The sequence below is a fragment of the Haliotis rubra genome, unplaced genomic scaffold, assembly GCF_003918875.1.
Source record: "Haliotis rubra isolate DU_JTF1 unplaced genomic scaffold, ASM391887v1 Scf1233, whole genome shotgun sequence".
NCBI classification, from domain to species: domain Eukaryota; kingdom Metazoa; phylum Mollusca; class Gastropoda; order Lepetellida; family Haliotidae; genus Haliotis; species Haliotis rubra.
Window position 1 is genome coordinate 121655 of NW_025765152.1, and position 125615 is coordinate 247269.

Below are 125615 nucleotides of genomic sequence, written 5' to 3' on the forward strand. Positions count from 1 at the left end.
GTTTATCGATTTTCTAGTAGGGGGGCTGGATAGTAAACCAGGGCTTAGTTTATCGATTTTCTGACCCGCAGTGGGGGCCTGTGGTCAGTGCATGCAACAATAATGCTACGTTTTCGTATTCGAAGAAATCGTGTCTCTATCCACGTAGGCAATTATTCCAGGAAGTCTACTTTCGGTCCTGTACTTTCGTTATTGAGTCTTTTTCAGGAAGGGTCGATTGTGATAGTATGGTGGATGGTTTGCTAAAGGACTTTGGTTTGGACGAATGTGAATGAAAGATCTAATGTCGGTTTCATTCAGTTTGTTGCATGAAATGAAGAGAACAGATGCAGGTCTAGATAAAATCAATTCTTTACTAAGAAGTCATCCATCAGTCAACAATCTAAGAGAAAACACGCGGGTTTCATTGTTCGGGTCCCCTTATGTTTGTATAGATTGGTCCATATATGACGTAATTTATTTTCCTGGGATCGGGTGCAGAACTGTCCACATCTCGGAATCTCGAAGATCATAAGGTGAGCGTCCCTGACAGTTAAATTTGTTAAAATATGGTTGATATTTGTTTTCTGGTTAACCCATAACAGTCTATACAAATGTTAGCTACATGTACATTATTTAATGAGTACCAACGTTGGACGGGCGTCAGTGCCATTAGGCCCCACTGGTCGGTCAAAATCAATAAACTAAGCTCCTGAGTTTATGCTATCCAGCCCCCTACTATATAGGGTCAGAAAATCGATAAACTAAGCCCTGTTTACTATCCAGCCCCCTACTATATAACATGTTATAACATGTTATATAGTAGGGGGCTGGATAGTAAACCAGGGCTTAGTTTATCGATTTTCTAGTAGGGGGGCTGGATAGTAAACCAGGGCTTAGTTTATCGATTTTCTGACCCGCAGTGGGGGCCTGTGGTCAGTGCATGCAACAATAATGCTACGTTTTCGTATTCGAAGAAATCGTGTCTCTATCCACGTAGGCAATTATTCCAGGAACTCTACTTTCGGTCCTGTACTTTCGTTATTGAGTCTTTTTTCAGGAAGGGTCGATTGTGATAGTATGGTGGACGGTTTGCTAAAGGACTTTGGTTTGCACGAATGTGAATGAAAGATCTAATGTCGGTTTCGTTCAATTTGTTGCATGAAATGAAGAGAACAGATGCAGGTCTAGGTAAAATCAATTCTTTACTAAGAAGTCATCTATCAGTCAACAATTTAAAAAAAAAAACGCGTGTGTCATTGTTCGGGTCCCCTTATGTTTGTATAGATTGGTCCATATATGACGTAATTAATTTTCGTGGGATCGGGTGCAGAACTGTCCACGTCTCGGAATCTCGAAGATCATAAGGTGAGCGTCCCTGACAGTTAAATTTGTTAAAATATGGTTGATATTTGTTTTCTGGTTAACCCATAACAGTCTATACAAATGTTAGCTACATGTACATTATTTAATGAGTACCAACGTTGGACGGGCGTCAGTGCCACAGGCTCCCACTGCGGGTCAGAAAATCGATAAACTAAGCCCTGGTTTACTATCCAGCCCCCCTACTATATAGGGTCAGAAAATCGATAAAGTATATAACATGTTACATAGTAGGGGGGCTGGATAGTAAACCAGGGCTTAGTTTATCGATTTTCTAGTAGGGGGCCTGGATAGTAAACCAGGGCTTAGTTTATCGATTTTCTGACCCGCAGTGGGGGCCTGTGGTCAGTGCATGCAACAATAATGCTACGTTTTCAGATTGAAGAAATCGTGTCTCTATCCACGTAGGCAATTATTCCAGGAACTCTACTTTCGGTCCTGTACTTTCGTTATTGAGTCTTTTTTCAGGAAGGGTCGATTGTGATAGTATGGTGGACGGTTTGCTAAAGGACTTTGGTTTGCACGAATGTGAATGAAAGATCTAATGTGGGTTTCGCTCAATTTGTTGCATGAAATGAAGAGAACAGATGCAGGTCTAGGTAAAATCAATTCTTTACTAATAAGTCATCTATCAGTCAACAATTTAAAAAAACAACGCTGGTGTCATTGTTCGGTCCCCTTATGTTTTTGTATAGATTGGTCCATATATGACGTAATTAATTTTCCTGGGATCGGTGCAGAACTGTCCACGTCTCGGAATCTCGAAGATCATAAGGTGAGCGTCCTGACAGTTAAATTTGTTAAAATATGGTTGATATTTGTTTTCTGGTTAACCCATAACAGTCTATACAAATGTTAGCTACATGTACATTATTTAATGAGTACCAACGTTGGACGGGCGTCAAGTACTAGGTTTCACTGCGGGTCAGAAAATCAATAAACTAAGCCCTGAGTTTTGCTATCCAGCCCCTACTATAGGGTCAGAAAATCGATAAACTAAGCCCTGGTTTTACTATCCAGCCCCTACTATATAACATGTTATAACATGTTATATAGTAGGGCTGGATAGTAAACCAGGGCTAGTTTATCGATTTTCTAGTAGGGGCTGGATAGTAAACCAGGGCTTAGTTTATCGATTTCTGACCGCAGTGTGGAAAACATGTGGTCAGTGCATGCAAAACAATAATGCTACGTTTTCGTATTCGAAGAAATCGTGTCTCTATCCACGTAGGCAATTATTCCAGGAACTCTACTTTCGGTCCTGTACTTTCGTTATTGAGTCTTTTTTCAGGAAGGGTCGATTGTGATAGTATGGTGGACGGTTTGCTAAAGGACTTTGGTTTGCACGAATGTGAATGAAAGATCTAATGTCGGTTTCGTTCAATTTGTTGCATGAAATGAAGAGAACAGATGCAGGTCTAGGTAAAATCAATTCTTTACTAAGAAGTCATCTATCAGTCAACAATTTAAAAAAAAAAACGCGTGTGTCATTGTTCGGGTCCCCTTATGTTTGTATAGATTGGTCCATATATGACGTAATTAATTTTCGTGGGATCGGGTGCAGAACTGTCCACGTCTCGGAATCTCGAAGATCATAAGGTGAGCGTCCCTGACAGTTAAATTTGTTAAAATATGGTTGATATTTGTTTTCTGGTTAACCCATAACAGTCTATACAAATGTTAGCTACATGTACATTATTTAATGAGTACCAACGTTGACGGGCGTCAGTGCCACAGGCTCGATTGCGGGTCAGAAAATCGATAAACTAAGCCTTCTGAGTTTACTATCCAGCCCCCTACTATATAGGGTCAGAAAATCGATAAAGTATATAACATGTTACATAGTAGGGGGGCTGGATAGTAAACCAGGGCTTAGTTTATCGATTTTCTAGTAGGGGGCCTGGATAGTAAACCAGGGCTTAGTTTATCGATTTTCTGACCCGCAGTGGGGGCCTGTGGTCAGTGCATGCAACAATAATGCTACGTTTTCGTATTCGAAGAAATCGTGTCTCTATCCACGTAGGCAATTATTCCAGGAACTCTACTTTCGGTCCTGTACTTTCGTTATTGAGTCTTTTTTCAGGAAGGGTCGATTGTGATAGTATGGTGGACGGTTTGCTAAAGGACTTTGGTTTGCACGAATGTGAATGAAAGATCTAATGTCGGTTTCGTTCAATTTGTTGCATGAAATGAAGAGAACAGATGCAGGTCTAGGTAAAATCAATTCTTTACTAATAAGTCATCTATCAGTCAACAATTTAAAAAAAACAACGCGTGTGTCATTGTTCGGGTCCCCTTATGTTTGTATAGATTGGTCCATATATGACGTAATTAATTTTCCTGGGATCGGGTGCAGAACTGTCCACGTCTCGGAATCTCGAAGATCATAAGGTGAGCGTCCCTGACAGTTAAATTTGTTAAAATATGGTTGATATTTGTTTTCTGGTTAACCCATAACAGTCTATACAAATGTTAGCTACATGTACATTATTTAATGAGTACCAACGTTGGACGGGCGTCAGTGCCACAGGCCCCCACTGCGGGTCAGAAAATCGATAAACTAAGCCCTGGTTTACTATCCAGCCCCCCTACTATATAGGGTCAGAAAATCGATAAAGTATATAAGATGTTATATAGTAGGGGGGCTGGTTAGTAAACCAGGGCTTAGTTTATCGATTTTCTAGTAGGGGGGCTGGATAGTAAACCAGGGCTTAGTTTATCGATTTTCTGACCCGCAGTGGGGGCCTGTGGTCAGTGCATGCAACAATAATGCTACGTTTTCGTATTCGAAGAAATCGTGTCTCTATCCACGTAGGCAATTATTCCAGGAACTCTACTTTCGGTCCTGTACTTTCGTTATTGAGTCTTTTTCAGGAAGGGTCGATTGTGATAGTATGGTGGACGGTTTGCTAAAGGACTTTGGTTTGCACGAATGTAAATGAAAGATCTAATGTCGGTTTCATTCAATTTGTTGCATGAAATGAAGAGAACAGATGCAGGTCTAGATAAAATCAATTCTTTACTAAGAAGTCATCTATCAGTCAACAATCTAAGAGAAAACACGCGGGTTTCATTGTTCGGGTCCCCTTATGTTTGTATAGATTGGTCCATATATGACGTAATTTATTTTCCTGGGATCGGGTCCAGAACTGTAGTAGTATAGGTAATAGCGGTTCTGGACCAGGTCCAACAAAAGCCTCTGCAAAGCCTTATTTCACAGATAAGGCTTTGGTCGGACCCTTAGCTCTTACTACCATTACTCCTACTACTTTCCAACCTATAACAGCTCCGTCTATGACACTATGCCGTGTTGACCTCGATGAAACAGTTTAATGTGAATCGTCTATGATCTCTTTGGTGTTCGTAATAAAGGCTTGCTGGGCTTTTTTCACCCCTTGTTCTATGTACTTTTTTTTCTCATCCTCGCTTATAGCAGACTTACGAGACTTGGATCGAATCTCTTGTTTCATTTTGTTATATTATGTGAGTTCAGAGAGGATTGAACTAAACTCCTCCTCTGAGATCTTACTGTCAGTGAGTGCAGTGGAAATACGCTCACTTACTGTGTTCAGCTTTGCTTCAGCCAGAACCCTGATCTGGTCGTGTTTCAATGCTTTACGATGTAGTCTGCGGGATACAAGCTTAAGCCCGAACCCCAACACCCCTGTCACTCCAGCTGTTATTTCGAGCCCCATCACTATAGGTGCGGCCACGATGGTAGCTAACAACCCAACACCTGCTGCACCTAGTCCCATGCTGGTTGCCATAAGGGCAGTATCAGTCCCGTCCACGGCATTGAAAGCTCTATGGTACTTCTTATATAGTGCTTTCCGCTTGTCGCGGTCTTGTTCTAGTTGGCGTCTTACATCGCATAATCGCCTCAAGCGGAACCCGTCTACGGTTTCCAGGGTCTTCGCTACTTCATCTATGCCTGGGTACAGCCCCATCCTATAATATATATTACAAAAGATATTTTAATTGGGTTTCAGTTAACAGACGATCAACGAACTTGAGGCTTATAAGGTGTAAACCCTCAGGTAGGTGAATAGGTGAGAATTTAATAACTGGACCTACAATCAAACGATTAAAATAGTAGTAGGGGTTCATTGAGGAGGTTACAGAACTAAATTCGGAGCCCGTTTGTATGATGATACGGTAACGTTCATCACGGGGTACTGGGACTAAAGTATACTTCCACCCCGGGTAAGAGTTGGCGTACTTGTTTACTATCAGAATGTTCCAGGATATATATTTCTATGATGAGTGTGGATTCTGGATTTATAATCGGATGCCTTATATACTCAGAGCAGTTATACCTTAACTGGCCCCCGTGGAATGCCATTAACATATTGGAGGTGGACGTTTTTAGACTAATACTTGAATTAGGCCCAGGAACGAAACACGAGGGCACGGTACCGCTATTCCTAATCTCGGAGATCTCGGCAGTATTTTGTTTCAGGGAGATATAGGGTGAGGAGAGGGTTAAGTTAACTAACCATTCAGGTTCTTTAAAATCTGATAGCGACACCCGCCTATACACATTGTCTTTCAAGTGCAGGATGTATAAGGTGTCTTCTTCACCAGGCTGATCGAATCCCTCTATGCCTCCTAGACCTCCGAGGGTGATTGCCTCCCGTCTATACACGTTGTTTTTTTAAGTGTAGGACGTACAAGGCGTCTTCCTCACCAGGCTGATCGAATCCCTCCGTGTCCCCTAGATCGTTAAGTGTAGTGTTGGGGCGAAGCCAAGACATTGCTATAATACTATTACGATATAATTTCCAACTGGTTTTCTGATAATAGTTCAGGGGTGAAGTGCACCCCCATGAAGTGTATATTGTCGGGTAGGAATATCTTGGTTAGTGATATCGTGTCTTCCACGATCACGTTGACTCCCTGCAGACTGGTTTTGGAGTCGGCACCCACCCGCACGTAAACATTGCAAACGTGATACTGTTGTTGTTTCCCCCACCGGAGTTTGACCCCCTTCACGATTTCAACATCATCCCGCGATGGTTCCCCTAGGTAGACTTGGATGATAAGTGTTGAGTTCGCCGGTAGACTCTCCAGTATCCTAACCACGCCTTCGAATTCAGCCACCAACTGCAATACCACGTTTTGCATGCCCGCTTTACTCGATAGCATGTGGGCTGCCATACTGTTGAGTGGGATGATGACTACGCTACATCTCTGAGTCGGGATGTAAGCCACGAGAAGGGTTCCGTTGTTCACGACTTTGTTTAGGTGGTTGTCTTTGTTATCCGTGAACACGTAGGGGGAGCCGAGCCTAATGTTGAGAAACCAGTCGGCTTTATCGGGTAATAACACCCACTTGTCATCATCGGTGAAGACGAGCGTATATGGCTTGTTTCGGGCGACGTTAGTGCGCTCAACATCGTCTAAATCGAACAGTTTACCTCCGAACAATGGGTATATTATCCAGTTATCATCCCCGGTGGTGACTAGGTGTACTTAGTGTTGACGACCGCTCTTGTGGTATCTACCATATCGCTTAGATTGCTAGTACCACCGGAAGGGACTTCAACGCGTTTGTAAATGCTGTTTTTCAGTTGCAAGGCGTACAATTTACCATCTACTCGAGTCGTCGAATCTGCGTGTGTCCCGAGGTCGGGAGATCCCCACATTGGTGCATTTTTTCAACTTTATTCCAGGACCTTGTGCGCTGGTCATTTTATGTGCAGCGTTACGCTGAGGTATCCTATATTCACGAGATTATGATTTATATCTAACACCGATATTATCAGCTCAGGGATGTTGCCCTGGGTTAACCTCTTATACTGCCGCGGTGAAAACGACTCGGTTCTACCATCGTTGTATTTCTCCGTTTTCACAGGTACGGCTCTCAGTATAGTGGAAGGGTGGCCCCCTTGAATGTTGTCCTTTGTGCTAACCTGACTGAGGTGAATGCACAGCTCTCGATATGGTACAAGGTCGGGTAACTTAGTGCCTGTGGCGGTAGCCGTTGTTTTTATCTCATCAGGTTGCATACCGAGTGTCCTCGCCAATGGTCGACCGAGCCTCAAGGTTTTTCTTCCGTTGTTGATTAACACCACTGTGCCGTTTGAGTCGTTCATCTTGAGTTCGGCTCCCAGTGGTTTGAAGACCTCATCGCTTAGAGAGCACACGCTGTAGTAGCCGGCAATTATCTGATTGCGAGCTCCACCTACGAACAGTTTATTGTTGTTAGCGTTGATGTTAGTCCATCGAGGTAGGTAGGTGATATCGCACAGTGCGATTTCGAGTTGACCCGACGTGTTATCGATCGCGTGCGCCAGCTGAACGGCCTCGCCGCTAGTTATTCCTGGAAGTGTTATGTACATGTTAGAGTATATATGCTCATTATATAATAGTTTTAAAACATGAAGATCGTGGTCGCTGATGGGTTGTATTTCAACACCCAGTTCATAGATGTGTTCGACCGGTATAAGTTTTCGGTGACTAACGCTAAGGTAGTTCACGCTTGGTTCAACAACCCGATGCAGTTCTGGCAGAATCAACTCAACTTCGCCGTGTGGTGCGCTACAACGGGGTGTGGTGTGGTATTGACCGACACTAGGCGTGGACCGCTGAGTCAGTCTGTGTTCACGTTTCACGTGTACTACCAGATTAGGCGTATCCTCAAAGAGATCAGCGCCCCGCTCCCACAGGAAAAGGCGTGGAATGCAGTAAACAACCAGTACGATAGACGGGCCTACGAACGTATTTGTAACGAATTCGAACTAAACACTAAGACGGATTGGCGTTTGCCGGGCCCGAACCACGGGTTGAGTATCCCCATCGTTCACAACATGCCCCTCGTGGAAGCCAGCGAGAAGTTGAAAGAATGGGGATACGAGTCGTATCATATTACAACCAACGAGTGGGATGACCGTTACATGGCATTCGACGACAGCAAGGATTACCGAGTCTGGAGGTTCGAGCAGGGGGCCGACTGGAAAAAGTTCATGCTGGACACGTCGAAAGGGTTCACTCGTGCCGGGGTAATCAGGTTAAACGACTCGATTCGAACGTATGTGTGGGCGCTGTTAGGTGCGCAGACGCAAACGCGTTCCAACATCCTCGGTAAGGGGACTGCTTACGACGCTCAGAAACAGTTCGTTGTCAACGTTGAGGATGCTATCAATGCTCCAGTTGATCTCCCGAGCGCCATCAAACGCTACCAAGAGGTGTTGGAATACGCCAGGTCGAAAGTCGACTACGTGTTCGACGTGGGACTGTACATGGCTCCGAGCGATATGCAACTGAGAGTAAAAAAAGTGGTGGGCTACAACAACGAAATAGTTAAAGCCACGGCAGACCAAAAGTTGGGCGTCAACCTCGATGTTAACATCCCCCACGTCCCACCACCCACGACCGGCGAAACGGGTATAGTGGCGCCACCCCCGGAGCCTAGGATTCAACCAACACCCCCTGTGGGGTCACCCCCACACATTCAGGCCTCCAATCAGCAGCACATCGACCGTAAAACAGCCATGGTGGTTGGTGGGGTAGCTTTGGGACTTATTTGGTTAAAAATTCCTTAGCCGCTACGTACACCAGACCCGCTACGGTGACGATGGCTACCCACAGGTTTTGACTGAGCCACGTGGCAGTTTTAGCCAGAGCGCTCAGCATCCACGAGACGATGCTACCCAGGATGCCGGGCAGGGCTTCGGCGGCCTTACCAGCCAGTTTAGCCAGGGCTTCCCCTAGTTTTTTTATCCAGGATTTGACGCCACCACTTGGTTTACCGGCAGGCGTGGGGGCACCCCCTGTCAGTGACACCACCAGGGTTGATACGATGAAGCCCAATGCAGTCAGAATGCTGGCGATGGTGATCCCTTGCTCCCGGAACAGGATCCGAATCCTGTCAGCTAACGTGGTGTCTTGGTGGAGGACTCGATCAACGTTTTCCCACACACGGCTGACCTGGGATCGAAGCTGATCTCGGAAGGAGGATGCCGTTTCTAGCCGGGTCTTCCTTTCATCTTCCAAAGTACGTATTCGTTCCTCGATAGTGGCTTTCAGAGACTCGTCCTCCGTTTCACCGAGTTTGACCTTTTCATGGGCGATGTGGTCGTCTATCGCGTCCAGTTTGGCCGTGTTGCTCACGAGATGTCCGCGAATGGTTTGCATGGCCTTGTCCAGCCCCCGCAGTTCTCGAAAGGTAAATTCGAACCCGGGTAAGGGTTTGTTGTGGTAGGTGGCCAACAGCTTTTCAATGTTATCAGTCATGTCTTGATCCGATGTGGCGTCCCTGACGTCTTGCAGATCTTGAATGGGAAGCTTAGGCCGTGCGCCACCGTAATCTATGAAGCCTAGTTCCCCACGGAGCAGTTGGCCCCCACCAGGGCGACTGGTGAGTGTTGACAAAGCATATGGCTTCCCGTCTTTTTTTATGATATCGACCCACGGGTAAGCCTTCAATCGCAGCGTGCCCTTCTTATCGACGATAAATTTGGAATAGTCCCTCCCCAACGGTTTGATGTCGTCTCTATTTTCAACTGCGTTGTAATAATCGTTGACGGCCGACTGTATAAGTTCGTTGCCTTGCGAGAATGAAGTTTCATCCTCCCCAAATGCCTGGACACTATCATCCCACATATTATCCATAGGTATGTCATTGTAACCGCCTTCAGCCATTATTTAGTATTAAAACTTATATATTTCATTTATATAACAATGTATGGTAGAAAACTAGATCCTTTTCGAAGATCGAGAGAGCCCCTAGGCATCAAAGCCGTGCGCCAGTCGTCGACCATCACCAACAATCCCAGCAAGATAGACCAGAATCAAACGCTGCTGGTTAGATTTCCAAACCTTGGCGCGAATGACCTGATCGTACCAGGCACTGTTCGACTGGCGTTCAACATCACGTTGACCTCCGACAACGACAAACGCGAGCTAGTGCGGAACGTAGGTTGGGCCATCATCAAGAAAACCACCATCAAGATGCCTTCACGCAAGATCAGTTAGATAAGTTATCGGACGGTGACAAGGCCATCGCCCAAGTGTACACGGGAACAGGTTCTGCGTGCCGCTCGACTTCGAGTTGCTCACGGAACACGCGCCGTTTTACCAGGCCGAGCTGGGTGATAGGCTTGAATACGAGCTCACGTTTAACGACTACAGCAAAGTAGTGCGTACGCCGAACGGTGATGAGGCCAGTTACACCATCGACAACATCTCTCTGGAGTTCGACATGGTCACTAACCCGGAGCTGGCCAGGCAGGTTCGAAGTCGGTACTCGGGGAACGTGGCCATCCTGTACGATCGCGTGCTGAGGCATAGATCTATCGTGCGGGATAAAAGCGACACTGTGTGGAATATCAACCTGAACGTGCCGGCGCGATCGATGAAAGGTATCCTGGTCATCCCCGTGGAGGATTACGAGCCGTTCCGGAGGGACAGCGAGAAGTTTTTCAACCCCGAGATCGAAAAGGTGGAAGTGACCATAGAGGGCGTGCCCAACCAGCTGTTCAGTCATGGTATGAGGGCATACCAGCAGTGGGATGAGATAAAAAAGCTGCCGAGCAAACATCCATACATAGACAAAGACCTGGACCTATCATCCGTGCAAATCGGTGAATACTTAACCAACAAGTACGCGCTGTGGTTGGACATGCGATCCACGGATGACGATAAACTGCACGGTAGCGCCGCCCGTATAGACAACGGTAGTGAGGGGATTACTATCCAGATTACCAAGAAGGCTCAACCCGCTGGTAAGTTGAAATTATATCTGCACGTTATTATGGACGCGCAACTTAATATAGACAATGGGAGATTCGTGCAAGCCATCTACTGATGGTATTGATTTGCCCCGCGACCCACACTGCGCCATAGTGTGCGGGCAGACTGGCTGTGGGAAGACCGTTTTCGTGTTGGATATGTTGGAGGGGTACTACAGGGATGTGTTCGACCACATCGTTATCATGTGCCCTACTCTGAGCATGAATAAAACGTACACGGAAAGACCTTGGGTGATGACGGACCCGGACGTACACAGAGTCGACCCGGGAACACGCCTGCAGGACTGGTTGAAAGTTTACCATATGAAATTTAAAGGGGAGTCGACGTTGTTTATACTGGATGACTGCAGAGCTAATCGTGAGATAACAAAAAAGAGAGACATGCTATCGTACCTGGCCTTCTCCGGCCGACACGCAAATCACAGCGTCTGGGTGCTAACGCAGAAATTCAACTCGGTGTTGAAAGACCTCCGAGAGCAGACGCGATGGGTGGCCTTATTTCACTGCAAGGACAGGGATTCGTTCGAGGAGTGTTTGAGAGAGAACGATGTGATGAGTAAATTAGAACGGGAACGTGTGAAGAAACAGCTCGCTGAAACTAAACATGCTAAGCTCGTGCTCAAGACCGACCAACCCGTGGCCTATAGGGTGTTTTAGCTAAGCAAAGCTTAGCAATGCTTAGCAAATGCTTAGCAATGCTTAGTATAATGCTTAGCATTTAGTTATAGCTATGATATTTGAAGTGTTCGTCGTGTGCAACTTAACCTTCATTTCTCTGTGTTTTGCTTAAATCGTATATTATATAGTTAAAACTAAAACTTACTTGTTGCATTATAAGATGGAGTGTGAGGAATTGCTAGAGCAACTGTTGGTGCCGGTGGACGATGATAAGCGAGAGAAACTGGTGGCGTTGGCTGTTGGGGGCAAAGCCAAACATTACTTTGGGGAGTACACTCCAGATAAAATTCACAAAATGTCAGCCGAAGAAATCGATAAACTGTACGCTATATACGAGGCTAGACTCGGAGCAGAAATGACAAAAACAATAGGATCGGCTATGACCCAGATATACACTGGTATTGCGTCGTACTTCCTTCCTATCCCCCCGGAGCGCCGACTTTACCTGTGGGAAGACCTCGAAAAAGACCCTTTTATCGAACACGCCTTGAGCTCTATTAGCTGCGAGCTGTATCACAAATACGGTATGTTGTTAGCCCCGGTTACGGCGGCGATTATCATGGCAAAGCATTGTCAATTTGAGAGGAAAAATAATAATAATAGTATAGATGGATGCTGCACAGGAGGAGACCCCACCCCAACAACTGGAGGAAACCCCCACGTTTGGGAAACCCAAACTGGAGGTGAACCCTCCCGAGGAGACCCCTCCCACAGTGACCAGGCAGAAGAATCCTAAGAGAGTAGCTGCCGGTAAAAAACGGTGGTGTAACCAACATAAAATTATCAAGGTGACCCACCCATCTCGACTCTTGTTGGTTGTATGCGTAACTGCTACCGTGGCTATCTCATGGTTATATACACGACACAGTGAGGTAGACCCTCACAGTGAGCCTCCACAAATAAAGGTCAACCCGCATATCATGCAATAAAATATATATTTTTATATCATATACATAATGTCTGAGGGGAAAACGTTCGTCAACGACGCATACCACGCCACCGTGGTCACCAGTCTAGCCGTAGGGTACGCTCGGTTAACCAAAATGGTGCTTAAACAACCTACTATCAAGCTAGATTTCAACCTGCAGGATATGGGTATGCTCATAATGAACCTTGGTATGGCGATGGCCACAAAAGACATCCTAGTAAAACAAGGAATAATACCTGAAGATATTATGAAGTAAATATAGGATGGCCACGATAGCTATGATGGTCGGTGGCGTTAGTGAATGCCCTGGCATTTTCGGGAGTAATTTCCTCTTTTGAAACTACGAGAGTCGCAGCGGCTGAAATACAGGCAGAGGAAGGCGCACACGATCTCGCTATTGAGAATTTACAAACAGCACAGGCTGAGCACGGCTAAAAACGCCTCCAGAGGATCGATTACATTAACGAACAACTCAGGCGTGAAAACCATGCCGTTCAAACATTCCACGATGTCGAATGAATGACCTTGGCGAGACAATACTACCTATTAACTGGTAAACGATTGGAGCCACTCAATAAACCCACACTCGCTCAGTACTACACACCATCCAAGGGACAAATGGACCGTGAACTGACCTTCATAGCGCTGGGCATAGCGGCGACTGCGCTGGTTGAAACAATTAGACTAAGTACTCATAAGTATGCTAAACATGAGACCTGCTCCATACCGATGCGAATACATTCTTATGGGGAAGACAGAACCCTGCGGTAAGAAATGTAGGAATGAGGGATACTGTTGTTTCCACATGGGAAGCCCTAACTACTCGTGTTCTGTGTGTGGCATAGGGGTTAAAGGGCACTACTGTCTATGTAAAGCTCACGGAGCGAACGTAGTCAGACATCACCTCATCTACGAGAATAAAAAGGCCTACATAAAAGAACGTAGGCGGCTTCTCAAGATAGACCCCAATTAGAGATTGTACACACCTAGGTATAACTATGTCTGTGGAACTTAAGATCAAAAACATATTCGAAGAGGAACTGAACGACTGGGGGCGCTTCAGATTTCAGGTCACATTGGGAGTGGTATGGATTAAAGAGGGTGTTAAGTATACTCACCCCTTCACATGTGAGGGGGGTATCACGACTCAACACCAGATAAATTGTTTTACAAGTATACAGGAATACCTGCACAACTTCAAGGAATACTATGTCCAACAGTGTGAGTACTGGGTCGAAACGGCCCATCTAAGAATAGTTGATTGGGGCGAAACCCTCTGATTTTTATGAGCGCCTCACTATATTTTTTGTCATTTACCTCCCTTTACTGTGGTCCAATTAGACATTAATTCTCTTAGGTGTGTATGTAATTATGGCTACTATACGCGAGCTTAAGAATATCGTAAGACAGAGAGGTGTTATTGGGTATTCTCGAATGCGAAAGCCAGCATTGTTGAGATTACTTAACATACAAGCCCCTCCCACGGTAAAACAATTAAAAGTCCAGGCAAAACAGCTTGGGCACACGGGTTATTCAAACCTGGGGAGAGCCGGGTTAAACGCATTGTTATCACATGCCCCCGTAGCAAATCCCACTGTAAAACAATTAAAAACCGAGGCTCGCCATTTGGGGTTAGGGGGATATTCCCGAATGAGAAAGCCACAGCTTGTAGAACTATTACGGCAGAATAGAGCTATTGACCTACAGTTCGTACCCACTGAGCGAGCTGTAGGTAATTATTTAAGAGGCTGGCGCATGCATGTTGATAGGAACATAGATGTCGCAGATATTAAGCCACTGATATCTGATAAAATAAATCAGGAACTAACCAGTCTGGGAAGTATCAAGTTTCAGATCGCAGTTAAAATGTCGCTCGAGAAGAACGTAGGGGGCGTCACTGAGTACGTTCAACCTTGCTTCAGAGGTATGCAAGAGGTTGTCACGCATACAGAGACCATAGACGCATCGATTGATACCAGTTTTCAGCAGATACGAGAACGCCTAGAATGCTACACACACTTGGGGTCCGGGTGGGCTGTAGATAAAATCGATAATGTCTATCTAGACATAGCTAACTACGTGCCGTTCAGAGGCGGGTCATACCTAGAATTGCCTCCCTACTATAAGAAAAAACATGCCATGGTAAACGTTAAGAATAGAGGAGACGATTGCCTTAGGGTAGCTACCAGGTCAGCCTTGTTTCCAGCTGACACTCATTCAGACAGGCTTTCTAGCTATCCTCAAGACGATGGGCTCAACTGGGATGGTATAGATGAACCAACCCCCATATCCCAGATCACTAAAGTAGAAAAACAGAATAATCTAGCTTATAACGTCTTTGGGCACGAAGGTAAAACAACAATAGTACACAGGGTCAGTCCAGTGTTGGGGGAGAAGGGTCGCCAAGTTATCAATATATTCATGATCCAACGAGGTGAAAAGTATCACTATACGTGGATAAAACATCTCAGCCGGTTGTTGCACGACCAGTCGAAATACGATGGGAAAAAACACTTTTGTGTGCGATGCCTACACGGCTTCACACGAGCTGATTTATTAGAATCCCACCGGGAGGATTGCCAAGGTGTGGGGCAGACGGCCATACGAGTCGACATGCCTGAGGAAGGTGACAATATCCTAAAATTCGACAACCACAAGAACCAAATGTCTGTGCCTTATGTCATATACGCCGACTTTGAAGCCTTGGTCAAACCAGTTGAGGCTGCCGCCGGCGTGGCTCCCACAGGTGAGAGCTTCACACAGAAAACACAGGAGCATGAAGTCTGTGGGTTTGGATACATTGTCGTCCGTTGTGATGGGAAAACGGAAACTCCCGTAGTGTACAGGGGTCCTTACGCGGTTGAAACTTTTCTACAAAGTATGCGGTGGGAAGAACATTTTATTAGGAATGCATTGTATAGAGTCGCTCCCATGCGTATGACCCTAACCGACAGGCTAGTTCACGACCGTAGCACTAATTGTCACGTGTGCGACTCGCCACTTAACGGTGATTCGGTAAGAGATCACTGTCACATAACCGGTAAGTATAGAGGCACCGCTCATAACGCGTGTAACCTCAAGCTTAAAATCAACCCTAATACAATAAACATCCCCGTGGTCTTTCACAACTTGAGAGGGTACGACTCACACTTGATCATGCAGGCCATCGCGAAAAGCGATGGTAATATAAAGTGCATCCCCAACAACATGGAAAAATACATCTCGTTCTCACTCAACGGCCTTAGGTTCATTGACAGCGCTCAGTTCCTCCTGTCATCGCTCGATAGTTTGGTCAAAGCCAACAATACCTTCCCCATCACTGGTCGATACACCAACGCCGAGACTAGACCCCTGCTTATGAGGAAGGGTGTGTACCCATACGAGTACACGGATGATTGGTCTAAGTTCGATGAGACCCGATTACCTCCCATCGATCGATTTTACAGCAGCCTGACCGAATCCTATATCTCCCAAGATGATTACGACCACGCGCAGAACGTGTGGGAGAAACTGGGATGTAAGAACCTGGGTGACTATCACGACCTGTACTTGAGGACAGATGTACTGCTGTTAGCCGACGTGTTCGAGACGTTTAGGCGGACGTGTTTGGAACAGTATCAACTCGACCCCGCATGGTACTACACCAGCCCAGGTCTGTCGTGGGATGCCTTGCTTAAAAAGACCGGAGTTAAGTTGGAATTGCTTACAGATTATGACATGCACCTATTCATTGAAAAAGGCTTGCGAGGTGGGATCTCCATGGCTACCAAACGGTACGCAAGAGCCAACAATAAGTACGTGGAAGGCTACGACTCTAGCAAGCCAACCAATCACATTCTCTACCTCGACGCCAACAACCTGTACGGCTGGGCTATGAGTCAGTATCTACCCACAGGGGGATTCGAATGGGCGTCACCCGATTTTGATGTTATGAGCATCGCGTCAGATTCGAACAAAGGTTATATCCTCGAGGTTGACTTGGAGTACCCCAAGGCATTACACACATCACACAACAGCTACCCCCTGGCCCCCGAACGTATGAGGGTTAACCGAACTGGATGTCTGAGTACCAACATAACTTGTTAGGTGGCGGTGACAGACGTTGAAAACTCGTACCCAACTTAATGAATAAGACCAAGTACATCGTTCACTATCGCAACCTACAGCTGTACCTGTCGTTGGGTATGAGGCTGAGCAAAATACACAGGGTGCTCGTGTTCGACCAGAGCCCATGGATGGAGCCTTACATCAGAATGAACACAGACCTCCGAAAGCTTGCCACCAGTGACTTTGAGAAAAACCTCTACAAGCTCATGAACAACTCGGTGTTTGGTAAGACTATGGAGAACCTGAGGAAACGCGTGACCGTGAAGCTGGTTCGGTCAAATGAGGAAGACAAGCTCAGGAGACTGATAGCCAGTCCGGCATTCAACCGTAGTAAAATATTCACCGATGACCTAGTTGCCCTACACATGAAGAAAAGCCACATAATATTCAACCGACCTGTTTACGTGGGGATGAGCATCCTCGATTTATCCAAACACCTGATGTACGACTTTTACTACAACGAGCTTAAGAAACAGTACGACGACAGGTGTGAAGTGCTGTACACTGACACAGATTCCCTGCTGATGGAGATTCGAACCGAGGATGTGTACGAGGACATGAAAAACCACCTCGATTTGTACGACACCAGCGACTACCCCAAGGACCATGCCATACACAGTACGGTAAATAAAAAGGTCCTAGGTAAGATGAAGGACGAGTGTGCTGGCACGCCCATAGCCGAGTACATAGGGCTGAGACCTAAGATGTACTCCATACTGAAAGCCGACAATAGTGAGATCCGGAAGGCTAAGGGCGTTAAGAAGTACGTGGTGAAACAACACATCAAACACGCCAGATTCAAGGAAGCCCTGTTCAAGACCCGTACCTTTAAACATAAAATGAACACACTTAGAAGTGATGGCCATAGGATATACGGACTGACTATAAACAAGACGTCTCTGTCGCCTATGGATACTAAACGTTGGATAGCTATTGATGGGATAAACACGTACGCGTATGGGCATGAGAACATTGAACCAAGACATGTCACGGAACCAGAGAAAGTTTGAGGCTATTTACTATAGCCCGCGTGGGTATTGGAAAGGAGCTAGCGCTGTAGATAAACTGGCTAAAATGGCGCGAGTACCCCCGGAGGAGGCCAAAGCGTGGCTTGAAAAACAAGCCCTATGGCAGATCTATTTGCCGCCACCACGCTACGTACCTAGAAGGAAGTTTGGAATTAACATACCTAATAACGTTCACCAGGCAGACCTACTGTTCCTACCCCACGATAAGAGGTACAAGTATGCCTTAACCGTAGTGGACGTAGCCAGTCGCTACAAGGAAGCCGAACCCTTGACCGCGAAAGATTCTGTCCAGGTAGCCAGAGGATTCGAACGCATATACAAACGCAGTCCGCTGACGTGGCCAACAGAGCTACAAGTTGACCCCGGGTGAGTTCATGGGTGCTGTGTCACAACTGCTAGCCAAACGATACAAAAGGTCAGGCGTGGCATGGCCGAGCCCATCGCATGATCAAGCCATAGTTGAGAGATTTAATAGGACTTTAGCTGAGCGTTTATTCGGCCATCAGTATGCGAGGGAGATGGCCACCCCGGAAAAACGATCGACTGAATGGGTCACGATGTTACCTAAGGTGGTGTCGGCAATCAACCATGAAGTCACCCGTCTCACCGGTCAAAAGCCAGCAGACGCTATCAAACTAAAATCAATAGTTGCAGAGTCGGCCGCTCCATTGCGTGGGAAGGAGAAACAGATACCAGATAGGGCCCTAGTTAGGTATCTATACCAGCATGGGGAACACGAGGGTGATAGCCGTAAGCGAGCCACCGATCCTATATGGTCAGTCAAAACTTACAACATAGATAAAGTTGACATGAAAGCCGACGAGCCTAACTTGTACTACTTGAGGGATGGACCAGGCAGAGGGTTTGTAAGAGAAGAATTATTGATAGTACCGTACGGCACAGTGTTACCACCAGTCAACGTGGCATAGATGACAATTCCCCTTGGGAGGAAGCGCAATACATTTCTATTTCTCCCTTGGGGAATTGTGGCTGCCGGGGGACATTTTACTAGTAGGGGTAATGGCAGCAAGAGCTAAGGGTCCGACCAAAGCCTTATCTGTGAAATAAGGCTTTGCAGAGGCTTTTGTTGGACCTGGTCCAGAACCGCTATTACCTATACTACTACTGTCCACATCTCGGAATCTCGAAGATCATAAGGTGAGCGTCCCTGACAGTTAAATTTGTTAAAATATGGTTGATATTTGTTTTCTGGTTAACCCATAACAGTCTATACAAATGTTAGCTACATGTACATTATTTAATGAGTACCAACGTTGGACGGGCGTCAGTGCCACAGGCCCCCACTGCGGGTCAGAAAATCGATAAACTAAGCCCTGGTTTACTATCCAGCCCCCCTACTATATAGGGTCAGAAAATCGATAAACTAAGCCCTGGTTTACTATCCAGCCCCTACTATATAACATGTTATATAGTAGGGGCTGGATAGTAAACCAGGGCTTAGTTTATCGATTTTCTAATGAGAGGCTGGATAGTAAACCAGGCTTAGTTTATCGATTTTCTGACCCGCAGTGGGGCCTGTGGTCATGCATGCAACAATAATGCTTCGTTTTCGTATTCGAAGAAATCGTGTCTCTATCCACGTAGGCAATTATTCCAGGAAGTCTACTTTCGGTCCTGTACTTTCGTTATTGAGTCTTTTTCAGGAAGGGTCGATTGTGATAGTATGGTGGACGGTTTGCTAAAGGACTTTGGTTTGCACGAATGTGAATGAAAGATCTAATGTCGGTTTCGTTCAATTTGTTGCATGAAATGAAGAGAACAGATGCAGGTCTAGGTAAAATCAATTCTTTACTAATAAGTCATCTATCAGTCAACAATCTAAGAGAAAACACGCGGGTTTCATTGTTCGGGTCCCCTTATGTTTGTATAGATTGGTCCATATATGACGTAATTAATTTTCCTGGGATCGGGTGCAGAACTGTCCACGTCTCGGAATCTCGAAGATCATAAGGTGAGCGTCCCTGACAGTTAAATTTGTTAAAATATGGTTGATATTTGTTTTCTGGTTAACCCATAACAGTCTATACAAATGTTAGCTACATGTACATTATTTAATGAGTACCAACGTTGGACGGGCGTCAGTGCCACAGGCCCCCACTGCGGGTCAGAAAATTGATAAACTAAGCCCTGGTTTACTATCCAGCCCCCTACTATATAGGGTCAGAAAATCGATAAACTATATAACATGTTACATAGTAGGGGGGCTGGATAGTAAACCAGGGCTTAGTTTATCGATTTTCTAGTAGGGGGCTGGATAGTAAACCAGGGCTTAGTTTATCGATTTTCTAGATGGGGGGCTGGATAGTAAACCAGGGCTTAGTTTATCGATTTTCTAGTAGGGGGGCTGGATAGTAAACCAGGGCTTAGTTTATCGATTTTCTGACCCGCAGTTGGAGCCTGTGGTCAGTGGATGCTGACTGTTCACTCGGACACTAACGCTAGGGTTCGAACCTTTCAAGGAACCCTTTTTATTATTTTACGCTGGATTGAAAATTCAGGCGAACAGGAGATGGTTAACACAGGAAAACTGATGAGAGCCTTACATTGTCTGACTGGTACAAATATGAGGTAGTGTTCTGGCCAAAATAGCTACAGTTTGAAATGACTGCAAACAGCATTCGGAAATGGCCACACCCAAAAGTCATAGTGGCCACAAAGTGACAATGTACGTGAAACAAAAGCCGAAATAGTCTCAAGAAAATGTATTGTACAATATGAAGGCTGATAAAAAGTGTTAGGCCAGGGTGCCGTTAACGGTGCAGCCACTATCGTAACAATTATCTTTCTCACAAGAAGGTCAGCATATTACATTTAAACCTAGTTACATACATGCATGCATGCATGCATGCATGCATACATACATACATACATACATACATACATACATACATACATACATACATACATACATACATACATACATACATACATACATACATACATACATACTTACTTACTTACTTACTTACTTACTTACTAACTTACTAACTTACTTACTTACTTACTTACTTACTTACTTACTTACATACATACATACATACATACATACATACATACATACATACATACATACATACATACATACATACATACATACATACATACATACATACATACATACATACATACAATACATACATACATACATACATACATTTGTACAGCGCCGATATCCAGCTCAGCTGCTCAAAGGCGCTTTGTTTTCCCCTCGTTCCCTGGATGTCAATCTCAACGGCACATCGTATTGTCAGTCTCAACTCCCTGGGGATCATAGTTAGGGACCGTTCATACACTGATGGCTGGGAGGTGGGTGGGGGAGGTGGTGATGATTTTCATGGAGAAGCATGTACAATGTGAATGACCCCCCATAAAATCTATGTACAAAGTAAGTGACCCTGCCCTGCATGTCATGTACAAAATCAATGACCCCCCTTCCCCTTTCCCATAATGTTTAAGCATAATTTTCAATTGTTCCTATGTACAAAATTGCTGAACACCTGATGGATTCTCACATATATGGATGCTTGTCTTAGTGTTGACACGTGACCTACGACAGAGACCATCCTCACAAGAAGTTGTGGTGCTGAATTCTAAAGGTGCATTGCGCCTACCTTTAGAATTCAGCACCACAAACTTTACAAATATGTCACAATACCATATGACATATTTGTGACTACCTTGTTACCAAAGACACTGGCAAAACATGTCCTGTGATGTGAGCTCCTCTCTAGTGCTGTGACGATATATCATAGTATCGATATTATCGTGATACTTTATCTGACAATAAATATATCGATACTTTTTTTCGTATCGTGATATGTATCGTTGACCTTAAAGTTGTGAATTTTCACTAGAAATTGACGGTTATGTCGAAATTTACACTGTTACTTGCTATCAAAACATACTTTTTTAAAGAAAGTAACTAAAGATAGCATATCGTGATATGCATCGAATCGAATCATATCGTTCCAAGATATCGCGATACGTATCGTATTGTGAAATTTCAGTATCGTCACACCTCTGCTCCTCTCAGTGTTCTGCACTTTCGATATACATTGTCATTTAGTAAGTGTTGGGTGTTGTTAAAAATATTTGCATGCTAAATATTGCTGCAGTGACGCATTTTATAGAAAGTGCCTGTTTATGAAAGCACTTTCATTACAAGTTGTTCACTGGTCACGAGGGGGGGGCATGGGTTGATGTTCCCTTGATGTTTGTTTATGTTATGAACAACAAATTTATCTTACCGAACACCTTGATGTGAATTTGAATTGTTTGAAGCACGGATACAAATCTTTTTGTAGCCATCGCTAGATTTTGCTGACAAGAAAAACATATTTAGATTTGTCTCCCTTCCACTATTGCACTCGCAAAACATTGGTAATTTCCGTACATCATACGTGATTCAATGTTATTCGAGATAAAGAATTACTACCACGAAGTACAGAGTGAGTTGCCATTGACAGAGGGGTACATTGAAATGTTATTCGCTTGTAATAATAGAAGAGCGCTCAGCCAATCAGAAAGCGACATTTATGTGTAAGGTAAGATAAATAATAATAGTTCACATTTCACATTCAACTGAATATATGGGACTTAATGAATCATAAATGGGGACTAGTTTACGTATTTTTTTGTCATTCAGTTAATTGCATCACAGCACAGGAATAGAGTACATTTGTCGAAGCTGCACACATCCACCTTACATGTACCGTCACATCTACCATCACAGACCCGTGAAGATCCGGGGTAGAATAGGTCTTCAGCAACCCATGTGCTTGCCATAAAAGGCGAGTATGCTTGTCGTAAGAGGCGACACTAACGGGATCGGGTGGTCAGTTTCGCTGACTAGGTTGACACATGTCATCAGTTCCCAATTGCGCAGATCGATGCTCATGCTGTTGATCACTGGATTGTCTGGTCCAGACTCGATTATTTACAGACCGCTGCCATATAGCTGGGATATTGCTGAGTGCGGCGTAAAGCTAAACTCACTCACTCACTCACTCTACCATCATATCTCAACAATAAGTTAGATATTTTGTTTCCGGTTTGAAAATGACAAGAAAAATAAGTGCTGGGGGTTATACCCCTTTTGTTGTTTAAAGACAGGAGCTGAAGCTTTTGTCGTGTATTTATCATAATTTTTTATTGCTTTAACATTTTTAATGATGACATGAAATTTAATGTTAAAAAATTAGGCTAATGGTAGTTGTCCTTTAACTTGTACTTAAGCCACATTTGCATCCTACATTTGTTCATAAATGATTCGAAACCACACTTGCCCTCGTAGCATCACCAGCCAAGCTTAAACCATCCTTTTTCCTAATTATGATCCACATTTATACACTACACTATTCACTGCATCAATTTTCTCCCCCAAAGTCACCTGATGATTTGACATCTGACACTTACATCTACAGCTGCCATTTAACTTCTTGCCATATCAGCACATTCCAGACCACTCGGTATCTTGTAGGTTACAAAATGAGACGAATGGGCCAAATGGCATCGAAATCATCCATAAATTGTCAGCAGATTTAAATCACTGATGCAAAGTTTAACGAAAACCTTCATAATGATCCGTGAACTTTTCAACCCTTTCTGTTATTTCAGTAACTCTCAGACTCTCAGTTAGCTGTTAGGCTAACAACCCAAAGGTTGTGTGTTTGTGTCCGACAGATTCTCAATAAACTGGTTCCTTGTCTTGGTGACAGGGATACAAATGCATTTTTTTCCAAGGGTGCCATTGTGCACCAGACAGATAAAATAGGTGTGTCTTTGTGAAAATAAGTGTGCCCATACTTTCTGATGATCCATTTAAACTTACAACATCACAACAGGTATAACATTTCAGTTGATTGTTTAATAAATCAGTTAACATGATGAGTGCAAACAGTTTTTATTTAAGATTGCTTATGTACCATCAGCAGCTTGTACCCTATGTAACGAACCAAATGAAACAATTTCGCATATCTTATGTAAATGTTTATATTCTGTTGATGTATGGGAAAAGCTATGGAGTGTCTTAGAATGGATTGGAAATTATACAGAAGGCAGAATCACCTTCAGTGAAGAACATTATACTGTTTTTAAAGAACAACTAAACTTTGTTTTTTTGTACTCTTTTAACTATTACATATGAAAGATTTGTGGTTAGACTTATGCGGAACACCAAATTCATTCTTAAAAACTTGTGGTTAATTAATACCGAGCGATTAAAAGTTGCCAAATAGTTGCCTGCTTCAGTCTCGCCCGCCAACGAAACCACAGACAGGTTACGTAACTCTGTCGCCAGAGCACTGCAGTGACGTCATATGAGGAACGATTTTCAGTTAGTTGTATAGAAAGTGTGTAGCACGCTCATCATTTTGATGATTTCTCGACATCAACGACGACATGCCGAATCGTTGCTTTGTCGTTAATTGCTCCTAGGGGTCGGGCGATGGTGTCACCATGCACAGTTTTCCACAGGACCCCGCAGTTCGTGCTAAATGGATTATGTTTGTGAGTGCGAAGCGACCGTTGTGGAAGCCTGAAACGATATCTTACTTGTGTTCAGATCGCTTCACGGAAGTTAAAGAATCAAAACTACTTACTAGTTGTAGTAAAATATGTATATGATTGATGACCATAAAGATTTTCCATGACACAACTTGTAACATCTTCCTCGGAATCGAGGTTGTGGTCGAAGTAACAATAATATTGTAAGTGGTATTATATTGACACTTACCTCGCTGCCACGAGAGAAATTGTTATGTTATAAGCTATGTCATGCAAAATCCTATTGGCCATCACTCAAATACATATTTAACTACGAGTAGAAAGTAGTTTTGATTTTGTAACTTGGTGAAAACAAACCTAAATAGCATTTATCCTCAGACTGGCGGATGTTCGCGACAGGGCGCCGCCATGTTTGAAAATCGTAAAGTGACGGGCTAAAGTCTGTTAGAATTAATGAGATTATGGTTTGTTTTCATCAAGTTAGAAAATCAAAACTACTTTCTACTCGTAGTTAAATATGTATTGTAATCATAACCAAAAGGATTTTGCATAACACAAATTATAACATAATGATTTCTTCCACGGAAGCGAGGTGGGGGTCGAAGTCACAATACTTCGCGATAAATGTCTTGCTACATTCACGTGGTTAATGTCCACTCACCAGTATGTAGATACTAGTCAATGTGCGTCTTTATATTTGGTCTTATAATCCTAATTAGTTTATTATCATATTTGTATGCATTTTGAAACTAAATAAAAAGCAGACGATCTGCTGATACTTATTGTGAATTTATAACAGAACTGTAATATCTAGACATTTTATAGTTTTCCAATGTGAATCATAATTCGCACACACAGCCTAGTGTATGTTGTATGTCTCAGTACACTTCACGGCGAAAACAATGATTCTGTTGAATGCTACGACAAATGAATAAAAACAAAATGCAAATATTAAAGTTAAAACAGATTAAAGTTATAGGAACAATGTCAGGTTATTACCTTGTTCGAGGAATGTATCCATCAATATCCACAAAAACGAGTGATACGCCATTCACCTGCAGCTGTTCCAAGTGATGTGTCTTTTAACAGTTTAATATACGAAAAAGTGATAAATCCTTTCAGGTATTTCACATTGATGTATAGTCTCATTGGTCACCCAAGATAGCACACCTGGCAACTAATTGCATAATGTCCGCCTTTCTTTAAAAACAGTAATTTAGTTAGCCAATAATGGGCAATCAATCAATGTATTGCCGGTTAATCCTTTGAAAGAAGGACGTTGTTTTTACGCAAACACCGACACGACAGAGTGTATTCAGTATAGATTAGTAAATGTACATACAAAAACACTACCTTTTGACAAATCCGCTGTGTAGGATAAAAGTAATTAATCAATCAGCGTGTTATCGGTTAATCCTTTGATCGATGTTTATAATGTTGAATATTTACTCCAGACACAAGAAATGCCAAATGGGAACCTTTGTCGGGTAATCTAAGTGTGTTACCACTAATTATACCTGTTATAAATTCATTAACTGACCATCAAGTGTATGATGACAAATAACATGTGTAGGTTTATACCACCTAACACGGGTTACAACAAGGGAGTATTAATTGCTGTATTGCATGTGAAAACTTTTTGGCCGACACTGTTTTGAGAATACAAACAGATTTTTACATGACATGATTAAATATTGAGGTAAAAAAACACAGAAATGGGATCAATCATTATACAAATAAGGCCTAGCGACACCAAGCGATTTTGACAGAATCGTCTATGAAAACAAGTTGTAACTCGGAAACTAGGCAAAGCAGGAGACAAAATTAAATGACAGTAGATTGTGAGAACATATATCTTTCATTTTCCACAACAGTTGTCACGATTTCAGGTTTACACAAACCTGTAAACAAGATAATTTACCCCCTGAAATGTAGATGAATTCTGCATCGGCCCTCATATCTATTCATCATATGACGTCACAGAGACGCCCCGCTCTGATTGGTTGAAATTTCGTTCGCTGATGAGAACTGTGCACTGTTGTCAAAAAGGTCGATTTAAGTTAATTAAAGATCGAAGTGAGTAGTTTTAATGACGGGGTTTCATTTATAGCGATGCCAGTTAGTGATTTATGTATTTGTGACCCCCTAGAGTATATGTGATCTTTAAAGGGTAAACTTAATAATCCTTTGAATGTTGTTATCATGATAACAAAATCTCTCCTTTACAAATTTAATAGAAAAATGACTAAACCAAGCTTTTAAGCCTTTCAAAAAGATATAGTGAGATATTACGAAACCTCAAAGTTTATTCCATATTCAAATTGTAACTTTGCAAACTTCCATGCCTTCTGGTCTTCTTTCCATTTACTGTTTAGAAATCCTCTACACTGATTCCTGAAAATTGAATACATTATACATATGTGTATGTGTGTTTGTGCGTGCGTATGTGTGTGTGCGTGCGTGCATGCTTATGTATGTGTTGCTAATACATTTACAACAATAGCCATACATTTTGATGCACACTTATCCTGTGAATGTTCAGAAAGGATGGAAAAATATAACTTCAAAGATGGAAATAAGGCCAGACCATTTGTATTTATTCTTTTACGGATCCGCCGGTCGTATCTTACAAGTATAAGAAAAAACATAATAATTAAGTTTCCCCCGCTCATAAAATAAAATCCTAATGCTTTTATTGGCCAAAAATGTAAACTTACCAAAAAAACCTTTTTATCCCCTGACGCGTGTTTAGCGCGAAGCGGAGGATACAGGTTTTTTATAGCTCTTTAAAACTGGGAGTCCTGGGGACCCACGACATAATTTTTGGGGAGTCCTTTTCCAAAATTGGGAGTCCATCAATCTCAGATCTGCATGATATCAATGACTATGCCGATGCTTCCCATATGATAATGATTATGTTATAATATAGTTACTTTCAATGTCATTAGAATAATGTTTATATCTGAATAACACTGACAATAAACATACAGTACCGAAATGTGATGTGGTGTTATCTCGTATTGCTATGTAATATTGATTTAAATATGACTGACTGACTGAGTATGGTTTTACGCCGCTTTTAGCAATATTCCAGCAACATCACGGCGGGGGACACCAGAAATGGGCTTCACACATTTGTACCCATGTGGGGATTAGAACCCGGGTCTTCAGCGTGATGAGCCAACGCTTTAACCACTTGGCTACTCCACCGCCCCGATTTAAATATGAATGACATTGAACTATTACATAACAAGACAAGAGAAACTGACTGTGACAATACTTAACCCATTCAACACCGTAGGCCGGAAAAACAGCCAAGACGTCATGAGTCCCCAGACACTGCAGGCCAGTAAACCGGCCAGCCAGTAGTCGCATCAAAATGATATATAATTTTAGGAACCTAACTAACATATGATTCTATCACTTTTCACAATGTCTGAAAATACTTATTAAATTTCAAATGACCACATTATCGACAGGATTAGAATTATAAACTATTTTTCGCAATGTTATTGCAAAAAACAATTCTCGGACACATGCTTCGGCAACGGGTACACATCAAAGTTGTCAAAGAGCAAAGTAACGGTGTTTCGAGAAAATAATCATACAAACTGAATAAACTGATGAATAAAATCAACAACAGTACTCATAAAAGTTGTCAAGCGTATATGATAACTTACTATTTCCATCTATTTTGAGCGATCGTGTAATGTAATTCAAGTGACATCGTGGCTTTCTTCGCCTCGAACTTGACGCTCGGACAGGATTGTTTAATGCTAAAACATATGCATGAAGCATTTTTTGTCACAGGTCATAACCTAGCTCGATATGTCCACTAAGTTTCATAATATATGTAAAGGTGGTGATTGTTTGCGTAACACGTTCTGAATAGCGGGATTTTACCCAAAACTTTCATCTGAACCTAAAAGTTTTCGTTTGCGAGCGCGGTATCCATTGCTGTAATATGATTGGCTGCCTTAGGTCACATGCACAATTGTGACCAATCACGATTCTTATAGCAAACCGTGGGAAATAGAAACCAACCTTTATCCAATAAAATTGCTTCTTACAACTGCGAAAATACTCGTGGCAAGGGTATAATAATATTGTTGATGTTCAGAGCTCTCTATCGATACCCGCCATCAAACGAATCGCCTTACATGTTTTTCATACAGAGCTTCTAAAACTGAGGTATTTCCCGCTGTTGCATCACATTAGCGAGCGGAAAGCCACTATATCGGGAAATAGACGACCATACATATTATTTAAGAAATCTTTTTTTAAAATAATTTTCAAATATTGCGTCCATAAGGACGCACTGGATTTTCGTTTGGGGGTCCTTCATCACATTTCTGCGTCCAATACACAGGAATCCCGCGTCCCGTAAAACCCAGGGATATAGTATTAGGCTCTGTCCGTCCGTCCGAATTGGAATATCTTCAGAACCGTTGACTGGATTCTTTTCATATTTGGTACCTAGGTTCATCGCAGTAAAAGAAAGGTCCCAGTCACGTTTGGTGACCTTGACCTTCATTTCAAGGTCACAAGGGGACTAAGGTTTTACCCTTGTCAGCGAGATATCTCAAGAACCGTTCACTGGATTTTCTTCATATTCAACACAAAGCTTTATCTAGGGAGGACGCAGGGCCCAGTCGATTTGGGTGACCTTCACCTAATTTTCAAGGTCATGGCGACACTCTGAAGATTTCAGCATCTTAACCTGCATGTAAAGATTGTCAACGAGATATCTCAAGAACCATTCACTGGACCTTCTTCATATTTGACAGAAAGCTTCATCTGGGGAAGGTGCAAGGCCCAGTCCATTTTGGTGACCTTCACATACTTTTCAAGGTCACGGTGACACTTTGAAGATTTCAGCATCTTAAACTGCATGCTAAGATTGTCAGTGAGATATCTCAAGAACAGTTCACTGGATTTTCTTCATAGACTTTCAAGACTTCCCTTCAATTTTTCAATAAGCAATTTCTCTATTACTATTTTGGCATATTTCATACACTAAGACATTCATGTCAAGGTCAAAGTGAGTCATGAAAATATTTGTGCGTTTCAACAACTACAGAGCAAGATATCAAGAGAGGTTGACTGGTCATGGTTTTGTTTACATTTAACTTCATCTTAAATTACGACCTTCACTTTCATTACTTTTTAAGTTGGATTTGATAATTTGCGGCGGGGATTATGTCACCTTAGTGACAATGCTTGTTTTTTTATTTTTTTTTGCTCCATATATACTTCATAAATTGCCAGAAGTAAAATACTTTTAATATTTAGAAGGAATATATTACTTTGACTGGTGGTTATTATTTATTTTTTTTCCCTTCTGCCTTTAGGTTTTCTGAGGACAAAAATCTGTAAAACAAGAAATAAAATTGGTCTGGCCTAATTAAAAAAAAATAATCATGTAAACCTGTGAGAGCTGTACTTCATGTACACTATCGTGGCTGCAAGAATAAATCAGCTTCATGTGTCCTGGACCCATAAACTATATTCCACAAACTATGTCATTATCAAAAACAGGACTTCTTGTTCTGCACATTGGCATTTATAATGCCCACGCCCATGTTATGCTGTGAGACTGAGAGTGCCATCATTAAACAGTTTGATGGGGTGCAAAATAGGTTTTAAATCATTTGAGTTGCTCAGATTAATTGCATTTTCCCTAAATGAATTATAGTGAGTATTTTTTAATTTTTTTATTCCTGATGTAGGGCACATTGAAAGTATTTCATTGATGCCATTTCAGTTTTTCCCGTGCCATGTCATGCAGATTAAGCACTGATCCCTGAATGGTAATTAAACAATAAGCCATTGTGAAAAGGAGCTTGAGTAAAATAATGCAACAGGTAGACCCACAAAGGTGCAAGAGGTACTATTGAAAAACAAGCTATGAATGACCAGTCAGTAACACCCAAGCATGACTAAAACACAATAATAAATGATGCTAACTAAATTGAAAGCAGTTTTATGCAGTTGTCAATGGTTGTACACGGCAAAGGCTGATAGTAATAGCAACAGATATATGAAAAGCAGTAGTTATGAAAATATCTATGCTTTACCTCCATCCCAAATGTTTATGTTGCAAGCAGAAAATCAAGAGCAAATAACTATGTTGGTTACTACTACTGAAGTATGGGATATTGAAGATAAGAAGCAAGATGTCTTTGGCATACAGGGGCCTCGTTTGTTGTTGTGTGGTAAATTTGCTAGTTCTTTTACTTTGTCTGTTTTTTGTGCAAAATCTGCAGAAGCTCTTCACATTATTTGCAAAGTTTAGCGAAACTTAATTATCCCTTTCTTGGAACTTGCTTGTTTTATGGTCTCAAGGCATTGGCAAGATACATGCCTTTACCTTTAAACATGGCCTAGAATATTTGTGGATATTTATGCTTTAATTATATTCATGCTACTATTCCATTCTTCCTTGAATCTAAAAACTGGAACATTGCAAGATCAATTGAACAGGGACAAATAAACACTTAAATATAGATTATCCATTGACAAATAATTGTCTATATTACCAGCCTCTTTTTTCTATTGTTTGCATTGCCAGTCTTTTTGCAGATTTGAACTTGATGTGAAATACTCTATTTTATGTGGCTGCTAATGATTTTCCTGTTTTCTTTCAGTACAATATGTTACATCAGGATGTAGAGATGTGGGAACCGTAAGCCATTTCAGTCATGGCTACAAGAGAGACTGCATTCTGTATGTATACATACATGTATTTTGTTTATTATGGCGGAGAAAGTATTCACTGTGTTGGAATGAAATTTGGTACATACATTTCTTAGGGTCTGGCATTGAAGTGCTTTTGAGTTACTGAAGTCAAGGTCATTGGATTGGTAATTCAGTAGGTAGAAATTATCAAGTCTACATAAAGATAAAGATCAGGTTAGTACCTTGTGTGCAGGGCTAACTGCAGGGCTACAACAACTTTAGACTAAGGAGGCTCTGTGAAAGCCAGCACTGGTAGTTTATCTGCATTTTGGGGGGAGAGAGAGAGAGACCTGTTGGCATCCATATTATATTATCACCAATCTGCATATAATTGTATTTCACTGGAAACGTATTGTGGAATATAACGATTCTGTCAACGTTTTGAGAATATGGTGAGCTGGCTTATTCTGTTTCTTCTTCTTCTTGCAAACATCTTTTCTAGTGATTCTGTTTCTTCAAGTACTTGCAGACATCTTTTCTAGTTATTGAAAGTGATTGCTATTATACGATGCCATGTGGACCTGTGATGTTGTTTGGTAACTGAGATGGCTCTGGAGAGGTTGTACAACTTCAGCTCTTGTTCCGTCTCACACATTGAAGAACTTGAAGCACCCATGGTGTCTGCTTAGGAAAGTGATTCATTTTGAGATATGTCGTTATTCACCCAGCAGTAAATGGATACCTTGTAGGATGAGAAGGTAATGTGCCTGTTAACATTCTAGTGCCTCAAAGGCTGCTTGGGCTGTTTTTTCTCAAATGAGCTGAACAAATAGAGGGCACTCTGATTCATTGACCTGAGTAATGAGAGTGTCAGTGCTTTGAGTATGGTTTTAAAGGATGAACTTTAGTGCAATACAAATGTCTTTTATCATCCCCCGCTGCAACGGATGATAACCCAGACACCTTGACCTTATTTTCAAGGTCACCACAACACTTTGACCACTTTTCAAACTGTTGTTAAGGTGATATCTCATGCACTGTTGTACCCAGTGTCCTCAAATTTGGTGACAGCCTACAATGGGGGATTACACAGACACCAGTTGATCTGGGTGACCTTTACCTTATCTTCAAGGTCGCCATGACACTTTGACCACTTTTCAAGCTTATTTAAAAGCAATATCTCATAAAACATTGCACCCAATGTTTTCAGTTATCGACAGCCTACATTGGGTGATTATGCAGACACCAGTCATTTCAGGCATCTTGTATGTGACCCAAAAATAAAAAGTAGTAAATATAGATATTCCTTTCTTTAGCGGCGGGGGACATTGTCATATCAATGGCAAACACTTGTTGTTTTTATGTACAAAAGAAATATTATGGTTTATCTAAGAGACGGCAGGGGAACTAATTACTGAATGAATATTAACTGATCAAATGTCCAAAAATAATTATATACATCTTTTTCTTCAGCTCTTGAGATTACAGTCTCTGCTGTTCTTACTCATGAGGATGGTACAACAGAGGATGTTGATGACATCAAGACTCTACAAAAACAGTTCAAAGACTATCAAGTTGTGCAGAAGTTCCTTTGCAAGGAAACCTACTTCCATCTGCAAGGAGTACGTACATCTAAAGATGAACTTCTGCTCAAGTGTTATGTTTTATCGGACAGTGAACTCACTGATCTGGAAGAAGCTATTGCAAGTGATCACTTGGGACAGGAACTGACTAAGTATGTTATTTCTGTTGGACTTGAATCTGAACTAGGTTTACCACATGACAGTGGTAATACACTCAGTTTGGAGTTGGAGTTGAGAAAGCAGTATATTCGACAAGGAAGGGCATATTTTAAGAAGATTTCCCAGTGAGTTGATTTTGTGTCTGCTTTCTGTCTCTGTGAATGTACTTATAAATATGAAAAGCCTACAATTACTGGTAATGTTTGAGCATAATTTTGTTTGAAACCAAACAACAAAAAGAGAGAATCTTTCGATGCATTTCTGCTTTACTAATTTAATATTACTACATTCACTGGATTTTCTGGTCCAGACTCAATTAGTTACACATCGCCTCCATATGCATGATATAGCTGTATATATCTGGGTGTGGTGTAAAACTAAACTCACTCACTCACTTATTGTTAGTGAAGCAGCATGCATTGTAACTATCTGGGAAACCATAGTCTCAAATAATGCTTGTGAATATAAGGAAGTCCTACCTTGATTTTATTAAATATTATGATGAATTATCTTTGAGGTACATTTACTATGATTTAGTGGGATATTTCCAGGACCCTGTAATAATGTTTCTTTGAGCTTATGACGTGCCCTGTGTTGTTTGATGAGCAACATGCATTATACATATTTTCAAAGAAATCTCTTCGTTTAATGAATCAAATACTTGGCATGCTTGTTCCCACCAAAAATGACACCCTAGTTTATTGAAGAGCATGGAATACCTATTAGAAAGGATATTCAGGGTCATTAATTACTACCTACCTACCTACCTACAGGGTACCTACCATCCTACCTACCTATCGTCCTACCTACCTACCATCCTACTATCCATCAAACAACATCAGTACTGGCTGACTGTAAAATAGGTGGGGGATCTCTTAGAACAGAAGATTTTTCAACAGGAATATCCACTAAATTTCTAGATGTAACCACAACACTATCCTTAGGCTTTCCAGCTTATAGTAACAGTTACAAACCCATTCATCAGATTTGGCCATCTTGCCTGACATCAATTTGTGTTTGTTCATTCAATTGAGACAGGAATTGACTAATTCCTAACACAAAGTTTGGTTGAATCAACTACTGTTTCATCTTGTTTGAATATCACCAAAACTGAGTGAGTGAGTGAGTGCGTGCAAGACATTTATATATTATTATGTTAGAGAAATCTTACGCAGTCTGGGGATTGTTGTCTCAACATGTTCAAACACTACAAATGGTTATCAATCAGAGATTAACTCACCTATGATGTTTTTAACTTCACTACTGTTACACAGTTCCTTATAGTTGAGCCTTGGACATTATCAGCTCTTGTATTTCATCAAGGAAGGAAACAAGACAACGCTTTTGATGAAATAATCAGATACTCCACATGGACCTATGCCTGTTAGACTATGGTATTTGGATTTTATAAACATGAGTCACTAGGGTATTGGATGTCAGTGATTTGTCTGCTTGCACTAAGTATAAATGTACTGTGTTAACAGGATGCCATGGTTCCATGGTGAATTGAGAACCAAAGCATAGGCAATCAATTTTTACTCATCTTATTGAATTCAAGTTGACATTTTCTGTTGTTAGCATTTGTCACATCTTTTCTTCAGAAAATGAAATTTCCCATGATTGGTTAAACCTGAATTTGTTTCAGTTCTGATTCTCAATATTGGTGTTACTACAGCCACATCAAAAAACTATTTTTGGCCATCACTCAACAATCTTTTTTAAAAAAGCATTGGTGGTGAAGTTATGCTAATACTAATGTGAGTTGCATTTTAACTGCTTTGTTGCTATGATTGTTTTATATTGATAACATATCAAGATTCAGTAGAGCTCCAGAACCTTATGACAGTGTCTTTACATGCAAGCAACATACAAAATTTCCGTTGAATAAGTTGTGCTTGAGAAGTTAATAGGTAAGTTCTTTCTTTTTTCAGTCCTTCAAAAAAGGATGGAAAGACTTCATCATCAAAGGAAAAGGGAGGAAAAAGTGATGATCGTGACCAACCATTGGGCGATGCTGCACCACCAATGTAATTAACGTCATACACTAAGTTGACTTGATATATATTGCCTTTGTTCACAGAACAAGATGTATTTGTCTGTCATGAATTATTCTGTAAACATCTTCTCTCCTAGGTCTTTCTGATTTTGAGAAGTCAAATTTGTTTGTCATTTTTGGTGTCATTCGTGTTTGTGACTTCTCAAGAAATACTTGACCGAAAAGTGAACCCTTGTATTCTTGTTCACACTCTCGCGATGCTGCCTTATCAGATGTTTGATTATAACTGTCCAGAACTGCTGCACTTCAATTTTCTCAACGCTACACTTTGACCATTGCCAGAAACTTCAAACTTCTCATACACGTGAAGATCTGGGTTAGAATTGGTCTTCAGCAACCCATGCTTGTCATTGGAGGCGACTTACAGATGGTCAGTCTTGCTAACTTGGCTGACACATGTCACCATATCCCAAATGCATAGATCGATTTTCATGATGTCGATCACTGGATTGTCTGGTCCAGACTCAATTATTGACAGACAGTCGCCATAATGCTGGAATATTGCTTACTGAGCCATAACCAACAAGCAAAACAAAAATCATACTTCTGATATACCTTTTGGGACATGATTGTCAAGGTCATTTGTTATGAACAAGGGGTCTAATCTTTTGTGTGCGAAAATAATTTGATTAACTACATCTGCAATGAAATGAAACTGAGTATAAATGAATGCAAGGGTGGAGCTTTGAATGACTCAACTCGAGAGTGACCTCTATGGAAGGACAAGGTCACTTGGAGTCAAATTTTGGAGAATAGCTTCAACATATTTCAGGTTAAGTTATTAAAAAACAAATCATATTCCTTATCAGTTATGATAGACAACTAACCAGTTGTAGTATGTCAATATTGTGTCAAGTGGTCATTCTTTAAATGACTTGCAATTAGAAAATTGTTGTCAGTATTGTTTGGAGGTGTTTATATTTTTTACACCATCTTAGTTTGCTACTAGTAATGTTCTTGCACGTAACTATTATAGATAAAATATAAAGGTCACTCACTTTTTATTGTGCATACATACCTTTGTGCACAAGATATCTTGAGTATTTAGGACTGGAATTTGATGAAACCATGTGCTGTGTATTTGTGGTGGTATCTCTTAATTTCCCAGTGCAAGGTGAAGGTGAACAATGTTATTTAGACTCACAAACAAGTCAGTGGTTGCATAATGAGAAAACACAAATTGACTTTCACTTTCATGATCTGGTAAGCATTGCTCTGATTGGTCAGATAAAAGATTGTACTGATGTGAACCATTGTGGGAAGTCCTCAGATCTTTGTTTAGTGTGAACCGACACTGTGACCATATTTTAATGAGACCACTTCAAAAACTTGATATTTTACGAGTGCATCATTAATTTAGCTGTCACTACCAATAATCCTCAGCCACATAGTAATACTAATAGTCAATAAGAAATCACTTGAATTAGTTTCTGACAGGAGAGTTTATAGATTTTGAAGACCTTGGTTGAAAGTATTTCCTGCACATAGTGAATTTTGGTGTGGATGTCTCTGGAATGGGATTGCGTTTGCATGTAGTTAAAACACATATGTAATTCTAATTTCAATTTCTACTTGCTTTACTTGCTGAAGAAATTTGACCAAGTCAAATATCATGATCCTTAATAACAGGGTGTGTTTTCAATTTTACTAGATCTAAACAAGAAGGAAAAAATCCTATTTCAAAGAAGAAGGGAGGGAAAGGGACTAAACAAAATGCATCCAAGAGTGGAACTGTACCTTCGGTGGGTGACGAAAATGCAAAGGAAAGGAAGGATACAAATGATAGCAATAGGGCAGGTGAAGGAAAGTGTTCACCAGCAGATGTAGATTCTACTACACCAGATGATGGTGGGAGTGAGACAGTTGCTACAACAGAAACAGTCACCTCTGTATCTGACAAGACCAGTACAGAAGCAACAGGGCCAGATCTTGAGTCACAGCATGGTTCAGGTGATAGAGAAAATCAAAATACATCAACAGCAAAAAACCTTGCAAGGTCCGATGAGACAGGGAAAAGGAAAGATCAGTCTCAGTCTGAAGTTAGCCACGATGAACACTTGTCTGGGAGCAATATGAAGAGAAAAAAGGTTGAGGATGGAAGTACAGTTTTAAAGCCTGAAGATACTGGCCAAAGAGCAACTCCTGAGTCAATCACAAAAGGTGTCGAAGAACCAGTGGTATGTTATATTTTCTTTCTCATTTTTACCATCCACCTACCAATATTTTGAATATTTTGAGGTTTGGTTATTCACAGTAACATTTAACAAATATTTGTGTTTTCTTTCAAAAACAATTTGTATACAGGTGTACATGTACATCTAAGATCATGTTAAATAATCAGTAAAATGTACTGATATCATGTGTATTGGAATGACGAATGGTAGCCTTGAACTGCTTTTTCTTTTGTTATAACTGGAACAAATATAAGACTAAATTAGAATCAGAAGCAAGATGCATATTACTTCTTTATCAACCTGCTGATAATTAATTTCAGCATGTGGCACATTTTAAGCGATTTTAAACGGAACAACTGAACCAATATAATTAATTATGTTGTAAACGTTCCCTCTGAATTATCAAGATTATTGTTGCCAGTTTCCTGTGGGTACCTCAGATACATACAGAATGAAAGAGATTAAAATAGCTATCCCTTGTGGTATGCCTAAATAGATACATGGTTATCTCCCTTAGCTGTGACATCACAGCATTGTTCTTTCAACACCTTCACAATTTTTTCTGTATGGTCACGCACAGACGTGTTCAGGGTGGTAAAGAATTTTGTCAAGTTTTATTCTTACAGATTTTTCAAGTGTACGGTCAGTAGAGATCGCATTTGGTCACTAGACAATCGCATTGTGACTTTATTACTTATTGTGAAAAATTTGACTTTTTGGTGAAGCTTAGAATTTTCCCGCCTTTTTTGGACTTAGTTATGTCACAAAATAAATGCGTTCAATGCCAAAAGTTTATGGCTGAATTGGATCCACATTCTCTATGTGCATCATGTTTTGTTGGAGCCCCTTGCACAGTAGAAGATCGCTGTTTGCTATGTTCTGCCTTATCTACTGAAAAATGGATTAATATGAAAAGAGCCTGTAATCAGGCAAGGAAAAGGAAATTGTCAGAAAACTCAGATTCCTCTAGGAGTAAGAAACCTGCCTCTCAGCCTTCTAGTTCAGCAGTTAAGTTAAGTCTTAATCTAAGTCTAGATCAAGTTCATCATCTAGCCAGGTCAATTTGTCAGCTATTACGGAGCTATTATCTTCTTTCAAGTCGGAAAGTCTAGAGTCATTCCCCGTAGGGCGGGGCGGTGCTCTGCTCGGTTTGGTCCAGAATCACCCACGTCCTGAAGCCGGGTAGCCGATCCCCTCGGTGGGAGAAGCTAAGGCTTTGAGCAGGAGGGACATGGTCCCTGGCTGTCAACCCTGAGGGGTCAGCACACAAGCTAGCTTACCTGCCGAGCCGGCTATCGTGTCACACTCGCGCGGTTTGGCATCCCCGGCGTGGCTTGGTCAGGATTCCATTAGCCGGGTTAAGGTGGTCGGCATGGGTCCTAATCAGCCGTTATATAACTTAGATTCGACGGCTCACACACAGCATGGGGTGGCTTGCTCTACGGAGAGTGTGGCGGATGGTGCATGGTCTTCTTCAGTTACGGCTACAGTTAGTCGAGAGTTCATTGATACGGACAATCCTCCAATTATTCCGTTAGTCCTGGTCCTCTCAGAGCATATGGCTTATCCTGCGGCTAACCCAGAACTAGTCATGAGGGAAGGTTTTATTACATTGCCATCTATGGATACGGTCCTTGAATGAAAAAATGGAACTGCTTGATGCTCTTTATCCAAATACATTGCCGCCGCCTACAGGAATTATGGAACAGGAGATACCCATTGAGCTTGGCTCGTCGGGATGTTTACCCCCAAAACGTACTCAGAAGTTATCTTTACCACATTCTTCAGTTGTCAAGGCTACCTTGGATAATTACAATGAGTCTAGTTCGCTACAGTCATTACCTAGGATTCCTAAGACCAGCGTATGCCATCCACAGTCAGGACCTGTCAGTTTGCCTCATTTAGATAAGGACTTCAGCTTACTGGAGGCTAGGAGTCAGAGACCACGTCATACCATGCCTTCCTAGAGACTTCAAGGAACTGGATATTGGACCCCGTTCTTCTATTGACATACTATCATATATAAACTGGTTCACGGCTGGTGTCCGTGCTCTGCTTTTTCTGGTGTTCAAAGATTATCCGGGAATTAAAAAAGACACCTTAGTGGCTATGTCAGTGCACGAGGTTGCATTGGCTCACTCTTTCCTAGATGTGTTATATCAGGGCGTATCGGATGCTACTCAGAGCCAGGTGTATTCGCTGGGCAGACTCACTGCTATGGTGAAGACTCACAAGCTCAACTCGGTTCCGATTTTACCAGAATCTACTAAAGATTTGATGTTCCAACAGCCATTATTTTCACCGGCCAATGTCAACAAGTGGTGGAAGCAAAGGATCCTATTACTTCCAGGAATTTTAAGTAATATAAACAATAGCGGAACGGGACCAGGTCCTTCCCAAGGCCTTAATTAACCAAATGAAGACCTTGGGCAGGCCCTAATCCGTTTCGCTATTGTGTATACTACTACCGGAGGTGCATGCAAAATTTCACGAAAATCGGTCCAATAGTTTAGGAAATATTCACTTTTTAGTGAGCATGGGGTCTGTCTGTCGAAAGGCTAACTATCCAACGTATTGCCGTACTTGTTATAAAGTAGCGAGGCTGAAATTTTTTAGCAAAATGTTCGCTGCGGTCACAACCCCAACGAGGGAGAAAGGAATAGATAGATAGATTGCGATGCGCAAGGCTTCCTCCCTCGTACGATTGCATCCAACTGCGAGCCTCAGATAACCTTACTTGTCGTTTCGGGAAATCTTGAGAGGCCAGACGGGATATTAACTCGCAAATCGCACAGTTGCGCAGCTGCACGAAATCAAGCTGACCCCAGCAGCTTAGCGAACGGAGCCACCACGGCTCCCGTTGGTCTTGGTAATCGATTTTCCTAGTCTATCCTGCAAGCGAGAGAGAGGTCAGAATTGACAGGTCACAGTTCACGGTTCACAGTTCAGAGTTGTTTTCCTAGTCTGGGTTGAGCGAGCATTGTGGGCGAGTCGCAGTGTGTATGTGTGTGTGTGTGTGTGTGTGTGTGTGTGTGTGTGTGTGTGTGTGTGTGTGTGTGTGTGTGTGTGTGTGTGTGTGTGTGTGTGTGTGTGTGTGTGTGTGTGTGTGTGTGTGTGTGTGTGTGTGTGTGTGTGTGTGTGTGTGTGTGTGTGTGTGTGTGTGTGTGTGTGTGTGTGTGTGTGTGTGTGTGTGTGTGTGTGTGTGTGTGTGTGTGAATTCATTTTGCTGACTGCCAGGTCGCTGGCTGTCAACTATGTTATGTTGATGTCCGCCAATTGTGAATCTCCTTCTATGATTTGTTTGGTTTTCGTAAAATAGGCTTGCCAGGCCTGATGATTCCCTTGTTCTATGAAATTCTTTTTCTCGTCTTCTCTGATGACAGTGCTTTCACAAGACTTGGTTCGCATCTCTTGTTTCATTCTGTGGTATTTTGCGATTTCTGATAGCACCAAATGAAACTCTTCCTCAGAGATTTTACAGTCCGTGAGCGCGGTGGAAATATGATCGCCTATTGTGTTTAATTTCGCTTCAGGTAGAATTCTAATTGCGTCGTGTTTCAATGCTTTACGTTGCAGTCTGCGAGATACGAACTTCAGGGCCAATCCTATCAACCCTGCCACTCCAGCTGTTATTTTGATGCCTAGCACCACGGGTGCGACCACTTTGGTGGATAACAATCTGTCACCTGTCGCTACTAATCCCATGCTGGTTGCCATCAGGGCGGTGTCGACACCGTCCATGGACAGCCCTATGATATTTTTTCTGTAATGCTGATCATGTATCGCATTCACGTTCTAGTTGTTGTTTGATGACTCATAACTGTTGCAAAGGAAACCTGTTAACGGTATCCAGTGTTTTTGCTACTTCATCCACGACTGGGTACAGTCCCATCCTATATGTATATTTTCTTATAAAATAATATTTAATTGGTTTTCCGTCAATCATCGATAGATGTACTTGAGGCTGATATGGTTTAGATTATCGTAAAAGTAAATAGCCCAGATCTGAATAGGTCCTGTTTCAATAACACGAACCCAATCGAGGCTTGCTAAGGGTATCGATCCCAGCCGTATGATGATACGGCAACGTTGGTGTATGTGTCTGTCGTCCCAGCTGATGGACAGTCCATCCAAAGAATGTCGTTCTGACGACCCATGAGAGTCTGCAAGATAGAATTCTATGACGAGCGTGGTGTGTAATTTGATATGAATCGAAAAATACTATTTGAATCGAAAAAATACTGTTGGTAATCGGGTATGTCCGCCGCTAAAGATGCATCCGAGTTGACTGGAGCTAACATGTTGCCCGTGTGATCCAGTATTCGTAAAACTTGTACGGTATCGTCTATTGTCGGGGGAAAGGACATGAGAATTACTGTAAACGTATTATATTTCGCGCAGGTTTTATTTTCGCGCAAAACATTTTAGCGCGAAAATTTATACACCGCGAATAAACCTGTCATTTATTCAGTCTAGCCACGCTCGCCCCTGAGTTGTTACCATAACACATCAAGATTGAAGACAGAAATCTACGGGAATCTTAAAATGACGACTGATAGTAGCATAAAGAATCATACTTAACTGTCGCTGTAATGGATTTCCCAAAACATAATTAAATAATGAGCCAAATCCCATCGCCGAATTAGCGAAAACAGCAATGTGTGTTGTGGCTGCCATGGAAATTGGTCACATGACAGATGGTTTGATACAAAACAGATTACCATGAAACGACTCGGAAAGAAATAAGTATCCTGTCGCTTTACACTACAGACACGCGACTGTTTTTTTTTAATGAATACGAGGGGCGAGGTGAGGGTGATGTCGATCAACCAGTCAGGCTCTTTGAAATCTGCCAGTGACACTCGTCCGTACACATTGTTTTGTAAGTGCATGGCGTACAGGGTGTTTTCCTCACCAGGCAGATCAAATCCCCGTGTGTCCCCGAGATTGGCTAGCATTTCGTTGGGATGGTTTATACAAATTACGAATTGGTTTTCAATTGGTTTTCGGTTAATTCCTAGGATGTGCACGTCAAACCCATGAGATGTATGTTGTCGGGTAGGAAAATTTTAGTGAGCGATATCGTGTCTTCCCAGGTGACGGTGACTCCCTGCAGACTGGTGTAGACATTTGAGTTCACCCACACATAAATGGAGCAAGGTTGGTGTTGTTATTGTTTGTCCCTGCGGAGTTTGATCCCTTTCACGATTTCGACGACGATACGTGCTGACGGCGGCAGGACAGGATGTTTACCAACACCATCTGCAATCCCACGTTTTGCGTCCCGGGTTTGCTCGACATCATGTGAGCTACTTTTGGGGTCAGCGCGCTTACGATCACGCTGTGTCTATGCGTCGGGGCGTAAGCCGAAAGCAGCATTCCGTTGTTCATGACTTTCATCAGATAGTGATCTTTGTTGTCCGTGTAATCGTGGGGAGATCCGAGCGTGATGTTGAGATTCCAGTCGATTTGGGATGGCACTAATGCCCATTTGTTATCGTCGTTGAAGATGAGAGTGTACTGCATGATTCTGAAGACGCCAGTGGTCTCGTCCAGGTGGAATAGCCTGCTGCGGAACGCTGGGGTTATCGTACATTCATCTTCATCATTGCGGACCAGGTTGTAATTGCGGACTCCTTCGGTATCAATGAAATTGCTAGGTCGTTCTTGCTACCGGTTGCAGTTCGACGCATTTGTAAATGTTGTTTTCAGTTGCAAGGTGTACAGTTTGCCGTCGACTCCATGTTCGTCCAATCCGCGCATGTCCCCGAGGTCGGAGATCGCTATGTTGGTGCATTTTCTATCGCGTGTTCCTTGACTCATTTATTTCGTATGTGCAGCGTCGCACTGAGATATCCTATACTTACGGAATTGTGTTTAATGTCTAAAACTGATATTTTCAATTCCGTGGTGGTGCCTCTGGTTAATTTCTTGTACTGCTCGACGACTGGGTGCGGTGTGACGTTGAACAACGATCGCCGTGATGAACTGAGTCAGCCCGTGTTCTCGTTTCACGTGTACTACCAGATTAGGCGTATTTTGAAAGAGATCAGAGCCCAAATTCCGCAGGACAAGGCGTGGATTGCAGTAAACCATCCGTACAATAGAAGTGTGTACGAACGTGTTTGCGGTGAATTCGAACTAGATCCGAAGACGGTCGATTGGCGTTTGCCGGGTCCGAACCAAGCTTTGGGCATTCCTTTCGTTCACAACATGCCTCTCCTGCCTGAAGCCAGCAAACAGCTGTTGAAAGATTGGGGTTACAAGTTGTATCATTACGTCACGGCAAACAAGTGGAACGACCATTACATGGCTTTAGATGACGGCAAGGATTACCGCGTTTGGAGGTTTAAACAGGGACCCGCGGATGATTGGAAAATAAGCATGGTGAACAATTCGAAAGGGTTTACTCGTGCCGGTGTTGTCAGATTGAACGATTCGATTCGAACGATACGTGTGGGCCATGCTGGGCGCGCAGACGCAAACACGTTCTGGCATCTATGGTGAAGGGACAGCTTACGACGCGCAGAAACAGTTCATGGCTAACATCGAGGATGCCATCGCATCTTCGATCGAACTATCTAGTGCCATCGAGCGCTATCAAAACGAAAGTAGACTACATGTTCGGAAGTAGACGCATGCGCTGGACTATACATGGCTCCGAGCAACATGCAACTGAGGGTGAACAGAGTCGTTGGCTACAACAACGAAATCGTCATCGGCACCGGCGATCAAAGTTGGGCTTGAACCTGGACATCAACAACGCGAGTTGAGTCGTGCCGCAGTATGAAACTGGCATCGTGGTGGCACCCCCGCCCCCAAAAGTAAAACCACGACGACGGCAGCAGCCTTCACACGTGCGGGCAAACAATAAGCAGCACATCGATCTCAAAACGGCGCTGGTGGTCGGTGGGATCGCGGTCGGACGGTGCCTCATTTGGTTAAAAATTCCTTAGCTGTGACGTACACGGCACCGTCGAAAGCCCACATGGTTTTGACCGAGCCACGTGACTGTTTTTCGATAAGAATCCTAGCAACCAGGAAACGATGCTGCCCAAGATGCCAGGCAGCGCTTCGGCGGCTTTATCGGGGGTTTCTCGTCAAGGCTTCCCCGAGAGGTTTCAAATGTTTTTTGATCCAGTAGCTGCTGCCGCCTGATGGGCTTGGTGGTGTTGGTGGTGTTGGGATTGGTGTGCCTCCTCCGCCCGTCAGCGATACGACCAGGGTCGATATGATGAAGCCCAAGGCATTCAGAATGCTTGTGATGGTGATCCCTCGTTCCCGGAACAAAGTTTGGATCCTGTCGGCCAACGTGGTGTCCTCGTTCAAGACTCGGGCGATGGTTTCGCGCACACGGGTGATTTGTGATCAGAGGGCTTCCCAGTTGGTGGAAGCGGCTTCTATTCCAGCAGATCTCTCGTCTTCCAGGTCGTGAATTCTGTTGGCGATCCGATCTTGGCTGTACTTGTCACCCTTTGGCACCTCATCGCGTTTTCTGTTTTCGCGAGCGATGTGTTGTCGATTTCCTTCAGTTTGGCTACGTTGTTCATGAGCGATCCACGCATGGTCTGCAGGGAAATGTCTAGAGCTAGAATTTCCCTGAGGGGTATTGAATCTAGCTTTGCCAGTATGCCGTCGAGTCCATCCGAAGCTACTTGAACACGTTGTGGCACGTCTTTCAGATCATTGTGATCGAGAGCGTTCGACCGTTGCGCTGAGTTGGGCCATTTTTGTCCGCTGTCGCAAAGCGGAACGGGGGACTATGTATTCAGCGGCGTCTCTCGTATGTCCCTATTCTTATTAACCCGATATCTCATGAACTGTGGTACCGAATGTCTTCAAATTTGATGACAGCCTACATTGGGGGATTACCCAGACACCAGTCGATTCGGGTGACCTTGATTTTATTTTCAAGGTCACCACAACACAACGACTTTCCAAACTCTTGTTAACGCGATACCTCATGAACTGTTGTACCCAATGTCTTGAAATTTGGTGACAGCCTACATTGGAGTATTACGCAGACACCAGTTTATTTGGCGTTATCTTCAAGGTCACAACGACACTTTGACCAATTTTTCTTAATCTTGTTAACGTGATATCTCATGGACTGTTGTACCCAGTGTCTTAAAATTTGGTGACAGCCTACATTGGGGGATAACGCTGACACCAGTCGAATTTGGTGACCTTGACCTGATCTTGAAGGTCAACCATGACGCTTTGAACACTTTTCAAATTCTTGTTAATGCAACGACTCATGGACTGTTGTACCCAATGTCTTCAAATTTGGTGACAGCCTACATTGGGGGGATTACTCAGACACCAGTTATTTTGTGTGACCTTGACCTTATCTTCAAGGTCACCACGACTCTTTGACCGCTTTTCAAACTGATTTAAACGCGATATCTCATAAAACATTGCACCCAATGTTTTCAGTTATGTTGACAGCCTTCATTGGGTGATCATGCAGACACCAGTCATTTCAGGCATCTTGTATGTGACCAAAAAATAAAAAGTAGTAAATATGGATATTCCATTCATTAGCGGCGGGGGACATTGCCATATCAGTGGCAAACACTTGTTTATATTAAACTTATAATATATATATTTTCAATATAAACAATGTCGCAATACGGACAAAAGCTAGATCCTTTCCGAACATCGAGAGAGCCATTAGGGGCCTGAGCCATGCGTCAGTCGGTGACCATCACAATCCGAGCACGATCGATCAAAACCAAACGCTGCTGGTTCAATTCCCCAACCTGGGCGCGAATGACGTCATCGTCCCCCAGCACGGCTCGACTGTTTTTTCAGATCACTTTGGAGTTCACGAACAACAAACGCACGATCATGCTCAACCTGGGTCGTGCCATCGTCAAGAAAAGCACCATCAAAATCAGCAGGAATGAGGTGGTGAGCATTGATGACAGTGACGTGTTTTAGTGTTACGCAGACCTCTGGAATACGCACTGACATGTTCTATCAAGGACTTTGTTGGGCTACCTGCAGATCGAATGACATACATGTGGGAAAAGCTTACACGCAAGACAAGCTCGATGAGATACCGGCAGAGGACAAAGCCATTGCCGAGGCATACGGGAACCGGTTTTGCATACCGCTTGACTTCGGGCTGCCGGGCTGGGCTGGGCGACCGGCTGTAATACGAACTCACGTTCAACGACTGCAGCAAAGTCATCTCACACCGGACGGCACTGAGGCCAGCTACGTCATCGACAACATCTCTCTGGACTTCGACATGGTCATGAACCCGGAGCTGGCCCGGCAGATTCGCAACCGGTACTCGGGAAAGCTGTCCATCCTATACGATCGCGGACAATATCATCAAGGACAAGAGCGACACGTTGTGGAACATCAACCTGAATGTGCCGGCCCGATCGATGAAAGGCATCTTGATCATTCCCGTGGCGGAATACGAGCCATTTCAAAGAGACACTTGGAATCCCAAGATAACGAAAGTCGAAGTGACCGTCAAGGGCGTGCCCAACCAGATGTTCAGCCAAGGCATGCGAGCTCACCAGAAGTGGGACGAGATAAGAAAACTACCAGCCCATCAAGTGGCACGTGCCAGAAGTCAACGACGTCCTCAAAGAACTAGGTTTATCCTACATAACGCTCGGTCTGTACCTGGATAAACATTAAACATTACGCGGCAGCGGAAGCCGCATCGACAACGGCAGTGAGAGGATGACCATCCAAATCACCAAGAAGGCGCAAACCGCCGGCAAGTTAAATTTATATTTGTACATGATTATGGACGCGCAACTCAATAGAGACCGTGGGTGATGACGGACCCTGACATGCACATAATTGATCCTGGAACGTGCCTTCAGGACTGGTTGCGTGCTTACCATGACAAGTTTAAAGGAGAATCCACGCTGTTCATCCTGGACGACTGCAGCGCCAATAAGGAAATCGTGAAAACTGGCTGTCATACCTGGCCTTCTTGGGCCGGCACATGAAACACAGCGTTTGAGTGTGCAGAAATTCAACTCGGTGCTGAAAGACTTAAGGGAACAGTTGCGATGGGTCGCCATATTTCACTGCAAGGACAGGGATTCACTCGAGGAATGCTTGCGAGAAAACCGACCAAGCAAGAACGAGAACGAGTGAAGAAACTGTTAGCCGAAACGAAACACGCCAAACTTGTGCTAAAACGGACCAGTCCGTGGCTTATCGAGTGTTTTTAGCAAAATGCTTAGCACCTGCTTAAAAATTTATCAGTGTGAAAAATATCAGCCGGATTTGAAAACATACCAAAACTCTATATATCAAGTCTTCCACCACAAACCTCACTCCGTTTAAGCTGGTGCGTTCAAGCTAAATTTAACTCGCGCTACGATTCTAAAATTGTTTTCTACAGCCTCTGAAATGTATGCTAGACATAGCAAGTAGTCACTTTACCACTAGCTGAGTTGAGACCACCTATACGAATCGTCTTTGTGTTAATATTCTGTTGTATATAATTTATTCAGTGGGTAAAAGGCTGGTGACCAGGTTATTTTTAGGACCGTGGGAACAAAGCAACGGACATAGCCGAGTATAGGTAGAGCTTACACCTGATTGGCTGACGAAATCCTAAGGAAATTAATTATTCAAAATCAGGGTTGACTAGAATAATTGAAATCTTGTCTATCGGGCAATTTTGCTATGGCGATTTTTTTTTATATTATTGTCGCGTGTAACTTGACTTTCATCTTGTTGTGTCTCACGTGCATCGGATTTTATTTATTTAGATTTATAAATCGTTTGTTACATCATAAGATGGAGTCCAACGAACTGCTCGAACAACTGATGGATACCGATAATAATAATAATAAGCAAAGAGAGACTGGTGGCGCTCGCGGTCGGTGGCAAAGCCATTAATACTTGGGCGGGGACCATACTCCCGATAAAATTCATAAAATGCCCACCGAAGAAATCGATAAGCTGTACGCGAGATACGAGTCCAGACTCGGCGCCAAAATGACGAAAACCATAGGTTCAGCCAATGACTCAGATATACACCAGCATAGCGTCGTACTTCCCTCCCATTCTGCCGGAACGTTGACTTTACCTGTGGGAAGCTCTCCGTTCATCGAACATGCTTTGAGCTACGTCATATGCCAGCTGTACTAGAGATAAGGCATGTTTTGACTCTGGTAACCGCCAAGATCATCACGGCAAAGCATTGTCAATTTAAAGAAGAAAATAATAATAATATACAACATGGATGCGCAACAGGGGAGAAAACGATGATGCCGCCAGAGGAAGCAACGACACCGATAAGACTAGTCACCAGCAAGAATCCTAAAATGTCGCCGCCGGTAGAAAAGGTCATTTAGCCAAGCACCACAAGAATAATACCTATTACACTCAGTGGATTGTCGCTGCAGCAGTCGTGGCAACCGGATTAAGCGTGGTCGCCGTTATGCTATATACCAAACCAAAACCAAAACCAATGCAACCACAATTAGAAATAAATCTGCATATTATGTTATAAAACACACGTTGTCGTTTGAAGGAAAAACATTCGTCAATGATGCATATCAAGCCACCAAGGTCGCCAGACTAACAATGATGCATATGCTGCCGTGGTCTTAACTAGGTTAACATGGTTCTCAAACAGCCGACGATCAAACTCGATTTCAACATGCAGGACATGGGCATGCTCGTCATGGACTTAAGGATGGCGATGGCCACCAAGGACATTCTTGTGAAACAAGAAATTATAAAGAAAATATTTTCAAATAATAAAAACCACTATAGAATAATAATGGCCGCGATGATGGTCACCATGCCCTGGCAGCAAATTATCTCTTTTCCAAATTATGAACGTCAAATGCGGCCAAAGTGGAAGCTGAACATCTGAGAACTTTTACGCCAAAAACGCATGCACAGAATCGATTTCATGAACATCGAACGCGAAAATGTTTAAGAACGTCCACGAATGCCATGCAAGAATACTACCTGCTCGCCGGAAAACACTAAATGCCAGTAGACGCCTTCCCAGGAACAGAAAGACCCTGGATTTCATAACGCTGATCGCCGGGTTGATCGCCAAACAATTAGACTAAAAATATATTTATGTGTGTATATATAAAAAAATGGGACGACGTGCACCATATAACTGCAAATATGTGCTGCTCGGCAAAACCGAGATCTGCGGCAGGAAAAGCGCCACCAAATATTGCGGCATACACATGATGTCCATCCGAAAAGGTTTCGTGAATTACACCTGCAAAGTATGCGGCGTAAGGCGTGAAATGTCATTATCTCCGTTGCAAAGCCCACGGAGCGGACGTGGTACGAGGTCATCTCATCTACTTAACGAAAATAGATTATCTCAACGAACGCAACCAAAATCTTCGAATAAAAATCTGATTTTACATGCGCTTCATGTTATGTTCTGTCGCATAGCGTAGGATCCTTTTCTTCTTTTCAAAAGCCATAACTCCCAAAAGAAGAGTGTTATCTAAAAGAACGATTGCCTGTGAGAAAGGTACAATGTATAGCGAAGATACATGCAAAATTTCGTGACGATCGGTCTAACAGTTTAGGCAATAATCAATTTCTGGTGAGCATGGGGTCTGTCCGTCGAAAGGCTAACTATGAGACATATTGACGCAGCTGCTAAGTATTTAATGGCGAGATTTGACTTAGCATATCAACCTATTAGAGATTTGACTTCTCATCTGAATATAGCAAAACGTATTAGAGATTTGAGTTTGCATCTGAATATATAGCAACAATGCTCACTGTTTGAGAACTGAAAGCGATTGCTAAAAACGTGCGGTGATCGGTTACTCACGCTTGAAGAAACCTCAGCTGTTGAGATTACTCGACATGAAACCCGTCTGTGGACAACCTCCTCCCACAGTGAAACAACTCATGCTCCTAGCAAAGGAACATGGGCTGAGAGGTTATTTACGCATGAGTAAAGTTGAGCTCGTCTAACTACTGGAGGAACACAAACCCGTCGAACTCAGTTCGCACGGACGAAGGACGAGGTAGGTAAGTATCTGAGAGGCTGGCGGATGAATGTCGACAAAACGTGAACGTCGACGACATCAAACCTCTGATTGCCGACAAAGTCAACGAGGAACTGAACGACCTGGGAAGCCTCAAATTTCAGATCACGGTGAAAATGTCTCTGGACAAACAGCGACGGATGGCGCCACCAAGCACGTCTAGCCTTACTTCAGAGGCAAACATTGTCCATCGACACCTCGTTGGACAAAATACGAGCATCCCTGGAACGCTACACGCACATGGGTTCTGGTTGGGTCATGGACAGGATCGCCACGGTCTATCTGGACGTAGCGAACTACATGCCCTTCAAAAGCAGATCATACCTGCACTTGCCACCATACTACAAGAAAAGACAAGCCATGGTCAATATCAAAACAAAGGCGACGATTCGATCAGATCAGCTTTGTTTCCGGCCAACGTTAATTCGAACAGACCTTGGAGCTATCCCGAAGAAGACGGGCTTAACTGGGACAGCATAGACGAACACACCCCATCTCCCAGATCGCCAAAATCGAAAAACAGAACAACCACATAGCCATCAACGTCTTCGGACACGAAGGGAACAAAACGATCAGCCCCTCCGAACGGATGCAAGACGATCAATTAATTCATGATCCAGCAAAGCGACAAGTATCACTACGCATGGATAAAAGTTTCAGCAACTGTTGTACGATCAATCGAAATACGACTTTATCACCTGTTTGCAACGCGAAGAGAAAACCATCAGGAAAAAGTTGTACACAATCGTCCCCATGTGCATGACCCAAGACGACCGACAAGCTCATGAAGACAGCACTCACTGCCACGTGTGCGACAAACCCCTGTGCGGCGATTCCGTGAGAGATCACTGTCACGTCACTGGTAAGTACAGAGGTGCCGCACACAACGTGTGCAACTTGAAGCTCAAAATCAATCCCAAAACCATCAAAATCCCCATCGTGTTACACAATCTTCGCGGTTACGATTCTCACTTGATCATGCAGGCCATCGCGAAGGTCAACAGTAACATAACGTGCATCCCCAACAACATGGAAAAATACATCTCGTTCTCTCGTTAGACGGTTTGAAATTTATCGACACCATTCAGTTTCTGCTGTCGTCTCTAGACAGTCTAGTGAACGCCAACAACCCAGACTACTTCAGCATCACCAATCGATACACCGACGCCGAGACTTGACCTCTGCTGCTGAGGAAGGGTGTCTACACCTACGAATACATGGATGACTGGTCCAGGTTCGACGAGACGCGATTGCCTCCCATTGACTGCTTTTACAGCAACCATCACCCCGAGGATTACAAGCACGCCCTCAATGTGTGGGACAAACTGAGCTGCAAGAATTTTGACAACTACCACGACTTGAAAACCAATGTGCTGCTGCTGGCCGACGTGTTCGAAATATTCAGAAAAACGTGCTCGAAACAGTACGGCCTAAACCCCGCGTGGTATTTCTCCTCCCCCCCCGGTCTCTCTTGGGACGCCTTGTTGATAAAACTTGTCGTGGAACTGAAACTACTGACGGATTACGACATGCACCTGTTCGTAGAGAATAGCTTGCAAGGCGGGGTTTCAATGGCCTCCAAACGGTACACCAAAGCCAACAACAAGTACGTTCCCGGTCACGACATGAGCAAACCGAGCAAACACATCCTCTATCTCGACGCCAACAACTTGTATGGCTGGGCCATGAGTCAGTATCTACCCACAGGGGCATATGAATGGGTATAACCTGATATTGACGTTAACAGCATCGCGCCAGATTCGAACAAAAGCTACATACTTGAAGTGGACTTGGAATATCCCGCAGAATTACATGAATCGCACAACAGCTATCCGCTACCTCCCGAACAATTAACGGTGAACCCGGACTGGATGTCAACAAACATTGCTTAGAAAAAATAAGCTGGCTAACGTAAAAAATATTTTACCGAACATGATGAACAAGAAAAAATACATCGTTCACTATCGTAACCTGCAGCTGTACTTGTCGCCGGGAATGAAAATCACGAAAATTCACAGGGCGCTCGAGTTCGATCAAAGACCTTTGATGGAGCCTTACATCAGAATGAACACAGATTTACGAAAGCTAGCCACCAGCGATTTTGAGAAAAACTTGTACAAGCTCATGAGCAACTCGGTGTTCGGCAAGACGATGGAGAATTTGAGAAAACGCGTTAACATGAAACTAGTCAGAACGAGAAAACCTCAGGAAACTGATAGCCAGCCCGGCATTCAACCGAAGCAAAATAATCGACGACGAGTTGACGGCGCTGCACATGAACAAAAGCCACATCAAATTCAACTGGCCCGTTTACGAGGGGATGAGCATCCTCGACCTACCCAAACACTTGATGTACGACTTTTACTACAACGAGTTGAAGAAGTAGTACGTCGACAAGTGCGAAGTGCTGTACAAGGACATGGCTGATAATAGCCATTTGTACGACACCAGCGACTACCCGAAAGACCATCCTTTACACAGCCTAGTCAACAAAAAAATGCTGGTAAGATGGAGGACGAATGCGCGGGCACGCCGATCAAAGATGTATTCCATCAAGAAAGCAAACGACGACGAAATCAGAAAGGCAAAAGGCATGAAAAAACACATCAAGCATGCCAGATTCAAGGAAGCCCTGTTCAAGAATAAAACATTCAAACACCAAATGAACATGTTGAGAAGCGACGGACACAGGATATACGGACTGAGATTCAACAAGATGTCGCTGTCTCCCATGGACACAAAACGATGGATCGCCATTGACGGAGTCACCACTGACACGCTCGGACACATGCGCATATTATATAATTAAAACACACATTACATACATGGAGAAAATTTATTACAGCCCACGTGGGTACTGGAAAGGTGCGAGTGCCATCCCGAAACTCGCCAAAGCTGCTTGAGTCCCAGAAGAGAAAGCAAAAGCTTGGCTTAATAAACAACCTATCTGGAAAGTTTACCTGCCGGCGCATCCCGAGAAGAAAATTTGACATCGCATTCACCATGCCGACCTACTGTTTCTACCTCAGGACAGGGTGAGACGTGAAACCTACAAGTACACCCTGACAATTGTCGATGTCGCCAGTCGCTTCAAAGAAGCCGAACCATTGACAATGAAAGATTCGAATGAAGTCGTCAAAGCCTTAGAATGCATATACAAATGCAGTCGCTTGACCTGGCCTGCCGTATTGCAAATCGATCCCGGACGCGAGTTCATGGGAGCCATGCCGCAGCTGCTGGCCAAGCACAAAGTCCAGGTGAGATGAGGCGTGGACGGAGCTCACCGCAGCCAAGCCATCGCCGAGAGATTCAATCGCACTTTAGCCAAATGCCTATTCTCACACCAGTACACACGGGATTTAATCAATCCCAAAAACAGAAATACGGAATGGGTCGGACACTTGCCACAAGTGGTGGTTGCCATCAACAACGAAGTTACCAGACTCGTGGTTAAGAGAAGCCATCAAAATGAAATCTGTTGAATCGTCGGCAGTGACACGTGGCGATAAAACAGAGAAAAATAATTACCAGACCTTGTCAGCGTTAGGTATTTGTACCAGCCGGGTGAATACGAGGGAGACAGCAGAAAACGTGCCACCAATCCGTTATGGTCCATGAAGACGTACATCGTAGACCTGGTCGACGTCAAAGATGGCAAACCAAACTTGTACTACTTGAAAGACGGGCCGCCGAGAGCATTCGTCAGAGAGGAGCTGATGATCGTACCTCACGACACGATGTTACCACTGGCTAAATAAAAGAGAGAGACGCCCAGCCAACCATCTCAGCTCAGCGAGCACTACAGCTGAATAGCCGAGCCAAGAGTGACCCCATACACACTGCAGGCAGGGCCACTTGCCTCGTTCAGAGTCCTACCTTTCGGCATATCCCTTGCTCCTTGGCTGTTTACGGCAGTAATAACTCCCATTGTAGCCTTTCTTCATCACAGACCCATAGCCATTCACGGTTATCTGGATGATTTCCTAGCCATGAATACGATCACAAACAGACTTATAAGGCAGACCAAGTTTATAATTCATGTGTTTACACATTTGGGTCTAATCATTCATCCGGAGAAGTCGGAATTAACACCGTCCCCAAGGATAAAATTCTTAGGAGCAGTTTTTGATGCAAGAACTTGCTGTATTTATCCTCCACAGGATCGTTGGGAGAAGTTAAGGACCAGAATACTGCAAGATATCAGGATGCTGTCAGGAACTGGATGTCGCTTCTAGGGTCTCTGACTAACATCCAAGATTTTACCCTACAGGGCAGAATACATCTTCGGGAAACCCAAGTGTGGATAAACCAAAACAGAACTTTGGATCTAGACACATTAATTGCCTGCCCGAATCATGTCAAGACAGAATTACTTTGGTGGACTCAGGAGTCAAATGTTCTACTTCCATTTCATCCACCTCCTCAGGATATCACGATCTATTCGGACACTTCGACCACAGGATTGGGAGCACACATGGACCAGTAGCAAGTTCAGGGCACATGGTCTCCACAGGAGAGTGTATACCACATCAATGTATTGGAAATGTTAGCCATTGTAAAAGCCTTGGTCTCACTGGAGTTGGATTCTGCACGGCAAGAGCGTCATGCTAGCCTCGGACAATTCTAAGGCAGTGGCTTATGTGAACAAGCTGGGAGGCACCAGATAGATGACTTTCTTGCAAGTCACGCAACATCTCTTTGCCATTGCCGAACGTACAAGATGTTACCTAAGGGCTCGTCACATTCCCGGACGCTTCAACATTCTTGTGGTCTCCTTATCAAGGCAAGACAGTGTCATTCTGGAGTGGACTCTACACAGGGAAGCCTTCGATTTAGTCGGGAAAAGATGGGAGACCCCATTGATAGATCTATTTGCAACCCACAGAAACAATTGTCTACCAACGTATGTCAGTCGAGTGCCAGATCCTCTAGCATGGGCAGTGGATGCCATGTCTATACCTTTGGAAAATATGACTGCCTACGCATTCCCTCCGTTCAAAATGTTAAGGGAAGTTCTGGCCAAGATCCTGTGTCACAACTGTGTAGTTTATCTAGTGGCTCCCCTCTGGCCAGCAAGGACGTGGTTCACCACTCTCCTCCAGCTTCTCACGGACTCTCCCCCTTAGATTACTGGAATTGGACAATCTTCTCAGTCAACCGGATTCCACATGATCCCACGGAAACCTGCAGAACCTAGCTCTTCACGTGTGGAGGCTATCCGCAAATCACTCCAGCAACAAGGGTTTGACGATAGATCTTCCCTGGCAGTTACCAAAGCTATTAGACCTTCCACTGCAGCTCTCTACAATGCAAAGTGGAATCGATTTGTCAAGTGGAGAAGAGACAGAGGACTCTTGGATTCCCCAGTGTCTATCCCGAAGATTGCGGATTTCCTCCTATTTTTGAGAGAAGTTAAGAAACGAAGACATAATACTATAGAAGGATAAAGGTCTGCCATTGCTTCAGTCTATGATGTTGAGGGATTGTCAGTCAGAACTAACTCTTCACTTCATAAATTGATCAGATCCTTCTAGCTCAAGGATGTAAGGACTCCTTCCATCTTTCCCGAAATGGGACTTATGCTTAGTCCTGAAATGTCTTCCGAGAGCTCCTTTTGAACCCATGCAGGCCACAACCTTAAAGTTTTTATCATTTATAACAATGTTCTTGTTGGCTCTTGCGACGGCCTCCAGAGTATCGGAAATTCATGCCTTGGAGTTTAGATCAATAACATTCTCGGAAGGTTACCGTTATATGTCTTGCAGAACATTACCAGACTTTGTAGCAAAAAATCAGTCAGCTGCTAGCTGGCCATTGGGACCAAGGATTTATAAAATGCCGGCCTTACCTACCACTGCCTTGAGAGCAGACAGATCAAGATTACTGTGTCCTATTTGTGCTTTACATTGGTACATTCAGAGAACTCTTGGGTTCAGAAGGGGTCGCCGTCGTTTGTTTCTTCCGTGTAAGAAGAGCATTGATTCAGAAATTTCCAAAAATACCATCTCATTGTGGCTTAGGAAAATCATCACTTTTGCTTATAGAGACTGTGATCAGGAAACTATAGATGATAAGTTTTCTCCTCATGAGATTAGGGCTCTAGCTTCATCTCTGGAAGCTTGAATTCAGTTTTGGTGGAACAGATAGTATCTGGTTGTCAAAGGAAACATCAAATACTTTTACGAACTTTTATCTTAGAGATGTTGCCACATCCTTCGAAGTCCTACGAGATTTAGAGCCTTTAGTGGCGGCACAGCATATATCCTCTGCCTTACCTCCTTTTCAAAAGTGTGTGTGTGTGTGTGTGTGTGTGTGTGTGTGTGTGTGTGTGTGTGTTGTTTTTTGTTTGAGTGGAAGCCTTAAGTGGATCCGTTCACGTCAGACGATCCGAAACATCAGGACTTCAGGACATATGGATTTGGATACTTGTTGCGGGAGATTCTCAAGGAGATCTACAAGTTTGATGGGTGAGAAATTAAGTTATATTTCTTGTTAAATAACAGTGGATGGTGATGGTTTCACCGATCACATAATTTGGAGAGAACTGTTAGTTTTTGGGGAAGTTGATCTAGAGGATTTGCCTTAATAAGAATAGTATTTATCTGAGTATTGGTACGATGCCAACTGGAAGTGACGTCATAGCTGGATTCAGAGTATGACAACATCCCCTGTAACACACTAGGTGAAAAATGTGTTGACATGTAAATCGACATAAAGATATAGAATGCCGATGTCCATGCACCAAGAGTGATTGGCTTACCCTGCGATTGCTGGCGGGTGACGAGAGAGACACTACCGTCTCTATCAGTGATCAGTTCAATTTTCCATGGGTTATCAATACCCGAATTCACATTAGGAAGTAAGGTTGAAAGATCAACGTACTCATTGTTGTAGATTTTGTCACGGGTGGCCTGCTTCACGTGAGCACCGATTTCCTGAGCGTCATACGTTAATGGCGAAGGGGCGGTAGAGGGGACTGAAATGTCAAACACGACAGGGAGGGAGACAACCGGGTTCAGAAGATTTCTTTGGTTTGAAAGCAATTTAAGAATTGCTTCAAGCTGTCCCGAAATACTGGGAATTGCACTTGGTGCCGGGGATGTGAAATCGGAAATTTCAACCAATGCAGATGGGGGCAATGGATTAAGATAATTATTGCAAGACTCACCATTCTCAGAAATTACCGCCTGTAACGACTGCAACACTCGGCATCTTCTTTGGCTGCTTAGGGCCCTTCCCCGTCCTCACAAGCTGGTGGTTGATAGCTGCCTTCCTTTTTTCCAGGCATGACGAAATGAAGAACAGATTGATTTTACATAATGATGTTGACGGCACAATGAGATCAGTGCAAATGACATTCAGAAAGTGATGTAATTGGCACGTGTATAATACATGACGTCATTGGTAACTAAGTGACGTAACTATTGCGGCAGATAACAGAATGCGGAAGTAAACACGAGAACGTGGAAGCAAATGCGAAGGATGCAAGAGAATAGTTTTGATAACCGCATTTAGCGTCAATCACTATGTAATTAATGGCGTCATAGGACCGGAAGTGACATCATAAGATCGAAGTGACGTCATAAACCGAAAAGTGATGTCATAAACCGAAAAGTGACGTCAACATACTAGAAGTAATGTCATAGATCCGGAAGTATCGTCATAAGAACGAGAAGTGACGTCATGTCTGGTAACGAGGTTTCGGTACTGGAATAAGGTCACGGGATTAGTAAGAACGTTATCATCAATTAGGAATTAATTCAGATTATGATCTAATTTCTCTCCAAATATTTTAGAATCTTCCCTCATGCTAACTTCCTGTTCTAGTAGTAGTAACAAATTAACAAGATAATATGGTGGCAGGAATATTGAACAGGAAGTTATCTAAGTCATAGTTATCCCAAGGGGAATTCTGGATTCCAGAGGTATAGTGGTATTCCTATGCTTCCTCATTCACTGGGGCCCTCCATCCTTATGTGGGATTCTGGCAACCATAATCCAGAGGGAACGTTTACGACATAATTAGGAACAATTACGGATATTGTTAGTAATTATTAGTAAACTTACCTCTGGATTATAGGATCTAGGTCCTTCCCTTGCCTCCCCGCGAAGTGTATGAGGAAAAGTAGTTTTAAAAAAATATAAAAATTATGAAGGTGTTCAAAGAACAATGCTTTGACGTCACAGCTAAGGGAAATAACCATGTATCTATTTAGGCATACCTCTAGGGATAGCTATGTAATCTCTTTCATTCTGTATGTATCTGTGGTACCACAGGAAACTGGCTACCGTAATCCAGATGTAAGTTTACTAATAATTACTAACAATATCCGTAATTGTCCCTTGTTGCACAATAATACTAGATAAAAAATGAACATTATTATCCAAAATTATCCTGATATTTTCAAACATGCAGAGGTCAAGGCCAAAGCAAACATAAATATTGTAACTATTTTTGAATTTACCTGAATTACTTGATGGACAGTGGATATTAGGAACCTGTATAAATCATTAAATTTGTGCAACCAATTTAAATATTCATATCTCTAATGTCTCATATTGAACTGGGAGAAAATTTGTATATTTTTATCATCAAATATAAGCACAATGCCTAAACATTTCTGAATAATGAAAAATATTTAAAAACATTTGTCATACAAAATGCTATTTTTTATGTCATCCCATCTTTTGTTCAAATGACACTATTAGGTCTATTCCAACATGTCATGCCAAGAAAATTGCAGAATATAATCCATGATTTATGAATATGCAAGAGTCCTAATTTGAAGTGTTAAGGTTAATCATTTTTGACACTGAACCACATAAAACCTGTGTTGTATTCCAGTTCACAAAAGATAAACAAACATTGCATGTGTCGTCCAACCTCGGTTAAAAATTGACATTCATCAACTGCGAAAACAATACACAATAAAGGACAAAAAGACCACTACAGTCGAAGTCTATTAACAGTCAACCAAGTGAAGGTGATTAAAAAGTTAATCATTCGAATATATTTCACATTTCAATGTGATCAGAAAATTTATCAGTGGCAGTTTACCAACTCCTGCATATTTGTTCGGATGTACTTAAGTTCAGATTCTGCTTATGAATGCATATGCAGTCGAGCAACGTTGTCTCGATATTCATGGGACCAAGAAAAAATATTGAGTTATCCGAACTTTGAGACTTCCGACCAGGGCATATCATCACATATCACTATGAAAGAGAACAAAAAGTAGATTTCATGTATATTTATTTGTATGTACATTTTTACTCACAGGGATCGCAGTCACACACGATACAGCTCATGTTACAGTGTCCATCTTGAATGATACAAAAGTTGGATTTATTCAACAAACGAAATGAAGAATTCTAAAACTTTAGACTGGCTGACATATGGTGGTGGCATGAAAGCTATAGTAGGTAACCACTCTCAATACATGAATAGTCGTTGTAACACTCACCCTCCATCTCACGATTCCACAAATCTTGTGAAAACAGTATGTTTTGATTCGAAACTATAATCCGATATCAATAGTGTTTAGTCGTAACAGTGAGTACTTCCTAATTAATTCCTTCTTAAATAATCCTAAATAAATAACAAACAAGTGACACCATCAACTCAATTAGCCCTAATTATTATACCCTACAGCATCCCTTTGATTCATGCCGCACTGTGTGTAAACTTGTAGAAATATCCTCAGTTCAGAGGGATAGTTGCCCATGAAACGTATGTAAATATTGAGTTTCTTTGCAAATATTGAGTTAAAAGGGTAATTTTGCTTTTTGGGACAATGAAATTATATCTAGATATCCGAAATATTGAGACATCCATATCGAGTTAAAACAGCTTGAATAATGATTTTGAACGATTTTGCCAGGCTGAGGTGTTATATCGACACATCGAGTTATCAGAGTTCGACACAACAATGCTTGAGAATATTCAAATATTCATCTTGCCTTGTCACCTTAAAAAGATCTTGTTAGTTTTGCCCTCGCAGGTCACCTACAGCTGCCAGCAATGTCAATGTTGGAAGGTGTATCAAATGAAATCATCAAAAACTTGATAAATATGAGAATTTTTAAAAAGACTTTTAAAGTTTTAAAGTAATCTGACTATGTAATCAATAGACCGATCCACTCCTGGCCAATAAGCCCCACCCATTTTGTTTTTGACGTTAGGGGGACAACCACTGACTAATCACAATGGCGTCACTGCCGGTGAAATGTACGGGATTGCGAACGTTATTGATGCATTCTGCTTGTGGAACTGTGGTATCCGTCGTTTGTGAATAATATATAAAGAGGAAAGTTATGCGTATTTCATTGTTATACATTTTAGTTGACAGATTGTAATTTGGGAGTGAAAATGAGTTACATGCCCAATGAAAAAAATGTCTCAGCCAGCTGCTGAGAGTAGGAATCTGGCAATTCACATCTGTCAAAGATATTAGAACAGTTAGTAAATTTTGTTGTTTGATTTTTTTTTTTTTTAAATTCCCATCGTAATTTATAAAAACCGTGAATACAACCACATGTTCAAGTTGCAGATCATTTCGGTATCTATAAATAAATTGTCAACACTGTGCGTGGCGCCTTCATTTATTCATCCGTTCAAATTTAGTTAATTCAGTAATCTGATTATGTGAAGGGCACTGTCCTAACTAATAATACTCTGTGTGTTTCAGCAAACCAATCACATGCTGGATAACTCCATTTTTTTATCCCCCCGCCGCGCGTTTAGCGCGAAGCGGGGGATATAGTATTAGGCTCCGTCTGTACGTACGAATTGGAATATCTTAAGAACCGTTTACTAGATTCTTTTCATATTTGGTACCTGGGTTCATCACACTATGAGAAAGGTCCAAGTCAGGTTTGGTGACCTTGACCTTCATTTCAAGGGACTTTAACGTTTTACCTGCATATATCATATTCAATATCAAGCTTTATCTTGAAAAGGCGCAGGGCCCAGTTGATTTTGGTGACCTTTACTTAATTTTCAAGGTCATGGCGACACTTTGAAGATTTCAGCATGTAAACCTGAATGTAAAGCTATCTCAAGAACCGTTAACTGGATTTTCTTCATATTCAACCCGAAGCTTTATCCAGGTAAGGCACAGGGCCCAGTCAATTTTGGCGACCTTCACTTAATTTTCAAGGTCACAGAAACACTTTGAAGATTTCAGCATATTAAACTACATGTTATGCTTGTCAGCGAGATACCTCAAGAACCATTAACTGCAGTTTCTTCAGATTTGACACCAAGCTTCATCCAGGGAAGGCGCAGGGCCCAGTCGATTTTGGTGACCTTCATTTTAGTTTCAAGGTCACAGAGACACTTTGAAGATTTCAGCATGTTAAATTGCCTTGTTAAGGTAGTCAGCAAGATATCACAAACAATATTCAGTGGATTTTCTTCATATTTGACACCAAGCTTCATCTAGGGAAGGCCCAGGGACCAGTCAATTTTGGTGACCTTCACATAATTTGTAGGGTCACAACGACACTATGAAGATTTCGGAATGTTAACCTGAATTGTCAGCAAGATATTTTAAGAATGGTTCACTGGATTTTCTTCATAGACTTTTAACACCTCCCTTGAATGTTTTTCAATAAGCAATTTCTTTAGTACTATTTTTGCATATTTCATACACTATGACATTCATGTCAAGGTCAAAGTCAGTCTTGAAAATATGTGTGTGTTTGAACAACTAAAGAGCAAGATAATGTTTTTGTTGACATTTAACTTCATCTTAAACTTTCATTACTTTTTAAGTTTGATTTGATAATTTGCGGCGGGGGATTATGTCACCTCAGTGAGAATGCTTGTTAATCATTCTTTCCAATTTTATTTTCTATGTGTAGTTTGTTGTGGAAACAGCACCAGAACACAAAGAAAATCCCAAGATACAGTCTGCACCTGTACACTGACCCATCTTCCAGAAATATGAAACCTGTGATGCAAAATCTTTGAACAGAGGATCCACAATTATCCAAACAATTAACTAGCATTGAATTAGAATGTTACACAAAATACAAATAACACATTGTGCTTTTGAGTGAAGGCAACAATATCCACCAAAGTGTTCATTTTTTAATTAAATATTTTTGGCGTTTCCATGGCAACAAGTTTGACTTAGACTGAAATTGGTGGTAGTGCTGTTTTCCGGAGCAGAACTCTAAAACCGTTCAATGTTTCTTCACCAAACTTGGCACATGCATATACTCAGCAGCAAAAAAAAATGTCAGTACGAATTCAAAATTAGATAGGCACTGTAATCAAATCATTAAAGAAATTGACATAATAAGCTGATCAAAAACATTTTTTGTGTACAATATCCTGACACATCAATGAATATCTCAGGACAATTTCAAGACATTACGTAAACGTTTGCAGTCCATTCAGACTCTTGACTCATTCAGAAGTCCCGGGTAGCTCTGGCAGTATGGGCCCGGGCGTTATGCTGGAAAATGTTGTTCCGGTGATGTGCGAAATGTGGTATGACGTGGGGTTTGAGAGCTTGGTCGATGTAGCGCACCGCTGTGATGCCGCCTCCTCTCCCTGGACCAAGGTTCTGGAACACCACAGGACCCAGTCACTGGTTCAGGCCTATTCCACCCCCCTTACCATGATGATTGCACCTCCCCATGAGTCTCTTTCCATAACACATTGGTCTGAGTAACGCTGGCCACGTCGTCGCCATATTCTTGTTCTACCATCTGCAGTTGATACGCAGTACCGACTCTCATCTGTGAACAGAACAGTTCTCCATTGCCTGTATCGCCAGTTTTGGTGTTGTAGGGCAAACTGTAGATGTTCACACTGATGATGAGGGGTGAGGATAGGTCCACGGTAATGTCTATGGGAATGGAAGTTCCTGCTGTTAAGACGTCGGCGTACTGCATCAGTACTGATTGGTCTTCCGTTGTTCCCACTGTCTGGCGTGCTGTTTCGGATGCCTGCAGGAAAGGATTCTGTACATGCTGTCGCCCAACATGGCGGTCTTGTCGTCTTGTGGTCACCCTTGGTCTGCCATTACGGGGGCGATCATTTGTGGTATTGGTGGCCGGAAAACGTTGCTGCAGCCTGTAGATGGTCCCGAACGTTGACCTGGAAGTGATTGGCAACGACTTGTGCAGTGTGGCGAGCTTCAAGTCTTCCTAGCGCCTGGTTCCTCTGAGCTGTTGTGAGTCGCAGCATCCTGCTGACGTTGTAATGTCAATGTTTTAACCAGGTTTGGGGGTGCATTTGATAGGGCTGGTCCCTGTGAACAGCACATGCAGCATGAGTTGCATTAAAAACATGGAGAGCCCCGTACCATCTCCAAGATCAGGTTTTTTAGACCATTTCCTGGGCTCCTTTCTGAGTTTGGGAAGAAATGCTTTTGCTCAGGTAAAGTTGGAGATGTCAAAAATATGAAATCAAAACATTAAATGAGTTTACTGTTATCCGTTTCTGCGAAGGAAAATTCCAAACTGACGTTTCTTTTGCTGCTTAGTATACATCTCATGGTGTACTGGTGCCTTTTGGTGGTTTTGGAATTCTGAATAAAATATTTTTGGCATTACCATGGCAAGAAGTTTGACTTAAGATTGAAATTGGTGGTTGTGCTCTTTCCGTAGAAGAACTCTAAAACCGCTCACTATTTCTTACCAAACTTGGGCACATAGATTGGTCTGGTGGTGTAATCGTGCCTTTTGGTAGTTTTGGATTTCCGAAATCAAATATCTTTGCATTTCCATGCCAACAAGTTTGACTTAGACTGAAACTGATGGTAGTGCTCCTTTCTGGAGCAGAACTTTTTAAACCTTTCAATACTCTCCTTCCACTTTTCTATATACACACCAAAACATTTGGCATAATCATAACTCGTAGACATATTCATGAAGAGTATTTTGCCATTGCGGGGGATATGAATGACTTTGTCTTCTTGTTAAACTTATCCTATTTCACGGTTATGCGCCTCTCTTCTTCTTCTACGACCATGTGTGGAAACGTGCTGTAGGCTAAGTTGAATCATTGCTTTCTTGCCTCTAACCACCTGACCTCTGCCCCCACTCCGATGGCATGACCTGTCAATCATCTCTATAAGCGTGCCGGTTGCTCAGATGATGATGTGACACTCTGTGCCTGTCATTCTCTTTCTTGTCGCTACACTGAGTAGACGTGTGTTGTTCTCTCAGTTAGACATTACTTGATTGTCAATATGGGCAAATCGAATCGAAATTCTTCTAAGAAACGCAAACACTGTGATAAATGCAACAGCAACTTTTCCGCTGCAGATCCACACGCTTTGTGTGTGGATTGTGTAGGGTGTTGTGACACGGTGTTCTGTGTGTTCACACTTAAATGATGATGATTTTTCTGAATATCGACAGGTCTCATCTAGCCGTAGGTCGGACAGAGATTGGCGTACACCTGCTGAGGGTCCTTCAACTTCTAAACATGCTAATCTGAACGCCGTTCGAAGAGAGCAGTTCGTGGGTCTAAATCACCGTCCCCTGACGAAGATATTTTAGAGTTGGCCTCAGACTCTTGAGTGAGAATCTCAGTCGTCTCTTCCGTCCTCAAACGTCCAGTCCCGTCACCAGACAAGATTTTTCTCCTCCGAGAGTGGTAGTGCTAACTACAGACTCGACCTTCTCCATTGGTGACGATGGGTGTGCTTGGTCAAAGCATTCACTCTCATGCGGTGAGTGCAGTCAGTTCGGCGCTTTCAACCTATGTGCCGCTTACTTCCAGTGCCCCGCTTGCTACCAGAGCGGCGTTTGCCTTCCATTCTTCGCTTGCCTTCCATTCTTCGCTTGCTTCCAGTGCGTCGCTTGTCTCCAATGCATCGCTCTGACATGGACCAAAGTTACATCCTTTGCCTAGTTATCCTGTTACTGTGTCAGTAACATCCCTCCAAGTGCATCGCTTCAAACTTCTACAGCGGCGGTAGAGAGTTCTGCGCCACTCTCTTTCTGCGGGGCTCTCCACAAGTGTACTTCCTTCTGTTGGATCCAGTCTACCACCTAGTGCGCCGTTTGCTACCAATGCGGCGCTTACTTCCTGTGCGCCGCTTACAACTACACCTTTGTCTCAGCCAACGGGATATTCGGCGCTTCATGATAAACAGTTACGTCATCCTCCTATGTCAGACACGAGATCAATTATGCCTGCTGTGACTTCAACTGTTCCGGTGTTTACATCTTCAGTTCCTTCTGGGCCTATTTTACCGGTATCATGGAATCCGTCGTCCGATGTTCCGGTATCTCAGCCTTTTGATTTTGATTCCATTGTTCGGGCAGTGGCATTAGCACTGGGTCAGCAACCTCCAGTCCTGGCTACGAGAGCTCAATCAGCTGGCCCTCCGACCGTGCCTGTTCAATCTTTTGATGGCCCTCCTGTCAGCGACGCCTTCTCCTACTTCAGATGGTACTTCAGCGTTTGAGGTTAGTGTTGATGCTGTGGAATCATCTCAGTTGCTGGTTTGGATTGTTGACCATCTCCATTTACCACTCCAACGGACCTGTTGACTTCCTTTGATATGAAACTGGGTGAGTTTTGTTCCATTGCATTTCCTCCTCGCCCCTGTATTATTACCCAGCTTACGGCTTCTCTTGATAATCTTGGGAAAGTCAAGGATGGTTTTTCTGCGCCTCGTTTTAACTTGGTGTCTTCTCATGTCCATGGATTCTCCACATTGATTGCATCCCCGCCTGTGGATGATGACATTGCTTTATTGGAAACGAAACTAAGAGCGTATTCTCCTATTTTGGTGGAAGACCGAGAATTGTCGCATTTGGATGGCGACATTTGCAAGATTTGGCGCCCCTCAACATGGTGTTAACAGCAACGGAAGCGGTGGCTATGTCTGTATTCCATGCAGTCTCTCCTCAACAAGCTTACAAGTTCCCGTAACACTGCCAGATGCGACCAGACCCATGCGGCAGGATCCTCAAAGTAGTGACTCAATAACATCACCGCACAACTGGGACCTTCCACCTCCAGTCGTGCCGGTTGTGGACTCACCAGCCGGCGTAGGACTTGGCGTTTATGCACCCAACTTGACGCCTCTCTACACAGGTGGGGAGCTCATATACTAGATCTTCAAGTGGCAGGGCTGTGGTTGCCCGTAGATCAAGTTTATCACATCAACGTGTTGGGAGTTCAGGGCAGTAATACTGGCAATAACTCATTGGAAGCATCTTCTTCAATCAACCAGTCTACTGGTTCCTTCAGACAATGCCATGGTGGTTTAATACATAAACCAAATGGGATCCCAGGGGTTTTCCACAGCTACTTCATTGGGCTCAGCAGTTCGTCAGCCTCGTGGACTCGCTGAACATCACAGTCAGAGCAATTCACGTGCAGAACATCATTGCAGATTTGCTGTCCCGATCAGCTCTACCATCCCCAACAGAGTGTAAGCTGCATCCTCAGATATTCAAGACTCGCTGCTTCCCGATTTTGAGCCTGACAGTGGACCTCTTTGCAACCCGGTTCAACACTCAACTTCCAAAGTATGTGTCCCAAATCCTGGATCCTCTGGCGTGAGAACACGACGCACTGGCGATCCCTTGGGAGGGCCCACCTTGTATGCCTTACCACCTCTGGCGTTATTCCTTCGAGTTCTACTCAAGCTGCGAACGACTCAGAAGATGGCACTGCTTTTGGTCTCGCCTTACTGGCCGGCCAGAAATTGGTTTGTTGCCGTAAAGAGCTTGCCAATCAAAACCCAGTACCGCTTCCCAATCGAAACTCAGATCAGCTCTATTGGTCGCCCCAGACACTCCATCTAGACGCTTGTCATATCTGCATAAATCCTTGATCATTCGAAGCGAGTCGCTATGGTTATTACTAGAGCTCATCGAACTTCTACATGATCACTCGACGATGATAAATGGAAGGATTTTGAAGCTTCCCCTACTACAGCATCATCGCAGATAGTTGCTGAATATTTACAGCATATACGTTCTTCCAGGAAGTTGAAGGGCCCCACATTGGCCACATATCTGGCTGCCCTCAGTTTTGAGAGGACAAGGTATGCCAGAGTTATGCTAGGCTTAAGGTGGGACTTTATTGCCAAGAATCAGTTGCTAGGACAGCCGGACAGACTCTTTGTCATTCCGCCGCTGTCCATGAGCTTGGGGTCTGATGATACTGAGGATCTCTCCCTCTGCACTGTCAGGGCTTTACGGGGGTACCTTGCTGCATCTCAATACCGTCGTAGGCTACGCAAGAGACTATTCATCCAATTTTCTACAGCTTCATCAGCACAAGTCTTGTGTACAACCCTGGCGTTTTGGATGAGGTCTACCATCATATGCACCTATGCCTACACTGACCTTCCACTGCCTACTGATGCCAACCCTCACAAGATGAGAGCCTTGGCTTCAATGATGGCGCTCCACAGCAGCTATTCTCTTTACACCATCATGGAGGGTTGCTTCTGGAAGTCTGACATGGTCTTCGCCTCTCACTACCTCCGAGATCCCTCTGTCACTGATGTGGAGGGCCTACACCAGTTTGGTCTGTTGGTGCTAGCGCAGCAGCTTTCATCGGTCTGTAATTGCAGATGAAGGGGCAGTCCTGCTTCGATGTTATCTTTTTTGTCTGGTTCAATTACGTCAGTGAAGTGTTGATTTTCGATTACCTACATGGTTTTTGAAGCGTTCTGCTCGTAAGTCCCTTTCTCATCTTAGGATGATCGATTAGTACTGAACGTTAAAATGAGTTGAGCACCAGACTGTCTTTCCTTTCACTGCCTTCCAGCGTGTCTGTCAGAGATGGTTTCGAAGCAGGGGCTGTCCAGAATAAGGTCTTAGACCTTAATTCACTGGGGCCTTCTCAGAAATTGTGTGTAGGCGCGATCATTTTAATTGAAACTGAACTTGAAGTAAAAACAATTGCTTTTCTTGATAATTCATTCAACCAAACTTGCCTGTGAATACATGTTACACTTTCAGCTGATATTGCAAGAATCAAACCGATCATAAAGAACATAATATGTGCAAACATTATCTGTATACATCCGCTTTGTTTCATCACACACATTACCTATCTATGATAAAACAAATGAATCTCAAAATTGTATCAACATTTGGATAAAGTGAGGTAAAAGACCTATTCCTAATTTTTGCCACTGTGATCCAGTATTGAAATACTTAGGAAATATATATATCGGTGCACTTACAACAAATCCAATGGTTGTAGATATGTGGGTATGTTCTTGAATATCATCAGAATCAAACACTTAAATTGAATAAACTGGTGTAAATATATATGATCTATTAGTGTAGAACATACATGCATTTATATCTTACTTAATATGACACCATAACAAATTTATCATGCAAAAATGTTTACACTATCTGGTACTATCTTTACTGCACATGATGTCAAAATGAAAACTTCGACATGTACAACAACCTTATGTTGTGGTATAGAGGAACTATTCTTATGACTTAGCACTCTGGGTCTAGAGCAAATCAAAGAATCCCAGGCCTTGTTGAAATTTGTAAAGTCACAAACTTGACATAACAACGTATGGTGGGGATTTACAACTTCTTTATTATTTACATGATGTTTCTGGGTTACTTCTTGCCCCTTCATCAGGTGAGTTTTCAAACAAAATATATAGTACGAACAGAAGGCCAGTGTGATGGAATTAAAGATTGCGATATACAGAGATCAAGTGACACGTTTTGATTGAGATGTTTATGCAATAGATTGGATATTTGCGCAAGAAGTAGCTCAGAAACGTGTTGTAAGTAATAAAGAAGTTGTAAATCCATACCAAAGTTGTCATGTTACCTTCCAACCTCTAAATGCCCATCAAGCATCTCAAAAACTTTTTTTTATCCCCTTCACATATAGTATTAGGCTCCGTCCGTCCATACATACGCACACACGAACTGGAATATCTTAAGAACTGTTTACTAGATTCTTTTCATCACAGTATAGGTTCGTCACAGTATACGAAAGGTCCCAGTCAGGTGTGGTGATTTTGACCTTCATTTCAAGGTCACAATGGGACGTGAACGTTTTACCCTTGTCAGCGACTTATCTCAAGAACCGTTCACTGGATTTTCTTCATATTTGACACCAAGCCTCATAAAAGGAATGCACAGTGTCCAGTCGATTTTGGTGACCTTCACATAAGTTTCAAGGTCACGGCGACACTTTGAAGATTTCAGCATGTTAAGCTTGTCAGCGACATCTCAAGGAATGTTCACTGGATTTTCTTCATATTTGACAGCAAGCTTCATATGGGGATGGCCCCAGGGCCCAGTTGATCTTGGTGACCTTCACATAATTTTCAAGGTCACAGCGACACTTTGAAGACTTTACTATGTTAAGATTGTCAGCAAGATATCTCAAGAACGGTTTACTGGATTTTCTTCATAGACTTTCAAGACTTCTTTTGAATGTTTTTTTATATGCAATTTCTTTATGACTATTTTTGGCATATTTCATACACCATGACATTCATGTCAAGGTCAAAGTAAGTCTTGAAAATATTTCTGTGTTTGAACAGCTGCAGAACAAGATATCAAGAGAGGTTGACTGGTCATGTTTTTGTTGACATTTAACTTCATCTTAAACTATGATCTTCACTTTCATTACTTTTTAAGTTTGATTTGATAATTTGCGGCGGGGGATTATGTCACCTTAGTGACAACTGCTTGTTAAAACATACATATCCTTGCACAATCACAATTAATGATATAGAAACACAGGAAAGATTCAAATAATGGATGTCCTTATCAGTGTTTTATGTGATATATGTGGAGCACAGTGGTGTAGTGGTTAGGATGGTGGCCTCTCACGCCAAAGGCCCGGGTTTGATTCTCAGTGGAGACACCAAAACTTGTGATCTGGGTCTCGAACTGTGTTGTGTCCCTGGGCAAGGCACTTCGTCCACACTGCACTCAGTCCACCCAGCTGTTTAAAATGGGTACCTTAGAAGTGGATGTACGGACCTATACGGTCACGCGTAGCGCTTAGTAGCGGCTTTGAAACTACAATTCCATCAGGGTAATTATGTAACGCCAGAGAGCAGCGTCGTGTTGGATTCTAGGTGCACAAATTAGCATTATTATTATGTTTTACAGATTAAAGATGAAAATGCAGCAGAGAGGGTTCGGGTGATCCTGGCTGGTAAGGCTCATCATCAGCTCAGGGCCCTCGCCCCCTCTACACGCAGCCCAGACAGTGAATGGGACTTCTCCCAGGAAACGCTGCCTAGTCGAACCCACCAAGAACTTTCCGGAGAATATGAAGGCTCCCCAACACTGCAGCCTTCTGCATTACCCAGAGTGTCAGAAGGGCTGTACTCCTGGTGGAGAACCCAGCCACTCTCCTGATCTGCGCCAAGAGATCAGGAGGTACCAAACCAAGGGCACCGAGAATAATGGGGAGCCTGACGACAGTGTACTTGGGATGCAAGCGAGACATTTCAAAGGCCAGGTCCGCATATTTATCATGCTTTTCCTGAATCTTGCCAATCACATTGGTGTCAAAAGGGACAGAAAATTCAATGATATAAATAAATTCATTGGCTTTATCAAAAAGGACAAGATCAGGTTTGTTGGCTGGAATTCTCCTCAGGCTGTATATGGGCCTATTCCAGAGAAGTTTGAAAGCATCATTTTCCATGATGCCCTGGACATGTTCAGGGTCGTACCATGGATGGACCTCGGAGTCAAAGCCACAGGCATGTCGGAGACGGTAGTAAAAGCAACGAGCCATGCCATCATGTCGTTTAAGATATGATGTTTGTGCCAAGGAAGGGCATCCACTGACAAGGTGTTGGACAGTCTCCGTGAATTCATTGCAAAGTCGACATTTCATATTGATTTTTCTTTAAGAATCACATTTAGGCGATTGCGAGTGGGAAGTGACTGGTCCTGAGCAGCAAATAGAAAGCCCTCAGTTTCACATTTAAGACGAAGGAGTCGGTGGGATTGCTGTTCTGTTCCACACACTGCATGTACACACGATGCAATGGCTGCTCAGAAAGCTTCTCCACAATAGACCGACTCTGAGCAGACTTGGTGAAGGACTTCACCTGGTTTACTCCCATCGCTGTACCGTCCAGCAGTACATGACGCCATCAACAAAATCAACCTGAAATCTCAGATTCTGTCCAACAACCTTGGCACGCTTAAAATAGCTGTGGAATTCCTTGCTTTCATCATGATTCTTCACATGCATCACTAGGATCATCCGATAAATAAATATGTGCAAAAGTACACAATAAATTCTATCATGATATTATATGTGAGGTGGGAGTTAGAAAATCCAAGCTGACGGTTACTGATGGTATATAATCTCATATAAGGTGGGTAACAACAATCTTGGATTTCCACTGATAAGTGGCTCATGTTGGGGTTAGTAGTTCTGCTCTCTGACTGGTCAATCTCATTTTGAGGCATCAATTTGGGAAAATTTTGAATCTTGTAATAATGTGTTACAAGGGCTTGTGTTAAGTCCTTTTTGCTTTGTTATGTATGTATCAGGGGCCCGTTTCACAAAACTCTCGTAAGCCTAAGATCTTGTAACTTTTCTCGTAGCATTCATACATCCTATACTGTAACATAGGAGGTGCTGATCGAAAACTGGTACTTCAAATGCATTCGGAAAACTTCGTAACACTCAGAAATCTTCGGATATTTCTGTTTTCCACACCGGAAGTCAAGTTAAGTTTGGTTTAAAGTTGTGTTCTAATATATTTGTTCAAGTGTTTCGCAATGTTTTGGATCTTAATGTTTTAAATATTTACTCCTTAACAACCAGTGATCTCTGATATGTCCTGACCAGGTCAAGTTGCTGTCTAAAATCTCAGGGTTTTTTGGAGAGTGGAGAAATTAGTTCAAACTAGTAACCACTGTCTTGATGCTAAATTGTTCTTGTTCATGTTTCATTTGTGACAAATCTTATTTATTTTGTCATGATTAAAAGTTTTTATTAAAGCCTAATCAAGAGTAGCGATTTTGTTGTGTTTTTACCTTATAAGTCAAGCATTAACTACATTATAAGTAGCTTTTATTTTAAAAAACTTCTTGCAATATATTGCAATACACATCGCAATATAGGCTTTCGCATCACAATATATCGCAATATGAAAATTTCTCTGCAATACCCATCCCCAGTTTATACCTATTTACCTCAATAAATTTTCAGATTTTTCTAGCAGTGGCAGAGTGGGGTTGATTTAGATTACCGATTCAAATAAATCAAATGTGTGTTTTTAATATCATAGGTCAATAGACATCACATTGTTACATGACATGATAAAATATCGATTACAATCAGACAAGAACCAACAGGGATTATATTCAACTTTCTTAATGTCCTATTGTTTAGGTTGAAGAAATTCTGCCAAGGTGGACAACTGCCAAAGTAGTATTATAATGATGGTTCTATTACAGGATACCCTATTGGTATTATTTTGGCTTAATTCCGCTCCCAGCGTCCGGTAAGAAATGATGATTTTCGAGCGGAGACATCGTTCAATGTACAGACGAACTCGCCAGCTTAGGCCCGTTAAATTTCGCCTCGTGTTTGACAGCTGGTCCCGCTAGCGTGATGGTAGAGCGTTGGCCTGAGAATCCAGGGAGTGGAGTTCGCAATTTCCAATTGCGTATACATTTTTTACCTAGTTCATGTGGAAGGGGTCTCGGGGATGGACCGTGAAAACTGGTTTGGGCTTTTCTGTCTTCTCTTCGGCCGGTCTGCTGTGCTTCCAGGCTAGCTATTCTAGAAACTTCTGAAGTCCTACGAACTTCTTAAGCCCATTCTTAACACATTGGCTATGATCAAAGTTAAGAATTCTTAGGGCTACAAATGTTTCGAGAATAAGGGCCCAGGTCTTGTAGACGACCTTCCAGAGTAACACTGCGGTTAGCGAAAGGTAGGTCCACTTTTGAGCCCGATTCTGTTCCTTATTTCCTCCCGGAGTTTGTCGTCGTTGTCCAGCCTAGACAAGATGTCAACCAACATGGTCGTGGTTTGCTCCGAACGAGCCGACACCATCGTCGTGGTTTGCTCCACACGAGCTGACACCATCGTCGCGTTTTGCTCCACACGAGCCTCTAGCCTCCCAAAGCGGTTGTAGAAGTCCTGCATGGTGGGCCACGTCGGAGCTATTTCGCCAGTGGGCAAGAGGGTCAAGGGTTCTGCGGCAGGCAATACGGCTGGGCTGGAGGTTGGAGCTATCCTGTCGGCGGGCAAGAGGGTTGAAGGTTCTGCAGCAGGCTCTTGTCATAGCTCGTACAGCCTTTTTGACCCAATACCGAAGCGCTTTTTGACCTCACTTGCTGGGAGCACACCGTGAAGGGAGCGTATTTCTTGGATCTGGTCCGATGACAAATCTGTTCTTTGTGGCATGGTTGAGTTTTCCTGGGTATGTATATCCCATACTTCCCATATGTCTGTATGGAAATCCCAATCCTCTCCTAGGAAATCCCAATCCTCTCCCATTTTTCCTGAGAAATCCAATCCTCTCCCAATCCTCTCCCATTTTTTTCTCAGGAAAACTAGCCAAACTCCAAGCAAATTCTAGCAAACTCCTTGCAAATCCAAACAAAACCATACAAACGCCAAGCAAAGCGATAGCCTGGCTTGATATCTCTGACCTACTTCCTGTATAACGCTCTGTGTGTGTCAGCTCAGTGGTTAAACATTCCTGTGGCTGAGAATGGAATTTGCGTGGGTGTTTAAACATTCATTTAGAGATTTGACTTTGCATATGCAATACAACAGGTGGCCCTTGGGAACTTACCATTGTAAGTGGGTATTGCTTGGCAAGCCCACGACATGCGAAAAGCGCTGTATGGCTGAATATTGCCACTTGCATGGCAACTGTGTGAGAAGGGGTCATTTCAATTACGCCTGTCAAGTATGCGGAATAGGGGCCAAATACCATTATCGATTGTGCAATGCCCACAGGGCAAACGTAGTCCGAACCAACTTATTTACGACAAGAAGAAAGATTATCTCAACGAACAAAACTGACTACTCAGAATAAAAATCTAATTTTTCCTGCACATTGAAAACAACCTATTAGACATTTGACTTTTGCATATGGTATACAACATGTCTACTGTCAGAGAACTCAAAGCTCTCGCGAAAAGTCGTGGACTGACTGGTTATTCTCGCATGAGGAAAGCCAAATTGATGACCTTGCTGGACATAACACATGTTACCCGTAAAAAAGATCAAAACTCTCGTGAAAAGTTGCGGACTGAAACATTATTCTCGTTAACCTTGCTGGAAGACACCAAGCTGATCGAACTGCGAAAATGGTGATTGATTCTAATATCAATACCAATACAATCAAACCCTTAATCGACAGTAAACTTCATGGAGAATTACACGATTTGAAAAGTATCAACTTTCAACTGACGATGAAAATGACGCTCCAAATACCTCAGTCGGACGGTAGCGTGGAATACATCGAACTTTATTTCAGAGGAAAACAGGAAGTCCTAACTCAACCAGAATCGATTGATTCCTCCATCGACACCTCGTTCCAAAAAATACAAGAATCGTTGGAAAAATGGACGCATCAAGGTTTGGGATGGGTGGTGGATACCGTCAACATAGTTTATTTCGACATAGCGAATTACAAACCACTGAAAGGTGGATCGTACCTCCCAGTGCCGAAGCATTTCAGAGATAAACGCGCCATCCTCAACCCCAAAACCAAAGGGGAGGATGATGTTAATAATTATTGCGCAGTGGTGGCGGTCATAGCTGCCTCGCACGAACCGAAAGGTAATCCGTGCAGGCGTTCTAGCTACCCTACAATGGAGGCATCTGGGTTCAACTTCACGGGTGTAGAACGCCTCACACCCATCTCCTACTGGACGAGATTCGAAAAGCAAAACTATTTAGCCATCAATGTGTTCGGTCACGAAAGCAATAAAACCATTGTGCACCGAATCAGCTCCATGTCCGATGATGTGCGCAGAATCAATTTATTCCTCATCGAAAAAGGTGACGAGTATCACTACGCGGCGATTAAAAGTTTGAGCAGATTGTTGTACGACCAATCGAAACACGCCAGAAAGAAACATTTCTGCGAACGGTGCCTGCACGGCTTCACGTGAGCCGACCGGCTGGAATCACACTGGGAGGATTGCCAAGGCGTGGGTGAGACTGCTGTCCGAATCGACATGCCCAAGGAAAACCGACATCTTAAAATTCGTCAACCACAAATCTCAAATGCCCGTGCCGTACATGATGTATGCCGACTTCGGCCCTCATCAAAAAGGTCAAACACATCATGCCTGACACGACCAAACAAAGTTTCACGTACAAAACTCAAAACACGAAACTTGTGGGATTGGGTATGTGGTCGTCCTAAAATGATGGACAAACCAACACTCCCGTGATCTACCAAGGCCACTATGCAGCCGAAACATTTCTCACGTCCTTACAAAACGAAGAGAGAAAAATCAGGGAAGCTTTGTCGGACCCTGCCCCCATGGATATGACACCGGGGGATGAGCTCGCTCATCAATGAGCTAGATATTGTCACGTAGGCCGGGAACCCCTGAACGACAATTCCATGAGAGATCATTGTCACATCACCGGTCAATACATAGGCACCGCTCACACTTGAAGCTTAGAATCGATCCAAAAACCATACAAATCCCCGTGGTGTTTCTCCAACAACATGGAAAAATACATTTCCTTCTCGTTAAACGGTCTGAGATTTATCGACAGCGCTCAGTTTCTCCTGTCATCGCTCGACAGTTTGGTGAAGGACAACGATACCTTCGCCATCACCCATCGATACACCGACGTGGCGACTCGACATCTGCTGTTGAGGAAGGCTGTTGAGGAACAGTACATGGATGATTGGTCTAAGTTTGAGGAGAAACGATTACTGCTTTTATAGCCAGTTGACCGAGTCCCATATATCACAGGACGATAACGACCATGCCCTTAACGTGTGGGAGAACCTGGACAGATGTGCTCCTGCTGGCCGACGTCTTCGAAATTTTTAGAAAGATGTGTTTGAAACAATATCAACTCGACCCCGCTTGGTACTACACCAGCCCCGGTCTGTCGTGGGATGCACTCTTGAAGAAAACAAGAGTCAAATGGGAATTGTTAATGGATTACGATATGCTCCTGTTTATCGAGAAAGGAGTGTGCGGCGGGATTTCCATGGTATCGAAACGCTATGCGAAAGCCAATCATAAATATATGACAAACTATAATCCGAATCAACCCTCCAACCATCTCCTCTATCTCGATGCCAATAATCTTTACGGCTGGGCTATGAGTCAGCCTTTACCCACGGGCGGGTTCGAGTGAGTTGATAACAAAAAATGTAATCCGAAGAACATTATGGCTATCCCTGAAAACTTCGAGAGAGGATACATACTAGTATTCGAAGTGGACTTGGACTATCCCGAAGAATTGCATGCATCTCACAACAGTTATCCGCTGGCTCCCGAACGATTAAAGGTTGACCAAGACTGGATGTCCGAATATCAACGAAACTTGTTGGGAGATAACAAACTTGCTAACATGGAAAAACTCATACCTAACTTGATGAACAAGAAAAAAATATGTTGTTCACTATCGGAATCTGCAACTGTACTTATCGCTGGGAATGAAGCTTACCAAAATACATTGGGTTCTAAAATTTGATCAAAGTCCCTGGATGGAGCCTTTCATTCGGTTGAACACAGAATTGAGAAAACAAGCCACGAGCGACTTTGAGAAAAACCTCTACAAACTGATGAACAACTCTGTATTTGGAAAAACCATGGACAATTTAAGGAAGCGCATCATGTAAAATTAGTCAGATCACACCAGGAGGAAAAACTAAGGAAACTCATAGTGAGTCCAGCCTTTAACCGAAGTAAGCTATTTGATAACAACTTGGCAGCGCTACATATGACGAAAAGCCATATCAAATTGAACCGGCCCGTCTACGTGGGGATGAGCATCCTCGACCTGTCTAAGTACCTTATGTACGACTTTTATTACAATAAACTTAAGACACAATACGGTGATCGATGCGAGGTGTTGTATACCAACACCGATTCGTTGTTGATGGAAATTCGTACCGAGGACGTGTACGAGGACATGGCAAACCACATCCACCTGTACGATACAAGTCATTACCCCCCAGACCACGCCCTACACGACAAAACGAATAAAAAGTCCCTCTGCAAGATGAAAGACGAATGTGCTGGGACACCCATCGCGGAATACATTGGGTTAAGACCTAAGATGTATTCGATCAAGAAAGCCGGCTCCGCCGAAATAAAAAAAGCCAAAGGGGTCAAGAAATACGTCGTGAAACAACGCATCAAACACACCCTCTTCAAACAAGCTTTCTTCAAGAATAAAACGTTCAAACATCAAATGAATGCGTTGAGAAGCGACAAACACAAAATCTACGGGATCACCCTCAACAAAATGTCGCTGTCGCCCATGGACACGAAACGATGGATCGCCATTGATGGTGTCACCACTTACGCATACGGACACAGGCGCATAAAGTAAAAATAGTTCAACCCGACCCTTGGTAGTCAGCTGCTGTCTACAGGCATGCCACGTCCGAAACGAACTTATTATGCTGGCGGGAATGGCTGTCAAACACGAGGCAAATTGAACGGGCCTAAGCTGGCGAGCTTGTCTGTACATTGAGCAATGTCTCTGCTCAAAAATCATCATTTTTTACTGGACACTGGGAACGGAATTAAGCCAAAATAATACCAATAGGGTACCCTGTAATAGAACCATCATTATAATACTACTGCCCAGTCTCTGTGACTGTGATGGTCGAAGGAGCAGGGACACACCACCTGACGTAATTAGATTGTTGGCATGAAACATTAACTGCTCTGGATCAGTGCCCCTTTTAAACTTTTGTAAATATTGTTAGGTTTCCAGTAATGGTATGTTTGCAGATTGTGGTAGAGTTAATACATGTAAAGTATAGTGAAAAATGTTTTATTTGCTTGTGCAAGTTGGTAAGTATATCTAAAGATCACTACCCTAAACTGTTATTTTTATGTATGAGGATTTTAGATATTGCTTGAAGAGTTACCTTGGCTATATCTGATAAATATTTGCTGTGTTCATATGTTTTTTCATTTGTTTGGTACCGTCAGGATTTCAGTAACATTACACTGTTTCGCTTTCTATTCATAAGGCCTGATTAAATTACATTTGTGACGTCATTCCATTGTCTGCTCGCTCCATTACTTTTCAGGAATGGAGCGATGTGTATCAGTTTCAAATTAAAGACTTCATTTTGTCATTTTGACATTTAATTTGGATAACAGAAATATTACCAATACTTTGAATGTAATTTAAGTAAGGTAATATCCGAGTAACTCTCCATTCCTTAAAAATAATGTGCCTCAGCCCCTCCGGGGCCTTGGCTCCATTATTTTTAAGGAATGGAGAGTTACTCGGACATTACCCTCTACGTAATGGATTTTGATAGGCAGTATATTCTTTTTAATACTGATCAGTCATTGAATATAAGATAACTTAAAGAAAATAAATCCTTATTAAATATTGATTGTTGTCTAAGCTTCATTAATCAGACAAATGATATTAATTGTGATTAAATTTGCTGATACTGAAGTGTTTCATGGGATGTAAAGGTGTTGATGTGGTTCAGATGAGAATGAAATCTACTTCATGTTTGAGTGTCAAGGCTATGATTTGTAGCAATTGTTTTGCTAGTGTATCTACAAATTAACAATGGTGATAATATTTTGGATTAACAGTAATTGTGTACACATTCTTAGAAACTGTTCAAAAGCACATTATGTAAATCTCAACTATGTTAACAAATGTCACTGTCTAAGACATACTGTCACTAAACTCATAAAATGTTTATTATCCCCCGCCGTGCGTTTAGCGCGAAGCGGGGGATGTAGTATTGGGCTCCGTCCGTCCGTACGTACGTACGAACTGGAATATCTTAAGAACCGTTCACTAGATTCTTTTCATAATTGGTACTTAGGTTCATCACAGTATGAAAAAGGTCCAAGTCAGGTTTGGTGACCTTGACCTTAATTTCAAGGTCACAAGGGGACTTTAACGTTTTACCTGCATGTTAAGCTATCTCAAGAACCGTTAGGTGGATTTTCTTCATATTCAATACCAAGCTTTATCTCGAAAAGGCGCAAGGCCCAGTCGAGTTTGGTGACCTTCACATAATTTTCAAGGTCATGGCGACACTTTGAAGCTTTCAGCATGTAAACCTGCATGTTAAGCTATCTCAAGAACTGTTCTCTGGATTTTCTTCACATTCAATACCAAGCTTTATCTAGGGAAGGCGCAATGCCCAGTCGATTTTGGTGACCTTCACTTAATTTTCAAGGTCACAGAGACACTTTGAAGATTTCAGCATGTAAACCTGCATGTTAAGCTATCTCATGAACCGTTCACTGGATTTTCTTCATATTCAATACAAAGCTTTATCTAGGGAAGGCGCAGGGCCCAGTCGATTTTGGTGACCTTCACATAATTTTCAAGGTCATGGCGACACTTTCAAAAACAGTTCACTGGATTTTCTTCAAAGACTTTCAAGACTTCCCTTAAATGTTTTTCAAAAAGCAATTTCTTTAGTACTATTTTTGCATATTTCATAGATAGATCTTGTGGTGTTCTAGTGCCTTTTGGTAGTTTTGGATTTCTGAATAAAATATTTTTGGCATTTCCATGGCAACACCTTTGACACAGACTGAAATTGGTGATAGTGCTCCTTTCTTGAGCAGAACTTTAAAAACCTTTCAATACTCTCCTTCCACTTTTCTATATACACACCTAAATATTTGACATAATCATAACTCGTAGACATAATCATGAAGAGTATTTTCCATTGTGAGGGATATTGATGACTTTGTCTTCTTGTTGCCATTTAACTTAAACTTTCATTACTTTATAAGTTTGATTTGATAATTTGCGGCAGGGGATTATGTCACCTTATACCACTAGGGTATGTTATGTCCATTGTCCTGGCAGGTTGATTTTCTGTGTATCAACCTTCTATCTGCACGTGCAGAGGTTGATATGTGGATAACAACCTTGGCGGTGCAGGAAACGCACGTGCAACAAGCAATGTACGAGTCCATTTGGCGCCCACGTGGTATAAGTAGGTTAGCACCCCCCTTCTGCGCCTGACGGCTCGAGCGTTGAAATCCATATTACCCTTGAGGAGGGTGCTAACGTATACTTAGTGACAATGCTTGTTTAAATTGTACAAGGACCTGTGGACTATACAACTAAAATAGAAAATTGAATTACAATCTGTTTGTCTCCAAATGAAAATGATGAATTGCGAAACATCCGAAAATCAAGAATAGTGTCATGCTGTCATTCCCTGTACCATTCTGTAGCATGTGTATGATCCTCCTACCATTGAGTGCCTACCGCTAAAAACATCAACTTGTGACAATGTAACAATGTGATAGTTTTGTAAAGAACTTTTTCAAGTGATGGGTATAAAACAGCAGATATTTTTGAGCACAAAGTATTCATTGCCATTTACCCTTTGACATTTGATAGACTATTCCAGATTCTGAAGCATTTTCCAATTCATCATTCTCAATGTGGAGACAAACTGACTGTAGTTCAGCTCCCTGAATGGTCAATCTAACTTTGAGGAATTATAAATGTATTATATATGCCAAACTATTCAAGTTGAGCTGATTATGGATCATTGGATAAATATGTAAGTCTACAAGTGTTATTCAGGGTATGAAAGGACTACTAATTGCCTTAAACATTGCCCAAATATACAATTAAATTTGCATGTAAGTTTGTGAAGACATCAATAATCAATTACCGGTATTCTTTTAAACAGATGACCTCTAAAAACTCATTTCATTTTACATAAAATCATCATAAGTTCATCATAAAAATTGAATTTAAGTAGAATTGTATTACAATTATTCAGAAAATCCCATTTAATTAGCCTTTTGTTTTGTATGATCATTTCAGATTCTCAAGAAAGAAGCACTTTTCTACATTCCTGCTAGTGAAGTGAAAAAGAAATATATCAAAGATGTGTTTGCTGATTTTTCATCTAAAGCTGGTGGATATATCTCTGTAAAAATGATGTCTTTGGATGAAAATATGTGGACCAGTCAGAAGGTAGACTTCCCTCCAGATGCTGATGACCTTTTTTGTGGAGTCAGAATATGTTACAGCAATAAATGGGTATCACGAATATATCACGAAAAAGCATATGCTTTGCATGAAATGGGAACAAATAACATATTCCGTTGCATTGAAGGCCTATATGACTATGAAGAAGGTTTTTGTGGTCATGTTAGTCACATTTTAATGAATATCTCAGCATATGGATATAAAGATGCTCTCATGCAAATTGAAGACCTTACAAAGAATATATTTAAGGACCACAGAGATATTGAATCAATCTTCAGGTTGATGAAAAACTGTTTTGAACATCAAATACACAGCATGTCACCTGGCAGCTTGAGTGCCTTGGGATATGTTTATAGTAAACTCTCTACGAATCAAGATTACATCAGGCGTTCACATTGGGTTTCACCAACCATCTGTCAGTCAATCCTGAAAGGCTTCAAGATGATTTCTGTAAAGGACATCCCAAGCACAATGTTATCAGCTTTCCAGTGGATTGCAGAAAGTTTGTGTCAAGTTCCATTTCCTAAAAGTCCATGCCACTTCTTCACTGTCCTGGAATACTGCTTTCATCTGTTTTCACCTGAATATTTCTCCGAGCTCTTGCAGAAATCTATTTCAACAAATACATTCAAGGTACATGACATTGAACACGTGAGATCGGTTCTCAGAGGAACACACAGTCTTGTGAGCACAGATGATGAACCCTCATATTGCCAGTTCCTTGAGAGATTGCTACAGCACTTACCGTTGGAATTTGCCCTGGCAGAGGAAGAAAATGTAAGCTCTTTCAAAACAGATACCCAGACTATCATTCGTATGAAAGTGGAGAAAGAATGCTCTTCTCTAATGAAGACAAGAAACATTGGGCAGATGGTTGCGCTCCATGAAGTGCTTTCCAAATGGGAAAAAGTTAAAGGAGATATTGCCAGATATATGGAACAGAAAGTGATTGGTATGTGTGAAAACACCCACAAGACTCATGATTTTGACTGCCACAAATTACAGACACTTTTGCTTGCAGACAATCTCTTTGTTGAACCTTCCTCTCGTGTTGAAGTCTTGAAATTACTGGCAGCGTCAGGCAACAAATTGTTGCACTCTTTGTTCACAGAGATGTTGAAACATGACTTTTTGGATGGTTGCAGGGAAGATTTCCTTCCTGATCTGACCCAGAAATGGTTTGAAAAAGCTATTCAGTTACACTGTAGAGATAGCCAATATGACAGACCAATTGATGATTTACCACATGTCTATGAATATCTGGGCTGTGCTTTGTCTGCAAATTGTGTTTCATGCAATTGTATGCTTGTCCAGTGTTTGAAAGATAGAGCATTTATGTTCTTGAACACAATAAATGTGCAAAGCTTAGTTGACAAGTTACTTGAAACTGATTTTGTAGAAGATTCACACTGCCAGGAAGTTTTTGCTGAACATTTACAGACTTATCTGTTAGAAGGAAAACAGGCGGATATGATAGGTATAATTCTATCTAAAGCTGGAACTTCATCCTGGATTGGATATTCACAAAGCAGAAACTATTCAAAGTAAGTATTAGTTAACCAGTGGCTATTTTAAGATAAAGATTATTGTTATGATTGGTTTTGGACGATGCTATCCTTCCCATTGTTTGGCAGTAGTCTGGTGGTTTTCTCTTCAAAACTCCTCTTTCATACAGATGGCATGTAAATTCATCTGTGGACCTAGTGCATACCACAGGCCCTCGTGTCTTTGCGAGGATTAAAGATTTTGAGATGACTCCTGACTCGAAATGCCGCCTGACTCAAAATGCCTCACAGTACAATACATTATGACAAGGCCGGACACTTCGGTGTACCCCACCCGCCTTCTTTGCCAATCGCTATGCTACCATCGCATGCAATCAATTAAAACTTAATGTAGACATTATCATGGATGATTGGCCTATCGACCACCACTCATGGCACCTACCAATTATTTGTTGTTATTTCTGCAAGTCGATTGAAACCCAATTTTCACACTCAACTAAACGATCTTGACACAAATGGATGGCGATATTTCCAGACAAAATGGGGGTGTGGTCGAAGCAAGCCCTCCGATTGATTGATGTTTGCATATCTGCACATTCTTTGTAAATTTGCTGACTTTTTTCCTTTTGTCGACTGCTTAATGTAAGAATATTTTTCCAGCAATGACTTCTCAAAAGAAAGTATCAGTTGTAAATGTCTCCTAAACAAGGATAGTCTACTGGCCCGATTTCACAATGCAAATACTAAGGCTAAACCTTTCCAAGGGTAGAGCAAATACTATTACCAGACCACCTCTTCCCCAACACTGGCCAGCTTTCCAAACCACTCCTTTGTTTTTTTACCAAAAGAACAATAGTGATAAGAGATGAAAGTGTAAGCTTTACTTAGGTCAACCAATGTCTACAAAATCATTTTGCTGATCCTTAGTTATCTACAGTTATGTCTGAACAAAAACAGTACTTCACATGTGTTACTTTATGTAAAACACTTACTAGAACAATGTGTGTTGCTAGTGGATAAAATTGGTTTATAGACATAACACATACTGAACTTCTGGAAATGGAAATGGGGTTATAAATCAGGTTTTACTAGTGTGCTGCTATTTGCCAACAGAAAAATGTGAGCATGGTGTCTGAGCAGTGAATATCAATCCCAGGCCTCCCAGTTTCAACATTAAATCGCCATAAATAGTTGGAAAATTGCTGATGAGGCGTTAAGCAATGACAATGCAACACCACACACAACAGTTTTGACACCAAATTTCCTGCAAAATGCTAGTATTGACGTCACAAAGTGCCCATCAAGATCACCTGATCTCAGTCCCATCGAACACGCTTGGGATGCTCTAGAAAGAAGTCTTCATGCTTTGAGACATCTCAGACTGTTAAGTCCATGTTGACACATCAATGTTGCAGGTTGTCTCATGCTGTGTTCACAGGTGTTAGGCAGTCAATGAGACAATGTTGCCTTGCTGTTGTGAATGCGAGAGGCGTCCATAGACAGTATTGAACAAGTTGGCTAGTGTCGGTGAAATAAAAAAGTCATGCTGCTTTTGACTGTTGAGGGTGCACCACACCCCTAATCTATTTACAACATAGCAACAGGTAAGATCGCTTGGCGATTATTTCCCTCGAATTAACAGTCTTACACGTGCATACAATCACAATTATTTAGCACACTGATAAACTTTGATGGTGTAGTACTACATACATTGAATGCACTAAATCTTTATCCCCCCGGCATGTAATATCTTCTTAATATCTTTCAGCAAAACTTGGCAGATATATGAGACAGATCTTGAAGTGGTGCCTTTTGCTATTTGCAGATATTTGTGATTGATTATTTTCTCGATTTCCATGGAAACAATTCGGACTTAGTCTCAGGGGAGGGGTGGGTTTCGTTTCCGGAGCACTACTCGAAAACTTCAGAAATGAAATCATTCAGCAGATCTTGGCATATATGTGAGGCAGATTCCAAAGTGGTACCTTTTGCTATTTGGCAGATTTATTTTTCCCGGTTTCGATGGAAACGATTCGGACTTAGTCCCAACAGGGAGGGGCTTCGTTTCCGGAGCACATCTTGAAAAGCATTCAATATCTTTCATCAGAACTTGGTAGATATATTAGGCAAATTTTGAAATGGTACCTTTTGCTATTTACAGATTTTTGGCATTTATATTACTCTTGATTTCCATGGAAATGATTTGGACAATCAAGCTGGACTTTAAGTAACTGTCAGATGATTTGTTCTTTCAAATATGTGGGGGCCGGGGGGATATGTCATCTTCTGATGACTCTTGTCTTATTGATCTCTATGTGTTGAAGAATATGCATTTTAAAAAAACGTGTGGGGATGTCAGTAACGCAGGGTGAAGGATGTTGGTAACTGTGAAGAATATTGTATTAGTGTTGTTAGTTTTAATATAAAAATTATAAAACACAACTTGTTTACCAAGTGTAAAGGTCCCTGGGATGAAAACATTGTTTATGTGGTATCATTACTAATTTACCTGTACCACTGCAGAAAATTCAAGGAATGTACGATGCAGGTATGTTCAGAAATGTAATTTCACCATGTTTTTCACTTTGATGTAATTTGAGTTCCTGATTATTTTCCGTCCTCTTGTAGGGCTCGTTTCTTTAGCGTAGGGATAAGTATAGAGTTCATTTTAAAGGTACTAAGCTACATTAAAATATGTGTACAAAATATATTTTGGTTCAGACAATTTGTACCTAATTGTATGAAGTAACTCCATGACTGTATCGAAATAACAGTAATTGCATATTTTATGACATCTGAAATGAGAAGTCCTTTCATTAATACGATAATCTGGGAGCTTTATGCAGGGTTGACAGGGTTTTTAGAGTTACTTACACTATCAGGAAGAACAAGAAGTACCACAATGTTGATCAATGTACCACATGGTCTAGATAGGAAATTCTTACTTTTAAGGTTCATGTATATCTGGTCTGGATGGATCCATAAATTTCATAAATGACCCGCCCAAGTCCCAGAGTAGCCCAAGGAAAAAAGCAGATGAGGAGCGTATATCCTTCAATAAATGAACACTACTGTCTTCACGGAGTGTGTAACACTACTAACAGGACAGCTGCTACCTGTCCTGCCAGACACTGGAGGAACACAATGAGTGCCATTTTGAGTTTTGAGATGTTCCCTCAAGGTTTACAAACTCGACATCCACAGTAAATCTGACCCGAGGTCATGCACGTGAAACACGTGTTTACGTGACCTGTCAGACATTACATCACCAGATTGAGTTGATCAATAACCTGTATTGATAAGTAAATCCCGTGCATTCAATGTATTCACACTGTCAATGTGTGGGGAACTAGCTCGGGATTAAGACGAAGTGTACGTACAACACGTTGACAAGACGAAGGAATATGTTGAGTTCAAACTTCTTCAGTTACATGACAAACAAATATACAATACATAAATGAGGTGAGCGGAGTACCTGCCAACCCCAGGGTGTTTCCTACGAGTGGCAGTATCCTGCTCACAGACGTCCTACACAGGCAGTCGGAATACCGGACTCGTTCTGTTTTTATTCAATATACTTGTAGATGTAAGCATATATATACAGTTTTTGACAACAATGGACAGGTGACGACTCAAAAATGGACAGACAGAAAGATAATAGCACTTCCTTGACCAGTTGATGTGATGGCAGACACGGCCAAAGGGGATGACCAATTAGGGCTATAAATGTCATATACAGTAATTAATTGCCTGATAATGTCAATGTACAATGCGGAAGTGATAAGGATTGCATAGAATACAGATTAGTATCATATAAATAATTACAATAAAGTCTCACATGTCTTGAGTACATAGTTTTTACTTTTTAAATATTTGGACGAAGGCTGTCCTGAATTAGTCCCTATAACAACACCATCAAGGTTTATAAGTGTGCTAAGAAATTTTGAATGTATACGCATAGGAAGACTGCTTATTCGAGGGTCTTGTTGGGATGCTGGTAACTTGTGTTACCAGCATCCCAACATGACGGCAGGTAAGATCAGGTACTGTACTTATGCTTAATCCTCTTTTATTGTCCGCTCATTATGTCCATAAGCCAGATTTATCCACTTGTAACACATTTCGTATATGGTATGTTTGGAACATAAAGTAACTCATGTGAAGTTTCTTTTTTTTTGTTTAGAATATGACATTGTATTAATTTTGCATATTTTTTCAGATTGTATGAAAAGATGCTGGTGAAATGCATCGAACAATGTGGCTTACTGGAAACAAAGAATGATGAAACCTGCTTTCTTCAGATGTTGAAAAATGTGGAGTTCTGGACAAACCTTCTGGAAATGGCAGAGCAATATGAATTCCTAAAGACAAATGTTGTCCTTGGAAAAGCTTGTAGGGCTTCTGCCCAGATGGCACAAAAGTTGTGTTCTAACACATTGTCCCTCCTATTTTCAAAGAAATTACATGCAGTAGTGAAAGATGGCTATTCTAAGTGTACCAAAATGCTTTTAGTTTCTGGTACAGTCTACAAGAAAGAAGACTTGGATAAAGCACTGTCACTGTTACCTGAAGCTAGGAAAAGGGCAGAACGTGATGACGAATTCATTTCTAATATTTTGAACAAATTTAAACATCTCTTTGGGGGAAAATTGCCTGATTTAAAAATTGCATTTAAAATGTTTCAGGAAATGCACACAGAAGTACAGGCGGGATCAGTAGTTGTATCAGCTCTTCTTGATCATTCATTTTGGGGCCCTTTCTGTGATATCCTGAGGTCTAGTGATCATATTTTCAATGTTTCAAAGTCACAAAGTTTTTGGAAAATCTCTAAAACAGTGATAAACAAGTGGTTATCAATTCCTGATATTTTAGAAACAGTTATGCCTTCAAATCCGGAAGACGACATTTGCCAGCTGTTTGGAGAAGACAGAATTGAAGATGATAACCCTTATGTAACTGTGAAGGTGATGGGAATGCTTGCTTCTGAATGTATAAGAGACTATGAAAATATGTGGAGGCCCCTTTTTGATGGCTCTGATCAAAGAATAGGTGACATGCGGCCCCTGCTTGATGTTGATGACAGTCTATCTGAACAGTCAGTAGCAGAATGTCATTTTGACAGGTTGTTAAAGGATTGGGTAAAGAAAGCAGTTCACATGTTTGACAAATACTTTGAGTATTCTGCTAGAGTTGAAATATTGAGGAAGGTGTTGAAAATACTTCACTTACAGGAATTGGAGGAAACATTTGCAGAATCTGTGCAAGCATTTACATCTCTTGAAGAAAATAATGTGGATGACCTAACACTGAGACAGCTGTTTGAGACTGGAAACATATTGAGTCAGATAAGTGAGATACTTCAAGGTGAACTTTCAAATATTTTGGAGGAACTTTCAAAATCATCTTTTCTTGTAGACTTTCTTCGAGAGACCGCCTTGGAAGATCTGCGTAACCTAATTGATGCTGTGGAGGAGCACTCAGAACAGTCTGTGCAAGAATCAACTGTGTCTGCTCTGATAAATGTGAAAAGATTTCTCAGCCCAATACTTAGGGAAACTCCCCATTCAGAAGTGAAACATGTGTTGACAATGCTGCAGAAGTCACTGACTGATTCAAAAATAACCAACCTGGATCAAAAGATTTCTGAGTGTAACACCCACCTTCACAGCCTAAAGGCTCTTTTTCATAATGTTGCCAACAGGGGTGAAGTTACAAAAGAAATTGTCAAGAAAGCTGTCCAGCAAGGATCAAAGTATGTATTTACATTATCCCAGTCTGGATGTGATTTAAATCTGAAGTACAGGAGTCACAACACAACAAGGACTCATACACACTCTGACATTAGTGACTTGAGAAGCAGAGTTATGTTAATGAATACAGATGTGAAAGAGAAAGGCAAAGCCAAAAAACAGGACAAGATCAAAGAAGATTTTGAAGTATTTAAACAGTCTGTTGATGATGCCATGAATATTGTTTCAATTTTGACTGAACTCTGTCAGTCAGGTCATCCAGAATATCCTGATAAATACACAGTGTCATTGAACATAATAGATCTGCAGCAATGTGCCACTGAATATGGCAATACACTAGTGAATTGGCAAAGTGCATTAAGAGATAGTAGAAACCAATATTATTGGCTCAACTTTTTATCCTGAACAATTGCGTCAAATTGAAAATCACTTCAAAGCAATACACAGTAAAGTGGATACAGAAATATCCGATCTTTTGTCCTTTACTGGTTATGACTTAAAACATTTATCAGGAGGAAATGACATATATTCCCACGTTCAGGAGGATATAGGACATGATGCCTTTGGACTGAAAAGTGTTGGAAAAACGTTAGAGATCTTGTTTCAAGGTAAAACAACAATGTTGACTCCATTTCCTGATACTAAATCTGGAAGGGTCGCTGACGCAGTTCAGGAAGGTGAATTATTTCTAGTGGGTTTGAATGATGATAGTGACCTTGTTGTACCAACTCTGTTAGCTTTGTACAAAAACACAACTAGATGTTTACCAATGTCAAGCCAAGTACTTTTCTGTCAAGAGGATACACTTTGGGAAGACATTGAACTTCTCATACGAAGATGTCTAGGTGCAAAAAGGGAAAAGAAACCAAATCAGCTCTTCTCCATTGTCTGTGTTGAAAATCTGTCAAGTGAACTTCAATTTAGGCTTGTTGATATACTTGAAACAATGGAGGAAGAGTCTTACCTGCTGGCAATAATTTGTAGAGGAAATGCTCATCACTCCTTTTTAGATCATTTTGGAGAAAATGTTCATCAAGTGCAGCCAATGTCACAATCAGCAATGGAAGAATGTCTTCAAACATTATGGCCTGATGTTGTCACTGTCTTATCAGATGTCCCAGGTCAAGGAAAATCAGAATATATCCAGGAACTGGCATGGTCAAAACAAAAGAGAGTCTGCTCATTGCATGTCAGTGGAGAAATGACCCCAAAAGAACTTGTGAAAAAGATGTCCGACCTTGATTTGACATCATCAGATCTGCTTCACATTGATATTGGAATGCTTTCTAAACCCAAGGAAGTGGATCTGCTTCTCACTCAGTTGATAGTGCTAGGTTTTGTTTCCCATGGATCTGATCTAGTGAAACTCACAACAAAAACAATTTGTATTGAGGTAGCGAACACTATCAGTAACAGTCTTAGAAACTCATTAAATACAGTTTTGTGTTTCAGAAGAGAAGTGCTCAAATGGCAAAATTATGCAAATTTTTGTGTAAGCAATGAAACATGCAGCCCTGTGCAAGTTGTCTGTCACTACTTGCAAGCGTATGACTGTGGGAAACTGGACACCACTGACTTGTACTTTACCGGTGAAGCTGGATGCAGGCCCTTGCCACAGGAAAAGTGTACAGAAATGCTCAAGAAGTATTTTTCAAGTGGAACAGATATATCCTTCACTCTCGTGAGAACATTTTTAAATGTGTTGTCGGATCAATTGAAAAAGTTTTCATGCAGTTACTTTTTCAGGACAACAAACATATCTGGAATGCTTGGTGGAGATGCACATTTGAAAGATGTTAAGAGTCAGTTGTTCAGGGCTCTCCTTGATGTGTCAAGGGAATTTGCTACAAGATCTGTTCATGCATGTCGGGAAGATCAGACAGCCAGTGTTCTAACAATGAGTCAATCTGCTGATATCAATCAGAGTGTGGAAAATCTAGTAGCTACTTCTGCTTCAGCTTCAGCAATGACAAAACGTGTGGAAGCCATGATACAGTGGGAGGAAAGTAATCATTTACTGATTGCATTTCACAATCAAGACATTCAAACACTTTCTGCTCTTTACAGGAACAAAAGTTTGGTACCTGTACATGTGAAAACACTCTTTGAAACACAAGTGAAAGCTGTTATGCCTGAGTTCTCAAAACTAAGTCAAACAGAACTTCAAGATATGTTGCAACGAATTGCCAGATTCAAACCTGGAGCAACATCTGATAAGGTTAAGAATCACATGAGTTCGTCTTATGCTCTGACACCTGACAATCTATTGAAAATGATACTAATCATACTACGAACGAGGGCTCATGTTCCTGTCATCATCATTGGGGAAACTGGGTGTGGAAAAACAAGTTTGATCAGATATTTGTCTGTGATCTGTGGAGTAGATCTAAAGATACAGAACATACATGCCGGGATTGTAGAAGATGAGATTATTAGACGTGTTTTGGAAGTGAATGAAACAGCTTTGAACTCCTTGGATGACGTAGTTTGGCTGTTTCTAGATGAAATCAACACTTGCAACCACCTTGGTTTAATCAATGCAATTCTTTGCCATCACACATGCCATGGTATGAGGCTTGCTCCCAATCTTGTTGTCATGGCAGCATGTAATCCATACAAGATAAGAAGTGATCAGAGTATTTTCACTGCGGGACTTGAGACTAAAGTGCAAGCAGATGAAAGGTCTAGACTGGTGTACAGGGTGAATCCTCTTCCAGAAAGTATGGTGGATTTTGTATGGGATTATGGCAGTCTGAGTGACAGCGATGAAAAGGCATACATAAAGCGCATGATAACTGGCTGTGTTCAGCAGAGTTTAGAAAATTGTGTAGTTGAACTGTTGGTTATGTCTCAGAGCTTTATCCGTGAACGGGAACACTCAGGATCATGTGTTAGTCTTCGTGATGTGAGTAGATGTCGGAAGTTGATTGACTGGTTTAAAAAGACATTGAAAGAGAAGGAAAAATTAAAGGAGACATGCTTTTCTTCGAGTATTCACATGGAAAGGTTCTCTGTGGTCTTAGCATTAGCACATTCATACCACTCTCGGCTACCAGACACATGTAGCAGACAGACCTACAGACAACGAATTGCAATGATCTTTGCTAAACATCTTGTCAGTACAACTGAGCATGACATCTTAACTATCATCCAAAGTGAACAACGAGACATTCTCAATAGAATGGAATTACCCCAAGGTACTGCTAAAAACACAGCTCTCCAGGAAAATGTATTTGTCATTTTGGTCTGTATCCTTAATCACATTCCTGTGTTTGTTGTAGGGAAACCTGGTTGTAGTAAATCTTTGTCTCTGCAGCTGATTAAGAGTAACTTGAGGGGGAAAGACTCAAAAGATCCATATTTCCAGAGTTTGCCTCAGTTGTTCTGTGTGTCATACCAAGGATCTGAATCATCTACCTCTGACGGTATCCTCAAGGTATTTGCTAAAGCTGAGAAATACAAAGAGAATGACAAAGACAACAGTGTTCTACCTGTTGTCATTTTGGATGAAATTGGACTTGCAGAGATGTCAAGATTTAATCCCCTAAAAGTTCTTCATAGTTTGTTAGAACCTGGGGAAACAGAGCTTCCAAATGTTGCTGTTGTTGGTATTTCCAACTGGGCTCTTGATGCAGCTAAGATGAATAGAGCTATTCATCTCTCAAGACCTGACATGGACGCTAAAGAGCTATATCTTACAGGAATTTCTATCAGTGAGACTAGTGTATCAGATAATCAGAAGAGAATGAGTCTGTCATCACAGCACTCATCAGAACACTGTGACAGAAAAATTAATGAAGATCTTGTTCAAGCAATTGCAAATGCTTATTTGCAGTATACAGGAGAACAGACATTTAAGAATTTCCATGGTCTTCGAGACTTCTATTCACTTGTGAAATATGTTTCAAAGGAATTCAGTGCCTTATCTGACCATGACTCTGTTGATTCATGTGTCCAGTTAAAAATCATTACGAAAGGATTGCTGCGTAACTTTGGGGGACTGTCCAGTGAAATCCACTCTGTTCTGACAGTATACAGAAAGCATTTGGAGAAGTTGCTTTCTGTCAACTTCCCTGAGGTGGAAGACATTCCGTCAGTGTTAGAACTTGTAGCTGATAACATCAATGATAAATCTGCACGTCATTTACTTTTGTCAACAAGAGGAGAATCTGCTTTGAGCATAATTGAAGATTTGCTAACTGAAAAGAACAGAAAGTTTGTGTCAATCCTTGGTAGTCATTTTGAAGAGGATTTAACAGATGACTACAATTATCGTATTTTGAGCAAGATCATACTGTGTATGGAGCAAGGGGTGGTACTGATTTTGAAGGATTTGGAGAATATATATGGTAGTCTGTATGACATGCTCAACCAGAATTACACAATTGTAGGCTCAAAGAAGAATTGCCGCATTGCACTTGGAGCTTACAGCAACCCATTGTGTCATGTGCATGATGACTTCCGATGCATTGTGTTGGTAGAGGAGGACAAACTAGATCTATCAGACCCACCATTTTTGAACAGATTTGAAAAACAGTATATGAAACTGACTGAATTGCTGTCACAAACTGAAATGAAGGCAGTCTCAGTTTTAGAAGACTGGTTCCGTGAAATTGCAAGTATTCAAGGGCATACATTTACAAGGTGTGATGTTATTCCCATAGACAGCCCAGACATGGTTGCTTCACTTGTTCATTTTGTATATTCAAAACAGAGCAATGAACCTGACTCCACTGATCATATGAACATGTGCAAAAGAATGATGCTGACAATGTGTTCTCCAGAATCAGTAGTGCGAATGGATTTGAGTGAACTTCAAAAGAAAGACCCTAATGAAGTACAAGAACTGCAGGACATGTTCTTTCATTTGCCTGTTCACTGTGGTTTGGCACATTTTCTGAATGCAAGACTTGAAGACAGTGAATGTTGTTTGAAGGAAATAATCTTTACTCACAGCAATCTTCACACAAATGTTAGTGCATGTGTGGATACGAGTACTGTTGTTATTCAAAGTGAAAAGCTTGGTGCTTTCAAATCTGAAAAGCAACTTTGTACCAGAATAGGGAGTTTTTGGAGTGACCCTTCCAAGACATGGCTTGTTATTCAGTGCTCAGCAAGTACAGATCAGGAAAATATTCTCTTGATGAAATCTGTTGTAGACCGAGAACAGGCTGATTTCATATCCAAAAAAAGACCCAAAGACCCAAAACATGTCATTATTGTTATGCACATGGACAGAAATGACTCTGAAAACACTCTAAGTTTTGTAAACTTTTTGAGTGGATGGAATATGACATTCATAGATAGCCTTGACAATAGGGAGATCTCTCTTCAAGACTTACTGCATAAAAGGAAGATACATCTTATTCAGGACAGACGCCCAATAACCTCCTTTTTGAAGCAGCATCTCTTTTGGGCATTCACCCTACTTGACTATCATGACATACCAAGGAGTTTGGAGAGTCTTAAGGATGTAGTTGATGCCACAGTGAGTGATTCAAAATTGATGATATTCCTGGAGGAATTGGTGTCTTCCACATTAGAGGAACAATTATGTGCAGATGAATCTCAGTGCTGGCAACTTGATGTAGCATGTGATAGACTAAAGCTCTACAATTTTCTTACCCTACATGAAGCTCTTGAACATGAAGTTTCAACATGTATAAAACATCCATTAGCAGCCCATGTTTACAAAATTGAAGCTGCAAGTGCTTGGGATTCTGTGACTTTGTGGTGCAATACTGAAGACAAAGACAGAAAAAGAGAGGTCTGGTTAAACCTCACGCGTGATAAAACAATGATTGATACTGAATCAGTTCCACCACCAGAGGGTCCTGAGTGTTACCTCATTCTGGACAGTGTACTTTCGCTCAGGTGCCCCTTCAGCAAAGTGTTCATTGATCAGATAGAAACTTTGAAAGAACCTTTCATGGATGCCTTCAGAGCTGAATATTCAGACTTTGATATTGATGAAGTTAATGAAGAAATCAAGGATACATTGACAATGCGATTCCAGCCCACAGTGAGTCAGGCAGCAATGGACATGTTTGAAAATACTTACACTGACAACCAGTTTACTGACTACTTTCATGACTTTTGTAATGTCATCTTCTCAGGAATCAAACTGCAAATGACAGAAAAGCAGAGAGAAAAGGCAACAGAGAGGTCAATCTTGTCACGATTTACAAGAAAACGATATTCATTTGAATATGATGTATGCAGTTTGCATATCACATGTTGGTTGTATGGCCCAGTCATCGAATCAGAGGTCAAACTAATTGATGTGTGCCTTGACCTAACAGAGACAGAAATGGCTGACTTTCTGCAAAGCAGTAACCTCTCTATCACTGCAACTTTATCTGATTCACAGAAACAAGCAAATGAAGGTTTGAAAGAAGTACCTTCAGGTAGCTCAGAGGAACATGGTGCATTGGAAAAGTATGTCCAAGATGAGGATGCAGAAGAACAGCTAGATGCTGAGCGCACAAGCAGTGTGGTGGATGTAATGGACATAGAGTTAGAATCTGAAACAGAAAGTGGAGATGAAATCTGTTACCAGAGGGAAGACTATTTGAAGCCACCAACTCCTGATGAAATACAATATGAAGACAAACCAACTTCTGATGAAGATGAAAGTGAAATGATCAAAGACAAACTGTCAAATGTAGATGAACAGCCATGTGCAGATGACTGTGAAGATGTTAACACTGCCATAGTGAGTTTTGCCTGCCAAGAAATGATCCCTACAGAAAAGCTCTTGTCAAGACTGGATTTAGAAAAATGGATAAATGGGGTTAATCTGGTTTTATCTCTTGCAGGACAAGTGTCACAGTCAAAAGTCTTCCTATCACTAAGAATGTGCAGTGACTTCACATATGTTGTCTTGGTTCCATTCAAGTTACCAATGAGTTACCTCCACAGATTTGGCCAAGCACTGAAATCTGATACACTTGAAAGTAGGACTGTCTTTAATATAGTTTGTGAGTTAGCTGAGGAACTGTTAAAAACAGGATCAGTACCTTGCAGTGTTCTACAGCATTTCTTTTCTATTTATATCAGCAACTGCTTGGCTGCAGACACAGAAAACTCTTTGCTGGATTGGACATTCGAATCTTTGCAGAATCTATCAATATTTGAGTCTTCACTTGACTACTTTGGACCAACAATCTTTCAGACTATGTTGATTGAAATCGAATCAGATATCCTTAGGGAGGAAAATGTAGTTGAGGAGTCACCTGTATTACAGTGTTTGGAGGATTGCATTGATACTTTCAAAGGCAATGGGAAACCTGATTCTGAGTTAGCTTGTCTCCTGCTTGATGTTCTGCAAACAAACTTTTGTCCCCAGAGCTTTCCCTTAGACAGCGACACACTAGAGAAAGTGTTAAAGTGTGACAAAATCTTTAAATCAGATGGATTAACCTTACATCATTTATTTGCACTGGCCTACCTGAAAAACTTTTTGATACATCTTGCCTCTGAGTTGAACAAAAATATGGCAATGGATGTACACATCATTCAAAAGGTTCATGGGATTTTCAGCTGTGATGAATCTGATACTGATTCACTTAAAAACATGAGAACAAAGTCGCTACAAACTTTCCTTTTGAAAGTCATTACTCAGGACCCAGCCCTAAAGAAATTGGATGAAGTTGTCAGTGAGTATTCATCAGAGTGGCCGTTTGTCAGTGAATTTCAAATGAAAGATGAACATAGATTCTTAGCTTTAGAACTGTGTCCCATGGAAATGACCTATCAGGATGTCTATACCTCGATTCTTGATGCATATGATTTATTACCCAAAGACAGCACACAACTAAAGAAAATACTTCAAAGCATAAAATCCAATCCTGAAATTGTGTATGGTGTCTTTGCTATTGCTCTTCAGAAAATCTATGTTGTACAGAGTGTACGAAGAATTACTGATACAGAAAGAAACGAGAAAGTGAAAGAGTTCTGGAAAGAATGTCATGTCAGATTGTTTGACAATCAACAACAAATGTTCAAAAACTTGTGTACAATGGAGGATTTTGCATTTCTGTTGTTACAGACCAATCCAAATAAATCAGCAGAAGACCACCATTTGTCAATGTGCATTTTGCACTTGATATGCACTGTCCTTGCCTTTAATTCAAATTATGGAGCAGTCAGTCAAAAAAGTCCATTTTGGCTGAGGTGTATACAAGCTCCAAAAGATTTACAAAAGATCTATCTTCCAGGATGTGGTTATAAAGAAGGAGACTTGCGCTGCTGTACATTAGCCCCATTGGTCACAAAGAAGACAAAGTATGCCAGATCTAACTGTTCATGTAAAAGTGTTACAATCCATGATGTGACCATAGAAGACCATCAGTGCAGCATATGCGAAAAACCTCTGCAAGACAGTGATTTGTGTCGTATTTCAACCATGGATAGTACAGGTCATGACAGACAAGGGTACATATTTGTTGATGTTGGATGCCTGAAAAGTGAATATGTATCTGTGGGAAGTCTGTCTCCTACTGCATTCCGGGTCCTACAGTTATTTGCACATGGCTGTTATTGTGCATCACTTGCTTTAAAGTTTACAACTAAGGAAGATCTTTCAAAAGCAATGCACTTGCCAGAATCTGTTGATCCTTCAAGCTACATTGAAAATCATCTTCATGTGCACTGGTGTGCTTTGAAACGTTTGACTGCACTTGGTGATTCTCAATTGTCAAAACTGTTGAACTTTATCATCAAGGATTGCATGCCCCTCATTGCTAGACATAATGTTCAGTTTCACAGCAGAGATGAACGTGAATCATACGAGAAGGAATTTACCACATGTATTGATAAGATCATGGAGAAACGGTTCCAAATTGTTCAGGATGAAACAAAACAATACCATGCTAGACATTCTGACAGCACTGCTTCAAGGCATGAATTACTCTTGGCTGAAATACCTTGGGATGAAGACAGATTGGCAAAACTACCAAGATTAATGAGAGATCATGTAATTCCCACCACAGAGAACTTGCAAAGGGAATTTCACATTCTGAAGCAAGTGCATGAATTTCCCATGATGGCATTGCTGTTTGATAGACTGAAACACATATCACTTCTACAGCATTTGATCCCAATTGTACAGTGGCATAAGTGTGTCATTAGATTTGGTAGTCACAAGCTGACAAGAATGAGCTGCAGGACTGTGACAGTTCAAGATTTCATTCATGCACCTCAACAGCAGCTCCTGCATGCAGATAGCAAGAAGGCAGAGTTGCAGAAGAAATTTGACACTTTCATGAAGTCTTGGAATACATTGAAAGATCATCATGATGATCTGAAGACTTACAATCAACATTTGCCAGAATTAAAGAGAATTCATCAAACCATCTTTCTTCAAGATTGTTTAATGATGACAAAACAGTCTCCTATGATGCAGTTACTGTTGGCATTGCAAGCTATCCAGAATGACTTTCTGTCAGACGCAGCAGCTTTGTGTTTGTCTACAAATAGCTTATCTGTAAGCTTTCTCAAAACGTCACCTGGGGTTGCAGTTGTACCTGAAGTGCAACTGCAACACCTCAATTCCAAACAGGTTATACTAGTGCCAGATTTGACAAGTACTCTTAAATTCTCACAGGTAAGCACAAAATTTGGGCATGGCAGAGAAAGACACTATGACATGTACCAAATTGAAACACAGGTTGTTGATGAGTGTGTACTGAGCAAGCCAGTGATAAAAATTGGATCAAATTTTCCCTTGATAAACTTTGCTGGTGAATCATTGCATAAAACAGATGAATTGTTTGAAAGTGTTTCAAGGACTGTTGGTCATGATCCTGTTGACAAAGATCTGAAGAATTCCATTCTTCAAGTGAAAGAAAAAAGTCCATCAAATATGCAAATACTTTTAGATTATTTGCAAATGACATTTAGTTTACTGAACAGAACCCCAGTATCTGGCAGTGACAAAAGTCAGTACTTGAGTGAATTCCTACAAACATGGCAGTCCTTGTTCCCAAACAGAGTAAAGGAAGTGGATGGATTATGTAGTAGAATTAGACTAAGTCAAATCATTTCTGTGTATGAATTCACAGAAGATATTGTGGCTGATGTCATTTTTGATGGCCTCGAAGAAAAATACAGGAGTGAACTACCAGAAGAATGTTTAAAGCAGTTAAGTGCATTGGTCAAGTGCTCTGGTTTCAAATTTCAAGAAGCTTTAATGTCTGCTTTGAAGAAGATTGTATTTCGGTATATCCAGTCAGGATTTGCCAGCCAAGATGAGAAACTGGCGCCCTTACTCATGGAGAAAACTCTGTGGCCACAGGGAGTTTATGAAGATGCAGTTGCTAAAAGTAGTAATGCAGATGCTGGACTACTTCATGATGCGCACTGCATTGAACACATTCACTGTACCATTGTCTTCATCGCTGAAAGTTTTCAGGTAAGTACAAGTGCAACACTGATTTTAAATGTTATTGCCTTTAGTTTTCTTAGTTGACGTTATCTAATATTCTTTTGCCTGTTGTCCATTTGCCTGTCTATTCAAAATAATCCTCAGTCGAGTCAAAATATGCCTGCCTGTGATATCAGATCAGTGGGGTACGATTACATATGCTCCATGAATGGAGACCAGCCTCATGGAGACGATTATGCTCCGAGTGAAAATGTTAACACCAGTGGCATTTTTCAAGTCACATCTGTGTGTAGTGGCAGGCACAAAGTGATGATGTCTTGCTGCCCATGGCTGCACATCCTCTGTCCATTCGCCATGATGCCAAATATTTATAAGCCAGGGTTATATGTCTATTTTGAATACATATTGCAAAATAAACAAGAGAAACATGTGAGGGAGTGCACATTAGCAAAGATGAAACATATTCATGTGATTGCCATTTTGGGGTTATCACATAAGAAAATCACAGACAATGATATTAAACAGTGATTTTAAAATGCTTACCCCAACCAGAAATACTATTAATATTTTCAAGTTTGTTCTCAGCTCCACTACTGACATCGCTGTGTATGGTTTTAATAAACTCCTTCCATGTAAAAATTTCCTGTGTCGATCAAATACTAACCTCTTTTATCACAATATGTCAGGTTTAGAGTCCACCGATACTACTTCAACTTACAAATATCCCGTTAACACGTCATTTTAGATCACTTGTCATATAACCTACAGTTTAATTTTGCAAAGGGTTATTAATTAGTACATGATAGTTGTTATTTATTACACTTACAACTGTCTTGAGGTATTAAATCAAATTTCATTCTGTGTTACCAGGAGCTGAAAATGAAGGAGGAGAAGAGATCATCACTGTTTCATCCTGTTCCAAAGCAGATGGAGAAGAAACAACAACGTAAGAAAAAAGCAGTGGGCTTTCGGAAGAAGTAATAAAGACTGGTAAGATCCTACCTTTGACAATCTTACTGGCAAACAAGGATAAGTTGGACCGGCACAGAGAACACATTTACAAGTAGTAGGTGGTGCACGGCAATGAGCAAACCCATTTGGTTTGTGAAAGGTAGTGCAGATGTAGGTTAGTGCACGTGCAGTGCAGATGTAGGTTAGTGCACATGCAGTGGATGAGGATGAAATTGATTCCACGCGTAGCTGCACACACCTTGCTCATAAGACTCTCACGTGGTCGGTGTAGCAAGTCGGACAACCTGGGGCCCCTTCACTCACAATGGCAAGAGCCAGTTGGCGGCATTCATACATGTTGATACGGGTCAATTGTGAGGTCGGTTCTCAACTTATCCTTGTTTGCCAGTATGGGGCGGTGGGGTAGCCTAGTGGTTAAAGCGTTGGCTCGTCACGCCGAAGACCCGGGTTCGATTCCCCACATGGGCACAATGTGTTAAGCCCATTTCTGGTGTCCCCCTGCCGTGATATTGCTGGAATATTGCTAAAAGCGACGTAAAACTAAACTCAGTCAGTCAGTCAGTCAGTTTGCCAGTATGTTGTTATATAACTAATCTCATATCATTTTGGATTATCAAATGACACTATTTCTATTAAAACTCTTTTTATTACAATTTTTAATTCTGGATGTTAATTATCCCCCGCAACGCGTTTTGCGGGAGGTATTAAAATGTACCTGTCCGTGCGTCCGTGCACATTTGTCTTTTCTGGAGCATAACTCTAAAACCATTCACTATTTCTTCACCAAACTTCGCACATAGATAGATCTGGTGGTCTGCTGGTGCCTTTTGGTAGTTTTAGATTTCTGAATAAAATATTTTGTGCATTTCCATGGCAACAAGTTTGACTTAGACTGAAATTGGTGGTAGTGCTCTTTTCCGGAGCAGAACTTAAAAACTGTTCACTGTTTCATCACCAAATTTCATACATATGTAGGTCTAGTGATGAACTGGTGCCTTTTGGTAGTACTGGATTTCTGAATAATTTTTTTTTTGTTGCATTTCCATGGCAACAATTTTGGCTTCAACTGAATTTGATGGTAGTGCTCCTTTCTGGAGCAAAACTTTGAAACCTCTCAGTACTCTCCTTCCACTTTGCTATATACACGCCAAAACATTCAAACATAATCATAACTCGTAGACATATTCATGAAGAGTATTTTGCCATTGCGGGGGATTTTGATGACTTTGTCTTATTGTTTGATGTGCTTGTGGTTGATTTAGAAGATAAAGCTACTCTGTTTTCAATTTTCCGGTCTTTTATCATTGATTCAAGTACGCCAATTGTAATTTAAAAAACCCAAACCCAGGTTTATATTCAGTCAATCTTTTTAACACTCTAAAACCATTTGAGCAGAAACCAAAAGAGGTTGAGAATATTAAGGATAAATGCGCCTTTCCCTATGAAGTGATAAATGAAACTTATATTTGATCTGGATATTTGATATTTGCTTTGGGACAATTAATAGTAAATAATAGTACACGTGTATAGTATACACATATATAGTACACAACTCAATGTGCATTACATGCACTTCGTCAAATGATGACACTGACTTAGGTTGTTTTTATCCCAAAATTAAACCATTGCTGCTATCATGCAATTCATAACATTATGAAATAGTTCTGTTTCATATACTATTTTACCATAAACATGTTTTGTGTTTTGAAGTTTTAGCTCTTCTGAGAGAAAGTCAAATGAGCTTATGTTGTTACCTATTTATTTATCAATTGTCATTGTTTTAAACATCTTCACCTCAGAAAGGGCCATTCAGTTTCCAATCTTTCTGTCATCTTGAAAGTTCTGTTTATTCACAGAGGGGAATGTTTATCACCCGATGCATCTTACAGAGCCGGATTGCTTAAGCAAGTAATTTTCATTTTGAAGATAGTGATGATTTGATGGCTGCATTGCAGTTTGCTGACACTTTAGGGTACTGTGACGCATGATATGCTGCCCAATGTCTGTTTAGAGCCTAGTCTTAGTACATTCACCTGCCTCAGATTTCTCTAGGTTTAGGTAAAGTGATGGTTTGGTCCACAACATGCACATATAATTACCAAGAGTCTAAAATACAAATTCAGGTGAGCAACAGCACCTTGTGGCTCTATTCTATTACTTGTCTTTTGGTTAATGCTTTTTTTTTGAAAGGTCATTTTGTTTCTTTTAGGTTCACAGAAACTGAAGACAAAGGATAGAAGACAGGTGTTTGTGCATGAAATGAGTTGAATAACTTATGAAAAGAAATTGGAGCTATGTTTGTAATGAGGCACATCTTCATCATACACTGAGTTTGAGTGTGTTTTAATTTGTTTTTATGATTAATGCATCTATAGCATTACTTATGTATATTACATGTATTTCTTATGCATATCACGTTTCATTTCTCTATGTACTTATATTACTATTGGTAATGAAACTTGAAACCTAAAATGATAGTGGTATTTGGTGTCTATGTTGTCTGTAATTAACTGAACTGTATCTAATATGCTTATGTTTGTGCAGTTTTGTTCTGACTAATATTGACCCTCTTGCAGAGGCCAAATTGGGCCTCAGTTATTTGAACCTGTTGTTTATTATAGCCAACCAATCCCCACATGTCTTTGCTGATCCAAACTAGATTACTGATGTCTTCAGTCTTGTCCCATAGATATGGACTACTTTAATTGGATATATATTTTTTCAATTACATATCTGGACAAGAAACCATTTTTAAAGTTTTCACCTGCATTTAAATTTTTTTTAAACTCTGATACACCAACATGCAGTCATGCATGTATGTGCCAACTTGAAAATTTTATTGATACCAGCAACAAAACAAAGAAACTACTGATATTGCCTTTATCAGTATTCTGTAAATAAGGAAATAATGTTCCGGTTTCTTAAAAATATGCCACATGTCATGACCTTGAACAAATCTATTGATGTTGATATGGACCTAAAACTCTTGTACTTTGTGCATACAATTGCTTTGATGATATTACTCATTTGAATATTTTATTTGTATTTATACTCATGGAAACGAATAAGGGAACACATGAAAGTACAAGTGTTCCTTTATGCTTTCCAGGTTGCTTCAACAAGGTATTTATTGCACTGTGAGCGAAATTCTGGAAATAAATAAAGGAACACTTGTACTTTCATGTGTTCCCTTATTTGTTTCTATGAGTATATGAACCTGATACATCATATGTTGATGTGACCATTATATAATGCTAATGTAAATATCAAGTAAACCCAATGTTGGTTTCGATAGCAAAATATGATGTAAATATGGACCTGATACAGTGGTATCCTACAGATATATCCTTTCCCTATGTGACCTGCTCATATATTATTCATAAATGACTTAAGTTTACATGGCCTTATATTATTGATGTAAATATGAACCTGAAAGATTTGTATCTTGGAAGTAAACTTATTGTTAATGATATTGTTGATTTCAAGATGGACCTGATACACCACTATCACACAAATATTGCTATATATTGAGGTGACCTAGACAACATATTATAACTTTATAGCACCTTATCAAAATATTATTGATGTAAATATGGACCTAATAGAGTAGTATTTTACAAAAATAATCCTGTCTTGATATAACTCTGATGAAATAGTATTGATGTAGATATGTCCTTGATATACTTGTATGTTTTAGACTTAATGTATCTTGAGCTTTCCATGGTGTAAATATGGACCTGATACACAAGTAGCATGCAAGTATACCCTAAATCTTTGCTGAAATATCATTGATGTAAATATGGACCTACTACACCAGTATGTTAGAAATAAACCCACTGTTGATGTTACCAAAAGAGAAAGATGATTATGTGAATATGGACTTGATACACTTGTATCTTTCAAATACACTTGTATCCTGAGTTTTCCTTGGTATAAATATGGACCTGATGCAGAAGTATCGTAGAATTAAACCCAATGTTGGTGTAACCTGAAAAGAAAGATGATTATGTAAATATGGACTTGATACACTTGTATCTTTCAAATACACTGTGTCCTGAGTTTTCCTTGGTATAAATATGGACCTGATGCAGAAGTATCCTAGAATTAAACCCAATGTTGGTGTAGCCTAAAGAAAGGATGAAGATGTAAATATGGACTTGATAGATTTGTATGTTTCAATTAGACACTATCCTGAGTTTTCCTTGATGTACGTATGGACGTAATACACCAGTATATTAGAAGTAAACCCAATGTGGGTGTAACCTGAAAAGAAAGATGATTATGTAAATATGGACCTGATACACTAGTATGTTTCAAACTTACTGTATCCTGAGTTGTCCTTGGTGTAAATATGTACCCGATACAGTAGTATCCTAGAATTAAACCCAATGTTCTTGTAACCTAAATTATGGATTATGATGTAAATATGGACTAAATACATTAGTATCTTTCAAACACACTGTATCCTGAGTTGATATAAATATGGACTTGATACACTAGTTTCTTAGAAATAAACCCAATGTTGTAACCTAATATATATGGATTATGATGTAAATGTGGACGTGATACACTAGTATCACTCAATTAGACTGTATCCTGAGTTTTCATTGATGTGAATATGGACCTAATACACCAGTACATTAGAAATAAACACAATGTTGGTGTAACCTGAAAAGAAAGATGATTACCGGTATGTAAATATGGGCTTGATACACCAGTATCTTTCAAACTTACTGTATCCTTAGTTTTCCTTGGTGTAAATGTGGACCTGATAACCAGTATCACTCAAATAGACCATATACTGAGTTGTCTTTGATGTAAATATGGACCTGATACAGTAGTATCCCAGAATGAAACCCAATGCTGTTGTAACCTTAAAAGATTGGTTATGATGTAAATATGGACTTGATACACTAGTATCTTTCAAATACACTGTATCCTGAGCTTTTCTTGATGTAAATATGGACCTGATGCACCAGTATAATACAGATATATCCTTTGCATGTATGACCAACTCAAATATTATTCAAATATACTAAGCTGATGTGTCCTTGCTAAAATATTATTGATGTAAATATGACCCTGAAAGATTTGTATGTTGTGAGTAAACCCAATGATGATATAACCGTGATGAAATATTATCACTTATTATGTTCTTGTCAAAATATTACTAATTTAGATATGGACCTGATACAGTAGTATCTTAGAAATAAACCCCATGTATGTGTAACCTAAAGAAAAGAATTGTGATGTAAATATGCACTTGATACAGTAGTATCTTTCAAATACAATGTATACTGAGTTTTCCTTGGTGTAAATATGGGCTTGATACACCAGTATCACTCAAATAGACTGTATCTTGTGTATTCTTTGATGTAAATATGGACCTGATAGAGTAGTATCTTTCAAATACACTGTATACTGAGTTTTCCTTGGTGTAAATATGGGCTTCATACACCAGTATCACTCAAATAGACTATATCTTGTGTATTCTTTGATGTAAATATGGACCTGATACAGTAGTATCTTAGAAATAAACCCACTGTTGTAACCTAACAAAAAGGGATTTTGATGTACAGATGGACCTAATACAACAGTATCGTAGAATTAAACCCAATGTTGGTGTAACCTGAAAAGAAAGATGATTATGTAAATATGGACTTGATACACTTGTATCTTTCAAATACACTGTGTCCAGAGTTTTCCTTGGTATAAATATGGACCTGATGCAGAAGTATCCTAGAATTAAACCCAATGTTGGTGTAGCCTAAAGAAAAGGATGAAGATGTAAATATGGACTTGATAGATTTGTCTGTTTCAATTAGACACTATCCTGAGTTTTCCTTGATGTACGTATGGACGTAATACACCAGTATATAAGAAGTAAACCCAATGTGGGTGTAACCTGAAAAGAAAGATGATTATGTAAATATGGACCTGATACACTAGTATGTTTCAAACTCACTGTATCCTGAGTGTTCTTTCATGTAAATATGGACCCGATACAGTAGTATCTTTCAAACACACTGTATACTGAGTTGTCCTTGATGTAAATATTGACTTGATACACTAGTATCTTTTAAACACACTGTATCCTGAGTTGTCCTCGGTTAAAATATGGACCTGATACAGTAGTATCCTGGAATGAAACCCAATGCTGTTGTAACCTTAAAAGATTGGTTATGATGTAAATATGGACTTGATACACTAGTATCTTTCAAATAAACTGTATCCTGAACTGTTCTTGATGTAAATATGGACCTGATGCACCAGTATATAATACAGATATATCCTTTGCATGTATGACCAACTCAAATATTATTCAGCAATACTGACCTGATGTGTCCTTGCTAAAATATTATTGATGTAAATATGACCCTGAAAGATTTGTGTCTTGTGAGCAAACCCAATGATGATATAACCTTGATGAAATATTATCACTTATTATGTTCTTGTCAAAATATTACTAATTAAGTATGGACCTGATACAGTAGTATCTTAGAAATAAACTTGATGTATGTTTAACCTAACGAAAAGAATTGTGATGTAAATATAGACTTGATACAGTAGTATCTTTCAAATACAATGTATACTGAGTTTTCCTTGGTGTAAATATGGACCTGATACAGTAGTATCTCTCAAATATTGTATCTTGTGTATTCTTTGATGTAAATATGGACCTGATACAGTAGTATGTCTCAAATATTGTATCTTGTGTATTCTTTGATGTAAATATGGACCTGATACAGTAGTATCTCTCAAATATTGCATCTTGTGTATTCTTTGATGTAAATATGGACCTGATACAGTAGTATCCTAGAATGAAACCCAATGCTGTTGTAACCTTATATTATTGATTATGATGTAAATATGGACTTGATACACTAGTTTCTTTCAAATACACTGTATCCTGAAGTTTCCTTGATGTAAATATGGACCTGATACACCAGTATATAATACAGATATATCCTTTGCATGTATGACCAACTCAAATATTATTCAAACAATACTAACGTGATGTGTCCTTGCTAAAATATTATTGATGTAAATATGACCCTGAAAGATTTGTATGTTGTGAGTAAACCCAATGATGATGTAACCTTGATGAAATATTATCACTTATTATGTTCTTGTCAAAATATTACTAATTTAGATATGGACCTGATACAGTAGTTTCTTGGAAATAAACCTGATGTATGTGTAACCTAAAGAAAAGAATTGTGATGTAAATATGCACTTCATACAGTAGTATCTTTCAAATACAATGTATACTGAGTTTTCCTTGGTGTAAATATTGACCTGATACAGTAGTATCTCTCAAATATTGTATCTTGTGTACTCTTTGATGTAAATATGGACCTGATACAGTAGTATCCTAGAATGAAACCCAATGCTGTTGTAACCTTATATTATTGATTATGATGTAAATATGGACTTGATACACTAGTATATAATACAGATATATCCTTTGCATGTATGACCAACTCAAATATTATTCAAACAGTACTAACCTGATGTGTCCTTGCTAAAATATTATTGATGTAAATATGACCCTGAAAGATTTGTATGTTGTGAGTAAACCCAATGATGATGTAACCTTGATGAAATATTATCACTTATTATGTTCTTGTCAAAATATTACTAATTTAGTTGGACCTGATACTGTAGTATCTTAGAAATAAACCCGATGCATGTGTAACCTAAAGAAAAGAATTGTGATGTAAATATGCACTTGATACAGTAGTATCTTTCAAATACAATGTATACCGAGTTTTCCTTGATGTAAATATGGACCTGATACAGTAGTATCTCTCAAATATTGTATCTTGTGTATTCTTTGATGTAAATATGGACCTGATACAGTATCTCTCAAATATTGTATCTTGTGTATTCTTTGATGTAAATATGGACCTGATACAGTAGTATCTTTCAAATATTGTATCTTGTGTATTCTTTGATGTAAATATGGACCTGATACTGTAGTATCCTAAAATGAAACCCAATGCTGTTGTAACCTTAAATGATTGATTATGATGTAAATATGGACTTGATACACTAGTTTCCTTCAAATACTTTGTATCCTGAACTTTCCTTGATATAAATATGGACCTAATACACCAGTATATAATACAGATATATCCTTTGCATGTATGACCAACTCAAATATTATTCAAACAATACTAAGCTGATGTGTCCTTGCTAAAATATTATTGATGTAAATATGACCCTGAAAGATTTGTATGTTGTGAGTAAACCCAATGATGATTTAACCTTGATGAAATATTATCACTTATTATGATCTTGTCAAAGTATTACTAATGAAGATCTGGACCTGATACTGTAGTATCTTAGAAATAAACCCAATGTATGTGTAACCAAGCAAAAAAGATTATGATGTAAATATGGACCTGATGCAAGTACGCAAGTAGCATGCAAATATATATACCCCAAAACATATGGACCTAATACACCAGTATCTTAGAAATAAACCCACTCTTGGTGTAACCTAAAAAGAAAGATGATTATGTAAAAATGGACTTGATACACTGTTATGTTTCAAATACACTGTGTCCTGAGTTTTCCTTGGTGTAAATATGGACCGGACACAGTAGTATCCTAAAATTAAACCCAATGTTGATGTTACCTGAAGAAAAGGATTATGATGTAAGTATGGACTTGATAGATTTGTATATTTCAATTAGACTGTATCCTGAGTGTTCCTTGATGTACATATGGACGTAATACACCAGTATATTAGAAGTAAACCCAATGTTGGTGTAACTTGAAAAGAAAGATGATTATGTAAATATGCAATTGATACACTTGTATCTTTCAAACACACTGTATCCTGAAATTTTCTTGATGTAAATATGGACCTGATACAGTAGTATCTTAGAAATACACCCACTGTTGTAACCTTACAAACATGGATTATGATGCAAATGTGGACGTGATACACTATTATCACTCAAATAGACTGTATCCTGAGCTTTTCTTGATGTAAATATGGACTTGATACACTAGTATCACTCAAATAGACTGTATCCTGAGCTTTTCTTGATGTAAACCTAAGACACTTTGATGAAATGTCATTGATGTAACTATGGACCTAATACACCAGTATTTTAGATAATACAGATATTATCATTTGCATGTATGACCAACTCAAATATTATTCCAACAATACTAAGCTGATATGAAATAAACCCAATGTTGGTGTAACCTTAAGAGAAATGATTGTGTGAATATGGACCTGATACAGTAGTATCTTTCACATACACTGTATACTGAGTTTTCCTTGGTGTAAATATGGACCTGATAGTAGTATCACTCAAATCTGCCTTAAATCCTTGATGATATATCATTCATCTAGATATTGACCTGATACAAAAGTATCTTAGACATACAACCACTGCTTATTGTTTTCCAGGTTTCTTCACAAGGTATCTATTACACTGTGGGTGAAATTATGGGAATAAATAAAGGAACACTTGTACTTTCATGTGTTACCTTATTCGTTTCCATGACTATAGATATTGATTAGGTACCTGTGTTGATATACTAGTATAGGAATATGCACCTCTTTTATTTATGAGTTTGTGCTATATTTAGATATGTATTTAGATAACTAACTTGTTACTAAACTGCATATGTACTTACGACTGAAAGCAATGTTTTCTTTGTAAAATACTGTTTTGTGATGAGATGTGCCTCCATTATGAACATGGGAAAGTCATATTAGGATGTATGGTGTTACCTAATAGCTGATACATGAGTTGGAAGTTAGCGACTGACAATAGTGATGTCATTTGACACATACAAATATGTATGTTGCAGTTTTTTCATTTCTTTAGGTTTGCTTCTATTACTTCTTGCTTCTTTGTTGATTTTAAAAAGTGATCACAGTGAATGTTTATACTCGCTACAGTAGCTATGCAAATCTAATTAGTCGAGAGAATTTTGATATTTGTGTTTCTTGTAGACCTAATTCAGATATTGCTGTGTGAAAATTACAAATTTACATGTTTGTGTTTAATCAGTTCCAATATTTTTGTTAATTGATCATACTTAGTATGCTTTGTATTAGTTGATTAGCATTCATTGATGTCTCAATAGTTGAAAACAAACAGTTTTTTGTATTTCTATCATGCTTTACAAATGTGAAATCTACATTTTGTTGTAATAGAACACAGGAATATATTGAAAGCCTTTTTCCTTATTTCAATTTGAACTGCACCTTGAATGCTGTATCGTCATGTCACACATTTGTGTGAATGAAAAGATCTAGAAAACATAGTATTATTGCATTGTACCATTATATACTGGACAAAATAAGTTAGGGATATTGGTATTTTTATTATTGATATTTTATCAGTGTGTCAGTGAATAAATAGATCATTATTCATAATGTCAAAATTTACATATATCCCTAACTATTTTTATCCAGTATATTTTAAGATTAACAGGTACAGTATAACATTTACCGTATTTACTTTTCTGTATATTGTGAAGCAAATGACTGACAAGTAATCATATCATCTGTGCTTGAATTAGATGTGTATTATTATCCCCCGCCGCGCGTTTAGCACGAAACGGGGGATATAGTATTAGGCTCTGTTCGTCTGTCCGTCCGTAGGAATTGGAATATCTTAAGAAATGTTCACTAGATTCTTTTCATATTTGGTACCTAGGTTCATCACAGTATAAGAAAGGTCCAAGTCAGGTTTGGTCACAAGGGGACTTGAACGTTTTACCTGCATGTTAAGCTATCTCAAGAACCGTTCACTGGATTTTCTTCATATTTGCAACCAAGCTTCATCTAGGGAAGGGCAGGGCCCAGTCAATTTTGGTGACCTTCACTTAATTTTCAAGGTCACAGAGACACTTTGAAGATTTCAGTATATTAACCTGCAGGTTATGCTTTTCAGCGAGATACCTCAAAAACCATTCACTGGAGTTTCTTCATATTTGACACCAAGCTTCATCCAGGGAAGGTGTAGGGCCGTGTCGATTTTGGTGACCTTCACTTAATTTTCAAGGTCACAGAGACACTTTGAAGATTTCAGCATGTTAACCTGAATTGTCAGCAAGATATTTCAAGAACGTTTCACTGGATTTTCTTCAAAAACTTTCAAAACTTCCCTTAAATGTTTTTCAATAAGCAATTTCTTTAGTACTATTTTTGCATATTTCATACACTATGACATTCATGTCAAGGTCAAAGTCAGTGTTGAAAATATGTGTGTGTTTGAACACCTAAAGAGCAAGATATCAAGAGAGGTTGACTGGTCATGTTTTTGTTGACATTTGACTTAAACTTTCATTACTTTATAAGTTTGATTTGATAATCTGCGGCAGGGGATTATGTCACCTTAGTGACAATGCTTGTGTTTATTTTGTCTTGACTGTACAATAGAAAATATGATAAATGGACATTTTGACTTTCCTATAAAGTTAATCAGTGCTGGTTTGACCGTGCAAAGTTAATTCCAGGTCTTTCAGTAATAAGTGAACATGTGATGCTGGTTTTGATTTTTGTATTTTGGACAATAAGGTCATTTTCATAACAATCAGTGATTGAAATTTATTCAGTACACCAGTATGCAGCTGTGGTTTGGTGTATATACCTACCAGTAAAAATGAACAGCAAAAAAAGTTTCAAAATAACTATCTACAAAATTCAAAGGCTCACACAAAAAGACATCATGGATAAATTGTTATGATCACTGACAAATATGGAACTTTTTTGGCTGGCCTTTTCAAACGTCCTTAAGTGAATATATGCTGATTTTAGGTGGACGGTCAAGGTTTTGAATGCTTGAAAATTAAATACATTTAATCACTTCTGATATGTTTATGTATCACTTGGGGTTGGACTTCTCCATACTGGACCTTAGTTCTGACATGTATTCTTTGAACATAGTTAAAATTCAGTTTCATTAAAATCAGATCTTATATAATAAGTTCTTGCAACCTACAAAAAAGGATCTGAGGACATCCACATCATGTATCATGTCCGAATGGCCTTCCATCCAAACAAACAGAGAATCACTTGCCAGATGAGGTTGATTCAACATTGAAAAGGCTATGCAGCCTATTCTAAATCACATTTACGAGATGTATAACTGATTCCATCAGAATTATCATTTCTCTCTCGCGCGCGCTTTTGGGTGAAAATATTTTTCAACTAGTGCAGTATTGAGAAAGCAGCTTTCTGATTGGAGTCTTAAGGTAAAACTAATAAATATGTGGACCTGTGTAATGCTAAAATGTAACATAAATTGTAGTAGCATGTTTCAACCCTTATTGATCAGCTGTTATTTCGATTTGATATTTTGCCTTTACTTTTGCTCTGTATTGCTTTGGAGTATTTATTCTTAAAAAACAATCATTAGAACAATTTCTTCTTCTTTTTTCTCATTGGGGGCTGTGGGATAGCCTAGTGATTAAAGCGTTTGCTCGTAATGCTGAAGACCTGGGTTCGATTCCCCACATGGGTACAATTGTGAAGCTCATTTCTGGTGTCCCCCATCATGATATTGCTGGAATATTTCTAAATGCGGCATAAAACGAAACTCACTCATTTCTTTTCATTGACCTGCAGAGTTGACCAAAACAAAGATCTACTCTGGTGTGCAATAATTCAGACTTACTAAGTTGGGAGTACTTAAATCCCCAATTAACCACTCACACCAATACATACCATGGTCTTACCCTGACACCTATGGGCTACACTGGATCAAATTCTGTAAAAGAATCCTTATGGGATAACCAATTTGAGATTAAATAACAGGCAGAATCCATCTCACCAGAGGCACATAACGTGTCAGTAAATATATACAGCCACATAAAGGAACTGTGCACACAGAAAATATAAATATAGGCACACAGCGTCATTATACGTAACACAGCAAGTATTGGAGACAATCAAACGCTCATGCACGTGCCAGGCGACGTGACGTAATTGATGGTGGCCTATGGACTTGCAATGTTACTGCAAGTGCAGCCCAGTGCAGCTGCACACATGTGAAACTCAGAAATTGCTGTCACTGTCGAAAGCTTGATCTTTGGTCATTCAAACGTTCACAAATTCACGGGAGAAGTCACATGCACATGCCAAGATAGCATCTGCTCAACGACATGACGCCATTGGAATGGTTCGAGCAGGAATGAGCCAACAACAGGTGGCTGCACATTTTCAGTGCCATCGTAACAAGATATCTGCATTGGTCAGGCGTTATCGAAACACTAATGACGTTGCCAACCACCCACGTTCTGGCCTTCAATGCTCATTTTGTAGCCTCTAGGCGTCGTCGATGCACTGCTGTGCTTTACGCACATGGTGGCCATACCCGTTATTGACTTTGTGACTTCGTCCCTACAAACAGGGAGAATAGAAGACTGTAGACTATCCCTGCTACAAATGAATTTTATCAGCATATACTCTATACCTCGCATTGCTGTGTTCTCTATTTCAGTATAGGCTTACATCGATTTCATGAAATCCTTGAGCTAATATTTCAGTAATTTCATGAAATCCCTTGACATTTCAGGGAATACATGAAATCCCTGGGGGTCACAGTGATTTCACGAAATCACTGACTCTTTAGGGATTATGTGAAATCCCTGGTTTCACACATTCCCTGTAACATATACATATTGCTAACCTATTGTAAAATTTACTATCAATACATTTCATAAGCTTATCTACTTTTTAAAATAAGTAGTTTTATATAACAAAATTGGAAGAAAAAATAGTTTATAGTCATAGTTGTATGCTGATAATGAAGAAATTGGGAACATATTACAACCGTTGGTGAAGTATGACAGTAGACCTTAAAAACACCATCTTGGATGATGATTGGGTTAAGATGGTAAATTTTGAAGAGTATGTAGTGAGTCATGCCGCCACATGTTCAGTAGGATAAGAGTTTGGCTTGTTGCTGGCCATAGTATTCTATGGCTATTTCGCTGTTGCAGATGTGCATTTACGAATCGTACATGATGAGCACAGGCGTTGTCCTGAACGAATCAGGAATCAGGAATGACACCATATGTACCTGTGTGGTTATTGCAAGCAATCATAAATGATTTCATGTTCTGTTCTACAAAGGTTCTTGCAGGTGATGTTTGTCGTCAACTCTTATCCCCTTTTCCTATACATGGTATCCAAGTATATTCCATAATCCCTAATTCATTTTCGGAGTATATATCCTCAAGATGTCACCATAAAATTTTCATTGCTATTTATTTGAAAGGCATATCTATGTGAATGGTATTGAAGAATGTTACGTACAGTGAGTTTTTCTGTGACATTCCCAGCAGTTTCTTGTGGTTTCACATCGGTTCATTCACATGGCGACTAACTGAATTGTTAACAGTACCGGTAAATTCCAGCATAAGTAACGTCAGTTATGTTTACAGTCGCCATCTTGGATATGCTGACGTCACGTTTGTGTATCATGTGACCCTAGGTCACCTATAAATAGAGCTGTCACGGTCAGCGTCGTTGCGGCAATTTTGACTTTGACAAGCAAGGTAGGGTTCCAGGGTACGTCACAGCTAATTTCTCATTTTTACATTATAAGACATTTTTATTGTATAACTTTTAATTAACAAGGCTATTATTTAACACTTGGTCCGCTCTCTAAGTATCTAGTTGTGGATAAGTGAATTTTAGGGGATTATTTTCAACTTTTTTGACATCCGGATTTCGTCTGACAGTTCCGAGAATCCGACAGTCGATCCGGATTCATTCCGACGGAATATCCCAGGATCGTATGATTCAAATGTACAGGTTACAGTCACAGTCATCAATCACAAGTCGCGAGTGATTTATCGTCAGTATGAAATATTACAGTTCACAGTGTATTTACGATCCAGTTATTCCGACCTGCTATGTTTACATTTCCAAGTTACAGTCTCTGCTAAGGGTTTCTTCCACAGGGGATTATTGGAATCGTCTAAAGCCGAGACATACGTACTTCACTGTAAGTTATAATTAGGATTTGGCTTCATTCTTATCACGACGTTTTGTAGGAGGTGTGGCCTCCTTGGTATTCATTCCCAGTCACGTGACTTCCGGAATGTATTATTATCTGGATCCAGTTCCGGTTGCTGCACGTTCGTACACTTTAAAGTTTTGAAGTTTATTGTACAGTTAATTCGTTTTAACAGCCCAGGGTTCTCAATCGCGAATGGGATACAGTATTGCAAGACTACGACACACATGCTCCAGAGGGTTCAGATCTGGGCTTAACGCTGGCCAGGGTAGAGTTGTCACTGCATTGGTCCTCATGTAATCCACTACGGCACGTGATCGATGAGGCTTAGCGTTGTCATCCATGTACTGAGGTCGTGTAGCAAGTGGATCGTTGTCGAAATGAGGGACAACGACTGGCTGGAGGACGTTCCGGATGTATTGAGCTCCCGTTAAGTTGCCCCTGATGGTGACCAAATCCAGCTTGCAATCGTGAGAGAGGCATCCCCACACCAGGCAGATCCTCCTCCATAGGCAACAGTTGGCAGAATGTTCCTGGGGGTATAAGCTGTGTTCTTATGCCTCCAAACATGTGTACGTCTATCAGTAACATGAAGTAAGAAGCGGATTTCGTCTGACCAATGGATTTTCCTCCAGGTCCTCAGATTCCAGTGTCGTCTGGCCAAGCACCATGCCAAAGGTGTACGTTTATGGTGGTCTCTTAACAAGGGACGTTTAATGACTCTTCTGGCCTTCAATCCTGCCGCTTTGAGACGATTTCTGACTGGCGTGCATGTCGTATCAGTTGTCTGTGTTCACGCGGTGTAGTGACAGGAGGTCTTCCAGACATTGGACGGCCCATTGCACTGCGCATGTTTCTGGACTAAACGGCTAACAACGGTGTAATGGTAACCCAGATTTCGTCCAATCGCCTTAATGGACATCCCCGCGGTATGCATACCAATAATCCGATTCCTAGTGTCGATTGATAATCGTCTCCGTGCCATATTCAATGAATATGCTTGAATGGCCGTTTCAGCCAACGTTAAATGCCCACAAATACAGTTGAGCCATACTGCTTTGTGTGATCCTCGAGGGTAGCATGTTGCACGTGCATGCCATAAGCGACACGAGCGCGATTGTCACGCATCACTGGTTATATCGTCTCGCGTAAACTCTACTCTTCCCATAATTATACCTTGTATCACTTTTTCAAATAATGAGGGGAAACAGTCATAAAAAATATCAGGGGGTGCTTAACATTTTTCTTTGCGTATAGATAAAAAGGAAGCACTGAAGAAAATAACATCAATGCACGAACAGGCTCTCAGACAAATCAGCATGTATCCATACTTATACCCACCCATATACACGTACACACACATCCATTTCACTATATCTACTCCAACTATTGTACCCACTCTCACATAGACAGCTCGCATCTTTCCCCACCTTATCCCTCCATCCATCGTTCTCCATTTTCTCCCCAAATCCATCGTTCCCCTCTTTATTCCTACATTCATCGCCCCGACCCTTACATCCATCGGCCGCCACCCTATCCTTACATCCATCGCCCGCCACCCTATCCTTACATCCGTCGTCCCAACCTTATTCCTACATCCATAGTTACACATTTGCTCCCTGCACCCGTCGTTACCCTCCTTAACCTCACATCCATCGTTCCCAACCATTTCCATACATCCATCGTTCCCCACCCTATCCCTAGATTCCTACACATTTAATGTCATCAATATCGTTCAGTTGATAATAGAATCTGAAGACATGTCCATTCGTCTTTGTAGTGGATTCCATGTCTCCATACGAATCCTTACAATGATCGGCCTTGCTTGGTCACTGTCTCAAAATTAAGCATAATCCTGAACACTTTCCCGGAAGGACATTTAAGACAAGTGGAATAAATACCATGTGGGTTCTCAAAACTTCAAATCATTTGCTTGAATGTTTATTATTTCACAAACATTCAGTTTTGTCAAAACTTGTCATTTTTCAACTTCCCAGACCACGATCCAGTATGGCATAGTTAACTTCATTTACCCATTGGACACTTGTTAATAACGTGGTGAAAAAAGATATACTAACATCTTTAGAGGTTCAGGACAATTTGTCAAAAATGAAAGCAAATATCTTTTGTACTGACTAAAACTGCTGGACTTCCGCATTGACAGCATCTACGTGAAGTTTGTGGGTAAAATATTTAGGCAAACAATAGGCATCCCCATGGACACCATGTATGCTCCCTCCGTTCGGATCTGTTTTCTGTGCAGACGATTCAGAATTTCTGCTCAGGTTGCCAATATAAAAACAAGAAAATTTGGCCAGGAGGTTTAACTCGACAAGTTATCGTTCAATGACAATCAAATAGCAAATTCACTACCACTGACTTACCCACCTAAACGTAATATTAAGGAGAACTGCTAGGTCTCTTCATGTATTTAATATTTAGATCTGTGCATAAGGATTCGGAGCCACAATAAAGCTCTCCACAAGGCTGTGCGAGGAGAATGGCTTCAACTTTCCGACAGTCAACTTCCCGTTTGTTCCAATATTTTCCGCAATACTGCAACAGTTCTAGGCTTTGGTATTTACATTTCAAAACTTTTGAGATACGACCGAGCTTGTTCTTTCCAGCAAGATTTCTAAGAATGTCGTACGACTTTCGCTCACCAGTTGTTGGTTTAAGGTGACTGTATTCAGGACCTTGATAACGGTTTCAAAAGGTTCTATGGAAGACACATGGGGTTCTTTCCAAATTGGAAACATAAGTGACAGAACGGATTTCCGATGCAAGTCAATATTTTGAATTGGGTCAGGGTATACAATCACATTTTCGCGAACATCTGGTGCTATTAATACTGTTTGATATTCATTCAAAGTCAAATATTAATGACTGTCGGTATCGGACAATCGACTCAACCTTGGGCTATCTTTCAGTGATAAAAAAATCTAAGGTTGATCGATAAGGGGAGGGAAGGGATGGTGTTACTGTTGCTTGCCATTCCGATAAACACACAAAGAAGATTGTGTATTGTATTTATTTAAATGTATTATCAAAATTTCATCATCCAATAATATTCCAATATGATAATTCATATGGCTGTCTCCCACTAAAAAACTTCGTTTCACCATGTCATGTTCTTAAATTATCACGTTCATGTTTGTAATTTCACCCATTGTACCCATGTGGAGTATCGAACCCTGGTCTTCTGTGTGACGAATGAATCGAACGCCTTATTCACAAGGCTACCCACCGCCCAGTGTATTCGAATCCAAAGGACAGCAGGGTAATGATGTGTGTTAAAGAAAGAAAAGAGACATGCTGTCTGAAATGACATATAACAAGACAGCAAGGAGTGAGTGAGTTTAGTTTTACGCCACACTCAGCATCATTCCAGCTATATGGCGGCGGTCTATAAATAAGTGTGTCTGGACCAGACACAATTGGGTTACGATGACATGTGTCAACCCAGTGAGCGAGCCTGACCACCCGATCCCGTTTGTCGCCTCTTACGACTGACTGACTGAGTATGGTTTTACGCCGCTTTTAGCAATATTCTAGCAACATCACGGCGGGGGGCACCAGAAATGGGCTTCACACATTGTACCCAAGTGGGGATTCGAACCCGGGTATTCGGCGTGACGAGCCAACGCTTAAACCATTAGGCAACCCCACCGCCCCTGTCGCCTCTTACGACAAGCATGGGTTACTGAAGAACAATTCTAAACCGGATCTTAACGGGCAAGTTCGACTAGGTGAGCTAAATAGACGCCTCGGCGTCATTACGTGCCTTAGCTGCCACACGAAATGCCGTTTTCTCATATATTACTTTGATGACTAATTTTTAATACATTTCATGATATCGGTATTCATTTAATGATGTTGAAGTGCAAAGTATATCAGTATTTTTTTCAAGATATTATTTAAATATTAGTTATCAGCAACATTTGCGATATGATTAAAAGAATTGATGATCTGAGGAAAATAATTTAATATTACCACACTTCTGACCAATAATCATATTTTTAATTCAGTTGCAATGCATCAGACCTCAATGCATCAAGTTCAATACAAATTTGAACTGAATAAAACTGACAATTAAACATATTTTTACCTCATTTAGGCAGGACTAGCTGCAAATGCCTTAAATAAGTTGATGACATTGATACTATCACTGATTAGAATGGGACTTCAAGATGTGGCCCATCCAGGATAAAATAGGTCAGGCCATACACATGTGCACACACAACCCAGCCTTCGACCTCTGTTGTGTACAACCCTGAACATGGCCGGCGTCACCCTCTACCTCTACACAGTCGATGCCTTCACTGACGTCCCCTTCAAAGGCAACCCGGCTGCCGTCTGTCCCTTGCCGTCCCAAGTTGTAAGTTTCTCCTCATTATTGCGATACAAATAGCAGCATAAGTTCAACGAGAACACATCCGCCAACCTTTTCATGTGATAACAGTGATGTTGTACAGGTATTATACTGGCTACGTGCAGACAGAAGGATATGACATTTGTTTGTAAAGAGTCTGTTCATTATTGCTAAAACAATTCTAGTCCCCGATTGTCAGGTTAATCTCAATCACTTGCGGAAACCAGCGAGTAACCGAGCGGATGAGCATTAAAGGGAAGTAACTCTAATAACTTTGTCACACAACCCTCACCGTGTGACTTAAGCACGGCCTCAATTCTGCTTTTCAAACATTGTACACCTATTGCTTCATGGTCCAAGCCCTCCCTTAAAGTTCCAAATCAACCAATAACACATTGCTTATATTTTCCTCCACTGTAATATTGCTATTTTGTGCAAATGCCACAGTATATTAAATAAGTCAACACGACAATAAATGTGTGGTGACTATCACTGCAATAATACACCCATCAACACGGTGCAAGTAACAATACATTAAGTAACTGTCACTACAATACATCAAGTAACTATCACAGCAACACTGAAAGTAACTGTCGCAGCAACAATGCGTGCAGGAACTATCACTACGGTATACATTAAAGTAACTATCGCTGACATAGTTTGTTCTTTGCCCTATTAAGATATTATGTTTCAGTTTCTGTTTGTCTCCTCATGCCGGTGCTTTCATACATTTCACTGAAATATGTCTACAGAATCTAGACGATGATATCCTGCAGAAGATCGCCATGGAGATGAACCTGTCTGAAACTGCATTTATCAAACTTTTAGACAAGTCGGATAGTTTCAAGGAAAGTAAGTTTTCATATCGACACGTATCCAAAAGTTGACAGTGTTGGATTATAAGTTTGTCATAAGGGGGCTAACTGACAGAACGCAACATCAGAAGTCTCAGATAGGAGTACAGGTTTACATTGACCTGTAAGGTGAAATAACCACGTAATTGATAGTGGGATGGGATACGACATTATGAAAAAGTTGGCATAACCATCCCATAAACAAGTATATAGTGTACACACAGAAACCTACACAATTGTAACTTAGATCAACATTGACTATTCTTTAAAACCAACACTTTTATGTGAAAATAAACTTGAAAATAAAGTATGAGTTGACGTTAGGGATATTTGATTTCTTTGACGATGAATTTGTTGAGACTTCCATTAAACTAGATTGTATTTTATACGCATATATTCTCTTACCACGGTGTACTTATAACTTATTCTTGACAAGATCTCATTAAGTAGATGAGTAGAGCTCGAGTGTGATTGTCAATATTTCAATTCTTTCACGACGGCCAAGCTTGGCAAATGAGTGATTGAAACACCAGGAACGACAAAGGGGCATTCTGATGTTGGAAGTGGACTAGCATGACAAAAATAACCTTTTCATTAGGTTTTATCCCTTCGCATGTCCCTGGACATACTAACACGGTAATGGTCGCATTGTCGATTCAACAAAATCGATAATTGAGTGCATTATTACCTGTCTTGACAGGTAATACGTTTGGTTTGAGGTGGTTCACTACAAAAGAAGAATTCAAATTGTGCGGCCATGCTACATTGGCATCAGCAGCTGTTTTGTTTGGAAAATTGGGTGAGTAAAAACATGAATTCTGAAACGTCCCCGTATGAGTAACTGAGTGAGTTAAGTTTTACGCAGCATTCAGCAATGTTCCAGCTATATGGCGGCGGTTTGTAAATAATCGAGTCTGGACCAGACATTCCAGTGATCAACAGCGTGATCATCGATCTACGCAGATGGGATACGATGACATGTGTCAACCAGGTCAGCGAGCCTGACCACCCGATCCCGTTAGTCGCCTCTTACTACAAGCATGAGTTGCTGAAGACCAATTCAAACCCGGATCTTCACGGGATGGAAATATTTTCAATTGGCAAGGGTGAGATTGGCCGAAGGAAGCCGGAATAGGCCTAGGAGAAATGCAGATCTTCACAGGGATATGAACTGATTAAGCAATATTTCTAAGTGTATACTTCAGCTTAGTCTGTCTTACAGCGCCTGGAACAAACATATCGAATACATCCCATGCTGATCTATAATATTTAGCAAGTTCGTAAATGGAGAAAGTAGTCTCTCCGTCCCTCCTTAGGTTCAGAGACTAGATGTCTAGTTTATATAACTGCTCGTCAACAGGACATACTCAAAATCAAAATCAACCATATTTTATTTATTCAGACAACAAGCAGGATCGTATCGTGTTTAAGACTCTGAGTGGGGATTTGATTGTTAAACGTGAGGGGGAGTGGATCCACATGGATTTCCCCGTTGGCGCCGCTGTGACAGAGGTGGGTTGGATACACTGTGGCAGAGACCATATATGGTCTCTGATTGTGGTATCTTCGTATTATGATCTGCAAGGTCCAACATCGAGATCACATGTGGATGAGTTAGAGTTAACGCCACTTTCAGTAGCATTTGTTGTATCAAGGCGTGAGAGAATTCAGGAGGCGCATCCAGAGAAATTCGCTGAAGAGCATTCCTCCCTCACCTTTGGACGTCATGAGTTATGTGCACCCCCACTTCTCCAAAATCCTGGATCCGCCCCTGGAATTCCTGCGAGGGACACATGAAGGGGCGCAAGCTGTTGATGTCAACATCATACCGGAAGTGTGAAAAACACGACCACGGTTCTCATGTTGGCAAGCAAATGATCGTAATGAAGATGAATCCGAGATTCGCACCCACGATAGGCGAATTAATTTAGTATGTAATTATACAGACTGCTGAGAAAGCCTTGACAGCCATTCCCCTAACATATTATTTTTGATATCTGATGAACGCAGAATCTCCAGTGTACTTAATATTAAGTCTCGCACATTCAGCATAATTAGCGTCTAGCTATATATAGAATGCTCTGACTAGAACGGTCAGTGTTGACATGAGGTTGGGATTGCTATAAATCACTCAAGAACATCAGCTTCATTTTGGATACTTCGAACAGGTATTTATAGGGCAAACATTTGGTGTCACGCTGAAGACCCGGGTTCGATTCCTCACATGGGTACAATGTGTGAAGCCAGACTCTGGTGTCCCCCTGGAATATTGCTAAAAGCGGTGTAATACCAAACTCACTCACTCACTTTACTGAAACAGGCCAAAGTGGGTGTAGTTTAGCGAAATAGGCTAAAGTTGATGGTGTAGATGCTTAATGGTTATAAATGGGATCAAATTTCGCCGAGATGCTTAGTAACTTTCTATTTCTGTTCTGAGGTATGAAGATTTGTCTGGTTTTTTTCAGGATCAAAGTCAACATGAGCAGTTAGTAGCGGTATGTATTCTTCTTTATAAATCTTTTTCCAGACATTGTTCATTTATATTGATTGTGGGATGTCAAGCATCAACAGGACGATCAGTGTCCATATCGACATTAATGCGATGCAGAGTCCAACACCAGCATGCAACACACATTAAACGGAGTTTATACAGTAGATTAATGTTGACACAATCATGAAACATTATTGTTTGATAGGTCACACAGCTTTCGCATGCACTAACAACATTAACTAGACAATATGTGCTCACTTGTTCACTTCAGTCGTTAGGGGATGTATCGGGCGTGAGCGACATCGTCTACTGCGATTCCCTGCGTTATTTACTTGTACGACTTCATGACGGATGGTCCAGGTAATGTATTCCTTCTTAGCAAACATTATACCTCTTGTCGACCATGTCCATGCCTGCCTGTGTTGTAACCAACAGAAAGATAACTTCATGGAATGTCATTTTCTTACTGTTATAATTTTCTGATAACTTTGAAGAAGAAGAATATTCTTGGTTTTTTATAATATCTATGTATATGAAACGGATGCTCAACCCTCGTGAACTGACTAAAAGAAGATTTAGAAAATATAGAGCGGTGAATGGTTTATTTTCTATCATCACAGAGAAGAATTTGAGTCCTGGACGCCCGATATATCGGCCATGAAGAGATCAACCGATAGAGTGGTTCTTGTCATTGTCACCACCAGAGGGCCTCCCGGTGATGGTTACCAGAGTGACGGTGGCGCCTCCTACGATTTTGTTTCCCGTTGTTTTGTACCTTGGGACGATGTACCCGAAGACCCTGTCACCGGATCTGCGCAGACAGTTCTTGCGCATTACTGGGCACAACAGTTAGGAAAGAATGATTTCTTTAGTAAGTTTGTTTAAGTGAAATGTAAGATTTAATTTATGTTATAGGATACCTTGACTAGTAAGAGAAGATCTAGGGATACCTTCTTGCATGTGACGTGTGTTTTTTACTTCATGTATATTGCGTTACGAGTTCATTTCCAGGGTGAAACGCTTTGGGTTTAAGGGGAAACCGGATCCACTGTGACGTCAGTAAATAAGCACTAAAGACAAAATAATACTTCAAAAAGCATACTGAAATACACGGGGCTATAAACATAATCAATCTTCCTTAATACTTTGTGACATAAGTATGAACATGTTACAAACTAGTGGTATGAATATCATGACACGCCGTTTTCCTCATATGTTTGGCAAATTACCCGAATCATCCATATTTTGGTATGAAACATAATTTCCCCAGCTCTATACAGATGCTCGTTGCCTTCACTGACGTGATAGGTGTGTACGACATAGGGCACTTTCCCTCCAGCTGAGCGTAGTGATATAACAATATCTGCTGAAAGGGTTGTTAAGCCCAGCGCCTTCACTCAATGACACCTTTGGTCCTTCGACCAGATACAGCTGAAAGATTTAAGTGACACATTTGGTCCTTCGACCATCTACTACGGATAGATTACATGACACATTTTGTCCTCTGGCCTGGAAGATTTAAGTAACCGTGGTAATGCCTCTGCAGCTAGTAGTGTATTACATAGGTAATCTGTAAACTGTCCCTTACGAGGGGGATAATATAAGTAGGTGAATGCACTGTTACCAGCATTGCAGTCCTGTTCGTAGACTAATGCTTAGTCTCAGAATATATGTAATTTTGATAGTAACAAACAAGCCCATTTATATTGAAAAGGAGCCCCAGGGAGACCAGAGATTCAGAACCTGAACCTGAGGAAATCTAGACTTGCTGTATTTAGGGCTTTAGCATTGCAGAGAGGGCTTGGCAGTAGGGAAAATAATGTGGTTGAGGGACTGTGAGACAGGCTATCCTGGTCGCCGCCTTGTAACAATTAAACCAAATTTCAAAACAATCTTCTTTCTTGTAGCGAGGCAGTGTTCTGCACGCGGTGGGGAGATCGTGGTCAAGCTGAGAGGTGACCGGGTGGAACTTCTGGGTAAAGCTGTCTTTGTCATGGACGGAGTGATGAAACTGTAGCCATAGTAACCAGAAACAGCCGGACATAACTACAATTGTTCAGTGATATAATGAATACATATCCTGCTTTGTTGGGCTCAATCCTTGCCATTACAAAACATGCGCCCATTCTCAATAATACCTCATCTGGTTCATATTTCATGTTTGTGTTGCTGTGAATACAATCGTATTTTTCACGATCATCTAAAGAGTTAGTTTTTTTTAAAAGAATCTATGCTGTAAAAGTATTTCGAATTCTTTAATTCCATTTCTAACATGACCATGGAGTATGCTTAATTCTGGATGGTTATCAATAAAATGAAATTATTTGTATATCTCATTACAACTGATATATTACTTGTAACTCTAATTACAGTAAATAATGCAATGATTGTTCAGAAAGCGGAATTGTTTGGCACACAACTTAGCTTTTCGGATGTTTCCTATTCAGGTGGTTGGCTGTCACGTTTCAAATCTCGTTTCTCTCTCTCCAAGAAAAACTATCAGGGCGAAGCAGCTAGTTCAAATAAACCGGCAATTTCAAAAGGGAGAGAAGAGTTGAAATCAGTGCTCAAGAATTACGAGCCTGATGATATCAAACAGTAACACAAGCTTTTGAACAGGCAAACAGTTTGCTGACTTTCTACGAATGTAATGGCGACGAAGGTTCTGTGAATTTAGTGATGGACTTAGTGAAGAAACTGGAAGAAATCAAACCAAGAAAACAAAACACCTATCACAGAAATAATGTGCTACGTGGGAAATGTAAAGATGTGAAGTAAGATGTATAATGTGTGTCAACGTGTTGAAAGAATGTTTATTGGTGGTGTATTTATAGGTTGTGATTCATTGTTTTTACTATTGACTATTGATTTATTGATATACATACATGCACGTGAATACGTTTTCGATATACATCGTCAGTACGTTTTGCTTGTTTGATCCAGTTAACCGGGCGCCTCGCTATCCGGACGATTTCCAACCGCCTCCGTGGTGTAGTGGTTAGAGCGTCCGCCCGGAGGAACGGAAGGTCGCGGGTTCGATCCCCGGCCGCGTCATACCAAAGACGTTAAAATATGGT

General features: G+C 40.9%; 3 protein-coding genes and 3 long non-coding RNA genes across 11 annotated transcripts; 4 read left to right on the forward strand and 2 right to left on the reverse strand.

The window, feature by feature from the left end:
• Nucleotides 1-19526: 19526 nt before the first annotated feature.
• On the forward strand, nt 19527-34831 carry LOC124266163. The gene is made up of 4 exons (XM_046700965.1): nt 19527-19827; nt 31028-31106; nt 32532-32925; nt 34732-34831. The coding sequence occupies exons 2-4, from the start codon at nt 31082-31084 to the stop codon at nt 34829-34831; spliced, it is 519 nt and encodes a 172-aa protein (XP_046556921.1). The 5' UTR covers nt 19527-19827; nt 31028-31081.
• A 1682-nt stretch (nt 34832-36513) lies between these two features.
• LOC124266164 (E3 ubiquitin-protein ligase rnf213-alpha-like) lies at nt 36514-95314 on the forward strand. The gene is made up of 7 exons (XM_046700966.1): nt 36514-37033; nt 81038-82749; nt 86930-88646; nt 88825-92209; nt 92261-93343; nt 94139-95175; nt 95279-95314. The coding sequence occupies exons 3-7, from the start codon at nt 87591-87593 to the stop codon at nt 95312-95314; spliced, it is 6597 nt and encodes a 2198-aa protein (XP_046556922.1). The 5' UTR covers nt 36514-37033; nt 81038-82749; nt 86930-87590.
• Nucleotides 95315-98500: 3186 nt separating this feature from the next.
• On the forward strand, nt 98501-103225 carry LOC124266157. The gene is made up of 3 exons (XR_006895651.1): nt 98501-98874; nt 99718-99837; nt 102029-103225. It is a non-coding gene; the product is annotated as an uncharacterized LOC124266157 (long non-coding RNA).
• A 1065-nt stretch (nt 103226-104290) lies between these two features.
• LOC124266155 lies at nt 104291-107321 on the reverse strand. Of its 6 annotated transcripts, none has more exons than XR_006895646.1 (3): nt 107255-107321; nt 104725-104786; nt 104291-104648 (listed from the first exon to the last, which is right to left on the reverse strand). It is a non-coding gene; the product is annotated as an uncharacterized LOC124266155 (long non-coding RNA). The 6 variants fall into 6 exon arrangements; XR_006895648.1 differs by lacking the exon at nt 107255-107321 and adding an exon at nt 106620-106667; XR_006895645.1 differs by lacking the exon at nt 107255-107321 and adding an exon at nt 106081-106158.
• Nucleotides 107322-107599: 278 nt separating this feature from the next.
• Nucleotides 107600-108012, reverse strand: LOC124266158. The gene is made up of 2 exons (XR_006895652.1): nt 107791-108012; nt 107600-107673 (listed from the first exon to the last, which is right to left on the reverse strand). It is a non-coding gene; the product is annotated as an uncharacterized LOC124266158 (long non-coding RNA).
• An 11026-nt stretch (nt 108013-119038) lies between these two features.
• LOC124266152 (phenazine biosynthesis-like domain-containing protein 1) lies at nt 119039-124737 on the forward strand. The gene is made up of 8 exons (XM_046700960.1): nt 119039-119199; nt 119946-120045; nt 120748-120846; nt 121450-121559; nt 122513-122542; nt 122810-122898; nt 123159-123409; nt 124446-124737. Exons 1-8 carry the CDS (start codon nt 119101-119103, stop codon nt 124553-124555), a joined length of 888 nt encoding a protein of 295 aa, XP_046556916.1. The 5' UTR covers nt 119039-119100; the 3' UTR covers nt 124556-124737.
• Nucleotides 124738-125615: the final 878 nt, after the last annotated feature.

Excerpts from the sequence above, each read along its gene's own strand:
- LOC124266163 (XM_046700965.1), top strand. The coding sequence starts at position 31,082 with ATGGCTACAAGAGAGACTGCATTCT. Across the intron at positions 31,107-32,531 it reads TACAAGAGAGACTGCATTCT|CTCTTGAGATTACAGTCTCT; the intron begins GTATGTATACAT and ends CTTTTTCTTCAG. Across the intron at positions 32,926-34,731 it reads TATTTTAAGAAGATTTCCCA|TCCTTCAAAAAAGGATGGAA; the intron begins GTGAGTTGATTT and ends TTCTTTTTTCAG.
- LOC124266164 (XM_046700966.1), top strand. The coding sequence starts at position 87,591 with ATGCCTTCAAATCCGGAAGACGACATTTGCCAGCTGTTTGGAGAAGAC. Across the intron at positions 88,647-88,824 it reads AGATCAAAGAAGATTTTGAA|ATAGTAGAAACCAATATTAT; the intron begins GTATTTAAACAG and ends GTGCATTAAGAG. Across the intron at positions 95,176-95,278 it reads AAGATGTTAACACTGCCATA|GACAAGTGTCACAGTCAAAA; the intron begins GTGAGTTTTGCC and ends TATCTCTTGCAG.
- LOC124266152 (XM_046700960.1), top strand. The coding sequence starts at position 119,101 with ATGGCCGGCGTCACCCTCTACCTCTACACAGTCGATGCCTTCACTGAC. Across the intron at positions 119,200-119,945 it reads GTCCCTTGCCGTCCCAAGTT|AATCTAGACGATGATATCCT; the intron begins GTAAGTTTCTCC and ends ATATGTCTACAG. Across the intron at positions 120,046-120,747 it reads GTCGGATAGTTTCAAGGAAA|GTAATACGTTTGGTTTGAGG; the intron begins GTAAGTTTTCAT and ends CTGTCTTGACAG.